The sequence below is a fragment of the Scyliorhinus torazame genome, chromosome 4, assembly GCF_047496885.1.
Source record: "Scyliorhinus torazame isolate Kashiwa2021f chromosome 4, sScyTor2.1, whole genome shotgun sequence".
In the NCBI taxonomy this organism is placed as follows: Eukaryota; Metazoa; Chordata; class Chondrichthyes; order Carcharhiniformes; family Scyliorhinidae; genus Scyliorhinus; species Scyliorhinus torazame.
In genome coordinates this window covers 357,875,330-358,019,508 of record NC_092710.1, presented here as the reverse complement: position 1 = coordinate 358,019,508, position 144,179 = coordinate 357,875,330, and the positions used below count along the sequence as shown (strand labels likewise).

General features: G+C 49.3%; 1 protein-coding gene across 1 annotated transcript; it reads right to left on the bottom strand.

Annotated features, from left to right (window-relative positions):
• Nucleotides 1-69,667: 69,667 nt before the first annotated feature.
• Nucleotides 69,668-138,199, bottom strand: LOC140411216 (uncharacterized). The gene is made up of 4 exons (XM_072500321.1): nucleotides 137,984-138,199; nucleotides 132,880-133,009; nucleotides 91,313-91,487; nucleotides 69,668-71,791 (listed from the first exon to the last, which is right to left on the bottom strand). The coding sequence occupies exons 1-4, from the start codon at nucleotides 138,113-138,115 to the stop codon at nucleotides 71,626-71,628; spliced, it is 603 nt and encodes a 200-aa protein (XP_072356422.1). The 5' UTR covers nucleotides 138,116-138,199; the 3' UTR covers nucleotides 69,668-71,625.
• Between the last annotated feature and the right edge of the window lie 5,980 nt (nucleotides 138,200-144,179).

The window sequence follows — 144,179 nt, the reverse complement described above, 5'->3', positions numbered from 1 at the left end:
ATACTCTGTCTAGACTCAGTCTCTATACTCTGTCTAGACTCAGTCTCTATACTCTGTCTAGGCTCAGTCTCTATACTCTGTCTAGGCTCAGTCTCTATACTCTGTCTAGGCTCAGACTCTATACTCTGTCTAGGCTCAGACTCTATACTCTGTCTAGGCTCAGTCTCTATACTCTGTCTAGGCTCAGTCTCTATACTCTGGACTCAGTCTCTATACTCTGTCTAGGCTCAGTCTCTATACTCTGTCTAGGCTCAGTCTCAATACTGTCTCGACTCAGTCTCTATACTCTGTCTAGGCTCAGTCTCTATACTCTGTCTAGGCTCAGTCTCTATGCTCTGTCTACGCTCAGTCTCTATACTCTGTCTAGGCTCAGTCTCTATACTCTGTCTAGGCTCAGTCTCTGTACTCTGTCTAGGCTCAGACTCTATACTCTGTCTAGGCTCAGTCTCTATACTCTGTCTAGGCTCAGACTCTATACTCTGTCTAGGCTCAGACTCTATACTCTGTCTAGGCTCAGTCTCTATACTCTGTCTAGGCTCAGACTCTATACTCTGTCTAGGCTCAGTCTCTATACTCTGTCTAGACCCAGTCTCTATACTCTGTCTAGACTCAGTCTCTATACTCTGTCTAGGCTCAGTCTCTATACTCTGTCTGGACTCAGTCTCTATACTCTGTCTAGGCTCAGTCTCTATACTCTGTCTAGGCTCAGTCTCTATACTCTGTCTAGGCTCAGTCTCCATACTCTGTCTAGGCTCAGTCTCTATACTCTGTCTACGCTCAGTCTCTATACTCTGTCTAGGCTCAGTCTCAATACTCTGTCTAGACTCAGTCTCTATACTCTGTCTAGACTCAGTCTCCATACTCTGTCTGGGCTCAGTCTCTATACTCTGTCTAGACTCAGTCTCTATACTCTGTCTAGGCTCAGACTCTATACTCTGTCTAGTCTCAGTCTCTATCCTCTGTCTAAACTCAGTCTCTATACTCTGTCTAGGCTCAGTCTCAATACTGTCTCGACTCAGTCTCTATACTCTGTCTAGGCTCAGTCTCTATACTCTGTCTAGGCTCAGTCTCTATACTCTGTCTACGCTCAGTCTCTATACTCTGTCTAGGCTCAGTCTCTATACTCTGTCTAGGCTCAGTCTCTATACTCTGTCTAGGCTCAGTCTCTATACTCTGTCTAGGCTCAGTCTCTATACTCTGTCTAGGCTTAGTCTCTATATCTGTCTAGGCTCAGTCTCTATACTCTGTCTAGGCTCAGTCTCTATACTCTGTCTAGGCTCAATCTCTATACTCTGTCTAGGCTCAGTCTCTATACTCTGTCTAGGCTCAGTCTCTATACTCTGTCTAGGCTCAGTCTCTATACTCTGTCTAGGCTCAGTCTCTATACTCTGTCTAGGCTCAGTCTCTATACTCTGTCTAGGCTCAGTCTCTATACTCTGTCTAGGCTCAGTCTCTATACTCTGTCTAGGCTCAGTCTCTATACTCTGTCTAGGCTCAGTCTCTATACTCTGTCTCGGCTCAGTCTCTATACTCTGTCTAGGCTCAGTCTCTATACTCTGTCTAGACTCAGTCTCTATACTCTGTCTAGGCTCAGTCTCTATACTGTCTCGACTCAGTCTCTATACTCTGTCTAGGCTCAGTCTCTATACTCTGTCTAGGCTCAGTCTCTATACTCTGTCTAGACTCAGTCTCTATACTCTGTCTAGGCTCAGTCTCTATACTCTGTCTAGACCCAGTCTCTATACTCTGTCTAGGCTCAGTCTCTATACTCTGTCTAGACTCAGTCTCTATACTCTGTCTAGGCTCAGTCTCTATACTCTGTCTAGGCTCAGTCTCTATACTCTGTCTAGGCTCAGTCTCTATACTCTGTCTAGGCTCAGTCTCTATACTCTGTCTAGACTCAGTCTCTATACTCTGTCTAGGCTCAGTCTCTATACTCTGTCTAGACCCAGTCTCTATACTCTGTCTAGGCTCAGTCTCTATACTCTGTCTAGACTCAGTCTCTATACTCTGTCTAGGCTCAGTCTCTATACTCTGTCTAGGCTCAGTCTCTATACTCTGTCTAGGCTCAGTCTCTATACTCTGTCTAGGCTCAGTCTCTATACTCTGTCTAGGCTCAGTCTCTATACTCTGTCTAGGCTCAGTCTCTATACTCTGTCTAGACTCAGTCTCTACACTCTGTCTAGGCTCAGTCTCTATACTCTGTCTAGGCTCAGTCTCTATACTCTGTCTAGGCGCATTCTCTATACTCTGTCTCGACTCAGTCTCTATACTCTGTCTAGACTCAGTCTCTATACTCTGTCTAGACTCAGTCTCTATACTCTGTCTAGGCTCAGTCTCTATACTCTGTCTAGGCTCAGTCTCTATACTCTGTCTAGGCTCAGACTCTATACTCTGTCTAGGCTCAGACTCTATACTCTGTCTAGGCTCAGTCTCTATACTCTGTCTAGGCTCAGTCTCTATACTCTGGACTCAGTCTCTATACTCTGTCTAGGCTCAGTCTCTATACTCTGTCTAGGCTCAGTCTCAATACTGTCTCGACTCAGTCTCTATACTCTGTCTAGGCTCAGTCTCTATACTCTGTCTAGGCTCAGTCTCTATACTCTGTCTACGCTCAGTCTCTATACTCTGTCTAGGCTCAGTCTCTATACTCTGTCTAGGCTCAGTCTCTATACTCTGTCTAGACTCAGTCTCTATACTCTGTCTAGGCTCAGTCTCTATACTGTCTCGACTCAGTCTCTATACTCTGTCTAGGCTCAGTCTCTATACTCTGTCTAGGCTCAGTCTCTATACTCTGTCTAGACTCAGTCTCTATACTCTGTCTAGGCTCAGTCTCTATACTCTGTCTAGACCCAGTCTCTATACTCTGTCTAGGCTCAGTCTCTATACTCTGTCTAGACTCAGTCTCTATACTCTGTCTAGGCTCAGTCTCTATACTCTGTCTAGGCTCAGTCTCTATACTCTGTCTAGGCTCAGTCTCTATACTCTGTCTAGGCTCAGTCTCTATACTCTGTCTAGGCTCAGTCTCTATACTCTGGACTCAGTCTCTATACTCTGTCTAGGCTCAGTCTCTATACTCTGTCTAGGCTCAGTCTCTATACTCTGTCTAGGCTCAGTCTCTATACTCTGTCTAGGCTCAGTCTCTATACTCTGTCTAGGCTCAGTCTCTATACTCTGTCTAGGCTCAGTCTCCATACTCTGTCTAGGCTCAGTCTCTATACTCTGTCTACGCTCAGTCTCTATACTCTGTCTAGGCTCAGTCTCTATACTCTGTCTAGGCTCAGTCTCTATACTCTGTCTAGGCTCAGTCTCAATACTGTCTCGACTCAGTCTCTATACTCTGTCTAGGCTCAGTCTCTATACTCTGTCTAGGCTCAGTCTCTATACTCTGTCTACGCTCAGTCTCTATACTCTGTCTAGGCTCAGTCTCTATACTCTGTCTAGGCTCAGTCTCTGTACTCTGTCTAGGCTCAGACTCTATACTCTGTCTAGGCTCAGTCTCTATACTCTGTCTAGGCTCAGACTCTATACTCTGTCTAGGCTCAGACTCTATACTCTGTCTAGGCTCAGTCTCTATACTCTGTCTAGGCTCAGTCTCTATACTCTGTCTAGACTCAGTCTCTACACTCTGTCTAGGCTCAGTCTCTATACTCTGTCTAGGCTCAGTCTCTATACTCTGTCTAGGCGCATTCTCTATACTCTGTCTAGGCTCAGTCTCTATACTCTGTCTAGACTCAGTCTCTACACTCTGTCTAGGCTCAGTCTCTATACTCTGTCTAGGCTCAGTCTCTATACTCTGTCTAGGCGCATTCTCTATACTCTGTCTCGACTCAGTCTCTATACTCTGTCTAGACTCAGTCTCTATACTCTGTCTAGACTCAGTCTCTATACTCTGTCTAGGCTCAGTCTCTATACTCTGTCTAGGCTCAGTCTCTATACTCTGTCTAGGCTCAGACTCTATACTCTGTCTAGGCTCAGACTCTATACTCTGTCTAGGCTCAGTCTCTATACTCTGTCTAGGCTCAGTCTCTATACTCTGGACTCAGTCTCTATACTCTGTCTAGGCTCAGTCTCTATACTCTGTCTAGGCTCAGTCTCAATACTGTCTCGACTCAGTCTCTATACTCTGTCTAGGCTCAGTCTCTATACTCTGTCTAGGCTCAGTCTCTATACTCTGTCTACGCTCAGTCTCTATACTCTGTCTAGGCTCAGTCTCTATACTCTGTCTAGGCTCAGTCTCTGTACTCTGTCTAGGCTCAGACTCTATACTCTGTCTAGGCTCAGTCTCTATACTCTGTCTAGGCTCAGACTCTATACTCTGTCTAGGCTCAGACTCTATACTCTGTCTAGGCTCAGTCTCTATACTCTGTCTAGGCTCAGACTCTATACTCTGTCTAGGCTCAGTCTCTATACTCTGTCTAGACCCAGTCTCTATACTCTGTCTAGACTCAGTCTCTATACTCTGTCTAGGCTCAGTCTCTATACTCTGTCTGGACTCAGTCTCTATACTCTGTCTAGGCTCAGTCTCTATACTCTGTCTAGGCTCAGTCTCTATACTCTGTCTAGGCTCAGTCTCCATACTCTGTCTAGGCTCAGTCTCTATACTCTGTCTACGCTCAGTCTCTATACTCTGTCTAGGCTCAGTCTCAATACTCTGTCTAGACTCAGTCTCTATACTCTGTCTAGACTCAGTCTCCATACTCTGTCTAGGCTCAGTCTCTATACTCTGTCTACGCTCAGTCTCTATACTCTGTCTAGGCTCAGTCTCTATACTCTGTCTAGGCTCAGTCTCTATACTCTGTCTAGGCTCAGTCTCAATACTGTCTCGACTCAGTCTCTATACTCTGTCTAGGCTCAGTCTCTATACTCTGTCTAGGCTCAGTCTCTATACTCTGTCTAGGCTCAGTCTCTATACTCTGTCTAGGCTCAGTCTCTATACTCTGTCTACGCTCAGTCTCTATACTCTGTCTAGGCTCAGTCTCTATACTCTGTCTAGGCTCAGTCTCTGTACTCTGTCTAGGCTCAGACTCTATACTCTGTCTAGGCTCAGTCTCTATACTCTGTCTAGGCTCAGACTCTATACTCTGTCTAGGCTCAGACTCTATACTCTGTCTAGGCTCAGTCTCTATACTCTGTCTAGGCTCAGTCTCTATACTCTGTCTAGACTCAGTCTCTACACTCTGTCTAGGCTCAGTCTCTATACTCTGTCTAGGCTCAGTCTCTATACTCTGTCTAGGCGCATTCTCTATACTCTGTCTCGACTCAGTCTCTATACTCTGTCTAGACTCAGTCTCTATACTCTGTCTAGACTCAGTCTCTATACTCTGTCTAGGCTCAGTCTCTATACTCTGTCTAGGCTCAGTCTCTATACTCTGTCTAGGCTCAGACTCTATACTCTGTCTAGGCTCAGACTCTATACTCTGTCTAGGCTCAGTCTCTATACTCTGTCTAGGCTCAGTCTCTATACTCTGGACTCAGTCTCTATACTCTGTCTAGGCTCAGTCTCTATACTCTGTCTAGGCTCAGTCTCAATACTGTCTCGACTCAGTCTCTATACTCTGTCTAGGCTCAGTCTCTATACTCTGTCTAGGCTCAGTCTCTATACTCTGTCTACGCTCAGTCTCTATACTCTGTCTAGGCTCAGTCTCTATACTCTGTCTAGGCTCAGTCTCTGTACTCTGTCTAGGCTCAGACTCTATACTCTGTCTAGGCTCAGTCTCTATACTCTGTCTAGGCTCAGACTCTATACTCTGTCTAGGCTCAGACTCTATACTCTGTCTAGGCTCAGTCTCTATACTCTGTCTAGGCTCAGACTCTATACTCTGTCTAGGCTCAGTCTCTATACTCTGTCTAGACCCAGTCTCTATACTCTGTCTAGACTCAGTCTCTATACTCTGTCTAGGCTCAGTCTCTATACTCTGTCTGGACTCAGTCTCTATACTCTGTCTAGGCTCAGTCTCTATACTCTGTCTAGGCTCAGTCTCTATACTCTGTCTAGGCTCAGTCTCCATACTCTGTCTAGGCTCAGTCTCTATACTCTGTCTACGCTCAGTCTCTATACTCTGTCTAGGCTCAGTCTCAATACTCTGTCTAGACTCAGTCTCTATACTCTGTCTAGACTCAGTCTCCATACTCTGTCTGGGCTCAGTCTCTATACTCTGTCTAGACTCAGTCTCTATACTCTGTCTAGGCTCAGACTCTATACTCTGTCTAGTCTCAGTCTCTATCCTCTGTCTAAACTCAGTCTCTATACTCTGTCTAGGCTCAGTCTCAATACTGTCTCGACTCAGTCTCTATACTCTGTCTAGGCTCAGTCTCTATACTCTGTCTAGGCTCAGTCTCTATACTCTGTCTACGCTCAGTCTCTATACTCTGTCTAGGCTCAGTCTCTATACTCTGTCTAGGCTCAGTCTCTATACTCTGTCTAGGCTCAGTCTCTATACTCTGTCTAGGCTCAGTCTCTATACTCTGTCTAGGCTTAGTCTCTATATCTGTCTAGGCTCAGTCTCTATACTCTGTCTAGGCTCAGTCTCTATACTCTGTCTAGGCTCAATCTCTATACTCTGTCTAGGCTCAGTCTCTATACTCTGTCTAGGCTCAGTCTCTATACTCTGTCTAGGCTCAGTCTCTATACTCTGTCTAGGCTCAGTCTCTATACTCTGTCTAGGCTCAGTCTCTATACTCTGTCTAGGCTCAGTCTCTATACTCTGTCTAGGCTCAGTCTCTATACTCTGTCTAGGCTCAGTCTCTATACTCTGTCTAGGCTCAGTCTCTATACTCTGTCTAGGCTCAGTCTCTATACTCTGTCTAGGCTCAGTCTCTATACTCTGTCTAGACTCAGTCTCTATACTCTGTCTAGGCTCAGTCTCTATACTCTGTCTAGACCCAGTCTCTATACTCTGTCTAGGCTCAGTCTCTATACTCTGTCTAGACTCAGTCTCTATACTCTGTCTAGGCTCAGTCTCTATACTCTGTCTAGGCTCAGTCTCTATACTCTGTCTAGGCTCAGTCTCTATACTCTGTCTAGGCTCAGTCTCTATACTCTGTCTAGGCTCAGTCTCTATACTCTGTCTAGGCTCAGTCTCTATACTCTGTCTAGACTCAGTCTCTACACTCTGTCTAGGCTCAGTCTCAATACTGTCTCGACTCAGTCTCTATACTCTGTCTAGGCTCAGTCTCTATACTCTGTCTAGGCTCAGTCTCTATACTCTGTCTACGCTCAGTCTCTATACTCTGTCTAGGCTCAGTCTCTATACTCTGTCTAGGCTCAGTCTCTATACTCTGTCTAGACTCAGTCTCTATACTCTGTCTAGGCTCAGTCTCTATACTGTCTCGACTCAGTCTCTATACTCTGTCTAGGCTCAGTCTCTATACTCTGTCTAGGCTCAGTCTCTATACTCTGTCTAGACTCAGTCTCTATACTCTGTCTAGGCTCAGTCTCTATACTCTGTCTAGACCCAGTCTCTATACTCTGTCTAGGCTCAGTCTCTATACTCTGTCTAGACTCAGTCTCTATACTCTGTCTAGGCTCAGTCTCTATACTCTGTCTAGGCTCAGTCTCTATACTCTGTCTAGGCTCAGTCTCTATACTCTGTCTAGGCTCAGTCTCTATACTCTGTCTAGGCTCAGTCTCTATACTCTGTCTAGACTCAGTCTCTATACTCTGTCTAGGCTCAGTCTCTATACTCTGTCTAGACCCAGTCTCTGTACTCTGTCTAGGCTCAGTCTCTATACTCTGTCTAGACTCAGTCTCTATACTCTGTCTAGGCTCAGTCTCTATACTCTGTCTAGGCTCAGTCTCTATACTCTGTCTAGGCTCAGTCTCTATACTCTGTCTAGGCTCAGTCTCTATACTCTGTCTAGACCCAGTCTCTGTACTCTGTCTAGGCTCAGTCTCTATACTCTGTCTAGGCTCAGTCTCTATACTCTGTCTAGGCTCAGTCTCTATACTCTGTCTAGACTCAGTCTCTATACTCTGTCTAGGCTCAGTCTCTATACTCTGTCTAGACCCAGTCTCTATACTCTGTCTAGGCTCAGTCTCTATACTCTGTCTAGACTCAGTCTCTATACTCTGTCTAGGCTCAGTCTCTATACTCTGTCTAGGCTCAGTCTCTATACTCTGTCTAGGCTCAGTCTCTATACTCTGTCTAGGCTCAGTCTCTATACTCTGTCTAGGCTCAGTCTCTATACTCTGTCTAGGCTCAGTCTCTATACTCTGTCTAGACTCAGTCTCTACACTCTGTCTAGGCTCAGTCTCAATACTGTCTCGACTCAGTCTCTATACTCTGTCTAGGCTCAGTCTCTATACTCTGTCTAGGCTCAGTCTCTATACTCTGTCTACGCTCAGTCTCTATACTCTGTCTAGGCTCAGTCTCTATACTCTGTCTAGGCTCAGTCTCTATACTCTGTCTAGACTCAGTCTCTATACTCTGTCTAGGCTCAGTCTCTATACTGTCTCGACTCAGTCTCTATACTCTGTCTAGGCTCAGTCTCTATACTCTGTCTAGGCTCAGTCTCTATACTCTGTCTAGACTCAGTCTCTATACTCTGTCTAGGCTCAGTCTCTATACTCTGTCTAGACCCAGTCTCTATACTCTGTCTAGGCTCAGTCTCTATACTCTGTCTAGACTCAGTCTCTATACTCTGTCTAGGCTCAGTCTCTATACTCTGTCTAGGCTCAGTCTCTATACTCTGTCTAGGCTCAGTCTCTATACTCTGTCTAGGCTCAGTCTCTATACTCTGTCTAGGCTCAGTCTCTATACTCTGTCTAGACTCAGTCTCTATACTCTGTCTAGGCTCAGTCTCTATACTCTGTCTAGACCCAGTCTCTGTACTCTGTCTAGGCTCAGTCTCTATACTCTGTCTAGACTCAGTCTCTATACTCTGTCTAGGCTCAGTCTCTATACTCTGTCTAGGCTCAGTCTCTATACTCTGTCTAGGCTCAGTCTCTATACTCTGTCTAGGCTCAGTCTCTATACTCTGTCTAGACCCAGTCTCTGTACTCTGTCTAGGCTCAGTCTCTATACTCTGTCTAGACTCAGTCTCTATACTCTGTCTAGGCTCAGTCTCTATACTCTGTCTAGGCTCAGTCTCTATACTCTGTCTAGGCTCAGTCTCTATACTCTGTCTAGACTCAGTCTCTACACTCTGTCTAGGCTCAGTCTCTATACTCTGTCTAGGCTCAGTCTCTATACTCTGTCTAGGCGCATTCTCTATACTCTGTCTCGACTCAGTCTCTATACTCTGTCTAGACTCAGTCTCTATACTCTGTCTAGACTCAGTCTCTATACTCTGTCTAGGCTCAGACTCTATACTCTGTCTAGGCTCAGACTCTATACTCTGTCTAGGCTCAGACTCTATACTCTGTCTAGGCTCAGACTCTATACTCTGTCTAGGCTCAGTCTCTATACTCTGTCTAGGCTCAGTCTCTATACTCTGGACTCAGTCTCTATACTCTGTCTAGGCTCAGTCTCTATACTCTGTCTAGGCTCAGTCTCAATACTGTCTCGACTCAGTCTCTATACTCTGTCTAGGCTCAGTCTCTATACTCTGTCTAGGCTCAGTCTCTATACTCTGTCTACGCTCAGTCTCTATACTCTGTCTAGGCTCAGTCTCCATACTCTGTCTAGGCTCAGTCTCTATACTCTGTCTACGCTCAGTCTCTATACTCTGTCTAGGCTCAGTCTCTATACTCTGTCTCGACTCAGTCTCTATACTCTGTCTAGGCTCAGTCTCTATACTCTGTCTAGGCTCAGTCTCTATACTCTGTCTAGGCTCAGTCTCTATACTCTGTCTAGGCTCAGTCTCTATACTCTGTCTAGGCTCAGTCTCTATACTCTGTCTAGGCTCAGTCTCTATACTCTGTCTAGACTCAGTCTCTACACTCTGTCTAGGCTCAGTCTCAATACTGTCTCGACTCAGTCTCTATACTCTGTCTAGGCTCAGTCTCTATACTCTGTCTAGGCTCAGTCTCTATACTCTGTCTACGCTCAGTCTCTATACTCTGTCTAGGCTCAGTCTCTATACTCTGTCTAGGCTCAGTCTCTATACTCTGTCTAGACTCAGTCTCTATACTCTGTCTAGGCTCAGTCTCTATACTGTCTCGACTCAGTCTCTATACTCTGTCTAGGCTCAGTCTCTATACTCTGTCTAGGCTCAGTCTCTATACTCTGTCTAGACTCAGTCTCTATACTCTGTCTAGGCTCAGTCTCTATACTCTGTCTAGACCCAGTCTCTATACTCTGTCTAGGCTCAGTCTCTATACTCTGTCTAGACTCAGTCTCTATACTCTGTCTAGGCTCAGTCTCTATACTCTGTCTAGGCTCAGTCTCTATACTCTGTCTAGGCTCAGTCTCTATACTCTGTCTAGGCTCAGTCTCTATACTCTGTCTAGGCTCAGTCTCTATACTCTGTCTAGACTCAGTCTCTATACTCTGTCTAGGCTCAGTCTCTATACTCTGTCTAGGCTCAGTCTCTATACTCTGTCTAGGCTCAGTCTCTATACTCTGTCTAGGCTCAGTCTCTATACTCTGTCTAGACCCAGTCTCTGTACTCTGTCTAGGCTCAGTCTCTATACTCTGTCTAGACTCAGTCTCTATACTCTGTCTAGGCTCAGTCTCTATACTCTGTCTAGGCTCAGTCTCTATACTCTGTCTAGGCTCAGTCTCTATACTCTGTCTAGACTCAGTCTCTACACTCTGTCTAGGCTCAGTCTCTATACTCTGTCTAGGCTCAGTCTCTATACTCTGTCTAGGCGCATTCTCTATACTCTGTCTCGACTCAGTCTCTATACTCTGTCTAGACTCAGTCTCTATACTCTGTCTAGGCTCAGTCTCTATACTCTGTCTAGGCTCAGTCTCTATACTCTGTCTAGACTCAGTCTCTACACTCTGTCTAGGCTCAGTCTCAATACTGTCTCGACTCAGTCTCTATACTCTGTCTAGGCTCAGTCTCTATACTCTGTCTAGGCTCAGTCTCTATACTCTGTCTACGCTCAGTCTCTATACTCTGTCTAGGCTCAGTCTCTATACTCTGTCTAGGCTCAGTCTCTATACTCTGTCTAGACTCAGTCTCTATACTCTGTCTCGGCTCAGTCTCTATACTGTCTCGACTCAGTCTCTATACTCTGTCTAGGCTCAGTCTCTATACTCTGTCTAGGCTCAGTCTCTATACTCTGTCTAGACTCAGTCTCTATACTCTGTCTAGGCTCAGTCTCTATACTCTGTCTAGACCCAGTCTCTATACTCTGTCTAGGCTCAGTCTCTATACTCTGTCTAGACTCAGTCTCTATACTCTGTCTAGGCTCAGTCTCTATACTCTGTCTAGGCTCAGTCTCTATACTCTGTCTAGGCTCAGTCTCTATACTCTGTCTAGGCTCAGTCTCTATACTCTGTCTAGGCTCAGTCTCTATACTCTGTCTAGACTCAGTCTCTATACTCTGTCTAGGCTCAGTCTCTATACTCTGTCTAGACCCAGTCTCTGTACTCTGTCTAGGCTCAGTCTCTATACTCTGTCTAGACTCAGTCTCTATACTCTGTCTAGGCTCAGTCTCTATACTCTGTCTAGGCTCAGTCTCTATACTCTGTCTAGGCTCAGTCTCTATACTCTGTCTAGGCTCAGTCTCTATACTCTGTCTAGACCCAGTCTCTGTACTCTGTCTAGGCTCAGTCTCTATACTCTGTCTAGACTCAGTCTCTATACTCTGTCTAGGCTCAGTCTCTATACTCTGTCTAGGCTCAGTCTCTATACTCTGTCTAGGCTCAGTCTCTATACTCTGTCTAGACTCAGTCTCTACACTCTGTCTAGGCTCAGTCTCTATACTCTGTCTAGGCTCAGTCTCTATACTCTGTCTAGGCGCATTCTCTATACTCTGTCTCGACTCAGTCTCTATACTCTGTCTAGACTCAGTCTCTATACTCTGTCTAGACTCAGTCTCTATACTCTGTCTAGGCTCAGACTCTATACTCTGTCTAGGCTCAGACTCTATACTCTGTCTAGGCTCAGACTCTATACTCTGTCTAGGCTCAGACTCTATACTCTGTCTAGGCTCAGTCTCTATACTCTGTCTAGGCTCAGTCTCTATACTCTGGACTCAGTCTCTATACTCTGTCTAGGCTCAGTCTCTATACTCTGTCTAGGCTCAGTCTCTATACTCTGTCTAGGCTCAGTCTCTATACTCTGTCTAGGCTCAGTCTCTATACTCTGTCTAGGCTCAGTCTCTATACTCTGTCTAGGCTCAGTCTCTATACTCTGTCTAGGCTCAGTCTCTATACTCTGTCTAGGCTCAGTCTCTATACTCTGTCTAGACTCAGTCTCTACACTCTGTCTAGGCTCAGTCTCAATACTGTCTCGACTCAGTCTCTATACTCTGTCTAGGCTCAGTCTCTATACTCTGTCTAGGCTCAGTCTCTATACTCTGTCTACGCTCAGTCTCTATACTCTGTCTAGGCTCAGTCTCTATACTCTGTCTAGGCTCAGTCTCTATACTCTGTCTAGACTCAGTCTCTATACTCTGTCTAGGCTCAGTCTCTATACTGTCTCGACTCAGTCTCTATACTCTGTCTAGGCTCAGTCTCTATACTCTGTCTAGGCTCAGTCTCTATACTCTGTCTAGACTCAGTCTCTATACTCTGTCTAGGCTCAGTCTCTATACTCTGTCTAGACCCAGTCTCTATACTCTGTCTAGGCTCAGTCTCTATACTCTGTCTAGGCTCAGTCTCCATACTCTGTCTAGGCTCAGTCTCTATACTCTGACTACGCTCAGTCTCTATACTCTGTCTAGGCTCAGTCTCTATACTCTGTCTAGACTCAGTCTCTATACTCTGTCTAGGCTCAGTCTCTATACTCTGTCTAGGCTCAGTCTCTATACTCTGTCTAGGCTCAGTCTCTATACTCTGTCTAGGCTCAGTCTCTATACTCTGTCTAGGCTCAGTCTCTATACTCTGTCTAGGCTCAGTCTCTATACTCTGTCTAGACTCAGTCTCTACACTCTGTCTAGGCTCAGTCTCAATACTGTCTCGACTCAGTCTCTATACTCTGTCTAGGCTCAGTCTCTATACTCTGTCTAGGCTCAGTCTCTATACTCTGTCTACGCTCAGTCTCTATACTCTGTCTAGGCTCAGTCTCTATACTCTGTCTAGGCTCAGTCTCTATACTCTGTCTAGACTCAGTCTCTATACTCTGTCTAGGCTCAGTCTCTATACTGTCTCGACTCAGTCTCTATACTCTGTCTAGGCTCAGTCTCTATACTCTGTCTAGGCTCAGTCTCTATACTCTGTCTAGACTCAGTCTCTATACTCTGTCTAGGCTCAGTCTCTATACTCTGTCTAGACCCAGTCTCTATACTCTGTCTAGGCTCAGTCTCTATACTCTGTCTAGACTCAGTCTCTATACTCTGTCTAGGCTCAGTCTCTATACTCTGTCTAGGCTCAGTCTCTATACTCTGTCTAGGCTCAGTCTCTATACTCTGTCTAGGCTCAGTCTCTATACTCTGTCTAGGCTCAGTCTCTATACTCTGTCTAGACTCAGTCTCTATACTCTGTCTAGGCTCAGTCTCTATACTCTGTCTAGGCTCAGTCTCTATACTCTGTCTAGGCTCAGTCTCTATACTCTGTCTAGGCTCAGTCTCTATACTCTGTCTAGACCCAGTCTCTGTACTCTGTCTAGGCTCAGTCTCTATACTCTGTCTAGACTCAGTCTCTATACTCTGTCTAGGCTCAGTCTCTATACTCTGTCTAGGCTCAGTCTCTATACTCTGTCTAGGCTCAGTCTCTATACTCTGTCTAGACTCAGTCTCTACACTCTGTCTAGGCTCAGTCTCTATACTCTGTCTAGGCTCAGTCTCTATACTCTGTCTAGGCGCATTCTCTATACTCTGTCTCGACTCAGTCTCTATACTCTGTCTAGACTCAGTCTCTATACTCTGTCTAGACTCAGTCTCTATACTCTGTCTAGGCTCAGACTCTATACTCTGTCTAGGCTCAGACTCTATACTCTGTCTAGGCTCAGACTCTATACTCTGTCTAGGCTCAGACTCTATACTCTGTCTAGGCTCAGTCTCTATACTCTGTCTAGACCCAGTCTCTATACTCTGTCTAGACTCAGTCTCTATACTCTGTCTAGGCTCAGTCTCTATACTCTGTCTGGACTCAGTCTCTATACTCTGTCTAGGCTCAGTCTCTATACTCTGTCTAGGCTCAGTCTCTATACTCTGTCTAGGCTCAGTCTCCATACTCTGTCTAGGCTCAGTCTCTATACTCTGTCTACGCTCAGTCTCTATACTCTGTCTAGGCTCAGTCTCAATACTCTGTCTAGACTCAGTCTCTATACTCTGTCTAGACTCAGTCTCCATACTCTGTCTGGGCTCAGTCTCTATACTCTGTCTAGACTCAGTCTCTATACTCTGTCTAGGCTCAGACTCTATACTCTGTCTAGTCTCAGTCTCTATCCTCTGTCTAAACTCAGTCTCTATACTCTGTCTAGGCTCAGTCTCAATACTGTCTCGACTCAGTCTCTATACTCTGTCTAGGCTCAGTCTCTATACTCTGTCTAGGCTCAGTCTCTATACTCTGTCTACGCTCAGTCTCTATACTCTGTCTAGGCTCAGTCTCTATACTCTGTCTAGGCTCAGTCTCTATACTCTGTCTAGGCTCAGTCTCTATACTCTGTCTAGGCTCAGTCTCTATACTCTGTCTAGGCTTAGTCTCTATATCTGTCTAGGCTCAGTCTCTATACTCTGTCTAGGCTCAGTCTCTATACTCTGTCTAGGCTCAATCTCTATACTCTGTCTAGGCTCAGTCTCTATACTCTGTCTAGGCTCAGTCTCTATACTCTGTCTAGGCTCAGTCTCTATACTCTGTCTAGGCTCAGTCTCTATACTCTGTCTAGGCTCAGTCTCTATACTCTGTCTAGGCTCAGTCTCTATACTCTGTCTAGGCTCAGTCTCTATACTCTGTCTAGGCTCAGTCTCTATACTCTGTCTAGGCTCAGTCTCTATACTCTGTCTAGGCTCAGTCTCTATACTCTGTCTAGGCTCAGTCTCTATACTCTGTCTAGACTCAGTCTCTATACTCTGTCTAGGCTCAGTCTCTATACTCTGTCTAGACCCAGTCTCTATACTCTGTCTAGGCTCAGTCTCTATACTCTGTCTAGACTCAGTCTCTATACTCTGTCTAGGCTCAGTCTCTATACTCTGTCTAGGCTCAGTCTCTATACTCTGTCTAGGCTCAGTCTCTATACTCTGTCTAGGCTCAGTCTCTATACTCTGTCTAGGCTCAGTCTCTATACTCTGTCTAGGCTCAGTCTCTATACTCTGTCTAGACTCAGTCTCTACACTCTGTCTAGGCTCAGTCTCAATACTGTCTCGACTCAGTCTCTATACTCTGTCTAGGCTCAGTCTCTATACTCTGTCTAGGCTCAGTCTCTATACTCTGTCTACGCTCAGTCTCTATACTCTGTCTAGGCTCAGTCTCTATACTCTGTCTAGGCTCAGTCTCTATACTCTGTCTAGACTCAGTCTCTATACTCTGTCTAGGCTCAGTCTCTATACTGTCTCGACTCAGTCTCTATACTCTGTCTAGGCTCAGTCTCTATACTCTGTCTAGGCTCAGTCTCTATACTCTGTCTAGACTCAGTCTCTATACTCTGTCTAGGCTCAGTCTCTATACTCTGTCTAGACCCAGTCTCTATACTCTGTCTAGGCTCAGTCTCTATACTCTGTCTAGACTCAGTCTCTATACTCTGTCTAGGCTCAGTCTCTATACTCTGTCTAGGCTCAGTCTCTATACTCTGTCTAGGCTCAGTCTCTATACTCTGTCTAGGCTCAGTCTCTATACTCTGTCTAGGCTCAGTCTCTATACTCTGTCTAGACTCAGTCTCTATACTCTGTCTAGGCTCAGTCTCTATACTCTGTCTAGACCCAGTCTCTGTACTCTGTCTAGGCTCAGTCTCTATACTCTGTCTAGACTCAGTCTCTATACTCTGTCTAGGCTCAGTCTCTATACTCTGTCTAGGCTCAGTCTCTATACTCTGTCTAGGCTCAGTCTCTATACTCTGTCTAGGCTCAGTCTCTATACTCTGTCTAGACCCAGTCTCTGTACTCTGTCTAGGCTCAGTCTCTATACTCTGTCTAGGCTCAGTCTCTATACTCTGTCTAGGCTCAGTCTCTATACTCTGTCTAGACTCAGTCTCTATACTCTGTCTAGGCTCAGTCTCTATACTCTGTCTAGACCCAGTCTCTATACTCTGTCTAGGCTCAGTCTCTATACTCTGTCTAGACTCAGTCTCTATACTCTGTCTAGGCTCAGTCTCTATACTCTGTCTAGGCTCAGTCTCTATACTCTGTCTAGGCTCAGTCTCTATACTCTGTCTAGGCTCAGTCTCTATACTCTGTCTAGGCTCAGTCTCTATACTCTGTCTAGGCTCAGTCTCTATACTCTGTCTAGACTCAGTCTCTACACTCTGTCTAGGCTCAGTCTCAATACTGTCTCGACTCAGTCTCTATACTCTGTCTAGGCTCAGTCTCTATACTCTGTCTAGGCTCAGTCTCTATACTCTGTCTACGCTCAGTCTCTATACTCTGTCTAGGCTCAGTCTCTATACTCTGTCTAGGCTCAGTCTCTATACTCTGTCTAGACTCAGTCTCTATACTCTGTCTAGGCTCAGTCTCTATACTGTCTCGACTCAGTCTCTATACTCTGTCTAGGCTCAGTCTCTATACTCTGTCTAGGCTCAGTCTCTATACTCTGTCTAGACTCAGTCTCTATACTCTGTCTAGGCTCAGTCTCTATACTCTGTCTAGACCCAGTCTCTATACTCTGTCTAGGCTCAGTCTCTATACTCTGTCTAGACTCAGTCTCTATACTCTGTCTAGGCTCAGTCTCTATACTCTGTCTAGGCTCAGTCTCTATACTCTGTCTAGGCTCAGTCTCTATACTCTGTCTAGGCTCAGTCTCTATACTCTGTCTAGGCTCAGTCTCTATACTCTGTCTAGACTCAGTCTCTATACTCTGTCTAGGCTCAGTCTCTATACTCTGTCTAGACCCAGTCTCTGTACTCTGTCTAGGCTCAGTCTCTATACTCTGTCTAGACTCAGTCTCTATACTCTGTCTAGGCTCAGTCTCTATACTCTGTCTAGGCTCAGTCTCTATACTCTGTCTAGGCTCAGTCTCTATACTCTGTCTAGGCTCAGTCTCTATACTCTGTCTAGACCCAGTCTCTGTACTCTGTCTAGGCTCAGTCTCTATACTCTGTCTAGACTCAGTCTCTATACTCTGTCTAGGCTCAGTCTCTATACTCTGTCTAGGCTCAGTCTCTATACTCTGTCTAGGCTCAGTCTCTATACTCTGTCTAGACTCAGTCTCTACACTCTGTCTAGGCTCAGTCTCTATACTCTGTCTAGGCTCAGTCTCTATACTCTGTCTAGGCGCATTCTCTATACTCTGTCTCGACTCAGTCTCTATACTCTGTCTAGACTCAGTCTCTATACTCTGTCTAGACTCAGTCTCTATACTCTGTCTAGGCTCAGACTCTATACTCTGTCTAGGCTCAGACTCTATACTCTGTCTAGGCTCAGACTCTATACTCTGTCTAGGCTCAGACTCTATACTCTGTCTAGGCTCAGTCTCTATACTCTGTCTAGGCTCAGTCTCTATACTCTGGACTCAGTCTCTATACTCTGTCTAGGCTCAGTCTCTATACTCTGTCTAGGCTCAGTCTCAATACTGTCTCGACTCAGTCTCTATACTCTGTCTAGGCTCAGTCTCTATACTCTGTCTAGGCTCAGTCTCTATACTCTGTCTACGCTCAGTCTCTATACTCTGTCTAGGCTCAGTCTCCATACTCTGTCTAGGCTCAGTCTCTATACTCTGTCTACGCTCAGTCTCTATACTCTGTCTAGGCTCAGTCTCTATACTCTGTCTCGACTCAGTCTCTATACTCTGTCTAGGCTCAGTCTCTATACTCTGTCTAGGCTCAGTCTCTATACTCTGTCTAGGCTCAGTCTCTATACTCTGTCTAGGCTCAGTCTCTATACTCTGTCTAGGCTCAGTCTCTATACTCTGTCTAGGCTCAGTCTCTATACTCTGTCTAGACTCAGTCTCTACACTCTGTCTAGGCTCAGTCTCAATACTGTCTCGACTCAGTCTCTATACTCTGTCTAGGCTCAGTCTCTATACTCTGTCTAGGCTCAGTCTCTATACTCTGTCTACGCTCAGTCTCTATACTCTGTCTAGGCTCAGTCTCTATACTCTGTCTAGGCTCAGTCTCTATACTCTGTCTAGACTCAGTCTCTATACTCTGTCTAGGCTCAGTCTCTATACTGTCTCGACTCAGTCTCTATACTCTGTCTAGGCTCAGTCTCTATACTCTGTCTAGGCTCAGTCTCTATACTCTGTCTAGACTCAGTCTCTATACTCTGTCTAGGCTCAGTCTCTATACTCTGTCTAGACCCAGTCTCTATACTCTGTCTAGGCTCAGTCTCTATACTCTGTCTAGACTCAGTCTCTATACTCTGTCTAGGCTCAGTCTCTATACTCTGTCTAGGCTCAGTCTCTATACTCTGTCTAGGCTCAGTCTCTATACTCTGTCTAGGCTCAGTCTCTATACTCTGTCTAGGCTCAGTCTCTATACTCTGTCTAGACTCAGTCTCTATACTCTGTCTAGGCTCAGTCTCTATACTCTGTCTAGGCTCAGTCTCTATACTCTGTCTAGGCTCAGTCTCTATACTCTGTCTAGGCTCAGTCTCTATACTCTGTCTAGACCCAGTCTCTGTACTCTGTCTAGGCTCAGTCTCTATACTCTGTCTAGACTCAGTCTCTATACTCTGTCTAGGCTCAGTCTCTATACTCTGTCTAGGCTCAGTCTCTATACTCTGTCTAGGCTCAGTCTCTATACTCTGTCTAGACTCAGTCTCTACACTCTGTCTAGGCTCAGTCTCTATACTCTGTCTAGGCTCAGTCTCTATACTCTGTCTAGGCGCATTCTCTATACTCTGTCTCGACTCAGTCTCTATACTCTGTCTAGACTCAGTCTCTATACTCTGTCTAGGCTCAGTCTCTATACTCTGTCTAGGCTCAGTCTCTATACTCTGTCTAGACTCAGTCTCTACACTCTGTCTAGGCTCAGTCTCAATACTGTCTCGACTCAGTCTCTATACTCTGTCTAGGCTCAGTCTCTATACTCTGTCTAGGCTCAGTCTCTATACTCTGTCTACGCTCAGTCTCTATACTCTGTCTAGGCTCAGTCTCTATACTCTGTCTAGGCTCAGTCTCTATACTCTGTCTAGACTCAGTCTCTATACTCTGTCTCGGCTCAGTCTCTATACTGTCTCGACTCAGTCTCTATACTCTGTCTAGGCTCAGTCTCTATACTCTGTCTAGGCTCAGTCTCTATACTCTGTCTAGACTCAGTCTCTATACTCTGTCTAGGCTCAGTCTCTATACTCTGTCTAGACCCAGTCTCTATACTCTGTCTAGGCTCAGTCTCTATACTCTGTCTAGACTCAGTCTCTATACTCTGTCTAGGCTCAGTCTCTATACTCTGTCTAGGCTCAGTCTCTATACTCTGTCTAGGCTCAGTCTCTATACTCTGTCTAGGCTCAGTCTCTATACTCTGTCTAGGCTCAGTCTCTATACTCTGTCTAGACTCAGTCTCTGTACTCTGTCTAGGCTCAGTCTCTATACTCTGTCTAGACCCAGTCTCTGTACTCTGTCTAGGCTCAGTCTCTATACTCTGTCTAGACTCAGTCTCTATACTCTGTCTAGGCTCAGTCTCTATACTCTGTCTAGGCTCAGTCTCTATACTCTGTCTAGGCTCAGTCTCTATACTCTGTCTAGGCTCAGTCTCTATACTCTGTCTAGACCCAGTCTCTGTACTCTGTCTAGGCTCAGTCTCTATACTCTGTCTAGACTCAGTCTCTATACTCTGTCTAGGCTCAGTCTCTATACTCTGTCTAGGCTCAGTCTCTATACTCTGTCTAGGCTCAGTCTCTATACTCTGTCTAGACTCAGTCTCTACACTCTGTCTAGGCTCAGTCTCTATACTCTGTCTAGGCTCAGTCTCTATACTCTGTCTAGGCGCATTCTCTATACTCTGTCTCGACTCAGTCTCTATACTCTGTCTAGACTCAGTCTCTATACTCTGTCTAGACTCAGTCTCTATACTCTGTCTAGGCTCAGACTCTATACTCTGTCTAGGCTCAGACTCTATACTCTGTCTAGGCTCAGACTCTATACTCTGTCTAGGCTCAGACTCTATACTCTGTCTAGGCTCAGTCTCTATACTCTGTCTAGGCTCAGTCTCTATACTCTGGACTCAGTCTCTATACTCTGTCTAGGCTCAGTCTCTATACTCTGTCTAGGCTCAGTCTCTATACTCTGTCTAGGCTCAGTCTCTATACTCTGTCTAGGCTCAGTCTCTATACTCTGTCTAGGCTCAGTCTCTATACTCTGTCTAGGCTCAGTCTCTATACTCTGTCTAGGCTCAGTCTCTATACTCTGTCTAGGCTCAGTCTCTATACTCTGTCTAGACTCAGTCTCTACACTCTGTCTAGGCTCAGTCTCAATACTGTCTCGACTCAGTCTCTATACTCTGTCTAGGCTCAGTCTCTATACTCTGTCTAGGCTCAGTCTCTATACTCTGTCTACGCTCAGTCTCTATACTCTGTCTAGGCTCAGTCTCTATACTCTGTCTAGGCTCAGTCTCTATACTCTGTCTAGACTCAGTCTCTATACTCTGTCTAGGCTCAGTCTCTATACTGTCTCGACTCAGTCTCTATACTCTGTCTAGGCTCAGTCTCTATACTCTGTCTAGGCTCAGTCTCTATACTCTGTCTAGACTCAGTCTCTATACTCTGTCTAGGCTCAGTCTCTATACTCTGTCTAGACCCAGTCTCTATACTCTGTCTAGGCTCAGTCTCTATACTCTGTCTAGGCTCAGTCTCCATACTCTGTCTAGGCTCAGTCTCTATACTCTGACTACGCTCAGTCTCTATACTCTGTCTAGGCTCAGTCTCTATACTCTGTCTAGACTCAGTCTCTATACTCTGTCTAGGCTCAGTCTCTATACTCTGTCTAGGCTCAGTCTCTATACTCTGTCTAGGCTCAGTCTCTATACTCTGTCTAGGCTCAGTCTCTATACTCTGTCTAGGCTCAGTCTCTATACTCTGTCTAGGCTCAGTCTCTATACTCTGTCTAGACTCAGTCTCTACACTCTGTCTAGGCTCAGTCTCAATACTGTCTCGACTCAGTCTCTATACTCTGTCTAGGCTCAGTCTCTATACTCTGTCTAGGCTCAGTCTCTATACTCTGTCTACGCTCAGTCTCTATACTCTGTCTAGGCTCAGTCTCTATACTCTGTCTAGGCTCAGTCTCTATACTCTGTCTAGACTCAGTCTCTATACTCTGTCTAGGCTCAGTCTCTATACTGTCTCGACTCAGTCTCTATACTCTGTCTAGGCTCAGTCTCTATACTCTGTCTAGGCTCAGTCTCTATACTCTGTCTAGACTCAGTCTCTATACTCTGTCTAGGCTCAGTCTCTATACTCTGTCTAGACCCAGTCTCTATACTCTGTCTAGGCTCAGTCTCTATACTCTGTCTAGACTCAGTCTCTATACTCTGTCTAGGCTCAGTCTCTATACTCTGTCTAGGCTCAGTCTCTATACTCTGTCTAGGCTCAGTCTCTATACTCTGTCTAGGCTCAGTCTCTATACTCTGTCTAGGCTCAGTCTCTATACTCTGTCTAGACTCAGTCTCTATACTCTGTCTAGGCTCAGTCTCTATACTCTGTCTAGGCTCAGTCTCTATACTCTGTCTAGGCTCAGTCTCTATACTCTGTCTAGGCTCAGTCTCTATACTCTGTCTAGACCCAGTCTCTGTACTCTGTCTAGGCTCAGTCTCTATACTCTGTCTAGACTCAGTCTCTATACTCTGTCTAGGCTCAGTCTCTATACTCTGTCTAGGCTCAGTCTCTATACTCTGTCTAGGCTCAGTCTCTATACTCTGTCTAGACTCAGTCTCTACACTCTGTCTAGGCTCAGTCTCTATACTCTGTCTAGGCTCAGTCTCTATACTCTGTCTAGGCGCATTCTCTATACTCTGTCTCGACTCAGTCTCTATACTCTGTCTAGACTCAGTCTCTATACTCTGTCTAGACTCAGTCTCTATACTCTGTCTAGGCTCAGACTCTATACTCTGTCTAGGCTCAGACTCTATACTCTGTCTAGGCTCAGACTCTATACTCTGTCTAGGCTCAGACTCTATACTCTGTCTAGGCTCAGTCTCTATACTCTGTCTAGGCTCAGTCTCTATACTCTGGACTCAGTCTCTATACTCTGTCTAGGCTCAGTCTCTATACTCTGTCTAGGCTCAGTCTCAATACTGTCTCGACTCAGTCTCTATACTCTGTCTAGGCTCAGTCTCTATACTCTGTCTAGGCTCAGTCTCTATACTCTGTCTACGCTCAGTCTCTATACTCTGTCTAGGCTCAGTCTCCATACTCTGTCTAGGCTCAGTCTCTATACTCTGTCTACGCTCAGTCTCTATACTCTGTCTAGGCTCAGTCTCAATACTCTGTCTAGACTCAGTCTCTATACTCTGTCTAGACTCAGTCTCCATACTCTGTCTGGGCTCAGTCTCTATACTCTGTCTAGACTCAGTCTCTATACTCTGTCTAGGCTCAGACTCTATACTCTGTCTAGTCTCAGTCTCTATCCTCTGTCTAAACTCAGTCTCTATACTCTGTCTAGGCTCAGTCTCAATACTGTCTCGACTCAGTCTCTATACTCTGTCTAGGCTCAGTCTCTATACTCTGTCTAGGCTCAGTCTCTATACTCTGTCTACGCTCAGTCTCTATACTCTGTCTAGGCTCAGTCTCTATACTCTGTCTAGGCTCAGTCTCTATACTCTGTCTAGGCTCAGTCTCTATACTCTGTCTAGGCTCAGTCTCTATACTCTGTCTAGGCTTAGTCTCTATATCTGTCTAGGCTCAGTCTCTATACTCTGTCTAGGCTCAGTCTCTATACTCTGTCTAGGCTCAATCTCTATACTCTGTCTAGGCTCAGTCTCTATACTCTGTCTAGGCTCAGTCTCCATACTCTGCCTAGGCTCAGTCTCTATACTCTGTCTACGCTCAGTCTCTATACTCTGTCTAGGCTCAGTCTCTATACTCTGTCTAGGCTCAGACTCTATACTCTGTCTAGTCTCAGTCTCTATACTCTGTCTAAACTCAGTCTCTATACTCTGTCTAGGCTCAGTCTCAATACTGTCTCGACTCAGTCTCTATACTCTGTCTAGGCTCAGTCTCTATACTCTGTCTAGGCTCAGTCTCTATACTCTGTCTACGCTCAGTCTCTATACTCTGTCTAGGCTCAGTCTCTATACTCTGTCTAGGCTCAGTCTCTATACTCTGTCTAGGCTCAGTCTCTATACTCTGTCTAGGCTCAGTCTCTATACTCTGTCTAGGCTTAGTCTCTATATCTGTCTAGGCTCAGTCTCTATACTCTGTCTAGGCTCAGTCTCTATACTCTGTCTAGGCTCAATCTCTATACTCTGTCTAGGCTCAGTCTCTATACTCTGTCTAGGCTCAGTCTCTATACTCTGTCTAGGCTCAGTCTCTATACTCTGTCTAGGCTCAGTCTCTATACTCTGTCTAGGCTCAGTCTCTATACTCTGTCTAGGCTCAGTCTCTATACTCTGTCTAGGCTCAGTCTCTATACTCTGTCTAGGCTCAGTCTCTATACTCTGTCTAGGCTCAGTCTCTATACTCTGTCTCGGCTCAGTCTCTATACTCTGTCTAGGCTCAGTCTCTATACTCTGTCTAGACTCAGTCTCTATACTCTGTCTAGGCTCAGTCTCTATACTGTCTCGACTCAGTCTCTATACTCTGTCTAGGCTCAGTCTCTATACTCTGTCTAGGCTCAGTCTCTATACTCTGTCTAGACTCAGTCTCTATACTCTGTCTAGGCTCAGTCTCTATACTCTGTCTAGGCTCAGTCTCTATACTCTGTCTAGGCTCAGTCTCTATACTCTGTCTAGGCTCAGTCTCTATACTCTGTCTAGGCTCAGTCTCTATACTCTGTCTAGGCTCAGTCTCTATACTCTGTCTAGACTCAGTCTCTATACTCTGTCTAGGCTCAGTCTCTATACTCTGTCTAGACCCAGTCTCTATACTCTGTCTAGGCTCAGTCTCTATACTCTGTCTAGACTCAGTCTCTATACTCTGTCTAGGCTCAGTCTCTATACTCTGTCTAGGCTCAGTCTCTATACTCTGTCTAGGCTCAGTCTCTATACTCTGTCTAGGCTCAGTCTCTATACTCTGTCTAGGCTCAGTCTCTATACTCTGTCTAGGCTCAGTCTCTATACTCTGTCTAGACTCAGTCTCTACACTCTGTCTAGGCTCAGTCTCAATACTGTCTCGACTCAGTCTCTATACTCTGTCTAGGCTCAGTCTCTATACTCTGTCTAGGCTCAGTCTCTATACTCTGTCTACGCTCAGTCTCTATACTCTGTCTAGGCTCAGTCTCTATACTCTGTCTAGGCTCAGTCTCTATACTCTGTCTAGACTCAGTCTCTATACTCTGTCTAGGCTCAGTCTCTATACTGTCTCGACTCAGTCTCTATACTCTGTCTAGGCTCAGTCTCTATACTCTGTCTAGGCTCAGTCTCTATACTCTGTCTAGACTCAGTCTCTATACTCTGTCTAGGCTCAGTCTCTATACTCTGTCTAGACCCAGTCTCTATACTCTGTCTAGGCTCAGTCTCTATACTCTGTCTAGACTCAGTCTCTATACTCTGTCTAGGCTCAGTCTCTATACTCTGTCTAGGCTCAGTCTCTATACTCTGTCTAGGCTCAGTCTCTATACTCTGTCTAGGCTCAGTCTCTATACTCTGTCTAGGCTCAGTCTCTATACTCTGTCTAGACTCAGTCTCTATACTCTGTCTAGGCTCAGTCTCTATACTCTGTCTAGACCCAGTCTCTGTACTCTGTCTAGGCTCAGTCTCTATACTCTGTCTAGACTCAGTCTCTATACTCTGTCTAGGCTCAGTCTCTATACTCTGTCTAGGCTCAGTCTCTATACTCTGTCTAGGCTCAGTCTCTATACTCTGTCTAGGCTCAGTCTCTATACTCTGTCTAGACCCAGTCTCTGTACTCTGTCTAGGCTCAGTCTCTATACTCTGTCTAGACTCAGTCTCTATACTCTGTCTAGGCTCAGTCTCTATACTCTGTCTAGGCTCAGTCTCTATACTCTGTCTAGGCTCAGTCTCTATACTCTGTCTAGACTCAGTCTCTACACTCTGTCTAGGCTCAGTCTCTATACTCTGTCTAGGCTCAGTCTCTATACTCTGTCTAGGCGCATTCTCTATACTCTGTCTCGACTCAGTCTCTATACTCTGTCTAGACTCAGTCTCTATACTCTGTCTAGACTCAGTCTCTATACTCTGTCTAGGCTCAGACTCTATACTCTGTCTAGGCTCAGACTCTATACTCTGTCTAGGCTCAGACTCTATACTCTGTCTAGGCTCAGACTCTATACTCTGTCTAGGCTCAGTCTCTATACTCTGTCTAGGCTCAGTCTCTATACTCTGGACTCAGTCTCTATACTCTGTCTAGGCTCAGTCTCTATACTCTGTCTAGGCTCAGTCTCAATACTGTCTCGACTCAGTCTCTATACTCTGTCTAGGCTCAGTCTCTATACTCTGTCTAGGCTCAGTCTCTATACTCTGTCTACGCTCAGTCTCTATACTCTGTCTAGGCTCAGTCTCCATACTCTGTCTAGGCTCAGTCTCTATACTCTGTCTACGCTCAGTCTCTATACTCTGTCTAGGCTCAGTCTCTATACTCTGTCTAGACTCAGTCTCTATACTCTGTCTAGGCTCAGTCTCTATACTCTGTCTAGGCTCAGTCTCTATACTCTGTCTAGGCTCAGTCTCTATACTCTGTCTAGGCTCAGTCTCTATACTCTGTCTAGGCTCAGTCTCTATACTCTGTCTAGGCTCAGTCTCTATACTCTGTCTAGACTCAGTCTCTACACTCTGTCTAGGCTCAGTCTCAATACTGTCTCGACTCAGTCTCTATACTCTGTCTAGGCTCAGTCTCTATACTCTGTCTAGGCTCAGTCTCTATACTCTGTCTACGCTCAGTCTCTATACTCTGTCTAGGCTCAGTCTCTATACTCTGTCTAGGCTCAGTCTCTATACTCTGTCTAGACTCAGTCTCTATACTCTGTCTAGGCTCAGTCTCTATACTGTCTCGACTCAGTCTCTATACTCTGTCTAGGCTCAGTCTCTATACTCTGTCTAGGCTCAGTCTCTATACTCTGTCTAGACTCAGTCTCTATACTCTGTCTAGGCTCAGTCTCTATACTCTGTCTAGACCCAGTCTCTATACTCTGTCTAGGCTCAGTCTCTATACTCTGTCTAGACTCAGTCTCTATACTCTGTCTAGGCTCAGTCTCTATACTCTGTCTAGGCTCAGTCTCTATACTCTGTCTAGGCTCAGTCTCTATACTCTGTCTAGGCTCAGTCTCTATACTCTGTCTAGGCTCAGTCTCTATACTCTGTCTAGACTCAGTCTCTATACTCTGTCTAGGCTCAGTCTCTATACTCTGTCTAGGCTCAGTCTCTATACTCTGTCTAGGCTCAGTCTCTATACTCTGTCTAGGCTCAGTCTCTATACTCTGTCTAGACCCAGTCTCTGTACTCTGTCTAGGCTCAGTCTCTATACTCTGTCTAGACTCAGTCTCTATACTCTGTCTAGGCTCAGTCTCTATACTCTGTCTAGGCTCAGTCTCTATACTCTGTCTAGGCTCAGTCTCTATACTCTGTCTAGACTCAGTCTCTACACTCTGTCTAGGCTCAGTCTCTATACTCTGTCTAGGCTCAGTCTCTATACTCTGTCTAGGCGCATTCTCTATACTCTGTCTCGACTCAGTCTCTATACTCTGTCTAGACTCAGTCTCTATACTCTGTCTAGACTCAGTCTCTATACTCTGTCTAGGCTCAGACTCTATACTCTGTCTAGGCTCAGACTCTATACTCTGTCTAGGCTCAGACTCTATACTCTGTCTAGGCTCAGACTCTATACTCTGTCTAGGCTCAGTCTCTATACTCTGTCTAGGCTCAGTCTCTATACTCTGGACTCAGTCTCTATACTCTGTCTAGGCTCAGTCTCTATACTCTGTCTAGGCTCAGTCTCAATACTGTCTCGACTCAGTCTCTATACTCTGTCTAGGCTCAGTCTCTATACTCTGTCTAGGCTCAGTCTCTATACTCTGTCTACGCTCAGTCTCTATACTCTGTCTAGGCTCAGTCTCCATACTCTGTCTAGGCTCAGTCTCTATACTCTGTCTACGCTCAGTCTCTATACTCTGTCTAGGCTCAGTCTCAATACTCTGTCTAGACTCAGTCTCTATACTCTGTCTAGACTCAGTCTCCATACTCTGTCTGGGCTCAGTCTCTATACTCTGTCTAGACTCAGTCTCTATACTCTGTCTAGGCTCAGACTCTATACTCTGTCTAGTCTCAGTCTCTATCCTCTGTCTAAACTCAGTCTCTATACTCTGTCTAGGCTCAGTCTCAATACTGTCTCGACTCAGTCTCTATACTCTGTCTAGGCTCAGTCTCTATACTCTGTCTAGGCTCAGTCTCTATACTCTGTCTACGCTCAGTCTCTATACTCTGTCTAGGCTCAGTCTCTATACTCTGTCTAGGCTCAGTCTCTATACTCTGTCTAGGCTCAGTCTCTATACTCTGTCTAGGCTCAGTCTCTATACTCTGTCTAGGCTTAGTCTCTATATCTGTCTAGGCTCAGTCTCTATACTCTGTCTAGGCTCAGTCTCTATACTCTGTCTAGGCTCAATCTCTATACTCTGTCTAGGCTCAGTCTCTATACTCTGTCTAGGCTCAGTCTCCATACTCTGCCTAGGCTCAGTCTCTATACTCTGTCTACGCTCAGTCTCTATACTCTGTCTAGGCTCAGTCTCAATACTCTGTCTAGACTCAGTCTCTATACTCTGTCTAGACTCAGTCTCCATACTCTGTCTGGGCTCAGTCTCTATACTCTGTCTAGGCTCAGTCTCTATACTCTGTCTAGGCTCAGACTCTATACTCTGTCTAGTCTCAGTCTCTATACTCTGTCTAAACTCAGTCTCTATACTCTGTCTAGGCTCAGTCTCAATACTGTCTCGACTCAGTCTCTATACTCTGTCTAGGCTCAGTCTCTATACTCTGTCTAGGCTCAGTCTCTATACTCTGTCTACGCTCAGTCTCTATACTCTGTCTAGGCTCAGTCTCTATACTCTGTCTAGGCTCAGTCTCTATACTCTGTCTAGGCTCAGTCTCTATACTCTGTCTAGGCTCAGTCTCTATACTCTGTCTAGGCTTAGTCTCTATATCTGTCTAGGCTCAGTCTCTATACTCTGTCTAGGCTCAGTCTCTATACTCTGTCTAGGCTCAATCTCTATACTCTGTCTAGGCTCAGTCTCTATACTCTGTCTAGGCTCAGTCTCTATACTCTGTCTAGGCTCAGTCTCTATACTCTGTCTAGGCTCAGTCTCTATACTCTGTCTAGGCTCAGTCTCTATACTCTGTCTAGGCTCAGTCTCTATACTCTGTCTAGGCTCAGTCTCTATACTCTGTCTAGGCTCAGTCTCTATACTCTGTCTAGGCTCAGTCTCTATACTCTGTCTCGGCTCAGTCTCTATACTCTGTCTAGGCTCAGTCTCTATACTCTGTCTAGACTCAGTCTCTATACTCTGTCTAGGCTCAGTCTCTATACTGTCTCGACTCAGTCTCTATACTCTGTCTAGGCTCAGTCTCTATACTCTGTCTAGGCTCAGTCTCTATACTCTGTCTAGACTCAGTCTCTATACTCTGTCTAGGCTCAGTCTCTATACTCTGTCTAGGCTCAGTCTCTATACTCTGTCTAGGCTCAGTCTCTATACTCTGTCTAGGCTCAGTCTCTATACTCTGTCTAGGCTCAGTCTCTATACTCTGTCTAGACCCAGTCTCTGTACTCTGTCTAGGCTCAGTCTCTATACTCTGTCTAGACTCAGTCTCTATACTCTGTCTAGGCTCAGTCTCTATACTCTGTCTAGGCTCAGTCTCTATACTCTGTCTAGGCTCAGTCTCTATACTCTGTCTAGACTCAGTCTCTACACTCTGTCTAGGCTCAGTCTCTATACTCTGTCTAGGCTCAGTCTCTATACTCTGTCTAGGCGCATTCTCTATACTCTGTCTCGACTCAGTCTCTATACTCTGTCTAGACTCAGTCTCTATACTCTGTCTAGACTCAGTCTCTATACTCTGTCTAGGCTCAGACTCTATACTCTGTCTAGGCTCAGACTCTATACTCTGTCTAGGCTCAGACTCTATACTCTGTCTAGGCTCAGACTCTATACTCTGTCTAGGCTCAGTCTCTATACTCTGTCTAGGCTCAGTCTCTATACTCTGGACTCAGTCTCTATACTCTGTCTAGGCTCAGTCTCTATACTCTGTCTAGGCTCAGTCTCAATACTGTCTCGACTCAGTCTCTATACTCTGTCTAGGCTCAGTCTCTATACTCTGTCTAGGCTCAGTCTCTATACTCTGTCTACGCTCAGTCTCTATACTCTGTCTAGGCTCAGTCTCCATACTCTGTCTAGGCTCAGTCTCTATACTCTGTCTACGCTCAGTCTCTATACTCTGTCTAGGCTCAGTCTCAATACTCTGTCTAGACTCAGTCTCTATACTCTGTCTAGACTCAGTCTCCATACTCTGTCTGGGCTCAGTCTCTATACTCTGTCTAGACTCAGTCTCTATACTCTGTCTAGGCTCAGACTCTATACTCTGTCTAGTCTCAGTCTCTATCCTCTGTCTAAACTCAGTCTCTATACTCTGTCTAGGCTCAGTCTCAATACTGTCTCGACTCAGTCTCTATACTCTGTCTAGGCTCAGTCTCTATACTCTGTCTAGGCTCAGTCTCTATACTCTGTCTACGCTCAGTCTCTATACTCTGTCTAGGCTCAGTCTCTATACTCTGTCTAGGCTCAGTCTCTATACTCTGTCTAGGCTCAGTCTCTATACTCTGTCTAGGCTCAGTCTCTATACTCTGTCTAGGCTTAGTCTCTATATCTGTCTAGGCTCAGTCTCTATACTCTGTCTAGGCTCAGTCTCTATACTCTGTCTAGGCTCAATCTCTATACTCTGTCTAGGCTCAGTCTCTATACTCTGTCTAGGCTCAGTCTCCATACTCTGCCTAGGCTCAGTCTCTATACTCTGTCTACGCTCAGTCTCTATACTCTGTCTAGGCTCAGTCTCAATACTCTGTCTAGACTCAGTCTCTATACTCTGTCTAGACTCAGTCTCCATACTCTGTCTGGGCTCAGTCTCTATACTCTGTCTAGGCTCAGTCTCTATACTCTGTCTAGGCTCAGACTCTATACTCTGTCTAGTCTCAGTCTCTATACTCTGTCTAAACTCAGTCTCTATACTCTGTCTAGGCTCAGTCTCAATACTGTCTCGACTCAGTCTCTATACTCTGTCTAGGCTCAGTCTCTATACTCTGTCTAGGCTCAGTCTCTATACTCTGTCTACGCTCAGTCTCTATACTCTGTCTAGGCTCAGTCTCTATACTCTGTCTAGGCTCAGTCTCTATACTCTGTCTAGGCTCAGTCTCTATACTCTGTCTAGGCTCAGTCTCTATACTCTGTCTAGGCTTAGTCTCTATATCTGTCTAGGCTCAGTCTCTATACTCTGTCTAGGCTCAGTCTCTATACTCTGTCTAGGCTCAATCTCTATACTCTGTCTAGGCTCAGTCTCTATACTCTGTCTAGGCTCAGTCTCTATACTCTGTCTAGGCTCAGTCTCTATACTCTGTCTAGGCTCAGTCTCTATACTCTGTCTAGGCTCAGTCTCTATACTCTGTCTAGGCTCAGTCTCTATACTCTGTCTAGGCTCAGTCTCTATACTCTGTCTAGGCTCAGTCTCTATACTCTGTCTAGGCTCAGTCTCTATACTCTGTCTCGGCTCAGTCTCTATACTCTGTCTAGGCTCAGTCTCTATACTCTGTCTAGACTCAGTCTCTATACTCTGTCTAGGCTCAGTCTCTATACTGTCTCGACTCAGTCTCTATACTCTGTCTAGGCTCAGTCTCTATACTCTGTCTAGGCTCAGTCTCTATACTCTGTCTAGACTCAGTCTCTATACTCTGTCTAGGCTCAGTCTCTATACTCTGTCTAGGCTCAGTCTCTATACTCTGTCTAGGCTCAGTCTCTATACTCTGTCTAGGCTCAGTCTCTATACTCTGTCTAGGCTCAATCTCTATACTCTGTCTAGACTCAGTCTCTATACTCTGTCTAGGCTCAGTCTCTATACTCTGTCTAGGCTCAGTCTCTATACTCTGTCTAGGCTCAGTCTCTATACTCTGTCTAGGCTCAGACTCTATACTCTGTCTAGGCTCAGACTCTATACTCTGTCTAGGCTCAGTCTCTATACTCTGTCTAGGCTCAGACTCTATACTCTGTCTAGGCTCAGTCTCTATACTCTGTCTAGACCCAGTCTCTATACTCTGTCTAGACTCAGTCTCTATACTCTGTCTAGGCTCAGTCTCTATACTCTGTCTGGACTCAGTCTCTATACTCTGTCTAGACTCAGTCTCTATACTCTGTCTAGGCTCAGTCTCTATACTCTGTCTAGGCTCAATCTCTATACTCTGTCTAGACTCAGTCTCTATACTCTGTCTAGGCTCAGTCTCTATACTCTGTCTAGGCTCAGTCTCTATACTCTGTCTAGGCTCAGTCTCTATACTCTGGACTCAGTCTCTATACTCTGTCTAGGCTCAGTCCCTATACTCTGTCTAGGCTCAGTCTCTATACTCTGTCTAGGCTCAGACTCTATACTCTGTCTAGGCTCAGTCTCTATACTCTGTCTAGACCCAGTCTCTATACTCTGTCTAGACTCAGTCTCTATACTCTGTCTAGGCTCAGTCTCTATACTCTGTCTGGACTCAGTCTCTATACTCTGTCTAGACTCAGTCTCTATACTCTGTCTAGGCTCAGTCTCTATACTCTGTCTAGGCTCAATCTCTATACTCTGTCTAGACTCAGTCTCTATACTCTGTCTAGGCTCAGTCTCTATACTCTGTCTAGGCTCAGTCTCTATACTCTGTCTAGGCTCAGTCTCTATACTCTGGACTCAGTCTCTATACTCTGTCTAGGCTCAGTCTCTATACTCTGTCTAGGCTCAGTCTCTATACTCTGTCTAGGCTCAGTCTCTATACTCTGGACTCAGTCTCTATACTCTGTCTAGGCTCAGTCTCTATACTCTGTCTAGGCTCAGTCTCTATACTCTGTCTAGGCTCAGTCTCTATACTCTGTCTAGGCTCAGTCTCTATACTCTGTCTAGGCTCAGTCTCTATACTCTGTCTAGGCTCAGTCTCTATACTCTGTCTAGGCTCAGTCTCCATACTCTGTCTAGGCTCAGTCTCTATACTCTGTCTACGCTCAGTCTCTATACTCTGTCTAGGCTCAGTCTCAATACTCTGTCTAGACTCAGTCTCTATACTCAGTCTAGACAGAGTATAGAGACTGAGCCCAGACAGAGTATGGAGACTGAGTCTAGACAGAGTATAGAGACTGAGTCTAGACAGAGTATAGAGACTGAGCCCAGACAGAGTATGGAGACTGAGTCTAGACACAGTCTCTATACTCTGTCTAGGCTCAGACTCTATACTCTGTCTAGTCTCAGTCTCTATACTCTGTCTAAACTCAGTCTCTATACTCTGTCTAGACTCAGTCTCTATACTCTGGACTCAGTCTCTATACTCTGTCTAGGCTCAGTCTCTATACTCTGTCTAGGCTCAGTCTCTATACTCTGTCTAGGCTCAGTCTCTATACTCTGTCTAGGCTCAGTCTCTATACTCTGTCTAGGCTCAGTCTCTATACTCTGTCTAGGCTCAGTCTCTATACTCTGTCTAGGCTCAGTCTCCATACTCTGTCTAGGCTCAGTCTCTATACTCTGTCTACGCTCAGTCTCTATACTCTGTCTAGGCTCAGTCTCAATACTCTGTCTAGACTCAGTCTCTATACTCTGTCTAGACTCAGTCTCCATACTCTGTCTGGGCTCAGTCTCTATACTCTGTCTAGACTCAGTCTCTATACTCTGTCTAGGCTCAGACTCTATACTCTGTCTAGTCTCAGTCTCTATACTCTGTCTAAACTCAGTCTCTATACTCTGTCTAGACTCAGTCTCTATACTCTGTCTAGGCTCAGTCTCTATACTCTGTCTAGACCCAGTCTCTATACTCTGTCTAGACTCAGTCTCTATACTCTGTCTAGGCTCAGTCTCTATACTCTGTCTAGACCCAGTCTCTATACTCTGTCTAGACTCAGTCTCTATACTCTGTCTAGGCTCAGTCTCTATACTCTGTCTAGGCTCAGTCTCTATACTCTGTCTAGGCTCAGTCTCTATACCCTGGACTCAGTCTCTATACTCTGTCTAGGCTCAGTCTCTATACTCTGTCTAGGCTCAATCTCTATACTCTGTCTAGACTCAGTCTCTATACTCTGTCTAGGCTCAGTCTCTATACTCTGTCTAGGCTCAGTCTCTATACTCTGTCTAGACCCAGTCTCTATACTCTGTCTAGGCTCAGTCTCTATACTCTGTCTAGACCCAGTCTCTATACTCTGTCTAGACTCAGTCTCTATACTCTGTCTAGACTCAGTCTCTATACTCTGTCTAGGCTCAGTCTCTATACTCTGTCTAGACCCAGTCTCTATACTCTGTCTAGACTCAGTCTCTATACTCTGTCTAGGCTCAGTCTCTATACTCTGTCTAGACCCAGTCTCTATACTCTGTCTAGACTCAGTCTCTATACTCTGTCTAGGCTCAGTCTCTATACTCTGTCTAGGCTCAGTCTCTATACTCTGTCTAGGCTCAGTCTCTATACCCTGGACTCAGTCTCTATACTCTGTCTAGGCTCAGTCTCTATACTCTGTCTAGGCTCAGTCTCTATACTCTGGACTCAGTCTCTATACTCTGTCTAGGCTCAGTCTCTATACTCTGTCTAGGCTCAGTCTCTATACTCTGTCTAGGCTCAGTCTCTATACTCTGTCTAGGCTCAGTCTCCATACTCTGTCTAGGCTCAGTCTCTATACTCTGTCTAGGCTCAATCTCTATACTCTGTCTAGACTCAGTCTCTATACTCTGTCTAGGCTCAGTCTCTATACTCTGTCTAGGCTCAGTCTCTATACTCTGTCTAGACCCAGTCTCTATACTCTGTCTAGGCTCAGTCTCTATACTCTGTCTAGACCCAGTCTCTATACTCTGTCTAGACTCAGTCTCTATACTCTGTCTAGACTCAGTCTCTATACTCTGTCTAGGCTCAGTCTCTATACTCTGTCTAGACCCAGTCTCTATACTCTGTCTAGACTCAGTCTCTATACTCTGTCTAGGCTCAGTCTCTATACTCTGTCTAGGCTCAGTCTCTATACTCTGTCTAGGCTCAGTCTCTATACTCTGTCTAGGCTCAGTCTCAATACTCTGTCTAGACTCAGTCTCTATACTCTGTCTAGACTCAGTCTCCATACTCTGTCTGGGCTCAGTCTCTATACTCTGTCTAGACTCAGTCTCTATACTCTGTCTAGGCTCAGACTCTATACTCTGTCTAGTCTCAGTCTCTATACTCTGTCTAAACTCAGTCTCTATACTCTGTCTAGACTCAGTCTCTATACTCTGGACTCAGTCTCTATACTCTGTCTAGGCTCAGTCTCTATACTCTGTCTAGGCTCAGTCTCTATACTCTGTCTAGGCTCAGTCTCTATACTCTGTCTAGGCTCAGTCTCTATACTCTGTCTAGGCTCAGTCTCTATACTCTGTCTAGGCTCAGTCTCTATACTCTGTCTAGGCTCAGTCTCCATACTCTGTCTAGGCTCAGTCTCTATACTCTGTCTACGCTCAGTCTCTATACTCTGTCTAGGCTCAGTCTCAATACTCTGTCTAGACTCAGTCTCTATACTCTGTCTAGACTCAGTCTCCATACTCTGTCTGGGCTCAGTCTCTATACTCTGTCTAGACTCAGTCTCTATACTCTGTCTAGGCTCAGACTCTATACTCTGTCTAGTCTCAGTCTCTATACTCTGTCTGGACTCAGTCTCTATACTCTGTCTAGGCTCAGTCTCTATACTCTGTCTAGGCTCAGTCTCTATACTCTGTCTAGGCTCAGTCTCTATACTCTGTCTAGGCTCAGTCTCTATACTCTGTCTAGGCTCAGTCTCTATACTCTGTCTAGGCTCAGTCTCCATACTCTGTCTAGGCTCAGTCTCTATACTCTGTCTAGGCTCAATCTCTATACTCTGTCTAGACTCAGTCTCTATACTCTGTCTAGGCTCAGTCTCTATACTCTGTCTAGGCTCAGTCTCTATACTCTGTCTAGACCCAGTCTCTATACTCTGTCTAGGCTCAGTCTCTATACTCTGTCTAGACCCAGTCTCTATACTCTGTCTAGACTCAGTCTCTATACTCTGTCTAGACTCAGTCTCTATACTCTGTCTAGGCTCAGTCTCTATACTCTGTCTAGACCCAGTCTCTATACTCTGTCTAGACTCAGTCTCTATACTCTGTCTAGGCTCAGTCTCTATACTCTGTCTAGGCTCAGTCTCTATACTCTGTCTAGGCTCAGTCTCTATACTCTGTCTAGGCTCAGTCTCTATACCCTGGACTCAGTCTCTATACTCTGTCTAGGCTCAGTCTCTATACTCTGTCTAGGCTCAGTCTCTATACTCTGGACTCAGTCTCTATACTCTGTCTAGGCTCAGTCTCTATACTCTGTCTAGGCTCAGTCTCTATACTCTGTCTAGGCTCAGTCTCTATACTCTGTCTAGGCTCAGTCTCTATACTCTGTCTAGGCTCAGTCTCTATACTCTGTCTAGGCTCAGTCTCTATACTCTGTCTAGACCCAGTCTCTATACTCTGTCTAGACTCAGTCTCTATACTCTGTCTAGACTCAGTCTCTATACTCTGTCTAGGCTCAGTCTCTATACTCTGTCTAGACCCAGTCTCTATACTCTGTCTAGACTCAGTCTCTATACTCTGTCTAGGCTCAGTCTCTATACTCTGTCTAGGCTCAGTCTCTATACTCTGTCTAGGCTCAGTCTCTATACCCTGGACTCAGTCTCTATACTCTGTCTAGGCTCAGTCTCTATACTCTGTCTAGGCTCAGTCTCTATACTCTGGACTCAGTCTCTATACTCTGTCTAGGCTCAGTCTCTATACTCTGTCTAGGCTCAGTCTCTATACTCTGTCTAGGCTCAGTCTCTATACTCTGTCTAGGCACAGTCTCTATACTCTGTCTAGGCTCAGTCTCTATACTCTGTCTAGGCTCAGTCTCTATACTCTGTCTAGGCTCAGTCTCCATACTCTGTCTAGGCTCAGTCTCTATACTCTGTCTAGACTCAGTCTCTATACTCTGTCTAGGCTCAGTCTCTATACTCTGTCTAGGCTCAGTCTCTATACTCTGTCTAGGCTCAGTCTCTATACCCTGGACTCAGTCTCTATACTCTGTCTAGGCTCAGTCTCTATACTCTGTCTAGGCTCAGTCTCTATACTCTGGACTCAGTCTCTATACTCTGTCTAGGCTCAGTCTCTATACTCTGTCTAGGCTCAGTCTCTATACTCTGTCTAGGCTCAGTCTCTATACTCTGTCTAGGCTCAGTCTCTATACTCTGTCTAGGCTCAGTCTCTATACTCTGTCTGGACTCAGTCTCTATACTCTGTCTAGGCTCAGTCTCTATACTCTGTCTAGGCTCAGTCTCTATACTCTGTCTAGGCTCAATCTCTATACTCTGTCTAGACTCAGTCTCTATACTCTGTCTAGGCTCAGTCTCTATACTCTGTCTAGGCTCAGTCTCTATACTCTGTCTAGACCCAGTCTCTATACTCTGTCTAGGCTCAGTCTCTATACTCTGTCTAGGCTCAGTCTCTATACTCTGTCTAGACCCAGTCTCTATACTCTGTCTAGACTCAGTCTCTATACTCTGTCTAGACTCAGTCTCTATACTCTGTCTAGGCTCAGTCTCTATACTCTGTCTAGACCCAGTCTCTATACTCTGTCTAGACTCAGTCTCTATACTCTGTCTAGGCTCAGTCTCTATACTCTGTCTAGGCTCAGTCTCTATACTCTGTCTAGGCTCAGTCTCTATACCCTGGACTCAGTCTCTATACTCTGTCTAGGCTCAGTCTCTATACTCTGTCTAGGCTCAGTCTCTATACTCTGGACTCAGTCTCTATACTCTGTCTAGGCTCAGTCTCTATACTCTGTCTAGGCTCAATCTCTATACTCTGTCTAGACTCAGTCTCTATACTCTGTCTAGGCTCAGTCTCTATACTCTGTCTAGGCTCAGTCTCTATACTCTGTCTAGGCTCAGTCTCTATACTCTGTCTAGGCTCAGTCTCTATACTCTGTCTAGGCTCAGTCTCTATACTCTGTCTAGGCTCAGTCTCTATACTCTGTCTAGGCTCAGTCTCCATACTCTGTCTAGGCTCAGTCTCTATACTCTGTCTACGCTCAGTCTCTATACTCTGTCTAGGCTCAGTCTCAATACTCTGTCTAGACTCAGTCTCTATACTCTGTCTAGACTCAGTCTCCATACTCTGTCTGGGCTCAGTCTCTATACTCTGTCTAGACTCAGTCTCTATACTCTGTCTAGGCTCAGACTCTATACTCTGTCTAGTCTCAGTCTCTATACTCTGTCTGGACTCAGTCTCTATACTCTGTCTAGGCTCAGTCTCTATACTCTGTCTAGGCTCAGTCTCTATACTCTGTCTAGGCTCAGTCTCTATACTCTGTCTAGGCTCAGTCTCTATACTCTGTCTAGGCTCAGTCTCTATACTCTGTCTAGGCTCAGTCTCCATACTCTGTCTAGGCTCAGTCTCTATACTCTGTCTAGGCTCAATCTCTATACTCTGTCTAGACTCAGTCTCTATACTCTGTCTAGGCTCAGTCTCTATACTCTGTCTAGGCTCAGTCTCTATACTCTGTCTAGACCCAGTCTCTATACTCTGTCTAGGCTCAGTCTCTATACTCTGTCTAGACCCAGTCTCTATACTCTGTCTAGACTCAGTCTCTATACTCTGTCTAGACTCAGTCTCTATACTCTGTCTAGGCTCAGTCTCTATACTCTGTCTAGACCCAGTCTCTATACTCTGTCTAGACTCAGTCTCTATACTCTGTCTAGGCTCAGTCTCTATACTCTGTCTAGGCTCAGTCTCTATACTCTGTCTAGGCTCAGTCTCTATACTCTGTCTAGGCTCAGTCTCTATACCCTGGACTCAGTCTCTATACTCTGTCTAGGCTCAGTCTCTATACTCTGTCTAGGCTCAGTCTCTATACTCTGGACTCAGTCTCTATACTCTGTCTAGGCTCAGTCTCTATACTCTGTCTAGGCTCAGTCTCTATACTCTGTCTAGGCTCAGTCTCTATACTCTGTCTAGGCTCAGTCTCTATACTCTGTCTAGGCTCAGTCTCTATACTCTGTCTAGGCTCAGTCTCTATACTCTGTCTAGACCCAGTCTCTATACTCTGTCTAGACTCAGTCTCTATACTCTGTCTAGACTCAGTCTCTATACTCTGTCTAGGCTCAGTCTCTATACTCTGTCTAGACCCAGTCTCTATACTCTGTCTAGACTCAGTCTCTATACTCTGTCTAGGCTCAGTCTCTATACTCTGTCTAGGCTCAGTCTCTATACTCTGTCTAGGCTCAGTCTCTATACCCTGGACTCAGTCTCTATACTCTGTCTAGGCTCAGTCTCTATACTCTGTCTAGGCTCAGTCTCTATACTCTGGACTCAGTCTCTATACTCTGTCTAGGCTCAGTCTCTATACTCTGTCTAGGCTCAGTCTCTATACTCTGTCTAGGCTCAGTCTCTATACTCTGTCTAGGCACAGTCTCTATACTCTGTCTAGGCTCAGTCTCTATACTCTGTCTAGGCTCAGTCTCTATACTCTGTCTAGGCTCAGTCTCCATACTCTGTCTAGGCTCAGTCTCTATACTCTGTCTAGACTCAGTCTCTATACTCTGTCTAGGCTCAGTCTCTATACTCTGTCTAGGCTCAGTCTCTATACTCTGTCTAGGCTCAGTCTCTATACCCTGGACTCAGTCTCTATACTCTGTCTAGGCTCAGTCTCTATACTCTGTCTAGGCTCAGTCTCTATACTCTGGACTCAGTCTCTATACTCTGTCTAGGCTCAGTCTCTATACTCTGTCTAGGCTCAGTCTCTATACTCTGTCTAGGCTCAGTCTCTATACTCTGTCTAGGCTCAGTCTCTATACTCTGTCTAGGCTCAGTCTCTATACTCTGTCTGGACTCAGTCTCTATACTCTGTCTAGGCTCAGTCTCTATACTCTGTCTAGGCTCAGTCTCTATACTCTGTCTAGGCTCAATCTCTATACTCTGTCTAGACTCAGTCTCTATACTCTGTCTAGGCTCAGTCTCTATACTCTGTCTAGGCTCAGTCTCTATACTCTGTCTAGACCCAGTCTCTATACTCTGTCTAGGCTCAGTCTCTATACTCTGTCTAGGCTCAGTCTCTATACTCTGTCTAGACCCAGTCTCTATACTCTGTCTAGACTCAGTCTCTATACTCTGTCTAGACTCAGTCTCTATACTCTGTCTAGGCTCAGTCTCTATACTCTGTCTAGACCCAGTCTCTATACTCTGTCTAGACTCAGTCTCTATACTCTGTCTAGGCTCAGTCTCTATACTCTGTCTAGGCTCAGTCTCTATACTCTGTCTAGGCTCAGTCTCTATACCCTGGACTCAGTCTCTATACTCTGTCTAGGCTCAGTCTCTATACTCTGTCTAGGCTCAGTCTCTATACTCTGGACTCAGTCTCTATACTCTGTCTAGGCTCAGTCTCTATACTCTGTCTAGGCTCAATCTCTATACTCTGTCTAGACTCAGTCTCTATACTCTGTCTAGGCTCAGTCTCTATACTCTGTCTAGGCTCAGTCTCTATACTCTGTCTAGACCCAGTCTCTATACTCTGTCTAGGCTCAGTCTCTATACTCTGTCTAGGCTCAGTCTCTATACTCTGTCTAGACCCAGTCTCTATACTCTGTCTAGACTCAGTCTCTATACTCTGTCTAGACTCAGTCTCTATACTCTGTCTAGGCTCAGTCTCTATACTCTGTCTAGACCCAGTCTCTATACTCTGTCTAGACTCAGTCTCTATACTCTGTCTAGGCTCAGTCTCTATACTCTGTCTAGGCTCAGTCTCTATACTCTGTCTAGGCTCAGTCTCTATACCCTGGACTCAGTCTCTATACTCTGTCTAGGCTCAGTCTCTATACTCTGTCTAGGCTCAGTCTCTATACTCTGGACTCAGTCTCTATACTCTGTCTAGTCTCAGTCTCTATACTCTGTCTAAACTCAGTCTCTATACTCTGTCTAGACTCAGTCTCTATACTCTGGACTCAGTCTCTATACTCTGTCTAGGCTCAGTCTCTATACTCTGTCTAGGCTCAGTCTCTATACTCTGTCTAGGCTCAGTCTCTATACTCTGTCTAGGCTCAGTCTCTATACTCTGTCTAGGCTCAGTCTCTATACTCTGTCTAGGCTCAGTCTCTATACTCTGTCTAGGCTCAGTCTCCATACTCTGTCTAGGCTCAGTCTCTATACTCTGTCTACGCTCAGTCTCTATACTCTGTCTAGGCTCAGTCTCAATACTCTGTCTAGACTCAGTCTCTATACTCTGTCTAGACTCAGTCTCCATACTCTGTCTGGGCTCAGTCTCTATACTCTGTCTAGACTCAGTCTCTATACTCTGTCTAGGCTCAGACTCTATACTCTGTCTAGTCTCAGTCTCTATACTCTGTCTGGACTCAGTCTCTATACTCTGTCTAGGCTCAGTCTCTATACTCTGTCTAGGCTCAGTCTCTATACTCTGTCTAGGCTCAGTCTCTATACTCTGTCTAGGCTCAGTCTCTATACTCTGTCTAGGCTCAGTCTCTATACTCTGTCTAGGCTCAGTCTCCATACTCTGTCTAGGCTCAGTCTCTATACTCTGTCTAGGCTCAATCTCTATACTCTGTCTAGACTCAGTCTCTATACTCTGTCTAGGCTCAGTCTCTATACTCTGTCTAGGCTCAGTCTCTATACTCTGTCTAGACCCAGTCTCTATACTCTGTCTAGGCTCAGTCTCTATACTCTGTCTAGACCCAGTCTCTATACTCTGTCTAGACTCAGTCTCTATACTCTGTCTAGACTCAGTCTCTATACTCTGTCTAGGCTCAGTCTCTATACTCTGTCTAGACCCAGTCTCTATACTCTGTCTAGACTCAGTCTCTATACTCTGTCTAGGCTCAGTCTCTATACTCTGTCTAGGCTCAGTCTCTATACTCTGTCTAGGCTCAGTCTCTATACTCTGTCTAGGCTCAGTCTCTATACCCTGGACTCAGTCTCTATACTCTGTCTAGGCTCAGTCTCTATACTCTGTCTAGGCTCAGTCTCTATACTCTGTCTAGGCTCAGTCTCCATACTCTGTCTAGGCTCAGTCTCTATACTCTGTCTAGACTCAGTCTCTATACTCTGTCTAGGCTCAGTCTCTATACTCTGTCTAGGCTCAGTCTCTATACTCTGTCTAGGCTCAGTCTCTATACCCTGGACTCAGTCTCTATACTCTGTCTAGGCTCAGTCTCTATACTCTGTCTAGGCTCAGTCTCTATACTCTGGACTCAGTCTCTATACTCTGTCTAGGCTCAGTCTCTATACTCTGTCTAGGCTCAGTCTCTATACTCTGTCTAGGCTCAGTCTCTATACTCTGTCTAGGCTCAGTCTCTATACTCTGTCTAGGCTCAGTCTCTATACTCTGTCTGGACTCAGTCTCTATACTCTGTCTAGGCTCAGTCTCTATACTCTGTCTAGGCTCAGTCTCTATACTCTGTCTAGGCTCAATCTCTATACTCTGTCTAGACTCAGTCTCTATACTCTGTCTAGGCTCAGTCTCTATACTCTGTCTAGGCTCAGTCTCTATACTCTGTCTAGACCCAGTCTCTATACTCTGTCTAGGCTCAGTCTCTATACTCTGTCTAGGCTCAGTCTCTATACTCTGTCTAGACCCAGTCTCTATACTCTGTCTAGACTCAGTCTCTATACTCTGTCTAGACTCAGTCTCTATACTCTGTCTAGGCTCAGTCTCTATACTCTGTCTAGACCCAGTCTCTATACTCTGTCTAGACTCAGTCTCTATACTCTGTCTAGGCTCAGTCTCTATACTCTGTCTAGGCTCAGTCTCTATACTCTGTCTAGGCTCAGTCTCTATACCCTGGACTCAGTCTCTATACTCTGTCTAGGCTCAGTCTCTATACTCTGTCTAGGCTCAGTCTCTATACTCTGGACTCAGTCTCTATACTCTGTCTAGGCTCAGTCTCTATACTCTGTCTAGGCTCAGTCTCTATACTCTGTCTAGGCTCAGTCTCTATACTCTGTCTAGGCTCAGTCTCTATACTCTGTCTAGGCTCAGTCTCTATACTCTGTCTAGGCTCAGTCTCTATACTCTGTCTAGGCTCAGTCTCCATACTCTGTCTAGGCTCAGTCTCTATACTCTGTCTAGACTCAGTCTCCATACTCTGTCTGGGCTCAGTCTCTATACTCTGTCTAGACTCAGTCTCTATACTCTGTCTAGGCTCAGACTCTATACTCTGTCTAGTCTCAGTCTCTATACTCTGTCTAAACTCAGTCTCTATACTCTGTCTAGGCTCAGTCTCAATACTGTCTCGACTCAGTCTCTATACTCTGTCTAGGCTCAGTCTCTATACTCTGTCTAGGCTCAGTCTCTATACTCTGTCTACGCTCAGTCTCTATACTCTGTCTAGGCTCAGTCTCTATACTCTGTCTAGGCTCAGTCTCTATACTCTGTCTACGCTCAGTCTCTATACTCTGTCTAGGCTCAGTCTCTATACTCTGTCTAGGCTCAGTCTCTATACTCTGTCTAGGCTCAGTCTCTATACTCTGTCTAGGCTCAGTCTCTATACTCTGTCTAGGCTCAGTCTCTATACTCTGTCTAGGCTCAGTCTCTATACTCTGTCTAGGCTCAGTCTCTATACTCTGTCTGGACTCAGTCTCTATACTCTGTCTAGGCTCAGTCTCTATACTCTGTCTAGGCTCAGTCTCTATACTCTGTCTAGGCTCAGTCTCTATACTCTGTCTAGGCTCAGTCTCTATACTCTGGACTCAGTCTCTATACTCTGTCTAGGCTCAGTCTCTATACTCTGTCTAGGCTCAGTCTCTATACTCTGTCTAGGCTCAGTCTCTATACTCTGTCTAGGCTCAGTCTCTATACTCTGTCTAGGCTCAGTCTCTATACTCTGTCTAGGCTCAGTCTCTATACTCTGTCTAGGCTCAGTCTCCATACTCTGTCTAGGCTCAGTCTCTATACTCTGTCTAGGCTCAGTCTCTATACTCTGTCTAGGCTCAGTCTCTATACTCTGTCTAGGCTCAGTCTCTATACTCTGTCTAGGCTCAGTCTCTATACCCTGGACTCAGTCTCTATACTCTGTCTAGGCTCAGTCTCTATACTCTGTCTAGGCTCAGTCTCTATACTCTGGACTCAGTCTCTATACTCTGTCTAGGCTCAGTCTCTATACTCTGTCTAGGCTCAGTCTCTATACTCTGTCTAGGCTCAGACTCTATACTCTGTCTAGTCTCAGTCTCTATACTCTGTCTAAACTCAGTCTCTATACTCTGTCTAGGCTCAGTCTCAATACTGTCTCGACTCAGTCTCTATACTCTGTCTAGGCTCAGTCTCTATACTCTGTCTAGGCTCAGTCTCTATACTCTGTCTACGCTCAGTCTCTATACTCTGTCTAGGCTCAGTCTCTATACTCTGTCTAGGCTCAGTCTCTATACTCTGTCTACGCTCAGTCTCTATACTCTGTCTAGGCTCAGTCTCTATACTCTGTCTAGGCTCAGTCTCTATACTCTGTCTAGGCTCAGTCTCTATACTCTGTCTAGGCTCAGTCTCTATACTCTGTCTAGGCTCAGTCTCTATACTCTGTCTAGGCTCAGTCTCTATACTCTGTCTAGGCTCAGTCTCTATACTCTGTCTAGGCTCAGTCTCTATACTCTGTCTAGGCTCAGTCTCTATACTCTGTCTAGACTCAGTCTCTATACTCTGTCTAGGCTCAGTCTCTATACTCTGTCTAGACTCAGTCTCTATACTCTGTCTAGGCTCAGTCTCTATACTCTGTCTAGGCTCAGTCTCTATACTCTGTCTAGACTCAGTCTCTATACTCTGTCTAGACTCAGTCTCTGTACTCTGTCTAGGCTCAGACTCTATACTCTGTCTAGGCTCAGTCTCTATACTCTGTCTAGGCTCAGACTCTATACTCTGTCTAGGCTCAGACTCTATACTCTGTCTAGGCTCAGTCTCTATACTCTGTCTAGGCTCAGACTCTATACTCTGTCTAGGCTCAGACTCTATATTCTGTCTAGGCTCAGTCTCTATACTCTGTCTAGGCTCAGTCTCTATACTCTGTCTAGACCCAGTCTCTATACTCTGTCTAGGCTCAGTCTCTATACTCTGTCTAGACCCAGTCTCTATACTCTGTCTAGACTCAGTCTCTATACTCTGTCTAGGCTCAGTCTCTATACTCTGTCTAGGCTCAGTCTCTATACTCTGTCTAGGCTCAGTCTCTATACCCTGGACTCAGTCTCTATACTCTGTCTAGGCTCAGACTCTATACTCTGTCTAGGCTCAGACTCTATACTCTGTCTAGGCTCAGTCTCTATACTCTGTCTAGGCTCAGTCTCTATACTCTGTCTAGACCCAGTCTCTATACTCTGTGTAGGCTCAGTCTCTATACTCTGTCTAGACCCAGTCTCTATACTCTGTCTAGGCTCAGTCTCTATACTCTGTCTAGGCTCAGTCTCTATACTCTGTCTAGACTCAGTCTCTATACTCTGTCTAGGCTCAGTCTCTATACTCTGTCTAGGCTCAGACTCTATACTCTGTCTAGGCTCAGTCTCTATACCCTGGACTCAGTCTCTATACTCTGTCTAGGCTCAGTCTCTATACTCTGTCTAGGCTCAGTCTCTATACTCTGTCTAGGCTCAGTCTCTATACTCTGTGTAGGCTCAGTCTCTATACTCTGTCTAGGCTCAGACTCTATACTCTGTCTAGGCTCAGACTCTATACTCTGTCTAGGCTCAGTCTCTATACTCTGTCTAGGCTCAGACTCTATACTCTGTCTAGGCTCAGTCTCTATACTCTGTCTAGACCCAGTCTCTATACTCTGTGTAGGCTCAGACTCTATACTCTGTCTAGGCTCAGTCTCTATACTCTGTCTAGGCTCAGTCTCTATACTCTGTCTAGACCCAGTCTCTATACTCTGTCTAGACTCAGTCTCTATACTCTGTCTAGGCTCAGTCTCTATACTCTGTCTAGGCTCAGTCTCTATACTCTGTCTAGACTCAGTCTCTATACTCTGTCTAGGGTCAGTCTCTATACTCTGTCTAGGCTCAGTCTCTATACTCTGTCTAGGCTCAGTCTCTATACTCTGTCTAGGCTCAGTCTCTATACTCTGTCTAGGCTCAGTCTCTATACTCTGTCTAGGCTCAGTCTCTATACTCTGTCTAGGCTCAGTCTCTATACTCTGTCTAGGCTCAGTCTCTATACTCTGTCTAGGCTCAGTCTCTATACTCTGTCTAGGCTCAGTCTCTATACTCTGTCTAGGCTCAGTCTCTATACTCTGTCTAGGCTCAGTCTCTATACTCTGTCTAGGCTCAGTCTCTATACTCTGTCTAGGCTCAGTCTCAATACTCTGTCTAGGCTCAGACTCTATACTCTGTCTAGGCTCAGTCTCTATACTCTGTCTAGGCTCAGTCTCTATACTCTGTCTGGACTCAGTCTCTATACTCTGTCTGGACTCAGTCTCTATACTCTGTCTAGGCTCAGTCTCTATACTCTGTCTAGGCTCAGTCTCTATACTCTGTCTAGGCTCAGTCTCTATACTCTGTCTAGGCTCAGTCTCTATACTCTGTCTAGGCTCAGTCTCTATACTCTGTCTGGACTCAGTCTCTATACTCTGTCTGGACTCAGTCTCTATACTCTGTCTAGGCTCAGTCTCTATACTCTGTCTAGGCTCAGTCTCTATACTCTGTCTAGGCTCAGTCTCTATACTCTGTCTAGGCTCAGTCTCTATACTCTGTCTAGGCTCAGTCTCTATACTCTGTCTAGACCCAGTCTCTATACTCTGTCTAGGCTCAGTCTCTATACTCTGTCTAGGCTCAGTCTCTATACTCTGTCTAGGCTCAGTCTCTGTACTCTGTCTAGACTCAGTCTCTATACTCTGTCTAGGCTCAGTCTCTATACTCTGTCTAGGCTCAGTCTCTATACTCTGTCTAGGCTCAGTCTCTATACCCTGGACTCAGTCTCTATACTCTGTCTAGGCTCAGTCTCTATACTCTGTCTAGGCTCAGTCTCTATACTCTGTCTAGGCTCAGTCTCTATACTCTGTGTAGGCTCAGTCTCTATACTCTGTCTAGGCTCAGACTCTATACTCTGTCTAGGCTCAGTCTCTATACTCTGTCTAGGCTCAGTCTCTATACTCTGTCTAGGCTCAGTCTCTACACTCTGTCTAGGCTCAGTCTCTATACTCTGTCTAGGCTCAGTCTCTATACTCTGTCTAGGCTCAGTCTCTATACTCTGTCTAGGCTCAGTCTCTATACTCTGTCTAGGCTCAGTCTCAATACTCTGTCTAGGCTCAGACTCTATACTCTGTCTAGGCTCAGTCTCTATACTCTGTCTAGGCTCAGTCTCTATACTCTGTCTGGACTCAGTCTCTATACTCTGTCTGGACTCAGTCTCTATACTCTGTCTAGGCTCAGTCTCTATACTCTGTCTAGGCTCAGTCTCTATACTCTGTCTAGGCTCAGTCTCTATACTCTGTCTAGGCTCAGTCTCTATACTCTGTCTAGGCTCAGTCTCTATACTCTGTCTAGGCTCAGTCTCTATACTCTGTCTAGGCTCAGTCTAGGCTCAGTCTCTACACTCTGTGTAGGCTCAGTCTCTATACTCTGTCTAGGCTCAGTCTCTATACTCTGTCTAGACCCAGTCTCTATACTCTGTCTAGGCTCAGTCTCTATACTCTGTCTAGGCTCAGTCTCTATACTCTGTCTAGGCTCAGTCTCTATACTCTGTCTAGGCTCAGTCTCTATACCCTGGACTCAGTCTCTATACTCTGTCTAGGCTCAGTCTCTATACTCTGTCTAGGCTCAGTCTCTATACTCTGTCTAGGCTCAGTCTCTATACTCTGTCTAGGCTCAGTCTCTATACTCTGTCTAGACTCAGTCTCTATACTCTGTCTAGGCTCAGTCTCTATACTCTGTCTAGGCTCAGTCTCTATACTCTGTGTAGGCTCAGTCTCTATACTCTGTCTAGACTCAGTCTCTATACTCTGTCTAGACTCAGTCTCTATACTCTGTCTAGGCTCAGTCTCTATACTCTGTCTAGGCTCAGTCTAGGCTCAGTCTCTACACTCTGTGTAGGCTCAGTCTCTACACTCTGTCTAGGCTCAGTCTCTATACTCTGTCTAGGCTCAGTCTCTATACTCTGTCTAAACTCAGTCTCTATACTCTGTCTAGGCTCAGTCTCTATACTCTGTCTAGGCTCAGTCTCTATACTCTGTCTAGGCTCAGTCTCTATACTCTGTCTAGGCTCAGTCTCTATACTCTGTCTAGGCTCAGTCTCTACACTCTGTCTAGGCTCAGTCTCTATACTCTGTCTAGGCTCAGTCTCTATACTCTGTCTAGACCCAGTCTCTATACTCTGTCTAGGCTCAGTCTCTATACTCTGTCTAGGCTCAGTCTCTATACTCTGTCTAGACCCAGTCTCTATACTCTGTCTAGACTCAGTCTCTATACTCTGTCTAGGCTCAGTCTCTATACTCTGTCTAGGCTCAGTCTCTATACTCTGTCTAGGCTCAGTCTCTATACTCTGTCTAGGCTCAGTCTCTATACTCTGTCTAGACTCTGTCTCTATACTCTGTCTAGGCTCAGTCTCTATACTCTGTCTAGGCTCAGTCTCTACGCTCAGTCTCTATACACAGTCTAGGCTCAGTCTCTATACTCTGTCTAGGCTCAGTCTCTATACTCTGTCTAGACTCAGTCTCTATACTCTGTCTAGGCTCAGTCTCTATACTCTGTCTAGGCTCAGTCTCTATACTCTGTCTAGGCTCAGTCTCTATACTCTGTCTAGGCTCAGTCTCTATACTCTGTCTAGGCTCAGTCTCTATACTCTGTCTAGGCTCAGTCTCTATACTCTGTCTAGGCTCAGTCTCTATACTCTGTCTAGGCTCAGTCTCTATACTCTGTCTAGACTCAGTCTCTATACTCTGTCTAGGCTCAGTCTCTATACTCTGTCTAGGCTCAGTCTCTATACTCTGTCTAGGCTCAGTCTCTATACTCTGTCTAGGCTCAGTCTCTATACTCTGTCTAGACTCAGTCTCTATACTCTGTCTAGGCTCAGTCTAGACTCAGTCTCTATACTCTGTCTAGGCTCAGTCTAGACTCAGTCTCTATACTCTGTCTAGGCTCAGTCTAGACTCAGTCTCTATACTCTGTCTAGGCTCAGTCTCTATACTCTGTCTAGGCTCAGTCTCTATACTCTGTCTAGACTCAGTCTCCATACTCTGTCTGGGCTCAGTCTCTATACTCTGTCTAAACTCAGTCTCTATACTCTGTCTAGGCTCAGTCTCTATACTCTGTCTACGCTCAGTCTCTATACTCTGTCTAGGCTCAGTCTCTATACTCTGTCTAGGCTCAGTCTCTATACTCTGTCTAGGCTCAGTCTCTATACTCTGTCTAGGCTCAGTCTCTATACTCTGTCTAGGCTCAGTCTCTATACTCTGTCTAGGCTCAGTCTCTATACTCTGTCTAGGCTCAGTCTCTATACTCTGTCTAGGCTCAGACTCTATACTCTGTCTAGGCTCAGTCTCTATACTCTGTCTAGGCTCAGTCTCTATACTCTGTCTAGACTCAGTCTCTATACTCTGTCTAGGCTCAGTCTCTATACTCTGTCTAGACTCAGTCTCTATACTCTGTCTAGGCTCAGTCTCTATACTCTGTCTAGGCTCAGTCTCTATACCCTGGACTCAGTCTCTATACTCTGTCTAGGCTCAGTCTCTATACTCTGTCTAGGCTCAGTCTCTATACTCTGGACTCAGTCTCTATACTCTGTCTAGGCTCAGTCTCTATACTCTGTCTAGGCTCAGTCTCTATACTCTGTCTAGGCTCAGTCTCTATACTCTGTCTAGGCTCAGTCTCTATACCCTGTCTAGGCTCAGTCTCTATACTCTGTCTAGGCTCAGTCTAGGCTCAGTCTCTATACTCTGTCTAGGCTCAGTCTCTATACTCTGTCTAGGCTCAGTCTCTATACTCTGTCTAGGCTCAGACTCTATACTCTGTCTAGACTCAGTCTCTATACTCTGTCTAGGCTCAGTCTCTATACTCTGTCTAGGCTCAGTCTCTATACTCTGTCTAGACTCAGTCTCTATACTCTGTCTAGGCTCAGTCTCTATACTCTGTCTAGGCTCAGTCTCTATACTCTGTCTAGGCTCAGTCTCTATACTCTGTCTAGGCTCAGTCTCGATACTCTGTCTAGACTCAGTCTCTATACGCTGTCTAGGCTCAGTCTCTACACTCTGTCTAGGCTCAGTCTAGGCTCAGTCTCTATACTCTGTCTAGGCTCAGTCTCTATACTCTGTCTAAACTCAGTCTCTATACTCTGTCTAGGCTCAGTCTCTATACTCTGTCTAGGCTCAGTCTCTATACTCTGTCTAAACTCAGTCTCTATACTCTGTCTAGGCTCAGTCTCTATACTCTGTCTAGGCTCAGTCTCTATACTCTGTCTAGGCTCAGTCTAGGCTCAGTCTCTACACTCTGTGTAGGCTCAGTCTCTATACTCTGTCTAGGCTCAGTCTCTATACTCTGTCTAGGCTCAGTCTCTATACTCTGTCTAAATTCAGTCTCTATACTCTGTCTAGGCTCAGTCTCTATACTCTGTCTAGGCTCAGTCTCTATACTCTGTCTAGGCTCAGTCTCTATACTCTGTCTAGGCTCAGTCTCTATACTCTGTCTAGGCTCAGTCTCTACACTCTGTCTAGGCTCAGTCTCAATACTCTGTCTAGACTCAGTCTCTATACTCTGTCTAGACCCAGTCTCTATACTCTGTCTAGGCTCAGTCCCTATACTCTGTCTAGGCTCAGTCTCAATACTCTGTCTAGACTCAGTCTCTATACTCTGTCTAGACTCAGTCTCCATACTCTGTCTGGGCTCAGTCTCTATACTCTGTCTAGACTCAGTCTCTATACTCTGTCTAGGCTCAGACTCTATACTCTGTCTAGTCTCAGTCTCTATACTCTGTCTAAACTCAGTCTCTATACTCTGTCTAGGCTCAGTCTCAATACTGTCTCGACTCAGTCTCTATACTCTGTCTAGGCTCAGTCTCTATACTCTGTCTAGGCTCAGTCTCTATACTCTGTCTACGCTCAGTCTCTATACTCTGTCTAGGCTCAGTCTCTATCTGTCTAGGCTCGAGTCTCCTATACTCTGTCTAGGCTCAGTCTCTATACTCTGTCTAGGCTCAGTCTCTATACTCTGTCTAGGCTCAGTCTCTATACTCTGTCTAGGCTCAGTCTCTATACTCTGTCTAGGCTCAGTCTCTATACTCTGTCTAGGCTCAGTCTCTATACTCTGTCTAGGCTCAGTCTCTATACTCTGTCTAGGCTCAGTCTCTATACTCTGTCTAGGCTCAGTCTCTATACTCTGTCTAGGCTCAGTCTCTATACTCTGTCTAGACTCAGTCTCTATACTCTGTCTAGACTCAGTCTCTATACTCTGTCTAGGCTCAGTCTCTATACTCTGTCTAGACCCAGTCTCTATACTCTGTCTAGGCTCAGTCTCTATACTCTGTCTAGGCTCAGTCTCTATACTCTGTCTAGGCTCAGTCTCTATACTCTGTCTAGACTCAGTCTCTATACTCTGTCTAGACTCAGTCTCTATACTCTGTCTAGGCTCAGTCTCTATACTCTGTCTAGGCTCAGTCTCTATACTCTGTCGTAGGCTCAGTCTCTATACTCTGTCTAGACTCAGTCTCTATACTCTGTCTAGGCTCAGTCTCTATACTCTGTCTAGGCTCAGTCTCTATACTCTGTCTAGGCTCAGTCTCTATACTCTGTCTAGGCTCAGTCTCTATACTCTGTCTAGGCTCAGTCTCTATACTCTGTCTAGACTCAGTCTCTATACTCTGTCTAGGCTCAGTCTCTATACTCTGTCTAGGCTCAGTCTCTATACTCTGTCTAGGCTCAGTCTCTATACTCTGTCTAGGCTCAGTCTCTATACTCTGTCTAGGCTCAGTCTCTATACTCTGTCTAGGCTCAGTCTCTATACTCTGTCTAGGCTCAGTCTCTATACTCTGTCTAGGCTCAGTCTCTATACTCTGTCTAGGCTCAGTCTCAATACTCTGTCTAGGCTCAGACTCTATACTCTGTCTAGGCTCAGTCTCTATACTCTGTCTAGGCTCAGTCTCTATACTCTGTCTGGACTCAGTCTCTATACTCTGTCTGGACTCAGTCTCTATACTCTGTCTAGGCTCAGTCTCTATACTCTGTCTAGGCTCAGTCTCTATACTCTGTCTAGGCTCAGTCTCTATACTCTGTCTAGGCTCAGTCTCTATACTCTGTCTAGGCTCAGTCTCTATACTCTGTCTAGGCTCAGTCTAGGCTCAGTCTCTACACTCTGTGTAGGCTCAGTCTCTATACTCTGTCTAGGCTCAGTCTCTATACTCTGTCTAGGCTCAGTCTCTATACTCTGTCTAAACTCAGTCTCTATACTCTGTCTAGGCTCAGTCTCTATACTCTGTCTAGGCTCAGTCTCTATACTCTGTCTAGGCTCAGTCTCTATACTCTGTCTAGGCTCAGTCTCTATACTCTGTCTAGGCTCAGTCTCTACACTCTGTCTAGGCTCAGTCTCAATACTCTGTCTAGACTCAGTCTCTATACTCTGTCTAGACCCAGTCTCTATACTCTGTCTAGGCTCAGTCCCTATACTCTGTCTAGGCTCAGTCTCTATACTCTGTCTAGGCTCAGTCTCTATACTCTGTCTAGACCCAGTCTCTATACTCTGTCTAGGCTCAGTCTCTATACTCTGTCTAGGCTCAGTCTCTATACTCTGTCTAGACCCAGTCTCTATACTCTGTCTAGACTCAGTCTCTATACTCTGTCTAGGCTCAGTCTCTATACTCTGTCTAGGCTCAGTCTCTATACTCTGTCTAGGCTCAGTCTCTATACTCTGTCTAGGCTCAGTCTCTATATTCTGTCTAGACTCTGTCTCTATACTCTGTCTAGGCTCAGTCTCTATACTCTGTCTAGGCTCAGTCTCTACGCTCAGTCTCTATACACAGTCTAGGCTCAGTCTCTATACTCTGTCTAGGCTCAGTCTCTATACTCTGTCTAGGCTCAGTCTCTATACTCTGTCTAGGCTCAGTCTCTATACTCTGTCTAGGCTCAGTCTCTATACTCTGTCTAGGCTCAGTCTCTATACTCTGTCTAGGCTCAGTCTCTATACTCTGTCTAGGCTCAGTCTCTATACTCTGTCTAGACTCAGTCTCTATACTCTGTCTAGGCTCAGTCTCTATACTCTGTCTAGGCTCAGTCTCTATACTCTGTCTAGGCTCAGTCTCTATACTCTGTCTAGGCTCAGTCTCTATACTCTGTCTAGGCTCAGTCTCTATACTCTGTCTAGACTCAGTCTCTATACTCTGTCTAGGCTCAGTCTAGACTCAGTCTCTATACTCTGTCTAGGCTCAGTCTAGACTCAGTCTCTATACTCTGTCTAGGCTCAGTCTCTATACTCTGTCTAGGCTCAGTCTCTATACTCTGTCTAGACTCAGTCTCTATACTCTGTCTAGGCTCAGTCTCTATACTCTGTCTAGGCTCAGTCTCTATACTCTGTCTAGGCTCAGTCTCTATACTCTGTCTGGGCTCAGACTCTATACTCTGTCTGGACTCAGACTCTATACTCTGTCTAGGCTCAGTCTCTATACCCTGTCTAGGCTCAGTCTCTATACTCTGTCTAGGCTCAGTCTAGGCTCAGTCCCTATACTCTGTCTCGGCTCAGTCTCTATACTCTGTCTAGGCTCAGTCTAGGCTCAGTCCCTATACTCTGTCTCGGCTCAGTCTCTATACTCTGTCTAGACTCAGTCTCTATACTCTGTCTAGACTCAGTCTCTATACTCTGTCTAGACTCAGTCTCTATACTCTGTCTAGGCTCAGTCTCTATACTCTGTCTAGGCTCAGTCTCTATACTCTGTCTAGGCTCAGTCTCTATACTCTGTCTAGGCTCAGTCTCTATACTCTGTCTAGGCTCAGTCTCTATAATCTGTCTAGGCTCAGTCTCTATACTCTGTCTAGGCTCAGTCTCTATACTCTGTCTAGACTCAGTCTCTATACTCTGTCTAGGCTCAGTCTCTATACTCTGTCTAGGCTCAGTCTAGACTCAGTCTCTATACTCTGTCTAGGCTCAGTCTCCATACTCTGTCTAGGCTCAGTCTCTATACTCTGTCTAGACTCAGTCTCTATACTCTGTCTAGGCTCAGTCTCTATACTCTGTCTAGACTCAGTCTCTATACTCTGTCTAGGCTCAGTCTCTATACTCTGTCTAGGCTCAGTCTCTATACTCTGTCTAGGCTCAGTCTCTATACTCTGTCTAGGCTCAGTCTCTATACTCTGTCTAGGCTCAGTCTCTATACTCTGTCTAGGCTCAGTCTCTATACTCTGTCTCGGCTCAGTCTCTATACTCTGTCTAGGCTCAGTCTCTATACTCTGTCTAGGCTCAGTCTCTATACTCTGTCTGGACTCAGACTCTATACTCTGTCTAGGCTCAGTCTCTATACTCTGTCTAGGCTCAGACTCTATACTCTGTCTAGTCTCAGTCTCTATACTCTGTCTAAACTCAGTCTCTATACTCTGTCTAGGCTCAGTCTCTATACTCTGTCTCGGCTCAGTCTCTATACTCTGTCTAGGCTCAGTCTCTATACTCTGTCTAGGCTCAGTCTCTATACTGTCTCGACTCAGTCTCTATACTCTGTCTAGGCTCAGTCTCTATACTCTGTCTAGGCTCAGTCTAGGCTCAGTCTCTATACTCTGTCTAGACTCAGTCTCTATACTCTGTCTAGGCTCAGTCTCTATACTCTGTCTAGACCCAGTCTCTATACTCTGTCTAGACCCAGTCTCTATACTCTGTCTAGGCTCAGTCTCTATACTCTGTCTAGACTCAGTCTCTATACTCTGTCTAGGCTCAGTCTCTATACTCTGTCTAGGCTCAGTCTCTATACTCTGTCTAGGCTCAGTCTCTATACTCTGTCTAGGCTCAGTCTCTATACTCTGTCTAGGCTCAGTCTCTATACTTTGTCTAGGCTCAGTCTCTATACTCTGTCTAGGCTCAGTCTCTATACTCTGTCTAAACTCAGTCTCTATACTCTGTCTAGACTCAGTCTCTACACTATGTCTAGGCTCAGTCTCTATACTCTGTCTACGCTCAGTCTCTATACTCTGTCTAGACTCAGTCTCTATACTCTGTCTAGGCTCAGTCTCTATACTCTGTCTAGGCTCAGTCTCTATACTCTGTCTAGGCTCAGTCTCAATACTGTCTCGACTCAGTCTCTATACTCTGTCTAGGCTCAGTCTTTATACTCTGTCTAGGCTCAGTCTCTATACTCTGTCTAGGCTCAGTCTCAATACTGTCTCGACTCAGTCTCTATACTCTGTCTAGGCTCAGTCTCTATACTCTGTCTAGGCTCAGTCTCTATACTCTGTCGAGGCTCAGTCTCTATACTCTGTCTAGGCTCAGTCTCAATACTGTCTCGACTCAGTCTCTATACTCTGTCTAGGCTCAGTCTCTATACTCTGTCTAGACTCAGTCTCTATACTCTGTCTAGGCTCAGTCTCTATACTCTGTCTAGGCTCAGTCTTTATACTCTGTCTAAACTCAGTCTCTATACTCTGTCTAAACTCAGTCTCTATACTCTGTCTAGGCTCAGTCTCTATACTGTCTCGACTCAGTCTCTATACTCTGTCTAGGCTCAGTCTCTATACTCTGTCTAGACTCAGTCTCCATACTCTGTCTAGGCTCAGTCTCTATACTCTGTCTAGACTCAGTCTCTATACTCTGTCCAGACTCAGTCTCTATACTCTGTCTAGGCTCAGTCTCTATACTCTGTCTAGGCTCAGTCTCTATACTCTGTCTAGGCTCAGTCTCTATACTCTGTCTAGGCTCAGTCTCTATACTCTGTCTAGGCTCAGTCTCTATACTCTGTCTAGGCTCAGTCTCTATACTCTGTCTAGGCTCAGTCTCTATACTCTGTCTAGGCTCAGTCTCTATACTCTGTCTAGGCTTAGTCTCTATATCTGTCTAGGCTCAGTCTCTATACTCTGTCTAGGCTCAGTCTCTATACTCTGTCTAGGCTCAATCTCTATACTCTGTCTAGGCTCAGTCTCTATACTCTGTCTAGGCTCAGTCTCTATACTCTGTCTAGGCTCAGTCTCTATACTCTGTCTAGGCTCAGTCTCTATACTCTGTCTAGGCTCAGTCTCTATACTCTGTCTAGGCTCAGTCTCTATACTCTGTCTAGGCTCAGTCTCTATACTCTGTCTAGGCTCAGTCTCTATACTCTGTCTAGGCTCAGTCTCTATACTCTGTCTCGGCTCAGTCTCTATACTCTGTCTAGGCTCAGTCTCTATACTCTGTCTAGACTCAGTCTCTATACTCTGTCTGGACTCAGTCTCTATACTCTGTCTGGACTCCGTCTCTATACTCTGTCTAGGCTCAGTCTCTATACTCTGTCTAGGCTCAGTCTCTATACTCTGTCTAGGCTCAGTCTCTATGCTCTGTCTAGACTCAGTCTCTATACTCTGTCTAGGCTCAGTCTCTATACTCTGTCTAGGCTCAGTCTCTATACTCTGTCTAGGCTCAGTCTCTATACTCTGTCTAGGCTCAGTCTCTTTACTCTGGACTCAGTCTCTATACTCTGTCTAGACTCAGTCTCTATACTCTGTCTAAACTCAGTCTCTATACTCTGTCTAGGCTCAGTCTCTATACTGTCTCGACTCAGTCTCTATACTCTGTCTAGGCTCAGTCTCTATACTCTGTCTAGGCTCAGTCTCTATACTCTGTCTAGACTCAGTCTCTATACTCTGTCTAGGCTCAGTCTCTATACTCTGTCTAGACCCAGTCTCTATACTCTGTCTAGGCTCAGTCTCTATACTCTGTCTAGACTCAGTCTCTATACTCTGTCTAGGCTCAGTCTCTATACTCTGTCTAGGCTCAGTCTCTATACTCTGTCTAGGCTCAGTCTCTATACTCTGTCTAGGCTCAGTCTCTATACTCTGTCTAGGCTCAGTCTCTATACTCTGTCTAGGCTCAGTCTCTATACTCTGTCTAGACTCAGTCTCTACACTCTGTCTAGGCTCAGTCTCTATACTCTGTCTAGGCTCAGTCTCTATACTCTGTCTAGGCGCATTCTCTATACTCTGTCTCGACTCAGTCTCTATACTCTGTCTAGACTCAGTCTCTATACTCTGTCTAGACTCAGTCTCTATACTCTGTCTAGGCTCAGTCTCTATACTCTGACTAGGCTCAGTCTCTATACTCTGTCTAGGCTCAGACTCTATACTCTGTCTAGGCTCAGACTCTATACTCTGTCTAGGCTCAGTCTCTATACTCTGTCTAGGCTCTGTCTCTATACTCTGGACTCAGTCTCTATACTCTGTCTAGGCTCAGTCTCTATACTCTGTCTAGGCTCAGTCTCTATACTCTGTCTAGGCTCAGTCTCTATACTCTGTCTAGGCTCAGTCTCTATACTCTGTCTAGGCTCAGTCTCTATACTCTGTCTAGGCTCAGTCTCTATACTCTGTCTAGGCTCAGTCTCCATACTCTGTCTAGGCTCAGTCTCTATACTCTGTCTACGCTCAGTCTCTATACTCTGTCTAGGCTCAGTCTCAATACTCTGTCTAGACTCAGTCTCTATACTCTGTCTAGGCTCAGTCTCCATACTCTGTCTGGGCTCAGTCTCTATACTCTGTCTAGACTCAGTCTCTATACTCTGTCTAGGCTCAGACTCTATACTCTGTCTAGTCTCAGTCTCTATACTCTGTCTAAACTCAGTCTCTATACTCTGTCTAGGCTCAGTCTCAATACTGTCTCGACTCAGTCTCTATACTCTGTCTAGGCTCAGTCTCTATACTCTGTCTAGGCTCAGTCTCTATACTCTGTCTACGCTCAGTCTCTATACTCTGTCTAGGCTCAGTCTCAATACTCTGTCTAGACTCAGTCTCTATACTCTGTCTAGACTCAGTCTCCATACTCTGTCTGGGCTCAGTCTCTATACTCTGTCTAGACTCAGTCTCTATACTCTGTCTAGGCTCAGACTCTATACTCTGTCTAGTCTCAGTCTCTATACTCTGTCTAAACTCAGTCTCTATACTCTGTCTAGGCTCAGTCTCTATACTCTGTCTAGGCTCAGTCTCTATACTGTCTCGACTCAGTCTCTATACTCTGTCTAGGCTCAGTCTCTATACTCTGTCTAGGCTCAGTCTCTATACTGTCTCGACTCAGTCTCTATACTCTGTCTAGGCTCAGTCTCTATACTCTGTCTAGGCTCAGTCTCAATACTGTCTCGACTCAGTCTCTATACTCTGTCTAGGCTCAGTCTCTATACTCTGTCTAGGCTCAGTCTCTATACTCTGTCTAAACTCAGTCTCTATACTCTGTCTAAACTCAGTCTCTATACTCTGTCTAGGCTCAGTCTCTATACTGTCTCGACTCAGTCTCTATACTCTGTCTAGGCTCAGTCTCTATACTCTGTCTAGGCTCAGTCTCTATACTCTGTCTAGGCTCAGTCTCTATACTCTGTCTAGGCTCAGTCTCTATACTCTGTCTAGGCTCAGTCTCTATACTCTGTCTAGACTCAGTCTCCATACTCTGTCTAGGCTCAGTCTCTATACTCTGTCCAGACTCAGTCTCTATACTCTGTCCAGACTCAGTCTCTATACTCTGTCCAGACTCAGTCTCTATACTCTGTCTAGACGCAGTCTCAATACTCTGTCTAGACTCAGTCTCAATACTCTGTCTAGACTCAGTCTCTATACTCTGTCTAGACTCAGTCTCTATACTCTGTCTAGACTCAGTCTCTATACTCTGTCTAGGCTCAGTCTCTATACTCTGTCTAGGCTCAGTCTCTATACTCTGTCTAGGCTCAGTCTAGGCTCAGTCTCTACACTCTGTCTAGACTCAGTCTCTATACTCTGTCTAGGCTCAGTCTCTATACTCTGTCTAGGCTCAGTCTCTATACTCTGTCTAGGCTCAGTCTCTATACTCTGTCTAGGCTCAGTCTCTATACTCTGTCTAGGCTCAGTCTCTATACTCTGTCTAGGCTTAGTCTCTATATCTGTCTAGGCTCAGTCTCTATACTCTGTCTAGGCTCAGTCTCTATACTCTGTCTAGGCTCAATCTCTATACTCTGTCTAGGCTCAGTCTCTATACTCTGTCTAGGCTCAGTCTCTATACTCTGTCTAGGCTCAGTCTCTATACTCTGTCTAGGCTCAGTCTCTATACTCTGTCTAGGCTCAGTCTCTATACTCTGTCTAGGCTCAGTCTCTATACTCTGTCTAGGCTCAGTCTCTATACTCTGTCTAGACTCAGTCTCTATACTCTGTCTAGACTCAGTCTCTACACTCTGTCTAGGCTCAGTCTCTATACTCTGTCTAGGCTCAGTCTCTATACTCTGTCTAGGCTCAGTCTCTATACTCTGTCTAGGCTCAGTCTCTATACTCTGTCTAGGCTCAGTCTCTATACTCTGTCTAGGCTCAGTCTCTATACTCTGTCTAGGCTCAGTCTCTATACTCTGTCTAGGCTCAGTCTCTATACTCTGTCTCGGCTCAGTCTCTATACTCTGTCTAGGCTCAGTCTCTATACTCTGTCTAGACTCAGTCTCTATACTCTGTCTGGACTCAGTCTCTATACTCTGTCTGGACTCAGTCTCTATACTCTGTCTAGGCTCAGTCTCTATACTCTGTCTAGGCTCAGTCTCTATACTCTGTCTAGGCTCAGTCTCTATACTCTGTCTAGGCTCAGTCTCTATACTCTGTCTAGGCTCAGTCTCTATACTCTGTCTAGGCTCAGTCTCTATACTCTGTCTAGGCTCAGTCTCTATACTCTGGACTCAGTCTCTATACTCTGTCTAGACTCAGTCTCTATACTCTGTCTAGGCTCAGACTCTATACTCTGTCTAGGCTCAGTCTTTATACTCTGTCTAGACTCGGTCTCTATACTCTGTCTAGGCTCAGTCTCTATACTCTGTCTAGACTCAGTCTCTATACTCTGTCTAGTCTCAGTCTCTGTACTCTCTCTAGTCTCAGTCCCCATACTCTGTGTAGGCTCAAATAGTCTATTCAGTTTTAGTGCAATCTATTTTTTCAGCTAAAGTCCCATTTTCAACTGCATCCTTAACCACTCTTTTTGAAATATTATTTGTCAGTAATGGAATACAATCGTGCCCCGACTGTGTAAATTGTAAGTCCACCATCTTTCCAAAAACTGTTGCCTTATCCTGTTCCATATCCAGTTTCATGTGTGCTTTCTTCATCGATGGTCTGCTCAGAAGCAAAGGTATCTCACTTGATACAACATCCGTGCTAATGAAATGATTCACTCCGGCAATATTGCAAGGGATCACCACTCTTTTCAGCGACTTCAGAGTATTATCATCCCCAAACCTGAAACTTGTGGAACTTTCAAATTCCTTAACCTTGTTACGACTTTCAGCATTCAAAGAGTCCAGGTAACATTTTAACCAGTCAATTCCACACACAGTAGATGTGCAGCCACTGTCCAATACAGCACAGTTGAAGGATTCTGCAACCAACACCCTCATTACCAGCGTAAAACTGCTCGTCAATAGGACAATGCCTTCTTTCTGGTCACTATCTTTTTCCTCTTCTGACTCTTCCGTGTCATGTGTCACTTCAAACATTCTATGCTGGCGTGTTGGACAGTTGAAAGCATAATGGTATTGAGAGTCACATCGAAAACATCGATTTATACCATTTCTGGGATTCATCTTCCTATTGTAGGTTCTAACTGGGTTTCTGTCTTCATAATTTCCGGGTCCCGATCTCCTTCTATAGACTTGGAACCTGTTCGTAGCCGTACGATTTTGCCACCCTGTTCTCAGTGTATCTTCCATATTCTGCTTTATTGCAGGCTGACCTATTTGGGTCATCAGAGCCATCGGAATCGAATGTTTCCCCAGAAACTTTTTTTAAACTTCTGTCATCTGTTCGAATAAGGTATCCTTATTCACAAACTGAACCCCTGTCAAAGCCAGGAGCCTATCCATGTTGCTCACTCTAGCACAGTCAAGTAATTTAAAGGCCAACACAGACTGTGGAAATTCCAGGTTGTGTTTCTGCAGCCTTTTATATAGTCTGCCAAATTCCATTATATAGTCTTCCCATTTTCCGGAACTTATCAAAATCCGACCATGCTTCATACAAACTTAACAAGTATTCCTTTTTAAAAATCTTATCCATATATTGTAATAGTCTCCAGACCTTCTTCTGAGTCTAACTCTTCCAATTCCAGCTCAGAAAGCACTTTGTTTCGGATTTTACTGCCATATGGTAGAGAAAGAGCCAATGCCATACCTTGTTTTCTCTTTCCCAAAGCAGTTACCTTAGTCCACATAACTACTGCACTTCTCCATTGGTCGTACGATTCCCTTTCAGAAAATAAGGGAGGATAGTCATATCCGGCCATCTTTATCCTGGGTTCAGCCATATATCCCTTTTTTTCTCACTCACTCCTTGGCTTGGTCTGCAAAAGTTGTATCTTTCAACCCTTCACATTTACACAGCAACCATCCTCTGCTACCAATTGTTCGACCTTTAGCTGCTGTTGTATAACGAGTCAAAGGTTCTGCTCCTTGTCACAAACACCTTTATTTTACTTTAACAGACTCTGCACAGAACTCTAACATCACACCACCTGACACAAAGGTCACCTGAAGCCTCTTTACATATCAGCGTCAATTATTGGATACTTAACCCAAATGAGACAACTAATTGGAATGTCTCTTAACCCATTACTTAACATGGCTCCACCCTCATCCCCACCACTTTGGACATTGCCTCGAAGAAGGCTGTCCAGTACCCACCAAGGCTGGGGCAGGACCAGAACATGTGGGCGTGGTTGGCCGAGCCTCCTTGGCACCGCTCACATCTATCCTCCACCTCCGGGAAGAACCTGCCCATTCGGGTTCTGGTCAGGTGGGCTCTGTGCACCACTTTAGCTGTGTTGGGTTGAGCCTCACGCATGTGGAGGTAGAGTTGACCCTGTACAGTGCCTCGCTCCAGAATCCCCACCCTATTTCGAACCCCAAGTCTTCCTCCCATTTCCTCCTTGTCGTGTCCGGTGTGGGCCCTCTCTCGCAGTCGCTCGTACATGGCACTACAGTTCCCTCTGCCCAGGATGTCTGCGTCCAGTAGCTCTAGTGTCTGTCGTGGTGGTCACGGGTATGTCCTTGTCTCCTTCCGGAGGAATTTTTTAAGCTGCAGGTATCTGAGTTTGTTGCCTTTAGCTGGTTGGAATCGCTGCGTCAGTTCTTCCAGTGTTGTGACCCTACCGTCAGTGTATCGGTCCCTGACTGCCAATGTCCCCCGTCCTGCCTCCACCTTTTGAAGTTGGCGTCGGTGAGTGCTGGTGTGAACCTGTGGCTATTGCAGATGGGGGCTTTGTCGGACATTACGGTCAGTCCGAATTGCTGCCGTAGTTGGTCCCACGTCTGGAGGGTGGCGACCACCACCGGGCAGCTGGAGTGTTTCTTGGGCGGGGATGGGAGTGCCGCCACGCCGAGGGCCCGGAGGGCGATCCCCTTGCAGGAGGCCTTCTCCGCACGCACCTACTCGACCTCTGGCTCCTCTATCCATCTCATCACTCTTTCCACCATCGCTGCCCAGTGCTAGAATTGTAGCTTTGGGAGGGCTAGCCCCCCCCCCCCTGGATTTTGTTTTCTGTAGGACCTTCTTTGTGATCCTAGCATTCTTCCCCCCCCTCCATACAAACACCATGATTAATTTGTCCAGTGAGTTGAAAAAGGCCTTGGGGATATAGATCGGGCTGGATCTTAGTAGGAAGAGGTACCTGGGTAGTACGTTCATTTTGATCATCTGTACTCTCCCTGCCAGGGAGAGAGGGAGTGTGTTCCATTTCAAGAGTATTGACAGTCAGAGAGATCTAGGAGTACAGGTCCACAGGTCACTGAAAGGGGCAACACAGGTGGAGAAGGTAGTCAAGAAGGCATACGGCATGCTTGCCTTCATTGGCCGGGGCATTGAGTATAAGAATTGGCAAGTCATGTTGCAGCTGTATAGAACCTCAGTTAGGCCACACTTGGAGTATAGTGTTCAATTCTGGTCGCCACACTACCAGAAGGATGTGGAGGCTTTAGAGAGGGTGCAGAAGAGATTTACCAGAATGTTGCCTGGTATGGAGGGCATTAGCTATGAGGAGCGGTTGAATAAACTCGGTTTGTTCTCACTGGAATGACGGAGGTTTAGGGGCGACCTAATAGACGTCTAAAATATTATGAGATTATAATATTAGACAGAGTGGATAGTCAGAGGCTTTTCCCCAGGGTAGAGGGGTCAATTACTAGGGGGCATAGGTTTAAGGTGAGAGGGGCAAGGTTTAGAGTAGATGTACGAGGCAAGTTTTTTACGCAGAGGGTAGTGGGTGCCTGGAACTTGCTGCCGGAGGAGGTGGTGGAAGCAGGGACGATAGGGACATTTAAGGGGCATCTTGACAAATACATGAATAGGATGGGAATAGAAGGATACGGACCCAGGAAGTGTAGAAGATTGTAGTTTAGTCGGGCAGCATGGTCGGCACGGGCTTGGAGGGCCGAAGGGCCTGTTCCCGGGCTGTACATTTCTTTGTTCTTTATTCTGCAGGTCCTTTTTGACTTCCTCTGTCAGGCTGGCTAGGTTCCATTTGTGGATCCCCGTCCAGACAGGAGCGATTTGGATCCCCAGGTAGCGGAATTTGTGTCGGGCTTGTTTAAATGGCAGTCCCCCCAGCTCTGCCCCTCCCCCTTGCGGGTTCACCGGGAGCACCTCGCTTTTGCTCATGTTGAGTTTGTAGCCCGAGAAGGCACCAAACTCTTTTGGGAGCGCGATGATTCCTTCCATGCTGCCATGTGGGTCCGAGATGTAGGGGTGAAAGTCATCTGCCTGGAGCGAGACTCTGTGCTCTCTGCCGTCCATTTGGATCCCCCTCCAATACGTTGCTGTTCTGAGCGTGATCGCTCATGGTTCAATCACTAGGGCAATGTGGACAGCGGACTTCCCTGCCTGGTGCCCCTGTGCAGCTGAAGTACTGGGAGTTGGTGTTGTTGGTCCATACGCCCACCAAGGGAGCGTTGTACAGGAGCTCCACCCAGGAGGTGAACCCTGTTCCGAGCCCAAACCGCTCCAGCACCTCTATAAGGTACTTCCACCCGCCTCTGTCGAAGGCCTTTTCTGCGTCCAGGGAGACGATCACCTCAGGTGCTCTGTCCCCGGATGGGGGTCTTGATCACGTTCAGCAGGCGCCTGATGTTCGATGTTAGCCTTTGACAAAGCCCGTCTGATCCTCTGCGACCACTCCTGGAACGCAGTCTTCTGGTTCGGGATCTTGGCCAATATTTTGGGGTCTACGTTTAGTAGTGAGATGGGTCAGTGTGAACCACATTCCGCTGGGCCTTAGGTATTAGTGAGATTGAGGCCTGTGCTGGTGTAAGTGGCGGTGTGCCCCTCGCTAGTGAGTCTGTGAACATCTCCCCCAGGTGCAAGTGCTGTCGCCAGGAACCCGCCTGGTCCGGGTGCATTCCCCGCCTGCATGGAGCTAATACTCTCCATGATCTCTCCCAGTTCTAGTGGTGCTCCCAGGCCCCGTTTTCTGTCCTCCCCATGACTGGCATGTCCAGTCCATCGAGGAACCGTATCAGTTTGGTTTAGCGCACTGGGCTAAATCGCTGGCTTTGAAAACAGACCAAGGCAGGCCAGCAGCACGGTTCGATTCCCGTACCAGCCTCCCCGAACAGGCGCCGGAATGTGGCGACTAGGGGCTTTTCACAGTAACTTCATTTGAAGCCTACTTGTGACAATGAGCGATTTTCATTTCATTTCATTTCATTTCATCCCCGAGTCCCCTGCTGGGGGCTCTGAATCATGGAACAAAGTTGATCCAGGGGGTGGTTTAGCACACTCGGCTAAATTACTGGCTTTTAAAGCAGACCAGCAGCACGGTTCAATTCCCGTACCGGCCTCCCCGAACAGGTGCTGGAATGTGGCGACTAGGGGCTTTTCACAGTAACTTCAATGAAGCCTACTTGTAACAATAAGCGAGTTTCATTTCATTTCATTTCAACTGGATTTGTTCTACTTTAAAGGTTGTGAGTGTCTAGTAATCATCAATGGAAGGCTCTGGAAGAAGGCAAGGCAAACTCCAACGATCCCGAGGTGATGACATAGATGATTTGGAGTTGGGGACCAAGGGCAATGTGTCCAAGTTTGCAGACGACACTAAGATGAGTGGTAAAGCAAAAAGTGCAGAGGATACTGGAAGTCTGCAGAGGGATTTGGATAGGCTAAGTGAATGGGCTAGGGTCTGGCAGATGGAATACAATGTTGACAAATGTGAGGTTATCCATTTTGGTAGGAATAACTCCAAAAGGGATTAATATTTAAATGATAAAATATTAAAACATGCCGCTGTGCAGAGGGACCTGGGTGTGCTAGTGCATGAGTCGCAAAAAAGTTGATTTACAGGTGCAACAGGTGATTAAGGTGGCAAATGGAATGTTGTCCTTCATTCCTAGAGGGATGGAGTTTAAGACTAGGGAGGTTATGCTGCAATTGTATAAGGTGTTAGTGAGGCCACATCTGGAGTATTGTGTTCAGTTTTGGTCTCCTTACTTGAGAAAGGACGTACTGGCACTGGAGGGTGTGCAGAGGAGATTCACTAGGTTAATCCCAGAGCTGAAGGGGATTGGATTACGAGGAGAGGTTGAGTAGACTGGGACTGTACTCGTTGGAATTTAGACGGATGAGGGGGGATCTTATAGAAACATATAAGATTATGAAGGGAATAGATAGGATAGATGCGGGCAGGTTGTTTCCACTGGCGGGTGAAAGCAGAACTAGGGGGCATAGCCTCAAAATAAGGGGAAGTAGATTTAGGACGGAGTTTAGGAGGAACTTCTTCACCCAAAGGGTTGTGAATCTATGGAATTCCTTGCCCAGTGAAGCAGTACAGGCTCCTTCATTAAATGTTTTTAAGATAAAGATAGATAGTTTTTTAAAGAATAAAGGGATTAAGGGTTATGGTGTTCGGGCCGGAAAGTGGAACTGAGTCCACAAAAGATCAGCCATGATCTCATTGAATGTCGGAGCAGGCTCGAGGGGCCAGATGGCCGACTCCTGCTCCTAGTTCTTATGTTCTTATGACGCCGCATGATTCAATGACAAGATCTGTCATACAGGCAGCAAAATCTGCTTTTCCACGCCATGGGATACGTTTACACACTGTCTCTGATAATGGCTTATGTATCTCAAGCTGGAAGTGGATACAATTTACAGAGAAATACAACTTCAATCACATCACATCAAGCCCATGCTATCCTCAATCAAATGGCAGAGCAGAGAAGGGGGTTGGAATACTGAAGTTGTTCCGTAAAGCGACGGATGACAATCCCGATCTACCGTTGGTGGCGCTGATGTTCAGAGCAACACCAGTGTCCTCTGGATTCTCACCTGCTCAGATGCTAAGAGGTAGAAAGATTCACACCACATAACCTGAGATAACTATTCCCGATATGGATCATGAAGAGATATACAACCGTAGTAAATAAAAGAAAAAGAAACAAAAAGAGGACTGTGACACACAGACAAAATCTCGACCAAGATTGAAAGGAGATTTTATACGTATTCAGAATCCTGATGGTGGATGGCAACACGTAGCTAAAGTACTTATACAAGTCACACCAAGATCGTACTCAGACTGAACAAAGTTTTACGTTCAGACGAAACAGAAGAGCACCGTTGCGAATCAAACGTCACATGGGTGGGATTCTCCGACCCCCCCCCCCCCCCCGCCGGGTTGGCGATTCTCCAGGCCCCACTGGGCCGGACGATCTGCGGGCGGGCTGGTTCCGTGTGGGGCCTTCTTTTTTCCGCGCCGGGCCCCGGTCGGGCTCCGCCATATTGCCCGGGGGCCGGCGCGGGAATACGCTGGCCGGTCCGCACAGGCGCGCACTCGCGCCGACCCTTCGGCGGCCGCTGCAGCGACGCCAACCACGCCGCCGTCAACCTAGCCCCCGGGAAAGTGGAGGTAAGTGGAGATCCTTACTTTCGGGGGCTGTTGACGCCTGAGTGGTTGCCGCTGGTTTCCCCGCCGGCCGTGGGGACATATCCCCACCATGGCAGAATCCCACCCATGTTAAGCCTCAACCTGAACAGGTTATTGATCCAGATAACATCTGGTTTAGCACAGGGCTAAATCGCTGGCTTTTAAAGCAGACCAAGACAGGCCAGCAGCACGGTTCAATTCCCGTACCAGCCTCCCCGAACAGGAGCCGGAATGTGGCGACTAGGGGCTTTTCACAGTAACTTCATTTGAAGCCGACTTGTGACAATAAGCGATCTTTTCTTTTTTTTTCTTTTTCAAGGACATTGACTTTCCAAATCCTCACTTGACACCAATACAGCAAGATGACATGAAAGTCAATTGCACACTTTGAAGACATCACTGAGAAGATCAACAAGGCAGAGGAGACCGCCAGACACATTCCTTTTGCAATGACTGTAATAATCATCAATTTTTCATCAACAAAGTGATGTACCAGTTATTTACAAATTAATGTCAGGATCTCCGGTGGCCGCCATGGAGTGAGCGGTCACTTTTTTGGCAGCTCCCGCTCATGGTGGTTGTTTTGTGGCCTTTAAGCCAGTTTGTCGCTGGAATTTTGGAGAGGGAAGGCACAGAAATGAGAACAGACGAAAGTGACCCGTGGTTTACAGAGCTGCGGACCAGAAGTAATCGGAAAAGAATGAACCAGGTCGCGGTGGCGAGCGAGGAGCGGACAACGCGGACGGGGCAGGGTCTGGCCCTGGTGCCTCAGTGGTCGATGGACCAGTTGGTGAGCTTCCTGAGCGGGAAGTTCACCCAGCAGCGGAAGGAGAGGACCTGGCCCCGGGCGGAGGACCTGGCCCCGGGCGGAGGACCTGGCCCCGGGCGGAGGACCTGGCCCCGGGCGGAGGACCTGGCCCCGGGCGGAGGACCTGGCCCCGGGCGGAGGACCTGGCCCCGGGCGGAGGACCTGGCCCCGGGCGGAGGACCTGGCCCCGGGCGGAGGACCGGGCCCCGGGCGGAGGACCGGGCCCCGGGCGGAGGACCGGGCCCCGGGCGGAGGACCGGGCCCCGGGCGGAGGACCGGGCCCCGGGCGGAGGACCGGGCCCCGGGCGGAGGACCGGGCCCCGGGCGGAGGACCGGGCCCCGGGCGGAGGACCGGGCCCCGGGCGGAGGACCGGGCCCCGGGCGGAGGACCGGGCCCCGGGCGGTGGGCTCGATCAAGGCAGTGGCTGACCGCGTGGAGACCAGACTGGCGGCCCAGGGACAGGCGATCCAGGGGCTGGAGGAGCTGGCGGGGAAGCAGGAGGAACTGTCCACCTCAATGGCAGCGGAGATCGGGCTGATGCGAGACCAGCAGAAGCGACTGCTGGAGGAAGTGGAGGACCTGGAGAACCGTTCTCGGAGGCAGAACATTGGGATCGGGGGTCTGCCGGAGGGAATCGAAGGACCGGATGCGGGTGCGCATGTTGAGAAGCTGCTTGGGGAAGGTGCGTTTGACCGGCCGTTGGAGTTGGATCGGGCCCACAGGGCCCTGATGCGTAAGCCCCGGGGGGGGGGGGGGGGAGAGCCGCCGATGGCGATGGTGGTACAATTGCATCGGTTCCTGGACAAGGAATGCATCTTGAGATGGGCCAGGCAGACGAGGCGATGTGCCTGGTAAGATGTGGAGATTCGGGTGTCCCAAGACCTGGAAGCAGAGCTCGCGAAGCGGAGGGGGAGCTTCAATAAGGTCAAGTCGGCCCTGTACAAGAAGGGCGTAAACCCATGTATGGGTAAAGCTCATGCGTTTATGGGTAGTGCCTTGAGATGGATTACAGTCTGGCGAGCAGACAGGAAGCAAAAAGTTGTAATGAACCGGTCTTTTTCTGAGTGTCAGGCAGTGACTAGTGGGGTATCGCAGGGATCTGTGCTCAGACCCCAACTGTTCACATTAATTATTTGGATGAGGGAAATAAATTTTTATCTCAACATTTGCAGATGATACAAAGTTGGGTGGGAGGGAGAGCTGTGAGGGGGATGCAGAGATGCTTCAGCGAGATTTGGACAGGCTGAGTGAGTGGCCACAAAGGGAAATGGTATGTTGGCCTTCATAGCGAGAGGATTGGAGTCTAGGAATAGAGATGTTTTACTGCAATTGTATCGGGCATTGGTGAGGCCACACCTGGAGTATTGTGCCCAGTTTTGGTGTCCTGATCTGAGGAAGGATGTTCTTGCTATGGAGGGAGAGCAGCGAAGGTTAACCAGGCTGATTCCTGGGATGGCGGGACTGTCATATGAGGAGAGACTAAGTCGGTTAGGATTATATTCATTGGAGTTTAGAGAATGAGGGGGTCTCATAGAAACTTACACAATTCTACCAGGATTAGACAGATTCAGAAAGAACGTTCCCGATGGTGGGGAGTCCAGAACGAGGGGTCATAGTTTGAGGATAAGGGTAAACCTTTTAGGACTGAGGTGAGGAGAAATTTCTCCACCCAGAGAGCGGTGAATCTGTGGAATTCACTCCCACAGAAAGTAGTTGAGGCCAAAATGTTGTGTGATTTCAATAAAGAATTAGATACTGTGCTTGGGGCGAAAGGGCTCGAGGGATATGGGGGAAGGCGGGATCAGGGTATTGAACTTGATGATCAGCCATGATCACAATGATTAGCGGAGCAGGCTCGAAGGGCCGAATGGCCTCCTCCTGTATCTCTGTCTGTTTCTATGTCGGGATTCTATGAACCAGATCCCAAATTAAATTCCTCCCCGCCCCACCCAGATTGGGGAGATTTTCCAAACAGGGAAGAAATTCCCAACACCAGGTCGATGACTGATCCATGAATTGTTGTGTGTTGGCCTCTATCTCTCCAGTGATATCCCATTGACAGAGTTAGAAAGACTGCTCAGAGTGGAGTGTGACAGATTGAAGTGTCGGACTGCACGCGCTGTGAGCTGTTACCTGACCAATATGGAGCTCGCTCTCCAAGTGTCACATCTCCCAATAAATTACTCTCCGTCTCTTCATTCTTTCTCATTCTTTAACTTTACACCTCAACATCTTAACAGAATAATTTCACTGAAATGTGCAGAGTTTATCTGGTATGAAACTGGCGATGTGATCAGTGACCCAGATTTATTTGTGAGGAAGAATCTAACACGAGACCAAATGTGTAAATACATCACCCTCTTTATTTCACAGTGAGAATCCATTCCCAGCAGTTTGAAAAACAAAAGACAAACAAAGACTAGAAGACGATGGATTATTTACTGCACCAGACAAACCTGTGAATGGGTCACCTGTTAACGGGAGTCAGATCTGAATCGACCATTTTCTCAGTCACAGATTCAGTCTGTCGATATTCCCAAAGTCAGCTCCCAGTGTGGGTTTGAGGAGATCGGAATGGAAACTTTATTCCACCTTCAGTCTCTGGATTCTAATTTTAAACTGGGATTCTTTCTCCGGTTTAAGGACCAGTTTTAAGCTGCTTCACACCTGGGTCACAAAACTCCCACTTTCACTTTCCTGACCTGGGCCCATCTGTTTCCTGAACTTGGACTGATCTGAGTCAGACCAAACCGGATTGAGAAACAACCTTTTTAATCATCCCCACCACAATGTCCAGTGTTTGATTCTCAGGACTGGCAGGAAAAGGGAATATTTTACTGCCCACACAGGGTGTGGTCTCCATTAGCAGGTTTCTCCAGTGAGTGACGTGTTCTTCCTACAGTGTCCAGTGTCTATTCCACACAGTCTGTTCTCTGGTCCATTCCCATTATATTTCAGAGCACAGGACACAGAACTATTCAAACATTGAAGCAAAATCTTCCCGATGGTGTGATGAAAATCTCATTATTTTACAAATGGTGAACACACTGTCTCTTTACAGTTTAAACATTCCCTTGTAATTAAATAATTCCATCTGGAACTAACTCCGAGTGAGAGAGCCCAGGAACAGTCCCACATCTGATCACTCCATGATTTCACATTTAACAGCTTCAATACTCTGTGCTCTGTCACAAATCCCAACTCTTTTCACATCAACTTGAAACATTCTGGGCAGTATGATGGATAAATATGAATATATTCCATGGCTGTGTGAAGATAGAAAATTCTGGAACTATATCTGACACTAGGACCATCTCAGTCTCAGTCTCACAATTCATTGAAAGCAAGATTACAGAAAAAGCAAATTAGTGCAGTGATTAATCTCCGTTCCCCAATAGAGAGCCCACCACCCGGTACAATAAAGTTTTGCCCTGTATCTGTGCCGTGTGGAGACGTGTTCAGCAATGAATTTCAGACGTTGAAGGGAGACCCAATTATAAATAATATTAACGGGAAATAGAGCAGGCGGGACTCAGAGACAGTCAAATATATCAGGGCTGGAGTCACATGTACGGTTAACGTGTGGGTGGACGATCACGTGTGTGCTCCACATTTGGTTGGTTAAGTGAGTGGTTAAGAACATGGCAGGTAGAATATGATGTGGTGATGTTTGGGCTCCTTAGTTAAGGGTGGGTGAAGTGAGTTTAGTGGGAGTGCATTCCCTGTTTATCAGACAGATTACACACTCGAGGGACAGTGTGGGAAGGTGGAGTTCAGGTCGAAGATCAGCCATGATCTTCCTGAATGGTGGAGCGGATTGAAGAGTCTCTGTTTTTATTTAATTTTGAGGCAGACAAAACGGCCCAGCCCCAGGTGAGAACCAAGATGACCGGACAATGTGGGGAGAAACTGGACATCGAGAAAAGAACATTGTTTAGAATCATTGAGCTAAATAATCAATGGGACAGTGTATGGAAATGAGGAAGAAAGGTTCACTGTTAATGTCGCTGAATAATTTTGAATCTAGAATAAATGCTGCAGTGTGTGTGTGGGAGTCATAATTACTAACTGCCAGTAGAGGGCAATATTTCTAAACGGGGTCACAGGGATTTGGAGATGGACATTGGTGGAATTGTCCAAAATGCCAATATTGACTCAGAGACGTAACCTGTCTGATGAACAGACATTGCGTTCCCTCAAAGGTAAATATAACCGTCTTGAGGTAAGGAGATTAAAACTATGCTCAGTATTCCAGATTAAACCCAATGGAAAGTTAAACAGGTTCAGAATAGAGTGAAGCACATCTCACTGTTTGCTGTTTAGAAAGGTAACAGAACCTTCCAGAAAACCTTCATTCTCCTGTCTGTTCAAAACCCATTCCCATTAGCCCTCGTGTGTTCAAAATATCCATGATGAAATATGTGCTATCGAAGGATTGGTTGTCCTGTTCCAGATCCTTCATTAGTTGAAACAGGCGCTCTTCCATTTGCTGTTCATCAACTTTCTTGTCAAAAGCCCTGCAACAGAATTAAGAACAGGGAATTTAATTTTTACCCTCCTGACAAAACCTGTTTGGAAAGCCGGTTGCCGGGACAACAGGGACAGGAGTTGACTATTCAGCCCTTTGAGCTGCCTGCACCAGTCAGTTAGTCCACAGCTGGAGTAAGATCATCGAGAAGCTGGCCAAATGGGCAGACAAGTGGCAGATAGAGTTTAACACAGAGAAATGTGAGGTGATGCATTTTACAGAAAGGGTGGAGAGAGTCTATCCAGACTTAATGGCTCAGTTCTAAAGAGAGTGCAGTAGCAGAGGGACCTCTGGGTGCCCCCCCCCAGGATAGATTCTCTGCCATTCCGGCGGGAAAAACGCCAGTGTGAGAAACATTCTTCACAATGTAGTGTGCCAAAGTCAGGATGCGTGGCGCTGCCCACAGAGTTGAGGGTGGAGAGCGCCCACAACCCTGGACCCTGGAGCACCACAGCAGTGGGTTGGGGGAGATTGGGCCCTTGGATCTTCCGTATTCTGTGTTCTGGAGGGGGTCCTCCTGCTGGCCTGTTTCTGGGTGACCAATGTTGCTGGAAATCGATCTGCATTTTCAGGAGGTCCACCTTCTTTTGTCAACATGGCTCAGTGTTGTTGGACATCTTTTCAATATGACAATATCCAGCAGAGGGCAGTAGAGCGGAGCTGCTCATTGGCTGTTGCCGGGGAAATTTGGATACGTCCGTGTGCTCACCCTAACTAGGAGGTGTACCTGAACAAGAGACCCTAGCTGTTCAAGTGAAGACAAGCATCCAGCAGAGGGCAGTAGAGCGGAGCTGCTGATTGGCCATTACAGGGGAATTCGCAATTGGATCAAACTGCTCTACACAAACATCTATAGCGCAGTCTCAATCAATGGGTGGGAATCAGAAAAGTCCCAGATCAAATCCGGAGTCAGGCAGGGCTGCCCTCTCTCCTCGGCCCTTTTTGTGTGCTGCATAGAACCCTTTGCCGAGTCCATCAGGAAGGTTCCGGGTATAAGGGGAGTGACGATCCCAGGCAGCGGAGGCGTGCAAGTCAAGGCCTCCCTGTACATGGACGATGTTGCCGTCTTCTGCTCGGATCCTGTGTCTGTACGCAGGCTCTTGACCACCTGCGACCAGTTTGAACTGGCCTCGGGAGCCAAGGTAAACTGGGGCAAGAGCGAGGCCATGTTCTTTGGGAACTGGGCCGACCGGTCCTTTGTCCCCTTCACTGTCAGGTCAGATTACCTGAAGGTGCTGGGGATATGGCTCGGAGCTGCTGGGGCGTGCACCAAAACCTGGGGGGAGCGCATAGCAAAGGCAAGGCAGAAACTGGGCTGGTGGGAGCAACGCTCCCTCTCCATTGCGGGCAAATCCCTGGTCATCAGGTGTGAGGTACTCTCAGTGCTACTGCACGTGGCGCAGGTCTGGCCCATAACCCGACCCTACGCCGCAGCAGTCACCCGAGCCATCTTCAAATTCATCTGGAGATCCAAGTTGGACCGTGTCCGAAGGGACACCATGTACAAACCTCTGGAGAAGGGAGGGCGGAACGTACCCAACGCCTCCCTCATCCTGTTGGCCACTTTTGTGTCCAGCTGCATCCAGCTGTGCGTGGACCCCCAGTATGCAAACACCAAGTGTCACTACATACTGAGGTTCTACCTGTCCCCGGTGTTACGAAGGATGGGCCTGGCCTCATTGCCATGGAACGCTCCAAGTAGTTGGACCGTACCGTACCACCTGTCTCACGTGGAAAAGATTTTGAAGAAAAACACCTTTGACCACAAGGCAATGAAGCAGTGGTCAGCACGTAATGTCCTCGAGGCCCTCAGGGAAAAGGAGACCGTGGAGGACGTTGGATGGTTCCCTGAGCAGACTGCCAGAGTCATCTGGCAGAACGCCTCATCACCAGAACTTTCAAACAAGCACCAAGACCTAGCTTGGCTGGTGGTGAGAAGGGCCCTCCCTGTCAGATTCTTCATGCACACCCGAAGGCTCAGCGCCGTTGCACGCTGCCCTCGGAGTGGCTGTGGGGGAAATGAGACGGTCACACACCTCCTTGTGGAATGTGCCTTTGCAAAGAAGGTCTGGAGAGAGATGCAGTGGTATTTGTCAAGGTTCATCCCGAACAGATCCGTGACACAGGACTCTGTGCTCTACGGACTGTTTCCAGGGACACACACCGAGACAAATATCAACTGCTGCTGGAAAGTCATCAACTCGGTGAAAGACGCTCTTTGGTCTGCCCGAAACTTGCTGATCTTCCAGTGCAAAGAATTGTCCTCGACCGAGTGTTGCAGACTGGCACATTCCAAGGTCCAGGACTACGTGCTGAGGGACACACTCAAGCTTGGGGCAGCTGCCGCCAAGGCGCAATGGGGAAAGACCACTGTGTAAGGTCTTTCCAGCAAATGTACACCGAGGGGCAGGTAACAGTGTAAACCCCCCTCGGTCTGGGTCATTAACACTCCAATGTATAAAACAAACAGGACAATGTAAATATTTAAGAAGGAATTGTAATGTAAAGAGTGATATGTGAATAATAATATCAAAATTGAATGGAAGAAATTCAAGGCAATGTGTAACCCTGCCGGAAATGTACAGTCAAGACAATTCGAAATGTTTCTGTAATGCTTATGATAAATTTTATGAATAAAGTATATTTTTTTGAATTAAAAAAAAGTTCCAGGGGAAATTTGCATACGTCCGTGTGCTCACCCTAACTTGGAGGCGTACCTGAGCTAGAGACCCTAGCTGTTCAAGTGAAGACAAGCAGAGGGCAGTAGAGCGGAGCTGCTGATTTTTCTATTGCAGGGGAAATTTGCATAGGTCCGTGTGCTCACCCTAACTTGGAGGCGTACCTGAGCAAGAGACCCTAGCTGTTAAAGTGAAGACAAGCATCCAGCAGAGGGCTGTAGAGTGGAGCTGCTGATTGGCCGTTGCAGGGGAAATTTGCATACGACCGTGTGCTCACCCTAACTTAGAGGCGTAGACATCTAAGACACTCAGAAGGTAAGAAGGTAAGTAAGTGATTTTTACTTATTTTTACTTTTATACCTTTTTCAAATTGTGTGTGTCGGGGGGAAACTGAAGTGACACCACAGAAAAGCTGTGACCTGAGTGGCTGGTTGGGAATCTACACTAAATTAAAAAAATTAAGCATTGGTAACTAATTAAACATAATTACTTCATTATAATTTAGAGGGGTATCTAAGCCAGAGATCGGAGAGTACTATATATAGCTTTTGCATTTATATTAGAAATCTAGTGCTAGGAAACAGATAGTTAACAGTAACCTTGAAAAAAAATGTTTTAAAATATTTTTTAAAAAACTTTTAATTTTAATTAATTGATGCAATGTCAGTTTGAGGGGTGCAGTGCTCTGACTGTGAGATGTGGCAGGTCCGGGAGGCTTCCAGCGTCCCAGATGGCTTCATCTGCAGAAAGTGCACCCAACTGGAGCTCCTCACAGACCGCATGGTTCAGTTGGAGCAGCAATTGGATGCACTTAGGAGCATGCAGGTGGCGGAAAGCATCATAGATCGCAGTTATATAAATGTGGTCACACCCAAGGTACAGGCAGAGAAATGGGTGAACACCAGAAGGGGCAGGCAGTCAGTGCAGGAATCCCCTGTGGTTGTCCCCCTCTCGAACAGGGATACCCCTTTGGATACTGTCGGGGGGGATAGCCTATCAGGGGAAAACAGCAGCAGCCAGAGCAGTGGCACCACCATTGCAGATTGTGGTCACATGGTATTTATTATTGCTTCTTGGGATGTGGGAGTTGTCGACAAGGTTGGTTTTTATGACCCTTTCCTTGGTCCCCTTGGTGGGGGAAAACAGCAGCAGCCAGAGCAGTGGCACCACGGCTGGCTCTGATGTTCAGAAGGGAGGGTCAAAGCGCAGAAGAGCAATAGTAATGGGGGACTCTATAGTCAGGGGCACAGATAGGTGCTTCTGTGGGCGTGAAAGAGACTCCAGGATGGTATGTTGCCTCCCTGGTGCCAGGGTCCAGGATGTCTCTGAACGGGTAGAGGGCATCCTGAAGGGGGAGGGCAAACAGGCAGAGGTCGTTGTACATATTGGTACTAACGACATAGGCAGGAAGGGGCATGAGGTTCTGCAGCAGGAGTTCAGGGAGCTAGGCAGAAAGTTAAAAGACAGGATCTCTAGGGTTGTAATCTCAGGATTACTCCCTGTGCCATGTGCCAGTGAGGCTAGAAATAGGAAGATAGAGCAGCTAAACACGTGGCTAAACAGCTGGTGTAGGAGGGAGGGTTTCTGTTATCTGGACCACTGGGAGCTATTCCGGGGCAGGTGTGACCTATAAAGAAGGATGGGTTGCATCTAAACCGGAGAGGCATAAATATCCTGGCCGCGAGGTTTGCTAGTGTCACACGGGAGGGTTTAAACTAGTATGGCAGGGGGGTGGGCACAGGAGCAATAGGTCAGAAGGTGAGAGCATTGAGGGAGAACTAGGGAATAGGGACATTGGGGCTCTGAGGCAGAGCAGACGGGGAGAAGTTGCTGAACACAGCGGGTCTGGTGGCCTGAAGTGCATATGTTTTAATGCAAGAAGTATTACGGGTAAGGCAGATGAATTTAGAGCTTGGATTACTACTTGGAACTATGATGTTGTTGCCATTACAGAGACCTGGTTGAGGGAAGGGCAGGATTGGCAGCTAAACGTTCCAGGATTTAGATGTTTCAGGCGGGATAGAGGGGGTTGTAAAAGGGGAGGCGGAGTTGCGCTACTGGTTAGGGAGAATATCACAGATGTACTGTGGGAGGACACCTCAGAGTGCAGTGAGGCTATATGGGTAGAGATCAGGAATAAGAAGGGTGCAGTCACATTGTTGGGGGTTTACTACAGGCCTCCCAACAGCCAGCGGGAGATAGAGGAGCAGATAGGTAGACAGATTTTGGAAAAGAGTAAAAACAACAGGGTTGTGGTGATGGGAGACTTCAACTTCCCCAATATTGACTGGGACTCACTTAGTGCCAGGGGCTTAGACGGGCAGAGTTTGTAAGGAGCATCCAGGAGGGCTTCTTAAAACAATATGTAGACAGTCTAACAAGCGAAGGGGCGGTACTGGACCTGGTATTGGGGAATGAGCCCGGCCAGGTGGTAGATGTTTCAGTAGGGGAGCATTTCGGTAACAGTGACCACAATTCAGTAAGTTTTAAAGTACTGGTGGACAAGGATAAGTGTGTTCCTAGGATGAATGTGCTAAATTGGGGGAAGGCTAATTATAACAATATTAGGCGGGAACTGAAGAACATAGATTGGGGGCGGATGTTTGAGGGCAAATCAACATCTGACATGTGGGAGGCTTTCAAGTGTCAGTTGAAAGGAATTCAGGACCGGCATGTTCCTGTGAGGAAGAAGGATAAATACGGCAATTTTCGGGTACCTTGGATAACGAGAGATATTGTAGGCCTCGTCAAAAAGAAAAAGGAGGCATTTGTCAGGGCTAAAAGGCTGGGAACAGACGAAGCCTGCGTGGAATACAAGGAAAGTAGGAAGGAAATTAAGCAAGGAGTCAGGAGGGCTAGAAGGGGTCACGAAAAGTCATTGGCAAATAGGGTTAAGGAAAATCCCAAGGCTTTTTACACGTACATAAAAAGCAAGAGGGTAGCCAGGGAAAGGGTTGGCCCACTGAAGGATAGGCAAGGGAATCTATGTGTGGAGCCAGAGGAAAGGGGCGAGGTACTAAATGAACACTTTGCATCAGTATTCACCAAAGAGAAGGAATTGGTAGATGTTGAGTCTGGAGAAGGGTGTGTAGATAGCCTGGGTCACATTGTGATCCAAAAAGACGAGGTGTTTGGTGTCTTAAAAGATATTAAGGTAGATAAGTCCCCAGGGCCTGATGGGATCTACCCCAGAATACTGAAGGAGGCTGGAGAGGAAATTGCTGAGGCCTTGACAGAAATCTTTGGATCCTCACTGTCTTCAGGGGATGTCCCGGAGGACTGGAGAATAGCCAATGTTGTTCCTCTGTTTAAGAAGGATAGCAAGTATAATCCAGGGAACTACAGGCCGGTGAGCCTTACTTCAGTGGTAGGGAAATTACTGGAGAGAATTCTTCGAGACAGGATCTACTCCCATTTGGAAGCAAATGGACGTATTAGTGAGAGGCAGCATGGTTTTGTGAAGGGGAGGTTGTCTCTCACTAACTTGATAGAGTTTTTCGAGGAGGTCACTAAGATGATTGATGCAGGTAGGGCAGTGGATGTTGTCTATATGGACTTCAGTAAGGCCTTTGACAAGGTCCCTCATGGTAGACTAGTACAAAAGGTGAAGTCACACGGGATCAGGGGTGAGCTGGCAAGATGGATACAGAACTGGCTAGGTCATAGAAGGCAGAGAGTAGCAATGGAAGGATGCTTTTCTAATTGGAGGACTGTGACCAGTGGTGTTCCACAGAGATCAGTGCTGGGACCTTTGCTCTTTGTAGTATATATAAATGATTTGGAGGAAAATGTAACTGGTCTGATTAGTAAGTTTGCAGATGACACAAAGGTTGGTGGAATTGCGGATAGCGATGAGGACTGTCAGAGGATACAGCAGGATTTAGATTGTTTGGAGACTTGGGCGGAGAGATGGCAGATGGAGTTTAATCCAGACAAATGTGAGGTAATGCATTTTGGAAGGTCTAATGCAGCTAGGGAATATACACTGAATTGTAGAACCCTCAAGAGTATTGAAAGTCAAAGAGATCTAGGAGTACAGGTCCACAGGTCACTGAAAGGGGCAACACAGGTGGAGAAGGTAGTCAAGAAGGCATACGGCATGCTTGCCTTCATTGGCCGGGGCATTGAGTTTTAGAATTGGCAAATCATGTTGCAGCTGTATAGAACCTTAGTTAGGCCACACTTGGAGTATAGTGTTCAATTCTGGTCGCCACACTACCAGAAGGATGTGGAGGCTTTAGAGAGGGTGCAGAAGAGATTTACCAGAATGTTGCCTGGTATGGAGGGCATTAGCTATGAGGAGCGGTTGAATAAACTCGGTTTGTTCTCACTGGAACGAAGGAGGTTGAGGGGCGACCTGATAGAGGTCTACAAAATTATGAGGGGCATAGACAGAGTGGATAGTCAGAGGCTTTTCCCCAGGGTAGAGGGGTCAATTATTAGGGGGCATAGGTTTAAGGTGAGAGGGGCAAGGTTTAGAGTAGATGTACGAGGCAAGTTGTTCACACAGAGGGTAGTGGGTCCCTGGAACTCACTACCGGAGGAGGTTGTGGAAGCAGGGACGATAGTGACATTTAAGGGGCATCTTGACAAATACATGAATAGGATGGGAATAGAGGGATACGGACCCAGGAAGTGTAGAAGATTGTAGTTTAGTCGGGCAGCATGGTCGGCACGGGCTTGGAGGGCCGAAGGGCCTGTTCCTGTGCTGTACATTTCTTTGTTCTTTGTTGACACCCGGGCAGGAGGGCGGACTACACACCATCCAGGCCTGACCCACTGCTGAAAACAGCGGAAAACACCCAGGTGAATAATTAATAATGGGTGGGAAGATTCGGAGTGTTTTCCGGCAAGCGGACACGTTCCTGCCCACGCTCCTACCCACGTTCCTGCCCACATTCCTGCCCACGCTCCTGACCACGTTCCTGCCCACACTCCTGCCCACATTCCTGCCCACGCTCCTGACCACGTTCCTGCCCACACTCCTCCCCACATTCCTACCGAAGTTCCTCCCACATTCCTGCCCACGTTCCTGCCCACATTCCTGCCCACGTTCCTGCCCACGTTCCTGCCCACGTTCCTGCCCACATTCCTGCCCACGCTGCTGCCCACGCTCCTGCCTAAGTTCCTCCCACATTCCTGCCCACGTTCCTGCCCACGTTCCTCGCCATGTTGCTGCCCACGCTCCTGCCCACGCTCCTGCCCACGCTCCTGCCCACGCTCCTGCCCACGTTCCTGCCCACGTTCCTGCCCACGTTCCTGCCCACATTCCTGTCCACATTCCTGCCCACATTCCTGCCCACGCTCCTGCCCACATTCCTGCCCATGTTCCTGCCCGTGTTCCTGCCCACGTTCCCGCCCATGTTCCTGCCCACATCCCTGCCCACGTTCCCGCCCATGTTCCTGCCCACATTCCTGCCCACGCTCCTGCCCACATTCCTGCCCACGGTCCTGCCCACGTTCCTGCCCACATTCCAGCCCACATTCCAGCCCACATTCCTGCCCACGTTCCTGCCCACGTTCCTGCCCACGCTCCTGCCGACATTCCTGCCCACGTTCCTGCCCACATTCCTGCCCACGTTCCTGCCCACATTCCTGCCCACGTTCCTGCCCACGCTCCTGCCGACATTCCTGCCCATATTCCTGCCCACGTTCCTGCCCACGGTCCTGCCCACGTTCCTGCCCACGTTCCTGCCCACGTTCCTGCCCACGCTCCTGCCGACATTCCTGACGACGTTCCTGCCCACGTTCCTGCCCACGTTCCTGCCCACGTTCCTGCCCACATTCCTGACCACGCTCCTGCCCACGTTCCTGCCCACGCTCTTGCCACCGGTCCTGCCGACATTCCTGCCCACGTTCCTGCCCACGTTCCTGCCCTCGGTCCTGCCCACGTTCCTGCCACCGGTCCTGCCGACATTCCTGCCCACATTCCTGCCCACGCTCCTGCCACCGGTCCTGCCGACATTCCTGCCCACATTCCTGCCCACGCTCCTGCCGACATTCCTGCCCACGCTCCTGCCACCGGTCCTGCCGACATTCCTGCCCACGCTCCTGCCCACGTTCCTGCCCATGTTCCTGCCCACGTTCCTGCCCACGCTCCTGCCCACGCTGATGCATTTTGAGTGCGATAGTGAGAGTTTGGTGACCGAGGGAGTATAAGGCTTCATTTTTATCTAAAGCTTAGTTTTCCTTTTATTTAGTTAATTAACTTAAAAGTTGCTGTTTGGTTTAGAAGGTGGTGAATTTTCAATCAGCTTTAAACAAGCTTCTACTTGTCGGCACTTGCAGCTGGAGCTTGTTAATTAGTTAATTGGATTAGGCCAGTTTTCAGAGGCGAGATTCACAGTATAAAAGGGATCCCCTACAGTGCAGACTTTGTTTGCACTGAGTGCTGAATTTGGTGCATTTGAGTGCGATAGTGAGAGTTTGGTGACCGAGGGAGTGCTGAATTTGGTGCATTTGAGTGCGATAGTGAGAGTTTGGTGACCGAGGGAGTTAGGTGAGGAGGGAGTAAGGTGCTCTTTTCATTTTGTTTCCGACATTTCCGCAAAGAGTGAGAAGAGAGCCAGGAGTTTACAGAGAGTGTAGCTGACTGGGAGCAGGGTCGGAGGGCGGAGATCTAGTTAGTCCACAGGGCAGCTATATTCTGTCAGGGAAGAGGGGATGGAGGCTAGGCCAGTTGCATGCTCCTCCTGTAGGATGTGGCTGGTGAGGGATACCACCTGTGTCCCCGCTGACTATACCTGCGGGAAGTGCACCCAACTTCAGCTCCTTAAAGACCGTGTTAGGGAACTGGAGCTGAAGCTGGATGACCTTCGGATCATCCGGGAGGCAGAGGGGGTGATTGAGAAGAGTTACAGGGAGGTAACCACACCCAAGGTACAGGACAAGAATAGCTGGGTTACCGTCAGGGGGAAAAAACAAACAGGCAGACAGTGCAGGGATCCCTCGTGGCCGTTCCCCTTCAAAACAAGTATACCGTTTTGGATGCTGTTGGGGGGGATGACCTACCGGGGGAAGGCCCTAGCGGCCAGGTCTCTGGCACTGAGTCTGGCTCTGGGGCTCAGAAGCGAAGGGGGGAGAATAGAAAAGCAATAGTTGTAGGAGATTCAATGGTTAGGGGAATAGATAGGAGATTCTGTGGTCGCGAGCGAGACTCCCGGAAGGTATGTTGCCTCCCGGGTGCCAGGGCCAGGGATGTCTCGGATCGTGTCTTCAGGATCCTTAAGGGGGAGGGTGAGCAGCCAGAAGTCGTGGTGCACATTGGTACCAACGACATAGGTAGGAAAAGGGGTGTGGCGGTAATAAACAAGTTCAGGGAGTTAGGCTGGAAGTTAAAAGCCAGGACAGACAGAGTTGTCATCTCTGGTTTGTTGCCGGTGCCACGTGATAGCGAGGCTAGGAATAGGGAGAGAGTGCAGTTGAACACGTGGATGCAGGAATGGTGTAGGAGGGAGGGCTTCAGGTATTTGGATAATTGGAGCACATTCTGGGGAAGGTAGGACCTGTACAAGCAGGACGGGTTGCATCTGAACCAGAGGGGCACCAATATCCTGGGAGGGAGGTTTTCTAGTACTCTTCGGGAGGGTTTAAACTAATTTGGCAGGGGAATGGGAACCGGATTTGTAGTCCAGCAACTAAGGTAGCCGATATTCAGGATGCCAAAGCGTGTAATGAGGCAGTGGGGAAGGGAACACTGACAAAGGAGAGTACTTGCAGGCACGGAGATGGGTTGAAGTGTGTATACTTCAACGCAAGAAGCATCAGGAATAAGGTGGGTGAACTTAAGGCATGGATCGGTACTTGGGACTACGATGTGGTGGCCATCACGGAAACTTGGATAGAAGAGGGGCAGAAATGGTTGTTGGAGGTCCCTGGTTATAGATGTTTCAATAAGATTAGGGAGGGTGGTAAAAGAGGTGGGGGGGGGGGGGGTGGCATTGTTAATTAGAGATAGTATAACAGCTGAAGAAAGGCATTTCGAGGAGTATCAGCCTACTGAGGTAGTGTGGGTTGAAGTCAGAAATAGGAAAGGAGCAGTCACCTTGTTAGGAGTTTTCTATAGACCCCCAATAGTAGCAGAGATGTGGAGGAACAGATTGGGAAACAGATTTTGGAAAGGTGCAGAAGTCACAGGGTAGTAGTCATGGGCGACTTTAACTTCCCAAATATTGAGTGGAAACTCTTTAGATCAAATAGTTTGGATGGGGTGGTGTTTGTGCAGTGTGTCCAGGAAGCTTTTCTAACACAGTATGTAGATTGTCCGACCAGAGGAAGGGCAATATTGGATTTAGTACTTGGTAATGAACCAGGGCAAGTGATAGATTTGTTAGTGGGGGAGCATTTTGGAGATAGTGACCACAATTCTGTGACTTTCACTTTAGTAATGGAGAGGGATAGGTGCGTGCAACAGGGCAAGGTTTACAATTGGGGGAAGGGTAAATACGATGTTGTCAGACAAGAATTGAAGTGCATAAGTTGGGAACATAGGCTGTCAGGGAAGGACACAAGTGAAATGTGGAACTTGTTCAAGGAACAGGTACTACGTGTCCTTGATATGTATGTCCCTGTCAGGCAGGTAAGAGATGGTCGAGTGAGGGAACCATGGTTGACAAGAGAGGTTGAATGTCTTGTTAAGAGGAAAAAGGAGACTTATGTAAGGCTGAGGAAACAAGGTTCAGACAGGGCATTGGAGGGATACAAGATAGCCAGGAGGGAACTGAAGAAAGGGATTAGGAGAGCTAAGAGAGGGCATGAACAATCTTTGGCGGGTAGGATCAAGGAAAACCCCAAGGCCTTTTACACATATGTGAGAAATATGAGAATGACTAGAGCGAGGGTAGGTCCGATCAAGGACAGTAGCGGGAGATTGTGTATTGAGTCTGAAGAGATAGGAGAGGTCTTGAACGAGTACTTTTCTTCTGCATTTACAAATGGGAGGGGCCATATTGTTGGAGAGGACAGTGTGAAACAGATTGGTAAGCTCGAGGAAATACTTGTTAGGAAGGAAGATGTGTTGGGCATTTTGAAAAACTTGAGGATAGACAAGTCCCCCGGGCCTGACGTGATATATCCAAGGATTCTATGGGAAGCAAGAGATGAAATTGCAGAGCCGTTGGCAATGATCTTTTCGTCCTCACTGTCAACAGGGTGGTACCAGGGGATTGGAGAGTGGCGAATGTCGTGCCCCTGTTCAAAAAAGGGACTAGGGATAACCCTGGGAATTACAGGCCAGTTAGTCTTACTTCAGTGGTAGGCAAAGGAATGGAAAGGGTACTGAAGGATAGGATTTCTGAGCATCTGGAAAGACACTGCTTGATTAGGGATAGTCAGCACGGATTTGTGAGGGGTAGGTCTTGCCTTACAAGTCTTATTGAATTCTTTGAGGAGGTGACCAAGCATGTGGATGAAGGTAAAGCAGTGGATGTAGTGTACATGGATTTTAGTAAGGCATTTGATAAGGTTCCCCATGGTAGGCTTCTGCAGAAAGTAAGGAGGCATGGGATAGTGGGAAATTTGGCCAGTTGGATAACGAACTGGCTAACCGATAGAAGTCAGAGAGTGGTGGTGGATGGCAAATATTCAGCCTGGATCCCAGTTACCAGTGGCATACCGCAGGGATCAGTTCTGGGTCCTCTGCTGTTTGTGATTTTCATTAATGACTTGGATGAGGGAGTTGAAGGGTGGGTCAGTAAATTTGCAGACGATACGAAGATTGGTGGAGTTGTGGATAGTGAGGAGGGCTGTTGTCGGCTGCAAAGAGACATAGATAGGATGCAGAGCTGGGCTGAGAAGTGGCAGATGGAGTTTAACCCTGAAAAGTGTGAGGTTGTCCATTTTGGAAAGACAAATATGAATGCGGAATACAGGGTTAACGGTAGAGTTCTTGGCAATATGGAGGAGCAGAGAGATCTTGGGGTCTACGTTCATACATCTTTGAAAGTTGCCACTCAAGTGGATAGAGCTGTGAAGAAGGCCTATGGTGTGCTCGCGTTCATTAACAGAGGGATTGAATTTAAGAGCCGTGAGGTGGTGATGCAGCTGTACAAAACTTTGGTAAGGCCACATTTGGAGTACTGTGTACAGTTCTGGTCGCCTCATTTTAGGAAGGATGTGGAAGCTTTGGAAAAGGTGCAAAGGAGATTTACCAGGATGTTGCCTGGAATGGAGAGTAGGTCTTACGAGGAAAGGTTGAGGGTGTAAGGCCTTTTCTCATTAGAACGGAGAAGGATGAGGGGTGACTTGATAGAGGTTTATAAGATGATCAGGGGAATAGATAGAGTAGACAGTCAGAGACTTTTTCCCTGGGTGGAACAAACCATTACGAGGGGACATAAATTTAAGGTGAAAGGTGGAAGATATAGGAGGGATATCAGAGGTAGGTTCTTTACCCAGAGAGTAGTGGGGGCATGGAATGCACTGCCTGTGGAAGTAGTTGAGTCAGAAACATTAGGGACCTTCAAGCAGCTATTGGATAGGTACATGGATGACGGTAAAATGATATAGTGTAGGTTTATTTGTTCTTAAGGGCAGCACGGTAGCATTGTGGATAGCGCAATTGCTTCACAGCTCCAGGGTCCCAGGTTCGATTCCGGCTTGGGTCACTGTCTGTGCGGAGTCTGCACATCCTCCCCGTGTGTGCGTGGGTTTCCTCCGGGTGCTGCGGTTTCCTCCCACAGTCCAAAGATGTGCAGGTTCGGTGGATTGGCCATGATAAATTGCCCTTAGTGTCCAAAATTGCCCTTGGTGTTGGGTGGAGGTGTTGAGTTTGGGTAGGGGGCTCTTTCCAAGAGCCGGTGCAGACTCAAAGGGCCGAATGGCCTCCTAATGCACTGTAAATTCAATGATAATCTATGATTAATCTAGGACAAAGGTTCGGCACAACATCGTGGGCCGAAGGGCCTGTTCTGTGCTGTATTTTCTATGTTCTATGTTCTATGTTCCTGCCCACGCTCCTGCCCACGCTCCTGCCCACGCTCCTGCCCACGCTCCTGCCCATGCTCCTGCCCATGTTCCTGCCCATGTTCCTGCCCACGTTCCTGCCCACGCTCCTGCCCACATTCCTGCCCACATTCCTGCCCACGTTCCTGCCCACGTTTCTCCCACATTCCTGCCCACATTCCTGCCCACATTTCTCCCACATTCCTGCCCACATTTCTGCCCACGCTCCTGCCCACGCTCCTGCCCACGCTCCTGCCCATGCTCCTGCCCATGCTCCTGCCCAAGTTCCTGACCAGGTTCCTGCCCAGGTTCCTGCCCAAGTTCCTGCCCACGTTCCTGCCGACATTCCTGCCCACGTTCCTGCCCACGCTCCCGCCCACATTCCTGCCCACGCTCCTGCCGACATTCCTGCCCACGCTCCTGCCACCGGTCCTGCCGACATTCCTGCCCACGCTCCTGCCCACGTTCCTGCCCATGTTCCTGCCCACGTTCCTGCCCACGCTCCTGCCCACGCTGATGCATTTTGAGTGCGATAGTGAGAGTTTGGTGACCGAGGGAGTATAAGGCTTCATTTTTATCTAAAGCTTAGTTTTCCTTTTATTTAGTTAATTAACTTAAAAGTTGCTGTTTGGTTTAGAAGGTGGTGAATTTTCAATCAGCTTTAAACAAGCTTCTACTTGTCGGCACTTGCAGCTGGAGCTTGTTAATTAGTTAATTGGATTAGGCCAGTTTTCAGAGGCGAGATTCACAGTATAAAAGGGATCCCCTACAGTGCAGACTTTGTTTGCACTGAGTGCTGAATTTGGTGCATTTGAGTGCGATAGTGAGAGTTTGGTGACCGAGGGAGTGCTGAATTTGGTGCATTTGAGTGCGATAGTGAGAGTTTGGTGACCGAGGGAGTTAGGTGAGGAGGGAGTAAGGTGCTCTTTTCATTTTGTTTCCGACATTTCCGCAAAGAGTGAGAAGAGAGCCAGGAGTTTACAGAGAGTGTAGCTGACTGGGAGCAGGGTCGGAGGGCGGAGATCTAGTTAGTCCACAGGGCAGCTATATTCTGTCAGGGAAGAGGGGATGGAGGCTAGGCCAGTTGCATGCTCCTCCTGTAGGATGTGGCTGGTGAGGGATACCACCTGTGTCCCCGCTGACTATACCTGCGGGAAGTGCACCCAACTTCAGCTCCTTAAAGACCGTGTTAGGGAACTGGAGCTGAAGCTGGATGACCTTCGGATCATCCGGGAGGCAGAGGGGGTGATTGAGAAGAGTTACAGGGAGGTAACCACACCCAAGGTACAGGACAAGAATAGCTGGGTTACCGTCAGGGGGAAAAAACAAACAGGCAGACAGTGCAGGGATCCCTCGTGGCCGTTCCCCTTCAAAACAAGTATACCGTTTTGGATGCTGTTGGGGGGGATGACCTACCGGGGGAAGGCCCTAGCGGCCAGGTCTCTGGCACTGAGTCTGGCTCTGGGGCTCAGAAGCGAAGGGGGGAGAATAGAAAAGCAATAGTTGTAGGAGATTCAATGGTTAGGGGAATAGATAGGAGATTCTGTGGTCGCGAGCGAGACTCCCGGAAGGTATGTTGCCTCCCGGGTGCCAGGGCCAGGGATGTCTCGGATCGTGTCTTCAGGATCCTTAAGGGGGAGGGTGAGCAGCCAGAAGTCGTGGTGCACATTGGTACCAACGACATAGGTAGGAAAAGGGGTGTGGAGGTAATAAACAAGTTCAGGGAGTTAGGCTGGAAGTTAAAAGCCAGGACAGACAGAGTTGTCATCTCTGGTTTGTTGCCGGTGCCACGTGATAGCGAGGCTAGGAATAGGGAGAGAGTGCAGTTGAACACGTGGATGCAGGAATGGTGTAGGAGGGAGGGCTTCAGGTATTTGGATAATTGGAGCACATTCTGGGGAAGGTAGGACCTGTACAAGCAGGACGGGTTGCATCTGAACCAGAGGGGCACCAATATCCTGGGAGGGAGGTTTTCTAGTACTCTTCGGGAGGGTTTAAACTAATTTGGCAGGGGAATGGGAACCGGATTTGTAGTCCAGCAACTAAGGTAGCCGATATTCAGGATGCCAAAGCGTGTAATGAGGCAGTGGGGAAGGGAACACTGACAAAGGAGAGTACTTGCAGGCACGGAGATGGGTTGAAGTGTGTATACTTCAACGCAAGAAGCATCAGGAATAAGGTGGGTGAACTTAAGGCATGGATCGGTACTTGGGACTACGATGTGGTGGCCATCACGGAAACTTGGATAGAAGAGGGGCAGAAATGGTTGTTGGAGGTCCCTGGTTATAGATGTTTCAATAAGATTAGGGAGGGTGGTAAAAGAGGTGGGGGGGGGGGGTGGCATTGTTAATTAGAGATAGTATAACAGCTGAAGAAAGGCATTTCGAGGAGTATCAGCCTACTGAGGTAGTGTGGGTTGAAGTCAGAAATAGGAAAGGAGCAGTCACCTTGTTAGGAGTTTTCTATAGACCCCCAATAGTAGCAGAGATGTGGAGGAACAGATTGGGAAACAGATTTTGGAAAGGTGCAGAAGTCACAGGGTAGTAGTCATGGGCGACTTTAACTTCCCAAATATTGAGTGGAAACTCTTTAGATCAAATAGTTTGGATGGGGTGGTGTTTGTGCAGTGTGTCCAGGAAGCTTTTCTAACACAGTATGTAGATTGTCCGACCAGAGGAAGGGCAATATTGGATTTAGTACTTGGTAATGAACCAGGGCAAGTGATAGATTTGTTAGTGGGGGAGCATTTTGGAGATAGTGACCACAATTCTGTGACTTTCACTTTAGTAATGGAGAGGGATAGGTGCGTGCAACAGGGCAAGGTTTACAATTGGGGGAAGGGTAAATACGATGTTGTCAGACAAGAATTGAAGTGCATAAGTTGGGAACATAGGCTGTCAGGGAAGGACACAAGTGAAATGTGGAACTTGTTCAAGGAACAGGTACTACGTGTCCTTGATATGTATGTCCCTGTCAGGCAGGTAAGAGATGGTCGAGTGAGGGAACCATGGTTGACAAGAGAGGTTGAATGTCTTGTTAAGAGGAAAAAGGAGACTTATGTAAGGCTGAGGAAACAAGGTTCAGACAGGGCATTGGAGGGATACAAGATAGCCAGGAGGGAACTGAAGAAAGGGATTAGGAGAGCTAAGAGAGGGCATGAACAATCTTTGGCGGGTAGGATCAAGGAAAACCCCAAGGCCTTTTACACATATGTGAGAAATATGAGAATGACTAGAGCGAGGGTAGGTCCGATCAAGGACAGTAGCGGGAGATTGTGTATTGAGTCTGAAGAGATAGGAGAGGTCTTGAACGAGTACTTTTCTTCTGCATTTACAAATGGGAGGGGCCATATTGTTGGAGAGGACAGTGTGAAACAGATTGGTAAGCTCGAGGAAATACTTGTTAGGAAGGAAGATGTGTTGGGCATTTTGAAAAACTTGAGGATAGACAAGTCCCCCGGGCCTGACGTGATATATCCAAGGATTCTATGGGAAGCAAGAGATGAAATTGCAGAGCCGTTGGCAATGATCTTTTCGTCCTCACTGTCAACAGGGTGGTACCAGGGGATTGGAGAGTGGCGAATGTCGTGCCCCTGTTCAAAAAAGGGACTAGGGATAACCCTGGGAATTACAGGCCAGTTAGTCTTACTTCAGTGGTAGGCAAAGGAATGGAAAGGGTACTGAAGGATAGGATTTCTGAGCATCTGGAAAGACACTGCTTGATTAGGGATAGTCAGCACGGATTTGTGAGGGGTAGGTCTTGCCTTACAAGTCTTATTGAATTCTTTGAGGAGGTGACCAAGCATGTGGATGAAGGTAAAGCAGTGGATGTAGTGTACATGGATTTTAGTAAGGCATTTGATAAGGTTCCCCATGGTAGGCTTCTGCAGAAAGTAAGGAGGCATGGGATAGTGGGAAATTTGGCCAGTTGGATAACGAACTGGCTAACCGATAGAAGTCAGAGAGTGGTGGTGGATGGCAAATATTCAGCCTGGATCCCAGTTACCAGTGGCATACCGCAGGGATCAGTTCTGGGTCCTCTGCTGTTTGTGATTTTCATTAATGACTTGGATGAGGGAGTTGAAGGGTGGGTCAGTAAATTTGCAGACGATACGAAGATTGGTGGAGTTGTGGATAGTGAGGAGGGCTGTTGTCGGCTGCAAAGAGACATAGATAGGATGCAGAGCTGGGCTGAGAAGTGGCAGATGGAGTTTAACCCTGAAAAGTGTGAGGTTGTCCATTTTGGAAAGACAAATATGAATGCGGAATACAGGGTTAACGGTAGAGTTCTTGGCAATATGGAGGAGCAGAGAGATCTTGGGGTCTACGTTCATACATCTTTGAAAGTTGCCACTCAAGTGGATAGAGCTGTGAAGAAGGCCTATGGTGTGCTCGCGTTCATTAACAGAGGGATTGAATTTAAGAGCCGTGAGGTGGTGATGCAGCTGTACAAAACTTTGGTAAGGCCACATTTGGAGTACTGTGTACAGTTCTGGTCGCCTCATTTTAGGAAGGATGTGGAAGCTTTGGAAAAGGTGCAAAGGAGATTTACCAGGATGTTGCCTGGAATGGAGAGTAGGTCTTACGAGGAAAGGTTGAGGGTGTAAGGCCTTTTCTCATTAGAACGGAGAAGGATGAGGGGCGACTTGATAGAGGTTTATAAGATGATCAGGGGAATAGATAGAGTAGACAGTCAGAGACTTTTTCCCTGGGTGGAACAAACCATTACGAGGGGACATAAATTTAAGGTGAAAGGTGGAAGATATAGGAGGGATATCAGAGGTAGGTTCTTTACCCAGAGAGTAGTGGGGGCATGGAATGCACTGCCTGTGGAAGTAGTTGAGTCAGAAACATTAGGGACCTTCAAGCAGCTATTGGATAGGTACATGGATGACGGTAAAATGATATAGTGTAGGTTTATTTGTTCTTAAGGGCAGCACGGTAGCATTGTGGATAGCGCAATTGCTTCACAGCTCCAGGGTCCCAGGTTCGATTCCGGCTTGGGTCACTGTCTGTGCGGAGTCTGCACATCCTCCCCGTGTGTGCGTGGGTTTCCTCCGGGTGCTGCGGTTTCCTCCCACAGTCCAAAGATGTGCAGGTTCGGTGGATTGGCCAGGATAAATTGCCCTTAGTGTCCAAAATTGCCCTTGGTGTTGGGTGGAGGTGTTGAGTTTGGGTAGGGGGCTCTTTCCAAGAGCCGGTGCAGACTCAAAGGGCCGAATGGCCTCCTAATGCACTGTAAATTCAATGATAATCTATGATTAATCTAGGACAAAGGTTCGGCACAACATCGTGGGCCGAAGGGCCTGTTCTGTGCTGTATTTTCTATGTTCTATGTTCTATGTTCCTGCCCACGCTCCTGCCCACGCTCCTGCCCACGCTCCTGCCCACGCTCCTGCCCACGCTCCTGCCCACGCTCCTGCCCATGCTCCTGCCCATGCTCCTGCCCATGTTCCTGCCCATGTTCCTGCCCACGTTCCTGCCCACGCTCCTGCCCACATTCCTGCCCACATTCCTGCCCACGTTCCTGCCCACGTTTCTCCCACATTCCTGTCCACATTCCTGCCCACGTTTCTCCCACATTCCTGCCCACATTTCTGCCCACGCTCCTGCCCACGCTCCTGCCCACGCTCCTGCCCACGCTCCTGCCCAAGTTCCTGACCAAGTTCCTGCCCAAGTTCCTGCCCAAGTTCCTGCCCACGTTCCTGCCGACATTCCTGCCCACGTTCCTGCCCACGCTCCCGCCCACGTTCCTGCCCACGCTCCTACCCACATTCCTGCCCACTCCACAGCACTTAGTCTCAAAACTGGAGAATTGCTCCCCGGGCTGATGTTGATACAAGAGCTGACAGAAAGAAACACCAATCACAATATATCAGTCACTAAACTCACCTGCTATAGTACCAAACAGGAGGGGCTGTCACTATTTCAACTGTTGGATCTGTTGGTTGAGGCGGGTTGGAGACTTGAGGAACTATCACAAGAAATACTCGGAATCTCTGCTGTATTTCGCCATTTTTCAAGTATCCAAAAACTCCCCAAGGTGCAGAGAGAGGAACAATAGTACCTGTGGACAGAGACACTGTTACAGCATTTAACTGGGTGATCAGCTTGACGAATGTGATATAAAATAGTTACTTTCGAGATATTAGTTACTGTAATGTAGAGCTAGGCCAGTCTCATTCTGGTGAGTTCACAGACAAAGGATTTCAGACCGCATGGCAAAGCAAGGAGGAGGTGTGTCCACCAAAGGAGGAGAAAAGGATGCTGGGTAATAGGGGCCAGAGGAAGGGATTGGAAGTGAGCCAATCAGAATGTCTGACTAGTTCAGGAGGTGTATAGGATGACCTATGGGAATCGTGTATGTGAAACCTGATACCATTTGAATTGATTTGCAGAGATCCATTTGTCTCTTTGTTCATTCGCTTTCCGGGGTGTAGGAGACTGGATGTGTCTTATGCCTCTGTGAAATGAATCAAGCTTGCAAGCTAAATAAAATAACTAATGCTGTACCTGCAAATCCATCTCGACTTTTATTGAGGCCAGACTGACGGGTAAAGAAATTTGGGATTTGTCATTTGGTGCCGAAAACCCGGGATTTCTCAAGACGGTTCTGACCAACTGCGAAATCAGAATTAGACTGATTATGACCAGAGAGAGTGGGAAGAAGAGGCCCACAATGTATAGCTGGAAAATCACCGCGCATTGCTTTTTCCCCTCTTCTTATCGTCTGATTAGTCTGGTCACTCGCGGTTGGTACGGAAAGATCGTCTCGACGAAATCAAAGGTCAGTCTGGGGATTAGCAAATTAAACTGATGGGATATCATAATTGATACTTCAGTTTTGGGTTAAATGTGTTGTTGACGACTGATGTGATTTCAGCAGATGAGGGGTCAGTTAAATAAGTGTTTTTAAATCTGAAGATGGTTCAACTCCATGTGTGAGTTCTGATTCGGCTTGGGTTAGGTTATGGGTTGATGTGACATCTAAATCTGAAGATGGTTCAACTCCATGTGTGAGTGTTTTAAATATATAGTTGATTAAGCTAAAATTGTACCCTTGGACTGTGGTGGCGAAGGGTGCAGTTCTGAGGACTAGTTGAGATTGTGGGGAATGCTGCATATTGGTTGAAGCAGAAGTCTCTCAAAGGGTTAACAGCAGCAGCCAAAGTTAAAGACGACAGATTGTGCTTCTCACTCAGGAGCAGCAGCCTGTAGTGTAATCGGATACCTTTCCTTTGAGTCAGTGAACTCCAGCAAAGTTACGTTTTGAATTAATTAAAGGAAACCAGTGAGTTTCTCCACCTCTTTGATAAAAGTTATTATTTTCGAAAGCAATTGATTGAAATTGCCAGAATCTTAAGTTTTACTTACTTGAAATAATGTTTATCTCATTTTATTTGTGAATTAATAGAAACTTAAAGAAGATCACTGACACCATTTTAAAAAGTGTAAATCTGGAGATGATAGTTGACTTTGCCAACATTTTTGCCAACAAGAAAAACTTGTTAAAAGAAAAATTGTTAAGATAAAGAATTAATTAAGTTGTAAATGTTATACAAGTTGTGTTAAGCAAATCGTACATTTAGTTCTGAGTTGAGATCAGAGCTAAGCTTGCAAGTTGCAGTAATTCAATTTGAATTTTCAAACATTTTAAAGTTTTAAATGAACACTGTTAGAACCTTTTCAATCATTTTGCCAAGAAAAAACAAAACAAAAAACGCGCAAGTAGAGACAGGAAAGTCTCGGGTCAAACAAAAGATGAGCTACGTAGTTCAATGGCTGGCCTTGAATTGACAGAAAATGATTAATTCAATAATTTAAAAATGTCAGTAAAAGTTTTGACTGCACCTGTAGCATTGTCTGCACTAATTCCAGAACCACCAGAGTATAATAATTTATAACCAGTCACTGCTCCCCAGATTCCAATCATGTCAGTAACTCCAGCCCTTTTGGATGATAGTGTGGGTCCCGATTTACCATCTTCACGATCAGTAGAGAAAGAGGAGCTCTGTTCCGCAAGCCCAGATAGCTCTAGGACCAGATCTCGGACAGCAAGAGAAGGGCTTGATCCTAACCAGAAACAATTAAACATACCACCTAAATCCCTCCAAACCAAGGGGAAACCGCAAATTTCAGAACAAAGGGAGCTGCAACAGATGATTTTGAAGAGAAAGAACTCCCTCTAGTGACAGGGAGGGACGTCGAAGTCTTGGAAGAACCAGAGGAAATAGCTAGAGTGCCCCCTGGTGAGACTCGGAGACAGTTGCCGATTAGGAAGATACCAATCACCTGAATTATGCTAGCCACGCCGCACTTCAGCAAGCCCATGCGTTAGACGACGATAGATGGACACAGATCCTGAATGCGTTGAATAGCACATTTCAAAAGCTCATAAATATTTCTGCTATCTTAGACCTAAAACCTAAGAAGACTAAAGAGCCAGAGGAATTTCTGGAGCGTTTTAATGAAATCTACCGTGGGCAGTCAGGCGACTTGCCATATCAAAATGGTCAGAATTCCCCTCAATATTGAGCTATGTTAATGCATTGCCTACCACCTTCCGTGGCTACTGCTGTGAAATGTAATAACATGAATTGGACAGAGAACGACCCTTCCCAGATGGCAAGGGCAGTCAGATTTTATTGGAAGGAGGGGGTAGGCCAGGAAGGAGGCTCAGTTACAAAGGTTAAGACTGAGTATGTAATGAAAAAGGATGATCTGCGACCCCAACAAGCGGCAGAAATGGTAGTTTACCAGCAGAAGCCCCAATATTGTGACTTTGGGTGGTTGGATCAGTGAGGGGGAGGATATCAAACCCACCCAAATGGACCCTCAGCTCCTTTTTATGGCCCACCGTATGCACCAACAGCTTTACAACCGCCGCCCCCTCTGAGGGGCCATTGGTCTACTGGGAGAAGAGGACGGGGCAGATATAGAGGGAGCAATGCATGTTTTAATTGCGGCCGTGCAGATCACTGGCAACAGGAATGCCCCTTTAAAAGACGGGCAGCAGAAGGAGATTATCCGACCCAAAGGTGGGGGTACCCACCAAGGGGAGGACAGACGAGATACACTGACTTCTCCCAGGCAAACCCTTTCCCAACACAGGATTGACTAGCTAATTTAGTCATAAGGACTCTTCAATCGGACAGGGAACCTATTATCTCTCTGCAGATAGGAGATCAACATCACCCATTTGTAATCGACACTGGAGCAGCCATGTCTTCTGTGCAATCAGAACTTCGACTACCATTATCCGACCACACGCAGCAATTGTCGGGGTTCTAAGGACAGGTGTGTGAGTATCCTATTTCTGAACCTGTGACAGTCACTTACGAGAATAAGTCTGCAGATCATCAGTTTGTAGTGACTACTGGATTGGACTGTAACTTGTTGGCCCGAGATTTACTGTGTATCTTCCAGCTACAGCTAGAGTGCGGAGACGAAGGGGTAACGGTCCAATCATGGAGGATGAGACAACAGTGCTATATTTCTATCACCCCCAGTGGTGGACGTTAGACATTGAGCATTCACTGCATCATGTTACCCTGGCCTAAGACAGAACCGGACAAAACAGGGAGTTGGAGGACAAATACCGGCCATTAATTGGGACCGAATGGCCAGTCAAGGTTACAGCCACAGTCACGGGAAAAGAAGGTACAGCCGATTTTGTTACAATACCACCACATTTATGGCCACAGTCAGCTTCGGTAAGCCCTCATATTACACGTCAGGTCCACGACCAGTACCATGCCAGGGATCTAGGGCAAATGGTAAGGAGGGCAGTGGATCATTCGGATCCAACAGAGTACGCATTTCAAGTCATGCCGGATGGCACTGCCATAAGATATTTTGAGGTCCCTGAAACAATTAACACTCGACTGCAGCATCACAGGGGACATGATGTGTTGGAATATGTCAATCCACAGGTCTGGGCGAAATCCCCATCACACGTGGGAAAGACAAATGTTACACCTATAAAGGTAACGATTAAGGATCATGTAAAGCTACCTTCCATTCGGCAATACCCTCTGAAATCCCAAGCTGCTCCGTCTATAGACAAATTAATCCGAGAGCTGTTGCAACAGGGTATTTTGGTCCCTTGCCAATCAGAATGTAACACCCCCATACTTGCTGTGCCTAAACCAGCCAAACCAGACCAGTACCGATTAGTACAGGATTTACGTTCAATCAATGCCATCGCATAGCCATTACATGCTCTCACCCTCCAACAGGATATTACGGTGTATAGCTCCCACTCGGTCATCACACTACTGAGGCAACTGCAGACTCAGCATCTTACCGCAGCTCGTCAGAATAGGTATGAGGTATACCTTTTGAACAATCCACGTCTGACATTTAAACACTGTACCACTATCAATCCAGCCTGTTTTCTTAGAGGTCCCCCTGTCCATGAAGACGCACCTGGCCACGACTGTTTAGCCTTGATTCAGGAAACTACCACAATAAGGGACGATTTGAGTGATATTCCGTTAGAACAACCTGACATGATTATGTGTGGTCAAATATCCCACCGGCGTTTAGTTAATGACTTACTGCAGGCCCTCCTTATGCCCGCGCAGATTTCCGTTATTAAATGCGCTGCCCACACAAATGGTAAGACCCCAGTTGACGTTGGTAATGAACAAGCAGATTGTGCAGCGCGGACAGCCGCGCAAATTCAGCAAGTGATGGTGCCTAAAATGTTAAGTCAGACTAAACGATCTACTATAAATATGTCTGCTTCTGACAAGTCAATGCCAACCATCCAAGACGTCATAAGGTTACAGGAGGACGCTCCTGAGAGTGATAAACAAATGTGGAACTGGTTAGGTTGTACATATGATTCTGTTTCCTCTTTATGGACCACGCCAGCACACCAGACTTGTATGTCTGATGTACTGGCTTTATGGGTCATCGAATGTGTACACTTTGCAACTCATTGTGGGGCTTGAGGGACTAGTGATTTGTTGCTGGACACTTGGTGGCACCCTAAATGCAGGGGTTGGCCCAGAGTATCAGTAATTGGTGTTTGATTTGTCAGCAATATAACACCGGAAAAAGTATCCCTTGTGGGAAGGGGCAAACCCCGTTGCCCAGTGGTCCCTTTGAGACGCTCCAAATGGATTACATTGAGTTGGAAAGCTGTCAATGTTATAAATATGTTTTGGTCATTGTGGATGTGTTCAGCAGATGGGTTGAGGTGTATCCGACTATCGATAATAAAGCTGCTACTGTGGTTAAAGTTCTGATGCGGGAAATCATTCCCCGGTACAGTATACCAGCTCAGTTGAGTTCTGATAACGGGCCTCATTTTCTTGGACAGATTAACCTGCCTCCCTTCCCCAGTGCTATTTTACAGGTGTGGAGCATGATGGGGTGGCTACGCACCGTCTGTGTGATATTTGGCCTCCCCTCGCTTGGAGTGTTATTGACGACGGACATAGAAAAGGGGAATATTATCTATATTTGTAACCCCAACCAATCTACAAGGATACATCACCTATGCAAAGGTGATGTTCTTCGCTGCCCCCATATACGAAGACATGGTATCGACTCATGGAAGGTCGTCAAAGTTAAGGAGAATGCAGGAGTCATGAAGCAATTGCACCGGTCCCGGCGATGGGAAGGGAACATTATATGGACATTGCCTTGTTTTTGGAGTACATGTAAATTTGATTTTGGATGTGTTAAGATTGGTGCGATAAAGGTAACATCAGACCGTCAGGAGAGCGTAGGAAGAGGCTGTGAGAGAGAGAGAGAGAGAGGGGGACTAGAGAGAGGACGGGGCGTGTGAGAAGGGAAGTACAGCTAGAACGTAGGTTACCGGGAGATACACTTAAGTTAATTAAAGGCCAAACTGAGGAAAACCCGGGTAGTATGAATCTCTTCTACCAGATTTACCATCGCTTGTATGGCCAGGGACGGGTTGTCTGCTACCCAAACCCCGCAGCGGTGTCTAGGTTATTTTCTGTTTCACCGCTTTGGGGCACTCCCCAAACGGTGGTTCATTGTCAGCGTTCCGAGCCACTGCCCGAGCAAGTCACTCTTCCTTACGATCCGGGTTCAGCACCACCGGCTATTTGCCTTCCCCTCCCTCGGGATAATTCCCATTCACAGTATGATAGGCTGCGACGGTGGAGGGCGTACATACCTAGCCACTTCACTCCCAATAGGGATTCCCGGTCGTACGAGAATTGTTTCAGCAGTGAAGGATACGGCTGTTTGCTGGTAGAGGTGGAAACGAATATAACACGTCTGTTCCCCACCTGTACGGACAGGAGGTGTCATATCACCCAGGCGTCTGGCCAATGCGTTTGTTACAACACCACTTGCGTTCCATTGAACGCCGGCCTCCAGCTCCTTTGTGGCTGGGGGAATGTCTCTCATCACTGTTAGGACGAGGGCTTTCCGCATTGCTAGGCGGCCCGAATGGGCGTTTCGAAGCTAGATAAACTGGGCTACTGGGGGATCCTTGGCTGTCAGCGATAGGAATTATTTTATTTGTGGCCTTACCATCTTGGGAAATGAAACCTTGGGAGCCCTCGGGGCAATAACCAAGGAATTGTCTCAGCTACGGTTGTTTGCAATGCAGAACCGGTATGCTCTTGACTATCTTCTGGCCACTGAGGGTGGGGTAAGCGCCATAGTGCAGGGCAAGTGTATCATGGGAGTTCAGGACTTGACCGCTAACGTCACTAAATTTATGGATCACATACGGGATCACCTGGACGGAATGCAGGATCTTGGCTCTTGGGGTAACTGGGGATTTGGAGGTTGGAAGGACTGGTTGATAAATATGGTCATGTATTTAGTGGTGGCTATTGGCTGCATCTTTGTGGGCCCAGCCATCCTTAAATGTGTGATGGATAGAATGCGGGGTACGCTGGAACAGATCAACGCCCCTCAAATCTTAGCTGTCAAAATCCATGAGGGTGCAGCAGATGAAGGGGGACTACACCAGGAATTGGAAATGCAGCGACGGATCTTTTTAGATGAGGGACCGTAGCTATGGATTGAATAGTTCGGTTATCATGAAATGATAAAAGGAGGGAATGACGAATGTGATATAAAATAGTTACTTTAGGGATATTAGTTACTGTAATGTAGAGATAGGCCAGTCTCATTCTGGTGAGTTCACAGACAAAGGATTTCAGACCGCATGGCAAAGCAAGGAGGAGGTGTGTCCACCAAAGGAGGAGAAAAGGATGCTGGGTAATAGGGGCCAGAGGAAGGGATTGGAAGTGAGCCAATCAGAATGTCTGACTAGGTCAGGAGGGGTATAGGATGACCTATGGGAATCGTGTATGTGAAACATGATACCATTTGAATTGATTTGCAGAGATCCATTTGTCTCTTTGTTCATTCGCTTTCCGGGGTGTAGGAGACTGGATGTGTCTTATGCCTCTGTGAAATGAATCAAGCTTGCAAGCTAAATAAAATAACTAATGCTGTACCTGCAAATCCATCTCGACTTTTATTGAGGCCAGACTGACGGGTAAAGAAATTTGGGATTTGTCAAGCTGATAGATAGTCAGGGGTTACAGGTCAGGGGGCAGGGTCACTTTGGTGAGATGTGGAAAATGTTGTGATATCACTTTAAGGGAATATGCAAATGACCAAGTTGCCAGGATGGAGAGCAGCATGTGACCAGCATGGTCCCACTCGCAGTGTGAGTGCCGACTGTTGTGTTCTGCTTCTTCATGTAGCATAAGCTGCCTCCTTGATGTCGGCTCCGACAAAGGAAGGTTCAGACTTGGAGATGGTTTAACACATTCATTGAACAGTTAACAATTCTCCTACTTGAGTTTGACGCTCCTGCTGATCTTGCTGTAGTAACTCAGTCTAACTAACCAGTCTGCTCTCAGCCATGCGGTGAGTGTGATGCTTCCTGATCTGCCCCTATCTCTCTGAGTGTCGCCTGTGGAAAGAGAAAGAGCCTGTGTGCCCTGTCCTTTTATATGGGTAGCCCCCTTGTGGTAGTGTCACCCCTGGGTGTCTTGACTGCCCATTGGTCGTGTCCTATCTTACTGACCTATTGGTTGAGTGTCTGTGTGTCATGATGTCTCTGGAGCTCCCTCTAGTGTTTATTTAGTTGCAGTGTGTTTACATTAACCCCTTGTGTATTTACAGTGATGCACATCACCACACCGACACCATATTGAAATGTCAGTCCCGCTCACTCATATCACTCTGTGCAGCCCCCTCCCTTCACCAGACTGTGCAGCACGTTAACACCCAGCTGGGAAAGTGTCACAGCCTCGAGGGACAGTCTGTTCCTCAATCTACCCCCTCCCTCGCCCTACCCCCTCAAGACCCCTCACCCTTGCCCCCCCGACACCCATTGCACCACCCTCCTTCCACATTGCCCCTCTCGTATTTGTCAAGTAACCCCCCTCCCCCTGACTCCACAGCTCACCTAACACTCCTCCCCCTGTCAAACTTTGTACCTTTATTGTGGTGGCTGCTGAGTGTCACAGAGCTGTCCAGATAGACACTGGTGTGTGTCACTGCTGGAAGGGACAGACAGCACAGAGCTGTCCAGATAGACACTGGCGTGTGTCACTGCTGGAAGGGACAGACAGCACAGAGCTGTCCAGATAGACACTGGTGTGGGTCACTGCTGGAAGGGACAGACAGCACAGAGCTGCCCAGATAGACACTGGTGTGTGTCACTGCTGGAAGGGGGAGACAGCACAGAGCTGTCCAGATAGACACTGGTGTGTGTCACTGCTGGAAGGGGGAGACAGCATAGAGCTGTCCAGACAGACACTGGTGTGTGTCACTGCTGGAAGGGACAGACAGCACAGAGCTGTCCAGATAGACACTGGTGTGTGTCACTGCTGGAAGGGGGAGACAGCACAGAGCTGTCCAGATAGACACTGGTGTGTGTCACTGCTGGAAGGGACAGACAGCACAGAGCTGTCCAGATAGACACTGGTGTGTGTCACTGCTGGAAGGGACAGACAGCACAGAGCTGTCCAGATAGACACTGGTGTGTGTCACTGCTGGAAGGGACAGACAGCACAGAGCTGTCCAGATAGACACTGGTGTGTGTCACTGCTGGAAGGGGGAGACAGCAAAAACTGTCCAGATAGACACTGGTGTGTGTCACTGCTGGAAGGGGGAGACAGCACAGAGCTGTCCAGATAGACACTGGTGTGTGTGACACTGCTGGAAGGGGGAGACAGCACAGAGCTGTCCAGATAGACACTGGTGTGTGTCACTGCTGGAAGGGACAGACAGCACAGAGCTGTCCAGATAGACACTGGTGTGTGTCACTGCTGGAAGGGACAGACAGCACAGAGCTGTCCAGATAGACACTGGTGTGTGTCACTGCTGGAAGGGACAGACAGCGCAGAGCTGTCCAGATAGACACTGGTGTGTGTCACTGCTGGAAGGGACAGACAGCACAGAGCTGTCCAGATAGACACTGGTGTGTGTCACTGCTGGAAGGGATAGACAGCACAGAGCTGTCCAGATAGACACTGGTGTGTGTCACTGCTGGAAGGGACAGACAGCACAGAGCTGTCCAGATAGACACTGGTGTGTGTCACTGCTGGAAGGGACAGACAGCACAGAGCTGTCCAGATAGACACTGGTGTGTGTCACTGCTGGAAGGGACAGACAGCACAGAGCTGTCCAGATAGACACTGGTGTGTGTCACTGCTGGAAGGGACAGACAGCACAGAGCTGTCCAGATAGACACTGGTGTGTGTCATTGCTGGAAGGGACAGACAGAACAGAGCTGTCCAGATAAACACTGGTGTGTGTCACTGCAGGAAGGGGGAGACAGCACATAGCTGTCCAGATAGACACTGGTGTGTGTCACTGCTGGAAGGGACAGACAGCGCAGAGCTGTCCAGATAGACACTGGTGTGTGTCACTGCTGGAAGGGACAGACAGCACAGAGCTGTCCAGATAGACACTGGTGTGTGTCACTGCTGGAAGGGACAGATAGCACAGAGCTGTCCAGATAGACACTGTTGTGTGTCACTGCTGGAAGGGGCGGACAGCACAGAGCTGCCCAGATAGACCCTGGTATGTGTCGCTGCTGGAAGGAGGAGACAGCACAGAGCTGTCCAGATAGACACTGTTGTGTGTCACTGCTGGAAGGGGCGGACAGCACAGAGCTGCCCAGATAGACCCTGGTATGTGTCGCTGCTGGAAGGGGGAGACAGCACACAGCTGCCCAGATAGACCCTGGTATGTGTCGCTGCTGGAAGGGGGGGACAGCACAGAGCTGTCCAGATAGACACTGGTGTGTGTCACTGCTGGAAGGGGGAGACAGCACAGAGCTGTCCAGATAGACACTGGTGTGTGTCACTGCTGGAAGGGACAGAGAGCACAGAGCTGTCCAGATAGACACTGGTGTGTGTCACTGCTGGAAGGGACAGACAGCACAGAGCTGTCCAGATAGACACTGGTGTGTGTCACTGCTGGAAGGGACAGACAGCACAGAGCTGTCCAGATAGACACTGGTGTGTGTCACTGCTGGAAGGGACAGACAGCACAGAGCTGTCCAGATAGACACTGGTGTGTGTCACTGCTGGAAGGGACAGACAGCACAGAGCTGTCCAGATAGACATTGGTGTGTGTCACTGCTGGAAGGGACAGACAGCACAGAGCTGTCCAGATAGACACTGTTGTGTGTCACTGCTGGAAGGGACAGACAGCACGGAGCTGTCCAGATAGACAGTGGTGTGTGTCACTGCTGGAAGTGGGAGACAGCACAGAGCTGTCCAGATAGACACTGGTGTGTGTCACTGCAGGAAGGGGGAGACAGCACAGAGCTGTCCAGATAGACACTGTTGTGTGTCACTGCTGGAAGGGACAGACAGCACAGAGCTGTCCAGATAGACACTGGTGTGTGTCACTGCTGGAAGGGACAGACAGCACAGAGCTGTCCAGATAGACACTGGTGTGTGTCACTGCTGGAAGGGGGAGACAGCACAGAGCTGTCCAGATAGACACTGGTGTGTGTCACTGCTGGAAGGGGCGGACAGCACAGAGCTGCCCAGATAGACCCTGGTATGTGTCGCTGCTGGAAGGGGGAGACAGCACAGAGCTGTCCAGATGGACACTGGTGTGTGTCACTGCTGGAAGGGACAGACAGCACAGAGATGTCCAGATAGACACTGGTGTGTGTCACTGCTGGAAGGGACAGACAGCACAGAGCTGTCCAGATAGACACTGGTGTGTGTCACTGCTGGAAGGGACAGACAGCACAGAGCTGTCCAGATAGACACTGGTGTGTGTCACTGCTGGAAGGGACAGACAGCACAGAGCTGTCCAGATAGACACTGGTGTGTGTCATTGCTGGAAGGGACAGACAGAACAGAGCTGTCCAGATAGACACTGGTGTGTGTCACTGCAGGAAGGGGGAGACAGCACATAGCTGTCCAGATAGACACTGGTGTGTGTCACTGCTGGAAGGGGCGGACAGCACAGAGCTGCCCAGATAGACCCTGGTATGTGTCGCTGCTGGAAGGGGGAGACAGCACAGAGCTGTCCAGATGGACACTGGTGTGTGTCACTGCTGGAAGGGACAGACAGCACAGAGCTGTCCAGATAGACACTGGTGTGTGTCACTGCTGGAAGGGACAGACAGCACAGAGCTGTCCAGATAGACACTGGTGTGTGTCACTGCTGGAAGGGACAGACAGCACAGAGCTGTCCAGATAGACACTGGTGTGTGTCACTGCTGGAAGGGACAGACAGCACAGAGCTGTCCAGATAGACACTGGTGAGTGTCACTGCTGGAAGGGACAGACAGCACAGAGCTGTCCAGATAGACACTGGTGTGTGTCACTGCTGGAAGGGACAGACAGCACAGAGCTGTCCAGATAGACACTGGTGTGTGTCACTGCTGGAAGGGATAGACAGCACAGAGCTGTCCAGATAGACACTGGTGTGTGTCACTGCTGGAAGGGACAGACAGCACAGAGCTGTCCAGATAGACACTGGTGTGTGTCACTGCTGGAAGGGACAGACAGCACAGAGCTGTCCAGATAGACACTGGTGTGTGTCACTGCTGGAAGTGACAGACAGCACAGAGCTGTCCAGATAGACACTGGTGTGTGTCACTGCTGGAAGGGACAGACAGAACAGAGCTGTCCAGATAGACACTGGTGTGTGTCACTGCAGGAAGGGGGAGACAGCACATAGCTGTCCAGATAGACACTGGTGTGTGTCACTGCTGGAAGGGACAGACAGCACAGAGCTGTCCAGATAGACAGTGGTGTGTGTCACTGCTGGAAGGGGGAGACAGCACATAGCTGTCCAGATAGACACTGGTGTGTGTCACTGCTGGAAGGGACAGACAGCGCAGAGCTGTCCAGATAGACACTGGTGTGTGTCACTGCTGGAAGGGACAGACAGCACAGAGCTGTCCAGATAGACACTGTTGTGTGTCACTGCTGGAAGGGGCGGACAGCACAGAGCTGCCCAGATAGACCCTGGTATGTGTCGCTGCTGGAAGGAGGAGACAGCACAGAGCTGTCCAGATAGACACTGTTGTGTGTCACTGCTGGAAGGGGCGGACAGCACAGAGCTGCCCAGATAGACCCTGGTATGTGTCGCTGCTGGAAGGGGGGGACAGCACAGAGCTGTCCAGATAGACACTGGTGTGTGTCACTGCTGGAAGGGACAGACAGCACAGAGCTGTCCAGATAGACACTGGTGTGTGTCACTGCTGGAAGGGGGAGACAGCACAGAGCTGTCCAGATAGACACTGGTGTGTGTCACTGCTGGAAGGGACAGAGAGCACAGAGCTGTCCAGATAGACACTGCTGTGTGTCACTGCTGGAAGGGACAGACAGCACAGAGCTGTCCAGATAGACACTGGTGTGTGTCACTGCTGGAAGGGACAGACAGCACAGAGCTGTCCAGATAGACACTGGTGTGTGTCACTGCTGGAAGGGACAGACAGCACAGAGCTGTCCAGATAGACACTGGTGTGTGTCACTGCTGGAAGGGACAGACAGCACAGAGCTGTCCAGATAGACACTGGTGTGTGTCACTGCTGGAAGGGACAGACAGCACAGAGCTGTCCAGATAGACATTGGTGTGTGTCACTGCTGGAAGGGACAGACAGCACAGAGCTGTCCAGATAGACACTGTTGTGTGTCACTGCTGGAAGGGACAGACAGCACGGAGCTGTCCAGATAGACAGTGGTGTGTGTCACTGCTGGAAGGGGGAGACAGCACAGAGCTGTCCAGATAGACACTGGTGTGTGTCACTGCAGGAAGGGGGAGACAGCACAAAACTGTCCAGATAGACACTGGTGTGTGTCACTGCTGGAAGGGACAGACAGCACAGAGCTGTCCAGATAGACACTGGTGTGTGTCACTGCTGGAAGGGACAGACAGCACAGAGCTGTCCAGATAGACACTGGTGTGTGTCACTGCTGGAAGGGGGAGACAGCACAGAGCTGTCCAGATAGACACTGGTGTGTGTCACTGCTGGAAGGGACAGACAGCACAGAGCTGTCCAGATAGACACTGGTGTGTGACACTGCTGGAAGGGACAGACAGCACAGAGCTGTCCAGATAGACACTGGTGTGTGTCACTGCTGGAAGGGACAGACAGCACAGAGCTGTCCAGATAGACACTGGTGTGTGTCACTGCTGGAAGGGACAGACAGCACAGAGCTGTCCAGATAGACAATGGTGTGTGTCACTGCTGGAAGGGACAGACAGCACAGAGCTGTCCAGATAGACACTGGTATGTGTCATTGCTGGAAGGGACAGACAGCACAGAGCTGTCCAGATAGACACTGGTGTGTGTCACTGCTGGAAGGGGGAGACAGCACATAGCTGTCCAGATAGACACTGGTATGTGTCATTGCTGGAAGGGACAGACAGCACAGAGCTGTCCAGATAGACACTGGCGTGTGTCGCTGCTGGAAGGGACAGACAGCACAGAGCTGTCCAGATAGACAATGGTGTGTGTCACTGCTGGAAGGGACAGACAGCACAGAGCTGTCCAGATAGCCACTGGTGTGTGTCACTGCTGGAAGGGACAGACAGCACAGAGCTGTCCAGATAGACACTGGTGTGTGTCACTGCTGGAAGGGACAGACAGCACAGAGCTGTCCAGATAGACACTGGTGTGTGTCACTGCTGGAAGGGGGAGACAGCACATAGCTGTCCAGATAGACACTGGTGTGTGTCACTGCTGGAAGGGACAGACAGCACAGAGCTGTCCAGATAGACAGTGGTGTGTGTCACTGCTGGAAGGGGGGGACAGCACATAGCTGTCCAGATAGACACTGGTGTGTGTCACTGCTGGAAGGGACAGACAGCACAGAGCTGTCCAGATAGACACTGGTGTGTGTCACTGCTGGAAGGGACAGACAGCACAGAGCTGTCCAGATAGACACTGTTGTGTGTCACTGCTGGAAGGGACAGACAGCACAGAGCTGTCCAGATAGACACTGTTGTGTGTCACTGCTGGAAGGGGCGGACAGCACAGAGCTGCCCAGATAGACCATGGTATGTGTCGCTGCTGGAAGGGGGAGACAGCACAGAGCTGTCCAGATAGACACTGTTGTGTGTCACTGCTGGAAGGGACAGACAGCACAGAGCTGTCCAGATAGACACTGGTGTGTGTCACTGCTGGAAGGGACAGACAGCACAGAGCAGTCCAGATAGACACTGGTGTGTGTCACTGCTGGAAGGGGGAGACAGCACAGAGCTGTCCAGATAGACACTGGTGTGTGTCACTGCTGGAACGGACAGACAGCACAGAGCTGCCCAGATAGACCCTGGTATGTGTCACTGCTGGAAGGGGCGGACAGCACAGAGCTGCCCAGATAGACCCTGGTATGTGTCGCTGCTGGAAGGGGGAGACAGCACAGAGCTGTCCAGATAGACACTGGTGTGTGTCACTGCTGGAAGGGACAGAGAGCACAGAGCTGTCCAGATAGACCCTGGTATGTGTCGCTGCTGGAAGGGGGAGACAGCACAGAGCTGCCCAGATTGACCCTGGTATGTGTCGCTGCTGGAAGGGGGGGACAGCACAGAGCTGTCCAGATAGACACTGGTGTGTGTCACTGCTGGAAGGGACAGAGAGCACAGAGCTGTCCAGATAGACACTGGTGTGTGTCACTGCTGGAAGGGGCGGACAGCACAGAGCTGCCCAGATAGACCCTGGTATGTGTCGCTGCTGGAAGGGACAGACAGCACAGAGCTGTCCAGATAGACACTGGTGTGTGTCACTGCTGGAAAGGACAGACAGCACAGAGCTGTCCAGATAGACACTGGTGTGTGTCACTGCTGGAAGGGACAGGCAGCACAGAGCTGTCCAGATAGACACTGGTGTGTGTCACTGCTGGAAGGGACAGACAGAACAGAGCTGTCCAGATAGACACTGGTGTGTGTCACTGCAGGAAGGGGGAGACAGCACATAGCTGTCCAGATAGACACTGGTGTGTGTCACTGCTGGAAGGGACAGACAGCACAGAGCTGTCCAGATAGACAATGGTGTGTGTCACTGCTGGAAGGGGGAGACAGCACATAGCTGTCCAGATAGACACTGGTGTGTGTCACTGCTGGAAGGGACAGACAGCGCAGAGCTGTCCAGATAGACACTGGTGTGTGTCACTGCTGGAAGGGACAGACAGCGCAGAGCTGTCCAGATAGACACTGGTGTGTGTCACTGCTGGAAGGGACAGACAGCACAGAGCTGCCCAGATAGACACTGTTGTGTGTCACTGCTGGAAGGGGCGGACAGCACAGAGCTGCCCAGATAGACCCTGGTATGTGTCTCTGCTGGAAGGGGGAGACAGCACACAGCTGCCCAGATAGACCCTGGTATGTGTCGCTGCTGGAAGGGGGGGACAGCACAGAGCTGTCCAGATAGACACTGGTGTGTGTCACTGCTGGAAGGGGGAGACAGCACAGAGCTGTCCAGATAGACACTGGTGTGTGTCACTGCTGGAAGGGACAGAGAGCACAGAGCTGTCCAGATAGACACTGGTGTGTGTCACTGCTGGAAGGGACAGACAGCACAGAGCTGTCCAGATAGACACTGGTGTGTGTCACTGCTGGAAGGGACAGACAGCACAGAGCTGTCCAGATAGACACTGGGGTGTGTCACTGCTGGAAGGGACAGGCAGCACAGAGCTGTCCAGATAGACACTGGTGTGTGTCACTGCTGGAAGCGACATACAGCACAGAGCTGTCCAGATAGACACTGGTGTGTGTCACTGCTGTAAGGGACAGACAGCACAGAGCTGTCCAGATAGACACTGGTGTGTGTCACTGCTGGAAGGGACAGACAGCACAGAGCTGTCCAGATAGACACTGGTGTGTGTCACTGCTGGAAGGGACAGACAGCACAGAGCTGTCCAGATAGACACTGGTGTGTGTCACTGCTGGAAGGGACAGACAGCACAGAGCTGTCCAGATAGACACTGGTGTGTGTCACTGCTGGAAGGGACAGACAGCACAGAGCTGTCCAGATAGACATTGGTGTGTGTCACTGCTGGAAGGGACAGACAGCACAGAGCTGTCCAGATAGACACTGTTGTGTGTCACTGCTGGAAGGGACAGACAGCACGGAGCTGTCCAGATAGACACTGGTGTGTGTCACTGCTGGAAGGGGGAGACAGCACAGAGCTGTCCAGATAGACACTGGTGTGTGTCACTGCAGGAAGGGGGAGACAGCACAAAACTGTCCAGATAGACACTGGTGTGTGTCACTGCTGGAAGGGACAGACAGCACAGAGCTGTCCAGATAGACACTGGTGTGTGTCAGTGCTGGAAGGGACAGACAGCACAGAGCTGTCCAGATAGACACTGGTGTGTGTCACTGCTGGAAGGGTCAGACAGCACAGAGCTGTCCAGATAGACACTGGTGTGTGTCACTGCTGGAAGGGACAGACAGCACAGAGCTGTCCAGATAGACACTGGTGTGTGTCACTGCTGGAAGGGACAGACAGCACAGAGCTGTCCAGATAGACACTGGTGTGTGTCACTGCTGGAAGGGGGAGACAGCACAGAGCTGTCCAGATAGACACTGGTGTGTGTCACTGCTGGAAGGGACAGACAGCACAGAGCTGTCCAGATAGACACTGACGTGTGACACTGCTGGAAGGGGGAGACAGCACAGAGCTGTCCAGATAGACACTGGTGTGTGTCACTGCTGGAAGGGACAGACAGCACAGAGCTGTCCAGATAGACACTGGTGTGTGTCACTGCTGGAAGGGACAGACAGCACAGAGCTGTCCAGATAGACAATGGTGTGTGTCACTGCTGGAAGGGACAGACAGCACAGAGCTGTCCAGATAGACACTGGTGTGTGTCACTGCTGGAAGGGACAGACAGCACAGAGCTGTCCAGATAGACACTGGTATGTGTCATTGCTGGAAGGGACAGACAGCACAGAGCTGTCCAGATAGACACTGGTGTGTGTCGCTGCTGGAAGGGACAGACAGCACAGAGCTGTCCAGATAGACAATGGTGTGTGTCACTGCTGGAAGGGACAGACAGCACAGAGCTGTCCAGATAGACACTGGTGTCTGTCACTGCTGGAAGGGACAGACAGCACAGAGCTGTCCAGATAGACACTGGTGTGTGTCACTGCTGGAAGGGACAGACAGCACAGAGCTGTCCAGATAGACACTGGTGTGTGTCACTGCTGGAAGGGACAGACAGCACAGAGCTGTCCAGATAGACACTGTTGTGTGTCACTGCTGGAAGGGGCGGACAGCACAGAGCTGCCCAGATAGACCATGGTATGTGTCGCTGCTGGAAGGGGGAGACAGCACAGAGCTGTCCAGATAGACACTGTTGTGTGTCACTGCTGGAAGGGACAGACAGCACAGAGCTGTCCAGATAGACACTGGTGTGTGTCACTGCTGGAAGGGACAGACAGCACAGAGCAGTCCAGATAGACACTGGTGTGTGTCACTGCTGGAAGGGGGAGACAGCACAGAGCTGTCCAGATAGACACTGGTGTGTGTCACTGCTGGAAGGGGCGGACAGCACAGAGCTGCCCAGATAGACCCTGGTATGTGTCGCTGCTGGAAGGGGGAGACAGCACAGAGCTGTCCAGATAGACACTGGTGTGTGTCACTGCTGGAAGGGACAGAGAGCACAGAGCTGTCCAGATAGACCCTGGTATGTGTCGCTGCTGGAAGGGGGAGACAGCACAGAGCTGCCCTGATTGACCCTGGTATGTGTCGCTGCTGGAAGGGGGGGACAGCACAGAGCTGTCCAGATAGACACTGGTGTGTGTCACTGCTGGAAGGGACAGAGAGCACAGAGCTGTCCAGATAGACACTGGTGTGTGTCACTGCTGGAAGGGGCGGACAGCACAGAGCTGCCCAGATAGACCCTGGTATGTGTCGCTGCTGGACGGGACAGACAGCACAGAGCTGTCCAGATAGACACTGGTGTGTGTCACTGCTGGAAAGGACAGACAGCACAGAGCTGTCCAGATAGACACTGGTGTGTGTCACTGCTGGAAGGGACAGGCAGCACAGAGCTGTCCAGATAGACACTGGTGTGTGTCACTGCTGGAAGGGACAGACAGAACAGAGCTGTCCAGATAGACACTGGTGTGTGTCACTGCTGGAAGGGACAGACAGCACAGAGCTGTCCAGATAGACAGTGGTGTGTGTCACTGCTGGAAGGGGGAGACAGCACATAGCTGTCCAGATAGACACTGGTGTGTGTCACTGCTGGAAGGGACAGACAGCGCAGAGCTGTCCAGATAGACACTGGTGTGTGTCACTTCTGGAAGGGACAGACAGCACAGAGCTGTCCAGATAGACACTGGTGTGTGTCACTGCTGGAAGGGACAGACAGCACAGAGCTGCCCAGATAGACACTGGTATGTGTCGCTGCTGGAAGGGGGGGACAGCACAGAGCTGTCCAGATAGACACTGGTGTGTGTCACTGCTGGAAGGGGGAGACAGCACAAAACTGTCCAGATAGACACTGGTGTGTGTCAGTGCTGGAAGGGACAGACAGCACAGAGCTGTCCAGATAGACACTGGTGTGTGTCACTGCTGGAAGGGACAGACAGCACAGAGCTGTCCAGATAGACACTGGTGTGTGTCACTGCTGGAAGGGACAGACAGCACAGAGCTGTCCAGATAGACAATGGTGTGTGTCACTGCTGGAAGGGACAGACAGCACAGAGCTGTCCAGATAGACACTGGTGTGTGTCACTGCTGGAAGGGACAGACAGCACAGAGCTGTCCAGATAGACACTGGTATGTGTCATTGCTGGAAGGGACAGACAGCACAGAGCTGTCCAGATAGACACTGGTGTGTGTCGCTGCTGGAAGGGACAGACAGCACAGAGCTGTCCAGATAGACAATGGTGTGTGTCACTGCTGGAAGGGACAGACAGCACAGAGCTGTCCAGATAGACACTGGTGTGTGTCACTGCTGGAAGGGGGAGACAGCACATAGCTGTCCAGATAGACAATGGTGTGTGTCACTGCTGGAAGGGACAGACAGCACAGAGCTGTCCAGATAGACAGTGGTGTGTGTCACTGCTGGAAGGGGGGGACAGCACATAGCTGTCCAGATAGACACTGGTGTGTGTCACTGCTGGAAGCGACAGACAGCACAGAGCTGTCCAGATAGACACTGGTGTGTGTCGCTGCTGGAAGGGACAGACAGCACAGAGCTGTCCAGATAGACAATGGTGTGTGTCACTGCTGGAAGGGACAGACAGCACAGAGCTGTCCAGATAGACACTGGTGTGTGTCACTGCTGGAAGGGACAGACAGCACAGAGCTGTCCAGATAGACACTGGTGTCTGTCACTGCTGGAAGGGACAGACAGCACAGAGCTGTCCAGATAGACACTGGTATGTGTCACTGCTGGAAGGGACAGACAGCACAGAGCTGTCCAGGTAGACAGTGGTGTGTGTCACTGCTGGAAGGGGGGGACAGCACATAGCTGTCCAGATAGACACTGGTGTGTGTCACTGCTGGAAGGGGGGGACAGCACATAGCTGTCCAGATAGACACTGGTGTGTGTCACTGCTGGAAGGGGGAGACAGCACAGAGCTGTCCAGATAGACACTGGTGTGTGTCACTGCTGGAAGGGACAGACAGCACAGAGCTGTCCAGATAGACACTGGTGTGTGTCACTGCTGGAAGGGACAGACAGCACAGAGCTGTCCAGATAGACACTGGTGTGTGTCACTGCTGGAAGGGACAGACAGCACAGAGCTGTCCAGATAGACACTGTTGTGTGTCACTGCTGGAAGGGGCGGACAGCACAGAGCTGCCCAGATAGACCATGGTATGTGTCGCTGCTGGAAGGGGGAGACAGCACAGAGCTGTCCAGATAGACACTGTTGTGTGTCACTGCTGGAAGGGACAGACAGCACAGAGCTGTCCAGATAGACACTGGTGTGTGTCACTGCTGGAAGGGACAGACAGCACAGAGCAGTCCAGATAGACACTGGTGTGTGTCACTGCTGGAAGGGGGAGACAGCACAGAGCTGTCCAGATAGACACTGGTGTGTGTCACTGCTGGAAGGGGCGGACAGCACAGAGCTGCCCAGATAGACCCTGGTATGTGTCGCTGCTGGAAGGGGGAGACAGCACAGAGCTGTCCAGATAGACACTGGTGTGTGTCACTGCTGGAAGGGACAGAGAGCACAGAGCTGTCCAGATAGACCCTGGTATGTGTCGCTGCTGGAAGGGGGAGACAGCACAGAGCTGCCCAGATTGACCCTGGTATGTGTCGCTGCTGGAAGGGGGGGACAGCACAGAGCTGTCCAGATAGACACTGGTGTGTGTCACTGCTGGAAGGGACAGAGAGCACAGAGCTGTCCAGATAGACACTGGTGTGTGTCACTGCTGGAAGGGGCGGACAGCACAGAGCTGCCCAGATAGACCCTGGTATGTGTCGCTGCTGGACGGGACAGACAGCACAGAGCTGTCCAGATAGACACTGGTGTGTGTCACTGCTGGAAGGGACAGACAGCACAGAGCTGTCCAGATAGACACTGGTGTGTGTCACTGCTGGAAGGGACAGACAGCACAGAGCTGTCCAGATAGACACTGGTGTTTGTCACTGCTGGAAGGGACAGGCAGCACAGAGCTGTCCAGATAGACACTGGTGTGTGTCACTGCTGGAAGGGACAGACAGAACAGAGCTGTCCAGATAGACACTGGTGTGTGTCACTGCTGGAAGGGACAGGCAGCACAGAGCTGTCCAGATAGACACTGGTGTGTGTCACTGCTGGAAGGGACAGACAGCACAGAGCTGTCCAGATAGACACTGGTGTGTGTCACTGCTGGAAGGGACAGGCAGCACAGAGCTGTCCAGATAGACACTGGTGTGTGTCACTGCTGGAAGGGACAGACAGAACAGAGCTGTCCAGATAGACACTGGTGTGTGTCACTGCAGGAAGGGGGAGACAGCACATAGCTGTCCAGATAGACACTGGTGTGTGTCACTGCTGGAAGGGACAGACAGCACAGAGCTGTCCAGATAGACAGTGGTGTGTGTCACTGCTGGAAGGGGGAGACAGCACAGAGCTGTCCAGATAGACACTGGTGTGTGTCACTGCTGGAAGGGGGAGACAGCACATAGCTGTCCAGATAGACACTGGTGTGTGTCACTGCTGGAAGGGACAGACAGCACAGAGCTGTCCAGATAGACACTGGTGTGTGTCACTGCTGGAAGGGACAGACAGCACAGAGCTGTCCAGATAGACACTGGTGTGTGTCACTGCTGGAAGGGACAGACAGCACAGAGCTGCCCAGATAGACACTGTTGTGTGTCACTTCTGGAAGGGACAGACAGCACAGAGCTGTCCAGATAGACACTGGTGTGTGTCACTGCTGGAAGGGACAGACAGCACAGAGCTGCCCAGATAGACACTGTTGTGTGTCACTGCTGGAAGGGGCGGACAGCACAGAGCTGCCCAGATAGACACTGGTGTGTGTCACTTCTGGAAGGGACAGACAGCACAGAGCTGTCCAGATAGACACTGGTGTGTGTCACTGCTGGAAGGGACAGACAGCACAGAGCTGCCCAGATAGACACTGTTGTGTGTCACTGCTGGAAGGGGCGGACAGCACAGAGCTGCCCAGATAGACCCTGGTATGTGTCTCTGCTGGAAGGGGGAGACAGCACACAGCTGCCCAGATAGACCCTGGTATGTGTCGCTGCTGGAAGGGGGGGACAGCACAGAGCTGTCCAGATAGACACTGGTGTGTGTCACTGCTGGAAGGGGGAGACAGCACAGAGCTGTCCAGATAGACACTGGTGTGTGTCACTGCTGGAAGGGACAGAGAGCACAGAGCTGTCCAGATAGACACTGGTGTGTGTCACTGCTGGAAGGGACAGACAGCACAGAGCAGTCCAGATAGACACTGGTGTGTGTCACTGCTGTAAGGGACAGACAGCACAGAGCTGTCCAGATAGACACTGGTGTGTGTCACTGCTGGAAGGGACAGACAGCACAGAGCTGTCCAGATAGACACTGGTGTGTGTCACTGCTGGAAGGGACAGACAGCACAGAGCTGTCCAGATAGACACTGGTGTGTGTCACTGCTGGAAGGGACAGACAGCACAGAGCTGTCCAGATAGACATTGGTGTGTGTCACTGCTGGAAGGGACAGACAGCACAGAGCTGTCCAGATAGACACTGTTGTGTGTCACTGCTGGAAGGGACAGACAGCACGGAGCTGTCCAGATAGACACTGGTGTGTGTCACTGCTGGAAGGGGGAGACAGCACAGAGCTGTCCAGATAGACACTGGTGTGTGTCACTGCAGGAAGGGGGAGACAGCACAAAACTGTCCAGATAGACACTGGTGTGTGTCACTGCTGGAAGGGACAGACAGCACAGAGCTGTCCAGATAGACACTGGTGTGTGTCAGTGCTGGAAGGGACAGACAGCACAGAGCTGTCCAGATAGACACTGGTGTGTGTCACTGCTGGAAGGGACAGACAGCACAGAGCTGTCCAGATAGACACTGGTGTGTGTCACTGCTGGAAGGGGGAGACAGCACAGAGCTGTCCAGATAGACACTGGTGTGTGTCACTGCTGGAAGGGACAGACAGCACAGAGCTGTCCAGATAGACACTGACGTGTGACACTGCTGGAAGGGGGAGACAGCACAGAGCTGTCCAGATAGACACTGGTGTGTGTCACTGCTGGAAGGGACAGACAGCACAGAGCTGTCCAGATAGACACTGGTGTGTGTCACTGCTGGAAGGGACAGACAGCACAGAGCTGTCCAGATAGACAATGGTGTGTGTCACTGCTGGAAGGGACAGACAGCACAGAGCTGTCCAGATAGACACTGGTGTGTGTCACTGCTGGAAGGGACAGACAGCACAGAGCTGTCCAGATAGACACTGGTATGTGTCATTGCTGGAAGGGACAGACAGCACAGAGCTGTCCAGATAGACACTGGTGTGTGTCACTGCTGGAAGGGGGAGACAGCACATAGCTGTCCAGATAGACACTGGTATGTGTCATTGCTGGAAGGGACAGACAGCACAGAGCTGTCCAGATAGACACTGGTGTGTGTCGCTGCTGGAAGGGACAGACAGCACAGAGCTGTCCAGATAGACACTGGTGTGTGTCACTGCTGGAAGGGACAGACAGCACAGAGCTGTCCAGATAGACACTGGTGTCTGTCACTGCTGGAAGGGACAGACAGCACAGAGCTGTCCAGATAGACACTGGTGTGTGTCACTGCTGGAAGGGACAGACAGCACAGAGCTGTCCAGATAGACACTGGTGTGTGTCACTGCTGGAAGGGACAGACAGCACAGAGCTGTCCAGATAGACACTGGTGTGTGTCATTGCTGGAAGGGACAGACAGCACAGAGCTGTCCAGATAGACACTGGTGTGTGTCACTGCTGGAAGGGGGAGACAGCACATAGCTGTCCAGATAGACACTGGTATGTGTCATTGCTGGAAGGGACAGACAGCACAGAGCTGTCCAGATAGACACTGGTGTGTGTCGCTGCTGGAAGGGACAGACAGCACAGAGCTGTCCAGATAGACAATGGTGTGTGTCACTGCTGGAAGGGACAGACAGCACAGAGCTGTCCAGGTAGACACTGGTGTCTGTCACTGCTGGAAGGGACAGACAGCACAGAGCTGTCCAGATAGACACTGGTATGTGTCATTGCTGGAAGGGACAGATAGCACAGAGCTGTCCAGATAGACACTGGTGTGTGTCACTGCTGGAAGGGGGAGACAGCACATAGCTGTCCAGATAGACACTGGTGTGTGTCACTGCTGGAAGGGAGAGACAGCACAGAGCTGTCCAGATAGACACTGGTGTGTGTCACTGCTGGAAGGGACAGACAGCACAGAGCTGTCCAGATAGACACTGGTGTGTGTCACTGCTGGAAGGGACAGACAGCACAGAGCTGTCCAGATAGACACTGTTGTGTGTCACTGCTGGAAGGGGCGGACAGCACAGAGCTGCCCAGATAGACCATGGTATGTGTCGCAGCTGGAAGGGGGAGACAGCACAGAGCTGTCCAGATAGACACTGTTGTGTGTCACTGCTGGAAGGGACAGACAGCACAGAGCTGTCCAGATAGACACTGGTGTGTGTCACTGCTGGAAGGGACAGACAGCACAGAGCTGTCCAGATAGACACTGGTGTGTGTCACTGCTGGAAGGGGGAGACAGCACAGAGCTGTCCAGATAGACACTGGTGTGTGTCACTGCTGGAAGGGGCGGACAGCACAGAGCTGCCCAGATAGACCCTGGTATGTGTCGCTGCTGGAAGGGGGAGACAGCACAGAGCTGTCCAGATGGACACTGGTGTGTGTCACAGCTGGAAGGGACAGACAGCACAGAGCTGTCCAGATAGACACTGGTGTGTGTCGCTGCTGGAAGGGACTGACAGCACAGAGCTGTCCAGATAGACACTGGTGTGTGTCACTGCTGGAAGGGACAGACAGCACAGAGCTGTCCAGATAGACACTGGTGTGTGTCACTGCTGGAAGGGGGAGACAGCACAGAGCTGTCCAGATAAACACTGGTGTGTGTCGCTGCTGGAAGGGGGAGACAGCACAGAGCTGTCCAAATAGACACTGGTGTGTGTCACTGCTGGAAGGGACAGACAGCACAGAGCTGTCCAGATAGACACTGGTGTGTGTCACTGCTGGAAGGGACAGACAGCACAGAGCTGTCCAGATAGACACTGGTGTGTGTCACTGCTGGAAGGGACAGACAGCACAGAGCTGTCCAGATAGACACTGGTGTGTGTCACTGCTGGAAGGGACAGACAGCACAAAACTGTCCAGATAGACACTGGTGTGTGTCACTGCTGGAAGGGAGAGACAGCACAGAGCTGTCCAGATAGACACTGGTGTGTGTCACTGCTGGAAGGGACAGACAGCACAGAGCTGTCCAGATAGACACTGGTGTGTGTCACTGCTGGAAAGGGGAGACAGCACAGAGCTGTCCAGATAGACACTGGTGTGTGTCACTGCTGGAAGGGACAGACAGCACAGAGCTGTCCAGATAGACACTGGGGTGTGTCACTGCTGGAAGGGACAGACAGCACAGAGCTGTCCAGATAGACACTGGTGTGTGTCACTGCTGGAAGGGACAGACAGCACAGAGCTGTCCAGATAGACACTGGTGTGTGTCACTGCTGGAAGGGACAGACAGCACAGAGCTGTCCAGATAGACACTGTTGTGTGTCACTGCTGGAAGGGACATACAGCACGGAGCTGTCCAGATAGACACTGGTGTGTGTCACTGCTGGAAGGGGGAGACAGCACAGAGCTGTCCAGATAAACACTGGTGTGTGTCGCTGCTGGAAGGGGGAGACAGCACAGAGCTGTCCAGATAGACACTGGTGTGTGTCACAGCTGGAAGGGACAGACAGCACAGAGCTGTCCAGATAGACACTGGTGTGTGTCGCTGCTGGAAGGGACAGACAGCACAGAGCTGTCCAGATAGACACTGGTGTGTGTCACTGCTGGAAGGGACAGACAGCACAAAACTGTCCAGATAGACACTGGTGTGTGTCACTGCTGGAAGGGGGAGACAGCACAGAGCTGTCCAGATAAACACTGGTGTGTGTCGCTGCTGGAAGGGGGAGACAGCACAGAGCTGTCCAAATAGACACTGGTGTGTGTCACTGCTGGAAGGGACAGACAGCACAGAGCTGTCCAGATAGACACTGGTGTGTGTCACTGCTGGAAGGGACAGACAGCACAGAGCTGTCCAGATAGACACTGGTGTGTGTCACAGCTGGAAGGGACAGACAGCACAGAGCTGTCCAGATAGACACTGGTGTGTGTCGCTGTTGGAAGGGACAGACAGCACAGAGCTGTCCAGATAGACACTGGTGTGTGTCACTGCTGGAAGGGACAGACAGCACAGAGCTGTCCAGATAGACACTGGTGTGTGTCACTGCTGGAAGGGACAGACAGCACAAAACTGTCCAGATAGACACTGGTGTGTGTCACTGCTGGAAGGGAGAGACAGCACAGAGCTGTCCAGATAGACACTGGTGTGTGTCACTGCTGGAAGGGACAGACAGCACAGAGCTGTCCAGATAGACACTGGTGTGTGTCACTGCTGGAAGGGGGAGACAGCACAGAGCTGTCCAGATAGACACTGGTGTGTGTCACTGCTGGAAGGGACAGACAGCACAGAGCTGTCCAGATAGACACTGGTGTGTGTCACTGTTGGAAGGGACAGACAGCACAGAGCTGTCCAGATAGACACTGGTGTGTGTCACTGCCGGAAGGGGGAGAAAGCACAGAGCTGTCCAGATAGACACTGGTGTGTGTCACTGCTGGAAGGGACAGACAGCACAGAGCTGTCCAGATAGACACTGGTGTATGTCGCTGCTGGAAGGGACAGACAGCACAGAGCTGTCCAGATAGACACTGGTGTGTGTCACTGCTGGAAGGGACAGACAGCACAGAGCTGTCCAGATAGACACTGGTGTGTGTCACTGCTGGAAGGGACAGACAGCACAGAGCTGTCCAGATAGGCACAGGTGTGTGTCACTGCTGGAAGGGACAGACAGCACAGAGCTGTCCAGATAGGCACTGGTGTGTGTCACTGCTGGAAGGGACAGGCAGCACAGAGCTGTCCAGATAGACACTGGTGTGTGTCACTGCTGGAAGGGACAGACAGCACAGAGCTGTCCAGATAGACACTGGTGTGTGTCACAGCTGGAAGGGACAGACAGCACAGAGCTGTCCAGATAGACACTGGTGTGTGTCGCTGCTGGAAGGGACAGACAGCACAGAGCTGTCCAGATAGACACTGGTGTGTGTCACTGCTGGAAGGGACAGACAGCACAGAGCTGTCCAGATAGACACTGGTGTGTGTCACTGCTGGAAGGGACAGACAGCACAGAGCTGTCCAGATAGACACTGGTGTGTGTCACAGCTGGAAGGGACAGACAGCACAGAGCTGTCCAGATAGACACTGGTGTGTGTCGCTGCTGGAAGGGACAGACAGCACAGAGCTGTCCAGATAGACACTGGTGTGTGTCACTGCTGGAAGGGACAGACAGCACAAAACTGTCCAGATAGACACTGGTGTGTGTCACTGCTGGAAGGGGGAGACAGCACAGAGCTGTCCAGATAAACACTGGTGTGTGTCGCTGCTGGAAGGGGGAGACAGCACAGAGCTGTCCAAATAGACACTGGTGTGTGTCACTGCTGGAAGGGACAGACAGCACAGAGCTGTCCAGATAGACACTGGTGTGTGTCACTGCTGGAAGGGACAGACAGCACAGAGCTGTCCAGATAGACACTGGTGTGTGTCACAGCTGGAAGGGACAGACAGCACAGAGCTGTCCAGATAGACACTGGTGTGTGTCGCTGTTGGAAGGGACAGACAGCACAGAGCTGTCCAGATAGACACTGGTGTGTGTCACTGCTGGAAGGGACAGACAGCACAGAGCTGTCCAGATAGACACTGGTGTGTGTCACTGCTGGAAGGGACAGACAGCACAAAACTGTCCAGATAGACACTGGTGTGTGTCACTGCTGGAAGGGAGAGACAGCACAGAGCTGTCCAGATAGACACTGGTGTGTGTCACTGCTGGAAGGGACAGACAGCACAGAGCTGTCCAGATAGACACTGGTGTGTGTCACTGCTGGAAGGGGGAGACAGCACAGAGCTGTCCAGATAGACACTGGTGTGTGTCACTGCTGGAAGGGACAGACAGCACAGAGCTGTCCAGATAGACACTGGTGTGTGTCACTGCTGGAAGGGGGAGAAAGCACAGAGCTGTCCAGATAGACACTGGTGTGTGTCACTGCTGGAAGGGACAGACAGCACAGAGCTGTCCAGATAGACACTGGTGTGTGTCGCTGCTGGAAGGGACAGACAGCACAGAGCTGTCCAGATAGACACTGGTGTGTGTCACTGCTGGAAGGGACAGACAGCACAGAGCTGTCCAGATAGACACAGGTGTGTGTCACTGCTGGAAGGGACAGACAGCACAGAGCTGTCCAGATAGGCACTGGTGTGTGTCACTGCTGGAAGGGGGAGACAGCACAGAACTGTCCAGATAGACACTGGTGTGTGTCACTGCTGGAAGGGACAGAGAGCACAGAGCTGTCCAGATAGACACTGGTGTGTGTCACTGCTGGAAGGGACAGACAGCACAGAGCTGTCCAGATAGACACTGGTGTGTGTCACTGCTGGATGGGACAGACAGCACAGAGCTGTCCAGATAGACACTGTTGTGTGTCACTGCTGGAAGGGACAGACAGCACAGAGCTGTCCAGATAGACACTGGTGTGTGTCACTGCTGGAAGGGACAGACAGCACAGAGCTGTCCAGATAGACACTGGTGTGTGTCACTGCTGGAAGGGACAGACAGCACAGAGCTGTCCAGATAGACACTGGTGTGTGTCACTGCTGGAAGGGGCGGACAGCACAGAGCTGCCCAGATAGACCCTGGTATGTGTCGCTGCTGGAAGGGGGAGACAGCACAGAGCTGTCCAGATAGACACTGGTGTGTGTCACTGCTGGAAGGGACAGACAGCACAGAGCTGTCCAGATAGACACTGGTGTGTGTCACTGCTGGAAGGGACAGACAGCACAGAGCTGTCCAGATAGACACTGGTGTGTGTCACTGCTGGAAGGGACAGACAGCACAGAGCTGTCCAGATAGACACTGGTGTGTGTCACTGCTGGAAGGGACAGAGAGCACAGAGCTGTCCAGATAGACCCTGGTATGTGTCGCTGCTGGAAGGGGGAGACAGCACAGAGCTGTCCAGATAGACACTGGTGTGTGTCACTGCTGGAAGGGACAGACAGCACAGAGCTGCCCAGATTGACCCTGGTATGTGTCGCTGCTGGAAGGGGGGGACAGCACAGAGCTGTCCAGATAGACACTGGTGTGTGTCACTGCTGGAAGGGGGAGACAGCACAGAGCTGTCCAGATAGACACTGGTGTGTGTCACTGCTGGAAGGGACAGAGAGCACAGAGCTGTCCAGATAGACACTGGTGTGTGTCACTGCTGGAAGGGGCGGACAGCACAGAGCTGCCCAGATAGACCCTGGTATGTGTCGCTGCTGGAAGGGACAGACAGCACAGAGCTGTCCAGATAGACACTGGTGTGTGTCACTGCTGGAAGGGACAGACAGCACAGAGCTGTCCAGATAGACACTGGTGTGTGTCACTGCTGGAAGGGACAGACAGCACAGAGCTGTCCAGATAGACACTGGTGTGTGTCACTGCTGGAAGGGACAGACAGCACAGAGCTGTCCAGATAGACACTGTTGTGTGTCACTGCTGGAAGGGACATACAGCACGGAGCTGTCCAGATAGACACTGGTGTGTGTCACTGCTGGAAGGGGGAGACAGCACAGAGCTGTCCAGATAAACACTGGTGTGTGTCGCTGCTGGAAGGGGGAGACAGCACAGAGCTGTCCAAATAGACACTGGTGTGTGTCACTCCTGGAAGGGACAGACAGCACAGAGCTGTCCAGATAGACACTGGTGTGTGTCACAGCTGGAAGGGACAGACAGCACAGAGCTGTCCAGATAGACACTGGTGTGTGTCGCTGCTGGAAGGGACAGACAGCACAGAGCTGTCCAGATAGACACTGGTGTGTGTCACTGCTGGAAGGGACAGACAGCACAAAACTGTCCAGATAGACACTGGTGTGTGTCACTGCTGGAAGGGGGAGACAGCACAGAGCTGTCCAGATAAACACTGGTGTGTGTCGCTGCTGGAAGGGGGAGACAGCACAGAGCTGTCCAAATAGACACTGGTGTGTGTCACTGCTGGAAGAGACAGACAGCACAGAGCTGTCCAGATAGACACTGGTGTGTGTCACTGCTGGAAGGGACAGACAGCACAGAGCTGTCCAGATAGACACTGGTGTGTGTCACAGCTGGAAGGGACAGACAGCACAGAGCTGTCCAGATAGACACTGGTGTGTGTCGCTGTTGGAAGGGACAGACAGCACAGAGCTGTCCAGATAGACACTGGTGTGTGTCACTGCTGGAAGGGACAGACAGCACATAGCTGTCCAGATAGACACTGGTGTGTGTCACTGCTGGAAGGGACAGACAGCACAGAGCTGTCCAGATAGACACTGGTGTGTGTCACTGCTGGAAGGGACAGACAGCACAAAACTGTCCAGATAGACACTGGTGTGTGTCACTGCTGGAAGGGAGAGACAGCACAGAGCTGTCCAGATAGACACTGGTGTGTGTCACTGCTGGAAGGGACAGACAGCACAGAGCTGTCCAGATAGACACTGGTGTGTGTCACTGCTGGAAGGGGGAGACAGCACAGAGCTGTCCAGATAGACACTGGTGTGTGTCACTGCTGGAAGGGACAGACAGCACAGAGCTGTCCAGATAGACACTGGTGTGTGTCACTGCTGGAAGGGGGTGACTGCTCAGAGCTGTCCAGATAGACACTGGTGTGTGTCACTGCTGGAGGGGACAGACAGCACAGAGCTGTCCAGATAGACACTGGTGTGTGTCACTGCTGGAAGGGACAGACAGCACAGAGCTGTCCAGATAGACACTGGGGTGTGTCACTGCTGGAAGGGACAGACAGCACAGAGCTGTCCAGATAGACACTGGTGTGTGTCACTGCTGGAAGGGACAGACAGCACAGAGCTGTCCAGATAGACACTGGTGTGTGTCACTGCTGGAAGGGACAGACAGCACAGAGCTGTCCAGATAGACACTGGTGTGTGTCACTGCTGGAAGGGACAGACAGCACAGAGCTGTCCAGATAGACACTGGTGTGTGTCACTGCTGGAAGGGACAGACAGCACAGAGCTGTCCAGATAGACACTGGTGTGTGTCACTGCTGGAAGGGACAGACAGCACAGAGCTGTCCAGATAGACACTGGTGTGTGTCACTGCTGGAAGGGACAGACAGCACAGAACTGTCCAGATAGACACTGGTGTGTGTCGCTGCTGGAAGGGACAGACAGCACAGAGCTGTCCAGATAGACACTGGTGTGTGTCACTGCTGGAAGGGACAGACAGCACAGAGCTGTCCAGATAGACACTGGTGTGTGTCGCTGCTGGAAGGGACAGACAGCACAGAGCTGTCCAGATAGACACTGGTGTGTGTCGCTGCTGGAAGGGACAGACAGCACAGAGCTGTCCAGATAGACACTGGTGTGTGTCGCTGCTGGAAGGGACAGACAGCACAGAGCTGTCCAGATAGACACTGGTGTGTGTCACTGCTGGAAGGGACAGACAGCACAGAGCTGTCCAGATAGACACTGGTGTGTGTCACTGCTGGAAGGGACAGACAGCACAGAGCTGTCCAGATAGACACTGGTGTGTGTCACTGCTGGAAGGGACAGACAGCACAGAGCTGTCCAGATAGACACTGGTGTGTGTCACTGCTGGAAGGGACAGACAGCACAGAGCTGTCCAGATAGACACTGGTGTGTGTCACTGCTGGAAGGGACAGACAGCACAGAGCTGTCCAGATAGACACTGGTGTGTGTCACTGCTGGAAGGGACAGATAGCACAGAGCTGTCCAGATAGACACTGGTGTGTGTCACTGCTGGAAGGGACAGACAGCACAGACCTGTCCAGATAGACACTGGTGTGTGTCACTGCTGGAAGGGGGAGACAGCACAGAGCTGTCCAGATAGACACTGGTGTGTGTCACTGCTGGAAGGGACGGACAGCACAGAGCTGTCCAGATAGACACTGGTGTGTGTCACTGCTGGAAGGGACAGACAGCACAGAGCTGTCCAGATAGACACTGGTGTGTGTCGCTGCTGGAAGGGACAGACAGCACAGAGCTGTCCAGATAGACACTGGTGTGTGTCACTGCTGGAAGGGGGAGACAGCACAGAACTGTCCAGATAGACACTGGTGTGTGTCACTGCTGGAAGGGACAGACAGCACAGACCAGTCCAGATAGACACCGTTGTGTGTCACTGCTGGAAGGGGCGGGCAGCACAGAGCTGCCCAGATAGACACTGGTGTGTGTCACTGCTGGAAGGGACAGACAGCACAGAGCTGTCCAGATAGACACTGGTGTGTGTCACTGTTGGAAGGGACAGACAGCACAGAGCTGTCCAGATAGACACTGGTGTGTGTCACTGCTGGAAGGGGGAGACAGCACAGAGCTGTCCAGATAGACACTGGTGTGAGTCACTGCTGGAAGGGGCGGACAGCACAGAGCTGCCCAGATAGACACTGGTGTGTGTCACTGCTGGAAGGGAGAGACAGCACAGAGCTGTCCAGATAGACACTGGTGTGTGTCACTGCTGGAAGGGACAGACAGCACAGAGCTGTCCAGATAGACACTGGTGTGTGTCACTGCTGGAAGGGGGAGACAGCACAGAGCTGTCCAGATAGACACTGGTGTGTGTCACTGCTGGAAGGGACAGACAGCACAGAGCTGTCCAGATAGACACTGGTGTGTGTCACTGCTGGAAGGGGGTGACTGCTCAGAGCTGTCCAGATAGACACTGGTGTGTGTCACTGCTGGAGGGGACAGACAGCACAGAGCTGTCCAGATAGACACTGGTGTGTGTCACTGCTGGAAGGGACAGACAGCACAGAGCTGTCCAGATAGACACTGGGGTGTGTCACTGCTGGAAGGGACAGACAGCACAGAGCTGTCCAGATAGACACTGGTGTGTGTCACTGCTGGAAGGGACAGACAGCACAGAGCTGTCCAGATAGACACTGGTGTGTGTCGCTGCTGGAAGGGACAGACAGCACAGAGCTGTCCAGATAGACACTGGTGTGTGTCACTGCTGGAAGGGACAGACAGCACAGAGCTGTCCAGATAGACACTGGTGTGTGTCACTGCTGGAAGGGACAGACAGCACAGAGCTGTCCAGATAGACACTGGTGTGTGTCACTGCTGGAAGGGACAGACAGCACAGAGCTGTCCAGATAGACACTGGTGTGTGTCACTGCTGGAAGGGACAGACAGCACAGAGCTGTCCAGATAGACACTGGTGTGTGTCACTGCTGGAAGGGACAGACAGCACAGAACTGTCCAGATAGACACTGGTGTGTGTCGCTGCTGGAAGGGACAGACAGCACAGAGCTGTCCAGATAGACACTGGTGTGTGTCACTGCTGGAAGGGACAGACAGCACAGAGCTGTCCAGATAGACACTGGTGTGTGTCGCTGCTGGAAGGGACAGACAGCACAGAGCTGTCCAGATAGACACTGGTGTGTGTCGCTGCTGGAAGGGACAGACAGCACAGAGCTGTCCAGATAGACACTGGTGTGTGTCGCTGCTGGAAGGGACAGACAGCACAGAGCTGTCCAGATAGACACTGGTGTGTGTCACTGCTGGAAGGGACAGACAGCACAGAGCTGTCCAGATAGACACTGGTGTGTGTCACTGCTGGAAGGGACAGACAGCACAGAGCTGTCCAGATAGACACTGGTGTGTGTCACTGCTGGAAGGGACAGACAGCACAGAGCTGTCCAGATAGACACTGGTGTGTGTCACTGCTGGAAGGGACAGACAGCACAGAGCTGTCCAGATAGACACTGGTGTGTGTCACTGCTGGAAGGGACAGACAGCACAGAGCTGTCCAGATAGACACTGGTGTGTGTCACTGCTGGAAGGGACAGATAGCACAGAGCTGTCCAGATAGACACTGGTGTGTGTCACTGCTGGAAGGGACAGACAGCACAGACCTGTCCAGATAGACACTGGTGTGTGTCACTGCTGGAAGGGGGAGACAGCACAGAGCTGTCCAGATAGACACTGGTGTGTGTCACTGCTGGAAGGGACGGACAGCACAGAGCTGTCCAGATAGACACTGGTGTGTGTCACTGCTGGAAGGGACAGACAGCACAGAGCTGTCCAGATAGACACTGGTGTGTGTCACTGCTGGAAGGGACAGACAGCACAGAGCTGTCCAGATAGACACTGGTGTGTGTCACTGCTGGAAGGGGGAGACAGCACAGAACTGTCCAGATAGACACTGGTGTGTGTCACTGCTGGAAGGGACAGACAGCACAGACCAGTCCAGATAGACACCGTTGTGTGTCACTGCTGGAAGGGGCGGGCAGCACAGAGCTGCCCAGATAGACACTGGTGTGTGTCACTGCTGGAAGGGACAGACAGCACAGAGCTGTCCAGATAGACACTGGTGTGTGTCACTGTTGGAAGGGACAGACAGCACAGAGCTGTCCAGATAGACACTGGTGTGTGTCACTGCTGGAAGGGGGAGACAGCACAGAGCTGTCCAGATAGACACTGGTGTGAGTCACTGCTGGAAGGGGCGGACAGCACAGAGCTGCCCAGATAGACCCTGGTATGTGTCGCTGCTGGAAGGGGGAGACAGCACAGAGCTGTCCAGATAGACACTGGTGTGTGTCACTGCTGGAAGGGACAGACAGCACAGAGCTGTCCAGATAGACACTGGTGTGTGTCACTGCTGGAAGGGACAGAGAGCACAGAGCTGTCCAGATACACCCTGGTATGTGTCGCTGCTGGAAGGGGGAGACAGCACAGAGCTGCCCAGATTGATCCTGGTATGTGTCGCTGCTGGAAGGGGGGGACAGCACAGAGCTGTCCAGATAGACACTGTTGTGTGTCACTGCTGGAAGGGGGAGACAGCACAGAGCTGTCCAGATAGACACTGGTGTGTGTCACTGCTGGAAGGGACAGACAGCACAGAGCTGTCCAGATAGACACTGGTGTGTGTCACTGCTGGAAGGGACAGACAGCACAGAGCTGTCCAGATAGACACTGGTGTGTGTCACTGCTGGAAGGGACAGACAGCACAGAGCTGTCCAGATAGACACTGGTGTGTGTCACTGCTGGAAGGGACAGACAGCACAGAGCTGTCCAGATAGACACTGGTGTGTGTCACTGCTGGAAGGGACATACAGCACGGAGCTGTCCAGATAGACACTGGTGTGTGTCACTGCTGGAAGGGGGAGACAGCACAGAGCTGTCCAGATAAACACTGGTGTGTGTCGCTGCTGGAAGGGACAGACAGCACAGAGCTGTCCAGATAGACACTGGTGTGTGTCACTGCTGGAAGGGACAGACAGCACAGAGCTGTCCAGATATACACTGGTGTGTGTCACTGCTGGAAGGGACAGACAGCACAGAGCTGTCCAGATAGACACTGGTGTGTGTCACTGCTGGAAGGGACAGACAGCACAGAGCTGTCCAGATAGACACTGGTGTGTGTCACTGCTGGAAGGGACAGACAGCACAGAGCTGTCCAGATAGACACTGGTGTGTGTCACTGCTGTAAGGGACAGACAGCACAGAGCTGTCCAGATAGACACTGGTGTGTGTCACTGCTGGAAGGGACAGACAGCACAGAGCTGTCCAGATAAACACTGGTGTGTGTCACTGCTGGAAGGGACAGACAGCACAGAGCTGTCCAGATAGACACTGGTGTGTGTCACTGCTGGAAGGGACAGATAGCACAGAGCTGTCCAGATAGACACTGGTGTGTGTCACTGCTGGAAGGGACAGACAGCACAGACCTGTCCAGATAGACACTGGTGTGTGTCACTGCTGGAAGGGGGAGACAGCACAGAGCTGTCCAGATAGACACTGGTGTGTGTCACTGCTGGAAGGGGCGGACAGCACAGAGCTGTCCAGATAGACACTGGTGTGTGTCACTGCTGGAAGGGACAGACAGCACAGAGCTGTCCAGATAGACACTGGTGTGTGTCGCTGCTGGAAGGGACAGACAGCACAGAGCTGTCCAGATAGACACTGGTGTGTGTCACTGCTGGAAGGGGGAGACAGCACAGAACTGTCCAGATAGACACTGGTGTGTGTCACTGCTGGAAGGGACAGACAGCACAGAGCTGTCCAGATAGACACTGGTGTGAGTCACTGCTGGAAGGGGCGGACAGCACAGAGCTGCCCAGATAGACCCTGGTATGTGTCGCTGCTGGAAGGGGGAGACAGCACAGAGCTGTCCAGATAGACACTGGTTGTGTCACTGCTGGAAGGGACAGACAGCACAGAGCTGTCCAGATAGACACTGGTGTGTGTCACTGCTGGAAGGGACAGAGAGCACAGAGCTGTCCAGATAGACCCTGGTATGTGTCGCTGCTGGAAGGGGGAGACAGCACAGAGCTGCCCAGATTGACCCTGGTATGTGTCGCTGCTGGAAGGGGGGGACAGCACAGAGCTGTCCAGATAGACACTGGTGTGTGTCACTGCTGGAAGGGACAGACAGCACAGAGCTGTCCAGATAGACACTGGTGTGTGTCACTGCTGGAAGGGACAGAGAGCACAGAGCTGTCCAGATAGACACTGGTGTGTGTCACTGCTGGAAGGGGGAGACAGCACAGAGCTGTCCAGATAAACACTGGTGTGTGTCGCTGCTGGAAGGGGGAGACAGCACAGAGCTGTCCAAATAGACACTGGTGTGTGTCACTGCTGGAAGGGACAGACAGCACAGAGCTGTCCAGATAGACACTGGTGTGTGTCACTGCTGGAAGGGACAGACAGCACAGAGCTGTCCAGATAGACACTGGTGTGTGTCACTGCTGGAAGGGACAGACAGCACAGAGCTGTCCAGATAGACACTGTTGTGTGTCACTGCTGGAAGGGGGGACAGCACAGAGCTGTCCAGATAGACACTGGTGTGTGTCACTGCTGGAAGTGACAGACAGCACAGAGCTGTCCAGATAGACACTGGTGTGTGTCACAGCTGGAAGGGACAGACAGCACAGAGCTGTCCAGATAGACACTGGTGTGTGTCACTGCTGGAAGGGACAGACAGCACAAAACTGTCCAGATAGACACTGGTGTGTGTCACTGCTGGAAGGGACAGACAGCACAGAGCTGTCCAGATAGACACTGGTGTGTGTCACTGCTGGAAGGGACAGACAGCACAGAGCTGTCCAGATAGACACTGGTGTGTGTCACTGCTGGAAGGGACAGACAGCACAGAGCTGTCCAGATAGACACTGGTGTGTGTCACTGCTGGAAGGGACAGACAGCACAGAGCTGTCCAGATAGACACTGGTGTGTGTCACTGCTGGAAGGGTCAGACAGCACAGAGCTGTCCAGATAGACACTGGTGTGTGTCACTGCTGGAAGGGACAGACAGCACAGAGCTGTCCAGATAGACACTGGTGTGTGTCACTGCTGGAAGGGACAGACAGCACAGAGCTGTTGAGATAGACACTGGGGTGTGTTGCAGCTGGAAGGGACTGACAGCACAGAGCTGTCCAGATAGACACTGGAGTGTGTCGCTGCTGGAAGGGACAGACAGCACAGAGCTGTCCAGATAGACACTGGTGTGTGTCACTGCTGGAAGGGACAGACAGCACAGAGCTGTCCAGATAGACACTGGTGTGTGTCGCTGCTGGAAGGGACAGACAGCACAGAGCTGTCCAGATAGACACTGGTGTGTGTCACTGCTGGAAGGGACAGAGAGCACAGAGCTGTCCAGATAGACACTGGTGTGTGTCACTGCTGGAAGGGACAGACAGCACAGAGCTGTCCAGATAGACACTGGTGTGTGTCACTGCTGGAAGGAACAGACAGCACAGAACTGTCCAAACAGACACTGGTGTGTGTCACTGCTGGAAGGGACAGACAGCACAGAGCTGTCCAGATAGACACTGGTGTGTGTCACTGCTGGAAGGGACAGACAGCACAGAGCTGTCCAGATAGACACTGGTGTGTGTCACTGCTGGAAGGGACAGACAGCACAGAGCTGTCCAGATAGACACTGGTGTGTGTCACTGCTGGAAGGGGGGGACAGCACAGAGCTGTCCAGATAGACACTGGAAGGGACAGACAGCACAGAGCTGTCCAGATAGACACTGGTGTGTGTCACTGCTGGAAGGGACAGACAGCACAGAGCTGTCCAGATAGACACTGGTGTGTGTCACTGCTGGAAGGGGGAGACAGCACAGAGCTGTCCAGATAGACACTGGTGTGTGTCACTGCTGGAAGGGACAGACAGCACAGAGCTGTCCAGATAGACACTGGTGTGTGTCACTGCTGGAAGGGACAGACAGCACAGAGCTGTCCAGATAGACACTGGTGTGTGTCACTGCTGGAAGGGACAGACAGCACAGAGCTGTCCAGATAGACACAGGTGTGTGTCACTGCTGGAAGGGACAGACAGCACAGAGCTGTCCAGATAGACACTGGTGTGTGTCACTGCTGGAAGGGACAGACAGCACAGAGCTGTCCAGATAGACACTGGTGTGTGTCACTGCTGGAAGGGACAGACAGCACAGAGCTGTCCAGATAGACACTGGTGTGTGTCACTGCTGGAAGGGACAGACAGCACAGAGCTGTCCAGATAGACACTGGTGTGTGTCACTGCTGGAAGGGACAGACAGCACAGAGCTGTCCAGATAGACACTGGTGTGTGTCACTGCTGGAAGGGACAGACAGCACAGAGCTGTCCAGATAGTCACTGGTGTGTGTCACTGCTGGAAGGGACAGACAGCACAGAGCTGTCCAGATAGACACTGGTGTGTGTCGCTGCTGGAAGGGACAGACAGCACAGAGCTGTCCAGATAGACACTGGTGTGTGTCACTGCTGGAAGGGACAGACAGCACAGAGCTGTCCAGATAGACACTGGTGTGTGTCACTGCTGGAAGGGGGAGACAGCACAGAGCTGTCCAGATAGACACTGGTGTGTGTCACTGCTGGAAGGGACAGACAGCACAGAGCTGTCCAGATAGACACTGGTGTGTGTCACTGCTGGAAGGGACAGACAGCACAGAGCTGTCCAGATAGACACTGGTGTGTGTCACTGCTGGAAGGGGGAGACAGCACAGAGCTGTCCAGATAGACACTGGTGTGTGTCACTGCTGGAAGGGACAGACAGCACAGAGCTGTCCAGATAGACACTGGTGTGTGTCGCTGCTGGAAGGGACAGACAGCACAGAGCTGTCCAGATAGACACTGGTGTGTGTCACTGCTGGAAGGGGGAGACAGCACAGAACTGTCCAGATAGACACTGGTGTGTGTCACTGCTGGAAGGGACAGACAGCACAGAGCTGTCCAGATAGACACTGGAGTGTGTCACTGCTGGAAGGGACAGACAGCACAGATCTGTCCAGATAGACACTGGTGTGTGTCACTGCTGGAAGGGGAGACAGCACAGAGCTGTCCAGATAGACACTGGTGTGTGTCACTGCTGGAAGGGACAGACAGCACAGAGCTGTCCAGATAGACACTGGTGTGTGTCACTGCTGGAAGGGACAGACAGCACAGAGCTGTCCAGATAGACACTGGTGTGTGTCACTGCTGGAAGGGACAGACAGCACAGAGCTGTCCAGATAGACACTGGTGTGTGTCGCTGCTGGAAGGGGGAGACAGCACAGATCTGTCCAGATAGACACTGGTGTGTGTCACTGCTGGAAGGGTCAGACAGCACAGAGCTGTCCAGATAGACACTGGTGTGTGTCACTGCTGGAAGGGACAGACAGCACAGAGCTGTCCAGATAGACACTGGTGTGTGTCACTGCTGGAAGGGACAGACAGCACAGAGCTGTCCAGATAGACACTGGTGTGTGTCACTGCTGGAAAGGACAGACAGCACAGAGCTGTCCAGATAGACACTGGTCTGTGTCACTGCTGGAAGGGGGAGACAGCACAGAGCTGTCCAGATAGACACTGGTGTGTGTCACTGCTGGAAGGGACAGACAGCACAGAGCTGTCCAGATAGACACTGGTGTGTGTCACTGCTGGAAGGGACAGGCAGCACAGAGCTGTCCAGATAGACACTGGTGTGTGTCACTGCTGGAAGGGACAGACAGCACAGAGCTGTCCAGATAGACACTGGTGTGTGTCACTGCTGGAAGGGACAGACAGCACAGAGCTGTCCAGATAGACACTGGTGTGTGTCACTGCTGGAAGGGGGGGACAGCACAGAGCTGTCCAGATAGACACTGGTGTGTGTCACTGCTGGAAGGGGGAGACAGCACAGAGCTGTCCAGATAGACACTGGTGTGTGTCACTGCTGGAAGGGACAGACAGCACAGAGCTGCCCAGATAGACACTGGTGTGTGTCGCTGCTGGAGGTGGAGAAGGAGACTCCTGTACTCGCAGCCCTGGCACAATACTGACCGGGAAACGGTGGCACAGGCGTGTCCCTGGGCCCAGCAGCACGGGGCTGCCCATGAAGCCTAGCTGGGCATGGAGACGGAGGGCAGGACGTGTGGCGAACGATGCATCAGGAGCGGCGCAGCACTGTGGCAGTGTTGCATTCACCTCAAATCTCGGGTGAACCGCGAGCCCCCTGTTCACGCCAGCCTTCATCACCATTAACCAGCCATTGGGAGACTTGTAACGGAATTTTACACCAGCGGGTATTCGACGGTCTGGCTCCCACCAGATTCACCGCATCCAGCCGGCACGAAGAGAATTGGGATAATGGGGTCCCTGGTTTAACAGAGCTGTGTGTGAGGTCGGTCTCATTGCTCTATTGGACTGATCCATTTAATTGCACGGACCCTCTCTTCACTTTCCCCATTCGTTAAACATTCCTCTGTTGAATTTTAGCCTTGCATTTGTTTCCAGTTCATTCCCGTGACTTCCGGCCTCTCCAGAGTTGGATTTGGAGAGGGTTTTCCAAAGATGTTACATTCGCGCCACACAAGTGCCCGGCAATGACCATCTCCGACAAGAGAGGGTCTCACCCTCGCCCCAGAGAGGGGGGAATCTGTGGAATTTGAAGAAGGAAATAGATTTGCTCTTGGGGCTCAAGGGATCGAGGGAGATGGGGGAAGGCGGGATCAGGGTATTGAACTTGATGATCAGCCATGATCAGAATGAATGGCGGAGCAGGCTCGAAGGGCCGAATGGCCTCCTCCTGCTTCTATTTTCTCGGTTTGTTTCTATGCGTGTAAGTAGCCCAAATAGCGCCTCAACCCACTGGTCACATGTGACCGAGGAACGCTCTGGGATTGACAATTCTTTGCTCAGTGTGTCAGTCTGTACAGAAAGTTTCAAACGTGACAGGTTAAAGAGTGAGTGGCTGTTTTATAATCTGTTGTTACTTTGAAGGAACATCTGACATACCTGCAACATTCCCACAACGTGCATAACTGAATAGTTTGTCCAGACCGATCGCCAGCGCACTTTCAATATCCACGGCATCAACTTCAGTTTCAATCCTCCGGAGTTCTTTGAATTGCACCTCAAGGTAATTCTAAAAGAGGAAAATAAAATCCATCACCATGTGACACAACTGAACTCGCACCAAAACACATCAGTGTTGAGGGACTGTCCTCGGGTCCCAGGTGTGGGAGCAGTATTCATGTCCTGTGATAGGGAGACACCCCCACAGAGACCCCTGTGATAGTGAGACCCCCCCCCCCCCCCACAGAGACCCCTGTGATAGGGAGACCTCCCCACAGAAACCCCTGTGATAGGGAGCCCCCCCCCCCCCACAGAGACCCCTGTGATAGGGAGACCCCCCCCCCACAGAGACCCCTGTGATAGGGAGACCCCCCCACAGAAACCCCTGTGATAGGGAGCCCCCCCCCACAGAGACCCCTGTGATAGGGAGACCCCCCACCACATAGACCCCTGTGATAGCGAGACCCCCCCCCACAGAGACCCCTGTGATAGTGAGACCCCCCCCACAGAGACCCCTGTGATAGGGAGACCCCCCCACAGAAACCCCTGTGATAGGGAGCCCCCCCCCACAGAGACCCCTGTGATAGGGAGACCTCCCACAGAGACCCCTGTGAAAGGGAGACCCCCACAGAGACCCCTGTGATAGGGAGACCCCCACAGAGACCCCTGTGAGAGGGAGACCCCCACAGAGACCCCTGTGATAGGGAGACCCCCACACACAGAGACCCCAGTGATAGGAGACCTCCACAGAGACCCCTGTGATAGGGAGACCCCCACAGAGAGCCCTGTGATAGGGAGACCCCCACACACAGAGACCCCAGTGATAGGAGACCCCCACAGAGACCCCTGCGATAGGGCGACCCCCCCACAGAGACCCCTGTGATAGGGAGACCCCCACAGAGACCCCTGCGATAGGGAGACCCCTACAGAGACCCCTGTGATAGGGAGACCCCCACAGAGACCACTGTGATAGGGGGCCCGCCCCACAGAGACCCCGTGATAGGGAGACACCCCCACAGAGACCCCTGTGATAGGGAGTCCCCCACACACAGAGACCCTTGTGATAGGGAGACCCCCCCTCCACAGAGACCCCTGTGATAGGGAGTCCCCCCCACACAAAGACCCCTGTGATAGGGAGACCGCCCAAAGATACCACTGTGATCGGGAGACCCCCACAGAGACCCCGTGATAGGGAGACCCCCCCCACAGAGACCCCGTGATAGGGAGACCCCCCCCCCACTGAGACCCCAGTGATAGGGAGACCCCCTACAGAGACCCCTGTGATAGGGAGACCCCCACAGAGACTCCTGTGATAGGGAGACCCCCACAGAGACCCCTGTGATAGGGAGACCCACTCCACAGAGACCCCTGTGATAGGGAGACCCCCACAGAGATCCCTGTGATAAGTCAACCCCCCCCCCGCCCCACAGAGCCCGCTGTGACAGGGAGACCCTCACCGAGATTCCTGTGATAAGTGAACCCCCCAAGATCGACCCCCTTCCTACAGGATCCCCCTCCACAAGCGACTCACCACACAAAGACCCCCCCACACAGAAGAGGGTCCCACCCCTGCCTGGAAGCTCAGAGCAGAGGGTCAGTGAGGGTCTCCCAGTCACCGGGGTCCCTGTGGGGGGGGGGGGGGGAGGTCTCCCTATCACAGGGGTCTCCGTGAGGAGGGGTCTCCGTATCACGGGCCTCTGTGGTGGGGGGTCTCCCTATCACAGGGGTCTCTGTGAGGAGGGGTCTCCGTACCACAGGGGTCTCTGTGAGGAGGCGTCTCTGTATCACAGGGGTATCTGTGGGGGTCTCCCTATCACAGGGGTCTCTGTGAGGAGGGGTCTCCGTATCACAGGGGTCTCTGTGGGAAGGGGTCTCCCTATCACAGGGGTATCTGTGGGGGTATCCCTATCACAGGGGTCTCTGTGAGGGGGGTCTCCCTATCACAGGGGTCTCTGTGGATGGGTCTCCCTATCACAGGTGTCTCTTGGGGGGGGGGGGCTCCCTATCACAGGGGTCTCTGTGGGTGGGGGGAAGTCTCCCTATCACAGGGGTATCTGTGGGGGTATCCCTATCACAGGGGTCTCTGTGAGGGGGGTCTCCCTATCACAGAGGTCTGGTGAGGGGTCACCCTATCACAGGAGTCTCTGTGGGGTGGTCTCCCTATCACAGGGGTCTCTGAAGGAGTCACCCTATCACAGGGCTCTCTGTGGAGGTCTCCCTATCACAGGGGTCTCTGTGGGGGGGGGGGGTCTCCCGATCACAGGGGTCTCTGTGGGGGTCTCTCTATCACAGGAGTCTCTGTGGAGGTCTCCCTATCACAGGGCTCTCTGTGGGGGGCACTCTATCACAGGGGTCTCTGTGGGGGTCTCCATATCACAGTGGTCTCTGTTGGGGGGGTCTCCCTATCACAGGGGTCTCTGTGGGGGGGCCTCGCTACCACAGTGGTCTCTGTGGGGGTCTCCCTATCACAGGGGACTCTGTGGAGGGGTCTCGCTACCACAGGGGTCTCTGTGGGGGTCTCCCTATCACAGGGGTCTCTGTGGTGGGGTCTCCCTATCACAGGGGTCTCTGTGGGGGTCTCCCTATCACAGGTGTCTCTGTGGGGGTCTCCCTATCACAGGGGTCCCTGTGGGGGGGTCTCCCTATCACAGGGGTCTCTGTGGGGGTCTCCCTATCACAGGGGTCTCTGTGGGGGTCTCCCTATCACAGGGGTCTCTGCGGGGGGATCTCCCTATCACAGGGGTCTCTGTGGGTGGGGGGAAGTCTCCCTATCACAGGGGTATCTGTGGGGGTATCCCTATCACAGGGGTCTCTGTGAGGGGGGTCTCCCTATCACAGAGGTCTGGTGAGGGGTCACCCTATCACAGGAGTCTCTGTGGGGTGGTCTCCCTATCACAGGGGTCTCTGAAGGAGTCTCCCTATCACAGGGCTCTCTGTGGGGGGGGGGGGGGGGGTCTCCCTATCACAGGGGTCTCTGTGGGGGTCTCTCTATCACAGGAGTCTCTGTGGAGGTCTCCCTATCACAGGGCTCTCTGTGGGGGTCTCTCTATCACAGGGGTCTCTGTGGGGGTCTCCATATCACAGTGGTCTCTGTTGGGGGGGTCTCCCTATCACAGGGGTCTCTGTGGGGGGGGGCCTCGCTACCACAGTGGTCTCTGTGGGGGTCTCCCTATCACAGGGGACTCTGTGGAGGGGTCTCGCTACCACAGGGGTCTCTGTGGGGGTCTCCCTATCACAGGGGTCTCTGTGGTGGGGTCTCCCTATCACAGGGGTCTCTGTGGGGGTCTCCCTATCACAGGTGTCTCTGTGGGGGTCTCCCTATCACAGGGGTCCCTGTGGGGGGGTCTCCCTATCACAGGGGTCTCTGTGGGGGTCTCCCTATCACAGGGGTCTCTGTGGGGGTCTCCCTATCACAGGGGTCTCTGCGGGGGGATCTCCCTATCACAGGGGTCTCTGTGGGGGTCTCCCTATCACAGGGGTTTCTGCGGGGGGATCTCCCTATCACAGGGGTCTCTGTGGGGGGGGGGGTCTCCCTATCACAGGGGTCTCTGTGGGTGGTGCCCGTATTAACTTGGTCGCTGTCGGGGGAATCCTCCTATTGCAAGTGTCCAAGAGGCGGGGGGCGAGGAGTGGGGGATGGGGAGGGGGAGTGAGGGGGGAAGGGGTTGGGTCACCCCTGTACGTGTGGGTCAGGAGAGTCCCGATGCAGACCAGGAGGTTGGGGGCTGCAGTGCGGTGTGGTGGGTGGGAGGGGGAGGGCTGATGGGGTGGGGGCTGTTCGGTGTGGTGGGGAGGGAGGGTGAGGGCTGATAGGGGTGGGGGCTGTGCGGTGTGGTGCGGAGGGAGGGTGAGGGCTGATGGAGGGGTGGGCGGGGGCTGTGGATGGGCTCAGTTGGTCACTACTATCTCGGCCCAGGTGTGGTGGGCCTCACCAATGGGGCAAACGCTCCGATGTGATTCCCGGGGACAGAGAATCCCGGGAGTGCAGAGCAAAGGGGTCATTCCCATCCATTCCCATTTATTTATGCTCCCGCGGGCGTGCGACATGGAACCCGTTCCCGCCGTCACTGAGGGGCTCAGAGCATCGCGTTCCCGTTGTCACCAATCCCAATGTTACCCCAATTCTCCGTCCCATTGGGAACACATTCCGGGTATCCCGGGCCGCAGAATCCAGCCCTTCCAGTCACAGAATCATCCCTCCACCACCCTCAGCTTCCTGCCTCTCAGCCAATTGGGGGTCCAATGTGTCTCTTTACCTTGGGTCCCATGGGCCCTGACTGGATCAGTCTGCCACGAGGGACCCTATCAAAAGCCTGGCTAAAGCCCATATCGACCACTCCAAATGCATTCCCCTCATCAACACTCCTGCTCACCGCCTCAAATAATTCAACTGTATTTGTCAAGAAAGACCTTCCACGCTGACTATCCCTGATTAATCCGTGTCTAAAGTACAGATAGATTCTGCTCCTCAGAATACTTTCCTGATCCCAGCCTTGAATTTAGAAACCATTAACTGTGTGAGTGCCGGGTCCCGGGATGTGTGAACCGCCCGGGGCAGATATTTCACTGTTTATTCCAGTTCACACACTCAGCATTGATCCCCCTGCCTGAGTCAGACAGATGTTTGACTGTAAAGAGAGTAAAGGGGACTCGACCCAAAAACACAGGCATTAAATAATTTCCACTGGTACGAACGTTACAGAATGCAGTAAACTCTTAAGGGTGGCACGGTAGCACAGTGGTTAGCACTGTTGCTACATAGCGCCAGGGTCCGAGGTTCGATTCCCGGCTTGGGTCACTGTCTGTGTGGAGTCTGCACGTTCTCCCCGTGTCTGCGTGGGTTTCCTCCGGGTGCTCCGGTTTCCTCCCACAAGTCCCGAAAGACGTGCTGTTGGTGAATTGGACATTCTGAATTCTCCCTCTGTGACCCGAACAGGTGCCGGAATGTGGCAACTAGGGGCTTTTCACAGTAACTTCATTGCAGTGTTAGTGTCAGTTTACTTGTGACAATAATAAAGATGATTCTTGTTCTAATTATCCTTACCTTTTCCTCAATGATTACTGCGGGTTTCAGGCAGTCATTTTCTCCACAGATCCCGATCACCTCGTTTACCGCATCCTGTGCAGCGAGTTGGTTCCAGAAGAGGACACACACGGTTAAGACGATTCTCAGCATCTTGGTGTCGGTACAGGTCACTGGTGAATTCACTGAATGACCCTCAGCACCTTCAGCTCGATCTGCAGTTTGAGCAGAGAGCTCAGGGATTTTTATACAGTTTTTAGTGGATGATTTTGAATAAGGTTTAGCTACGGGAACATCACATGTTGAAGAAACGCCCCAGCTGATTAACTATGGAAATGTTTTTTGGTGTTTTGATCACAGCCTGGAATTTAGAAACCATTTAGAAATCATGTCCAGCACGGTAGCACAGTGGTTAGCACTGTTACTTCACTGCTCCAGTGTCCCTGGTTCGATTCCCGGCTTGTGTCACTGTCTGTGCGGAGTCTGCACGTTCTCCCAGTGTCTGTGTGGGTTCTTCCGGGTGCTCCGGTTTCCTCCCACAAGTCCTGAAAGAAGTGCTGTTGGTGAATTGGACATTCTGAATTCTCCAATCTTCTGAATGATTCCAGTTCACACACTCAGCATTGACCCCCCTGCCTGAGTTAGACAGGAAATGTGAACCGCCCGGGCCAGATATTTCACTATTGATTCCAGTTCACACACTCAGCATCGATCACCCTGCCTGAGTTAGACAGGGAATGTGAACTGCCCGGGGTAGATATTTCACTATTGATTCCAGTTCACACACTCAGCATTGACCCCCCTGCCTGAGTTAGACAGGAAATGTGAATCGCCCGGGGCAGATATTTCACTATTGATTCCAGTTCACACACTCAGCATTGACCCCCCTGCCTGAGTTAGACAGGAAATGTGAACCGCCCGGGGCAGATATTTCACTATTGATTCCAGTTCACACACTCAGCATTGATCCCCCTGCCTGAGTTAGACAGGAAATGTGAACCGCCCGGGGCAGATATTTCACTATTGATTCCAGTTCACACACTCAGCATTGACCCCCCTGCCTGAGTTAGACAGGAAATGTGAACCGCCCGGGGCAGATATTTCACTATTGATTCCAGTTCACACACTCAGCATTGACCCCCCTGCCTGAGTTAGACAGGAAATGTGAACCGCCCGGGGCAGATATTTCACTATTGATTCCAGTTCACACACTCAGCATTGACACCCCTGCCTGAGTTAGACAGGAAATGTGAACCGCCCGGGGCAGATATTTCACTATTGATTCCAGTTCACACACTCAGCATTGACCCCCCTGCCTGAGTTAGACAGGAAATGTGAACCGCCCGGGGCAGATATTTCACTATTGATTCCAGATCACACACTCAGCATTGACCCCCCTGCCTGAGTCAGACAGGAAATGTGAACCGCCCGGGGCAGATATTTCACTATTGATTCCAGTTCACACACTCAGCATTGACCCCCCTGCCTGAGATAGACAGGAAATGTGAACCGCCCGGGGCAGATATTTCACTATTGATTCCAGTTCACACACTCAGCATTGATCCCCCTGCCTGAGTTAGACAGGAAATGTGAACCGCCCGGGGCAGATATTTCACTATTGATTGCAGTTCACACACTCAGCATCGATCCCCCTGCCTGAGTTAGACAGGAAATGTGAACCGCCCGGGGCAGATATTTCACTATTGATTCCAGTTCACACACTCAGCATTGATCCCCCTGCCTGAGTTAGACAGGAAATGTGAACCGCTCGGGGCAGATATTTCACTATTGATTCCAGTTCACACACTCAGCATTGACCCCCCTGCCTGAGATAGACAGGAAATGTGAACCGCCCGGGGCAGATATTTCACTATTGATTCCAGTTCACACACTCAGCATCGATCCCCCTGCCTGAGTTAGACAGGAAATGTGAACCGCCCGGGGCAGATATTTCACTATTGATTCCAGTTCACACACTCAGCATTGACCCCCCTGCCTGAGTTAGACAGGAAATGTGAATCGCCCGGGGCAGATATTTCACTATTGATTCCAGTTCACACACTCAGCATCGATCACCCTGCCTGAGTTAGACAGGAAATGTGAACCGCCCGGGGCAGATATTTCACTATTGATTCCAGTTCACACACTCAGCATTGACCCCCCTGCCTGAGTTAGACAGGAAATGTGAACCGCTCGGGGCAGATATTTCACTATTGATTCCAGTTCACACACTCAGCATTGACCCCCCTGCCTGAGTCAGACAGGAAATGTGAACCGCCCGGGGTAGATATTTCACTATTGATTCCAGTTCACACACTCAGCATTGATCCCCCTGCCTGAGTTAGACAGGAAATGTGAACCGCCCGGGGCAGATATTTCACTATTGATTCCAGTTCACACACTCAGCATTGATCCCCCTGCCTGAGTTAGACAGGAAATGTGAACCGCCCGGGGCAGATATTTCACTATTGATTCCAGTTCACACACTCAGCATTGATCCCCCTGCCTGAGTTAGACAGGAAATGTGAACCGCACGGGGCAGATATTTCACGATTGATTGCAGTTCACACACTCAGCATCGATCCCCCTGCCTGAGTTAGACAGGAAATGTGAACCGCCCGGGGCAGATATTTCACTATTGATTCCAGTTCACACACTCAGCATTGATCCCCCTGCCTGAGTTAGACAGGAAATGTGAACCGCCCGGGGCACATATTTCACTATTGATTGCAGTTCACACACTCAGCATCGATCCCCCTGCCTGAGTTAGACAGGAAATGTGAACCGCCCGGGGCAGATATTTCACTATTGATTCCAGTTCACACTCTCAGCATCGACCCCCCTGCCTGAGTTAGACAGGAAATGTGAACCGCCCGGGGCAGATATTTCACTATTGATTCCAGTTCACACACTCAGCATTGACCCCCCTGCCTGTGTTAGACAGGAAATGTGAACCGCCCGGGGCAGATATTTCACTATTGATTCCAGTTCACACACTCAGCATTGACCCCCCTGCCTGAGTTAGACAGGAAATGTGAACCGCCCGGGGCAGATATTTCACTATTGATTCCAGTTCACACACTCAGCATTGACCCCCCTGCCTGAGTTAGACAGGAAATGTGAACCGCCCGGGGCAGATATTTCACTATTGATTCCAGTTCACACACTCAGCTTCGACCCCCCTGCCTGAGTTAGACAGGAAATGTGAACCGCCCGGGGCAGATATTTCACTATTGATTCCAGTTCACACACTCAGCATTGACCCCCCTGCCTGAGTTAGACAGGAAATGTGAACCGCCCGGGGCAGATATTTCACTATTGATTCCAGTTCACACACTCAGCATTGACCCCCCTGCCTGAGTTAGACAGGAAATGTGAACCGCCCGGGGCAGATATTTCACTATTGATTCCAGTTCACACACTCAGCATTGACCCCCCTGCCTGAGTTAGACAGGAAATGTGAACCGTCCGGGGCAGATATTTCACTATTGATTCCAGTTCACACACTCAGCATTGACCCCCCTGCCTGAGTTAGACAGGAAATGTGAACCGCCCGGGGCAGATATTTCACTATTGATTCCAGTTCACACAGTCAGCTTTGACCCCCCTGCCTGAGTTAGACAGGAAATGTGAACCGCCCGGGGCAGATATTTCACTATTGATTCCAGTTCACACTCTCAGCATTGACCCCCCTGCCTGAGTTAGACAGGAAATGTGAACCGCCCGGGGCAGATATTTCACTATTGATTCCAGTTCACACACTCAGCAGTGACCCCCCTGCCTGAGTTAGACAGGAAATGTGAACCGCCCGGGGCAGATATTTCACTATTGATTCCAGTTCACACACTCAGCATTGATCCCACTGCCTGAGTTAGACAGGAAACGTGAACCGCCCGGGACAGATATTTCACTATTGATTCCAGTTCACACACTCAGCATTGATCCCACTGCCTGAGTTAGACAGGAAATGTGAACCGCCCGGGGCAGATATTTCACTATTGATTCCAGTTCACACACTCAGCATTGACCCCCCTGCCTGAGTTAGACAGGAAATGTGAACCGCCCGGGGCAGATATTTCACTATTGATTCCAGTTCACACTCTCAGCACTGACCCCCCTGCCTGAGTTAGACAGGAAATGTGAAACGCCCAGGGCAGATATTTCACTATTGATTCCAGTTCACACACTCAGCATTGACCCCCCTGCCTGAGTTAGACAGGAAATGTGAACCGCCCGGGGCAGATATTTCACTATTGATTCCAGTTCACACACTCAGCATTGACCCCCCTGCCTGAGTTAGACAGGAAATGTGAACCGCCCGGGGCAGATATTTCACTATTGATTCCAGTTCACACACTCAGCATTGACCCCCCTGCCTGAGTTGGACAGGAAATGTGAACCGCCCGGGGCAGATATTTCACTATTGATTCCAGTTCACACACTCAGCATTGACCCCCCTGCCTGAGTTAGACAGGAAACGTGAACCGCACGGGGCAGATACTTCACTATTGATTCCAGTTCACACACTCAGCATTGATCCCCCTGCCTGAGTTAGACAGGAAATGTGAACCGCCCGGGGCAGATATTTCACTATTGATTCCAGTTCACACACTCAGCATTGATCCCCCTGCCTGAGTTAGACAGGTAATGTGAACAGCCCGGGGCAGATATTTCACTATTGATTCCAGTTCACACACTCGGCATTGACCCCCCTGCCTGAGTTAGACAGGAAATGTGAACAGCCCGGGGCAGATAAATTTCACTATTGATTCCAGTTCACACACTCAGCATTGACCCCCCCCTGCCTGAGTTAGACAGGAAATGTGAACCCCCCGGGGCAGATATTTCACTATTGATTCCAGTTCACACACTCAGCATTGACCCCCCTGCCTGAGTTAGACAGGAAATGAGAACCGCCCGGGGCAGATATTTCACTATTGATTCCAGTTCACACACTCAGCATTGACCCCCCTGACAGAGTTAGACAGGAAATGTGAACCGCCCGGGGCAGATATTTCACTATTGATTCCAGTTCACACACTCAGCATTGATCCCCCTGCCTGAGATGACAGGAAATGTGAACCGCCCGGGGCAGATATTTCACTATTGATTCCAGTTCACACACTCAGCATTGACCCCCCTGCCTGAGTTAGACAGGAAATGTGAACCGCCCGGGGCAGATATTTCACTATTGATTCCAGTTCACACACTCAGCATTGATCCCCCTGCCTGAGTTAGACAGGAAATGTGAACCGCCCGGGACAGATATTTCACTATTGATTCCAGTTCACGCACTCAGCATTGACCCCCCTGCCTGAGTTAGACAGGAAATGTGAACCGCCCGGGGCAGATATTTCACTATTGATTCCAGTTCACACACTCAGCATTGACCCCCCTGCCTGAGTTAGACAGGAAATGTGAACCGCCCGGGGCAGATATTTCACTATTGATTCCAGTTCACGCACTCAGCATTGACCCCCCTGCCTGAGTTAGACAGGAAATGTGAATCACCCGGGGCAGATATTTCACTACTGATTCCAGTTCACACACTCAGCATTGAACCCCTTGCCTGAGATAGACAGGAAATGTGAACCGCCCGGGGCAGATACTTCACTATTGATTCCAGTTCACACACTCAGCATTGACCCCCCTGCCTGAGATGACAGGAAATGTGAACCGCCCGGGGCAGATATTTCACTATTGATTCCAGTTCACACACTCAGCATTGACCCCCCTGCCTGAGTTAGACAGGAAATGTGAACCGCCCGGGGCAGATATTTCACTATTGATTCCAGTTCACGCACTCAGCATTGACCCCCCTGCCTGAGTTAGACAGGAAATGTGAATCACCCGGGGCAGATATTTCACTATTGACTCCAGTTCACACACTCAGCATTGAACCCCTTGCCTGAGATAGACAGGAAATGTGAACCGCCCGGGGCAGATATTTCACTATTGATTCCAGTTCACACACTCAGCATTGACCCCCCTGCCTGAGTTAGACAGGAAACGTGAACCGCACGGGGCAGATACTTCACTATTGATTCCAGTTCACACACTCAGCATTGATCCCCCTGCCTGAGTTAGACAGGAAATGTGAACCGCCCGGGGCAGATATTTCACTATTGATTCCAGTTCACACACTCAGCATTGATCCCCCTGCCTGAGTTAGACAGGTAATGTGAACAGCCCGGGGCAGATATTTCACTATTGATTC

What these genes read in the sequence shown, in the direction of transcription:
- LOC140411216 (XM_072500321.1), bottom strand. Translation starts at nt 138,115, where the DNA reads ATGCTGAGAATCGTCTTAACCGTGTGTGTCCTCTTCTGGAACCAACTC. An exon ending in CAGTAATCATTGAGGAAAAG is followed by an intron (nt 133,010 to 137,983) that starts GTAAGGATAATT and finishes TTCCTCTTTTAG; the next exon opens with AATTACCTTGAGGTGCAATT. An exon ending in CCTGTTTGGTACTATAGCAG is followed by an intron (nt 71,792 to 91,312) that starts GTGAGTTTAGTG and finishes ATTCTGTTGCAG; the next exon opens with GGCTTTTGACAAGAAAGTTG.